General features: G+C 40.8%; 6 protein-coding genes and 4 non-coding genes across 11 annotated transcripts; 6 read left to right on the top strand and 4 right to left on the bottom strand.

Moving 5' to 3' along the window:
• Positions 1-811: 811 nt before the first annotated feature.
• Positions 812-3,739, bottom strand: rpl27 (ribosomal protein L27). The gene is made up of 5 exons (XM_034144195.1): positions 3,674-3,739; positions 3,053-3,135; positions 2,107-2,276; positions 1,123-1,233; positions 812-897 (listed from the first exon to the last, which is right to left on the bottom strand). The coding sequence occupies exons 2-5, from the start codon at positions 3,131-3,133 to the stop codon at positions 849-851; spliced, it is 411 nt and encodes a 136-aa protein (XP_034000086.1). The 5' UTR covers positions 3,134-3,135; positions 3,674-3,739; the 3' UTR covers positions 812-848.
• A 562-nt stretch (positions 3,740-4,301) lies between these two features.
• rundc1 (RUN domain containing 1) lies at positions 4,302-10,597 on the bottom strand. Its single transcript, XM_034144057.1, has 5 exons — positions 10,078-10,597; positions 8,699-8,857; positions 7,906-8,104; positions 7,674-7,766; positions 4,302-7,089 (listed from the first exon to the last, which is right to left on the bottom strand). Exons 1-5 carry the CDS (start codon positions 10,462-10,464, stop codon positions 6,227-6,229), a joined length of 1,701 nt encoding a protein of 566 aa, XP_033999948.1. The 5' UTR covers positions 10,465-10,597; the 3' UTR covers positions 4,302-6,226.
• Positions 10,598-11,098: 501 nt separating this feature from the next.
• Positions 11,099-20,032, bottom strand: grna (granulin a). Its single transcript, XM_034142747.1, is given in 14 exon segments — positions 11,099-11,889; positions 12,460-12,708; positions 13,216-13,452; positions 14,056-14,403; positions 15,299-15,535; positions 15,616-15,716; positions 16,296-16,412; positions 16,682-16,835; positions 17,019-17,059; positions 17,062-17,124; positions 17,650-17,731; positions 18,379-18,507; positions 18,600-18,737; positions 19,871-20,032. Coding segments are annotated over 14 exon segments (2,181 nt in total). The 5' UTR covers positions 20,012-20,032; the 3' UTR covers positions 11,099-11,745.
• Positions 20,033-22,312: 2,280 nt separating this feature from the next.
• On the top strand, positions 22,313-32,695 carry slc25a39 (solute carrier family 25 member 39). 2 transcript variants are annotated; one of them, XM_034143602.1, is made up of 12 exons: positions 22,315-22,509; positions 23,946-24,051; positions 25,576-25,635; positions 25,811-25,861; positions 26,480-26,589; positions 26,681-26,748; positions 29,035-29,159; positions 29,242-29,415; positions 30,780-30,889; positions 31,065-31,146; positions 31,234-31,314; positions 31,526-32,695. In XM_034143602.1, the coding sequence occupies exons 2-12, from the start codon at positions 23,955-23,957 to the stop codon at positions 31,642-31,644; spliced, it is 1,077 nt and encodes a 358-aa protein (XP_033999493.1). In that variant the 5' UTR covers positions 22,315-22,509; positions 23,946-23,954; the 3' UTR covers positions 31,645-32,695. The 2 variants fall into 2 exon arrangements, with proteins under 2 accessions (XP_033999494.1, XP_033999493.1); XM_034143603.1 differs by lacking the exon at positions 25,811-25,861 and having other exon boundaries at positions 22,313-22,509; positions 31,526-31,806.
• A 1,497-nt stretch (positions 32,696-34,192) lies between these two features.
• Positions 34,193-38,546, top strand: rpl3 (ribosomal protein L3). Its single transcript, XM_034142973.1, has 8 exons — positions 34,193-34,233; positions 35,032-35,224; positions 35,584-35,752; positions 36,091-36,226; positions 36,693-37,142; positions 37,645-37,740; positions 37,922-38,041; positions 38,423-38,546. The coding sequence occupies exons 1-8, from the start codon at positions 34,231-34,233 to the stop codon at positions 38,465-38,467; spliced, it is 1,212 nt and encodes a 403-aa protein (XP_033998864.1). The 5' UTR covers positions 34,193-34,230; the 3' UTR covers positions 38,468-38,546.
• Positions 34,531-34,658, top strand: LOC117493706. Its single transcript, XR_004557019.1, has one exon. It is a non-coding gene; the product is annotated as a small nucleolar RNA SNORA54 (small nucleolar RNA).
• Positions 36,531-36,622, top strand: LOC117493709. Its single transcript, XR_004557022.1, has one exon. It is a non-coding gene; the product is annotated as a small nucleolar RNA U83B (small nucleolar RNA).
• LOC117493707 lies at positions 37,303-37,430 on the top strand. The gene has a single exon (XR_004557020.1). It is a non-coding gene; the product is annotated as a small nucleolar RNA SNORA54 (small nucleolar RNA).
• On the top strand, positions 38,207-38,334 carry LOC117493705. Its single transcript, XR_004557018.1, has one exon. It is a non-coding gene; the product is annotated as a small nucleolar RNA SNORA54 (small nucleolar RNA).
• Positions 38,547-46,860: 8,314 nt separating the features above from the next.
• Positions 46,861-104,061, bottom strand: cacng2a (calcium channel, voltage-dependent, gamma subunit 2a). The gene is made up of 4 exons (XM_034142410.1): positions 102,512-104,061; positions 65,305-65,388; positions 50,004-50,144; positions 46,861-48,850 (listed from the first exon to the last, which is right to left on the bottom strand). The coding sequence occupies exons 1-4, from the start codon at positions 102,735-102,737 to the stop codon at positions 48,315-48,317; spliced, it is 987 nt and encodes a 328-aa protein (XP_033998301.1). The 5' UTR covers positions 102,738-104,061; the 3' UTR covers positions 46,861-48,314.
• Positions 104,062-117,866: the final 13,805 nt, after the last annotated feature.

Consider the following 117,866-nt stretch of genomic DNA (forward strand, 5'->3'; position numbering starts at 1 on the left):
TCCAACGAGGTGTTCTGGGGCAGCATAGACAGGTCTTTTCTGTGTTAGAGTTGTACTCGCTACAGGGTGTACTTTGAGGGTTTGTGACTCTGCAGACCGTTTACATGAATAAAAGGCTACATAACACACAAGGGGACGGGTAACAACCAGAAAAGCATGACTTGGGACATTTAACTAGTTCGGAGTGTAATAATCAACATTCATCAGCGAGACTAAACAAATATGGACCCTGAATCTAACTAGAGCTGTCGTCCATAGAAAAGAATGTGCGCCAGGGAACCTACGTTCCAGATAAAAGGGCCTCTAGATGTCCCTGAACAATAATCTCTCTCGTGTCAGCTTGTGCTCGGTTATAAACTGGCAACAACAAATGCGCCCAAGCTGCCCCTCCTTAAGAGAGATAGCAGCAATACCCAAGGCCGTAGACCTATGCCATGGGCAAAGAGACCGTGAAAGGAGAAAATGATGAACTGTGTCAAAGGTTGAATACCTAAGCAAATTATTCCCCAACAAGTACTATTACAAGTCATTTCTAAAAGAAAAGTACACCTGTAAGCTTCAAAAAGTAAAAGTACTCGTGTTGGGTATAGCCATTGAAGAATGTATCCCTTTAATGATGAAGCTGGTCATGCTGGTGCAAATCATATACCATGTATGGTAGCCTATTATATAATATACAATTATTTATTCCAACCCATTTAGCATTAATATGAATCTACAAAGGAACTTATGTTGAATTAATGTAGTGCAGTAAAAACAAAAAACTTCTTCCAACATGTATGTTACAGAACTAAAGAGACAACAGTCAAAATCAATTTTTAAACATTTATTTGTGAAAGCGAGTGAAGTTAGAATCGGAGCTTCTGGAAGAACCACTTGTTCTTGCCGGTCTTGTACCTGAAAAACAGAACAGAAACACGTTGGCACATTTTCTCTGATTTCCCCTCAAAAATACATTTTAAAGAAATCCAGTCCCATGTGCCCAAAAACTATATTGTCCAAGAAAAGGGATGTGATTGATATTCAAAGAGTTTTGCTTAGACAAGCCCCGGGATCATTTTAACTAAACCAAATGTATACTGCAGACACAACATGTGGATAAGATGCATTTTGCAAACTCACCTCTCCTCAAACTTGACCTTGGCCTCACGCCTGGCTTTGCGCTTGAGAGCAGGGTCCCTGAAGACATCCTTGTTAACAACAGTTTTGTCCAGAGGAATATCCACGGAGTATCTGAAGGAAACGGAAAACAATTGTTAGTTTTTTCAGATCCTCCACTTATCCAGGATTGTTTATTGAGCACTTTATTTATGTGAAGCTTGTTGGTACTGAGCAGTGACAAATGGTACTTTGCCACTGCTCAGATTGATAACACATGCAATGACTTAAGCCGACCCATATCTGTATGAGCCTTTCAGTTTAAATCTAGTAAATAAAGAGACTTTAAAGTTATGCAGCTTTCTATACAGTCTGAATTTAGGCACATCTAACTTTTGTAAACATCAGATTGAGCTCTAAAATATCTTTAGCCATGTAAAGGATTGCTGCTGAATGACATGTATCCAAATAAATCCAGATTTTATTTCTTTACACAATTAAAATGACTTCAAATTCATGTTTTGCTTTTAATCTAACCTTCACAATATACCATCTTTCAAATATAATACAGCTCAACTGACCCTGAGCAATACCAAAACCAGTGACTCAGTTTCTGAAAGTGTTTTTACTTCTATATGAAGAACATTAAATGATAATGTAATCATGGTTCAACAGCTTAAGGTTTGTCTAGAACAGAACTTTATAAGCTATGGTCTAAAGTATCAAAGAGGCAAGCTATGTTTAATGAAATTAAGCGTGGGAAGTTGTAGTTAGTACCTTTGATTTAATTATCAAAGGACAAAACAATATAACACAACTGCTATTCTTTTACTAGGGTGTAATGGCCGTAATAAGCTTTGAAGTGTATCAATTAATTCTGCAGAACATATTGCATTATCACCAACACTGCCACACTGGAGAATAAGCACTTAATCTATGCACATGCATGCAAGTAAATAAGTTATCCAATAGAATATCCCGTCACAGAAAATAAGCAACGTCTCTTACCTGGTTGGCATGAGGTGGTTGTAGTTGAACACCTTGACGAAGGCCTTGATCTTGGACCTCTTGGCGATCTTCTTCTTGCCCATGGTGGTTGTCACCTTACGGGGATAGCGGTCGATGCCTGCGACCAGAGCGTGGCTGTAAGGACGGTCTGTTGTGCCATCATCAATGTTCTGCAGAGACAGTATAAAAAATGGGCGAATGTTAGACAGAAAATGAATATAAAATATAAACTGACGTAACATGTTACTCAAATGTGAAGGTTCTCTGATACACTGCTTGTTACTAGTCAGTCACATTAAGTCCCTAAATGTAAAGCCAGCCACCAACAACTCATTAATACTTTGTTCATTTATCAAACAAAAACAGGCCTCGCTTTTGGTCAACTACAACTTTGAAATGAGTGATTTGGTTGCAAAAAGAAACACCATGTGTATAGAAATAAGTTAAGTTTGAAAATAATAGTCTTTCCTGACAAGCACTAAGCTTCTGGTGAACATTCCGGTATGTTTTCTATTGCCAAAAAAAACATTAGGAGGATTTCACCTAAAATTGTGCAGCCCTAGCACATATACAATGAATGTGTTACTTTTGTTGTTGCCTGCACATACACGAGTACAGCTAAAAAAAATAAGAAGCTGCAGTGTAAACAAACATCCAACTACAATGTACAGAACATTTAAGAAAAGTATAGAGCCCAATTATTAACAAAAAGTCGTTTTAACAGTAAAAAAGTAGTTCATGAGTTGGGATGTGTTATAAGACTGTTGTTCCTTTATATACAAAAGAAAGCAAGCTGAAAAGGGGGTTAAAAGTATTGGAGATGGACATAGGAAGCAGGTCAGAGATGAACTACTAAAGGCCTGCGCTGAACGTGTACATAACATGAAGAGAAAGCTGTTTTTGCACTTAAAAGCTGCAGACACCATCCAGCAGAGCCAGGTCTTACCTTGACGATGACAGCTTTGCGTCCGGCGTAGCGTCCAGCTAGGACCATCACCACCTTGCCAGGCTTCATGAACTTGCCCATTCCTACCACAAAAAGATTACATTGTCAAACCCCTGAACCACAACAGTTATTCAATAACAAAGAAAAACGTGTGTAAACATTGCCAACTCAAATGTTAAAGCTGGAGAGATTTCCAGTTTCCTGCTCGCTGTTGCTGCCTGATTAGCTGGCTAGGTTAGCATTAGCATCTAGCCATGGTTAACAACAATTAACACTGATTCCAGAAACTTATACAATGAACTTTTACAGACGGTAGTGGTACGATAACCGCTGTTTAAATCATGTCGATACAGCCCAATATACTTCACAGTCTAATCATTAGAATAACGTGCTCTTTGAACAGGCTGCTCAGGTAAAAACTGCCATGTTGAAATGGGTGCTACGGAGACGAAGCGTTGCACTAAAGAGGGATTTTTCTGCATTAGTCCATAAAAAATACATCGAAATAACAGACTCATGTTGGCTAAAGGAGTTATAGTCTTAAGTGTTGTACGATAAAAACTATGAAATTGCCCAGATTTGAGCGATGTCTGTAGATTGTTTAAGGCAAATTTCACTCACTGATGCTGTTCTACGGCCACCGCTAACAGGAAAGGAAGCGGAAAAGGAATTTGTGACCTTTGACGGTTTGGATCGACATACGTCACTTCCGGGAGTATTTTTGTTTTATTTATTTCTCTAAAAGGCAAATGCATGACTCATTGCTTATATTGCTGAATTTTCTTTTTTGGATTTCATACATACAATGTTTAAAATATTTAAAAATATTCAGTAAAATATGTTTACTGTTATAGATCTAAAATACAAGGAGGAAGGATACAATATTTTAAATGCTTTAAAACCAATGGTGGGATGTCACTTAGATATATATATCTGTTGTAATTTATTGTCTTTTATTGTGATTGCAGTAATGTGTTTTTATTACATGTACAGCACTTTGGCTCGACCAAAAATCGCTTTTAAATGTGCTTTATAAATAAAACTTGATTTAATTTGATTTGATTTACTCAAGTACTTTTCTTGTGTTTAAATTACTTTTACTTGAGTCATTTACTTAAATTATTTAATAAATCATTTTTATGTTTTACAAATCAATAGTATTCCCGAAGGCCTTCGTACTTCGCTACCTATGCTTTTTTATTCGATTTCTATCAAAATGGAAAGATAAAGACTCAAAAGAAGCACAATGTTTCATTTACTAAGTTTAATTCGTTTACAGCGGTAGGTATGCATATAAACATGATAAATCAAACAAAATGAACACCTTTCATATATCCTTATATATTTCGTGATTAAATCAAAACATAAATAAATGATTCAATGTGTCTAGTACGACATGTTCTGATATGTTGTCTACTTCAGAGCTGAGTTAAAACATGCTATGCAATAAATAAATGTCTCTTCACATTAATCACAACATAACACCTGAACAAAACACAACAAAAAATAAGGAAAATAGAAAGATAAATATAGCATTACATTTACTACACATAGCTCAAACTGAACACAAAGTTTAAATTGACAAAGTAACATAAAATACATTCTAAAAATGTGTCTTCAGGGGAACTCAAGTTGCAAAGTGCACAGGTTTGTTTCTTGGGAAAGACAAAATAAAGTTATATTTTATCAACACGCATACTTAGACGTTTGACACATACATGTTGGCCCAGGATGACTTAAGTTTCAAAATACACACAAATGTAACTAAACGTCAGTTTAGTAGCATCTATGGTTTGTACATTCAGTATTTAAGGATATGATTCGTGCAACTCAGCTGTCTCAGGAAGAAAAAATACATTTCTCTGCAAAATAGGAAACAAGACAAACCAATTACTTTCCTTCAATTGTGTTATGTTGGGGACATAAGCCATTGCATCCTTCTTATCATACAATATCACTGTCATTCAATTTAAAATATAACTACACCTGGAATAAGAGAAAAGCAGCAGTTCATACAGGGTCTAACTCACCTGCAACACAAGTGCAAGAAGTGACAACAGCTTCAGAGGTTTAAAATGTAGTCATTGATAGTTGCATGTTCCTTGACAATGTTACACAACACATTAACTTCAAGTTCGATGGAGATATCTTTTTCATTTGAGTTGACCTGAGTGCTTTAGGATCAACCATCTGCTACACATGATTTACCAACAAAATAATAAATGCCCTCACAGAAGTCACTATACTTTTCATTTACTTATGTTTTATTTTATAAAGTCACTTATTTATGGAGCCTTAAATTACCTTTCTCCTCCTTGGATCAGATGTTATGTTAGCCACAGATTACTAACGTTGTCCAATGCTTTTCTTTAAAATGTTACGAATGTGTCCAAAAAAACTTACTGGAATTTGAAATATTTTAATAACCTTATTTTTAAGAATGAATCAATTGTTTAAATATTTCCTGGTGTTGACTTTGGCATTTTGTTTTCATGTTCTTTAAAAAAAGTATCTATTGATTGTTTTTGTCTGTTGATATAATCTTGCTCTTTGAAGCATTATTGGCTCTTTGTTAGAAAGCTGCTATATCGATAAAGTTGAGTTGAGTTCACTGTGAACACAAGGACCACTTTACACCCAACAATCTCATGATACTGTGTAGAAGCCACAGTATCGAGTTTTTGCTCATTCATTTTCTTCATCCTTACACATTAAAGTATTGATTCATTTATATACGTGTATATGTACGTATATATGCATGTATGTATATATCCAACCTCTGTAGTTGCTGCATAAGTGAGGACAGTATCATGTACACACAGGGGAATGATGACAGTAAGATGAGCACAGGTCGCAAAGGTCAGGAAGGCTTTTCTCTACACACGAGGAAATCTCAATCTCCGTTCTAAGGCATGTTTACAGTACAAGTAGCTTTGCCATCATGACATGTTGGCATCTTTAACATGGTGGGAAATACTGATTATGTTTGGCTGAAGCTCACACAACAGAGTCATCCATGCATGTACAGACACCACATACTTGCACTTTATTTAAGATGGGGAACTTCTTAACTAACCTTTAAAAAGGTTAAATGCTTTTGGTACTGAAGTAAGAGAAGTGTAGTTGATAAAATACTTGATATCTCAGACTACTATTTACGGATGTCTTTCCTACTCAGAAAGCATCCTTAATATTCTTCAGCTGCCGCACAGCCAGGTCCACTGGGAGGTTGAATTTGAGGTGGCTGATGCGGCCCAGGATGCGCAGGGCGCCTTCGAAGCCAGTCTGGGCCATGTAGCTCCAGGCCTGGTAGTGCGGGTGTATCAGAGTGCCAGACTTGCACAGCAGGTTGAGCCACGACACCAGGCGCTGCTCGTTCAGAGCCATGCACACCAGCGCTTTGAACTCTGTGTCTGGGCCCCGTTTGTAGCGCCCGTGCTCCTTCAGCACAGTGTGGACGGCCCACAGCAGAGATTGTTTAGGGGTGACGGTCACCGGGCCGCCCCCTACAGGCAGGCTGAAGGATTGTGAAAGCTGGCGGGCCGGCGTCTCCACAAAGGCCTTCCCATTTTTGGAGTGGTAGTATTTAACAAAGAGCTCCCATGGGTGCATGTTCTGTGTGGCTGTAGAGTAAGGCAGCAGGCAGGAGATGGGAGCCAGCACCAGGCTCATTGTCTGGGAGGGGGAGAAGAGGCCGTGAGCCAACAAGTCTTTCAGAGCGAACGCCAGCTCCTTCCTCACCGACGACGTCAGCTCGTCTCGGGGTCCCAGCGCCGAGTTGCTGGTGTAGTTAACAACATGTTCAATTGAGGGCTGTCTGCAGGAGCCCAGCACCCGCACCTTGTCCACAGCTGTCTCCAGACGCTGCAGCAGGGGCCCGTAGTCCTGCTGCGCCGACTCGTGAGGCCAAATGTTCTGAGGGACGTGGCCGGGCGCGCAGCCAAACTGGCTCGCAGCGAAGATCTGCAGAACTGCGAGGGCCTTCTGGATCAGCTGCAGGCCGGTCTCTCGCATCTTCTGGGCCTGCTCTGGATCCACTGCAGGGAGGGACGAAATGCTGTATTAATACTGGACAGAAACACTGGTGCTTTCTGAACACCATCTTCAGTTAACTCAGTGGTGGAAAGTAATCAGGTTCATTTACTCAAGTATTCTACTTGAGGACAACTTAAAAGAGGCTTTCCATTTCCTGACTATTCTATACTCTTTTTACAGTTTGGAAATCAATACTGTACTTTTTACTACTTCACTACGCTTATTTGGTAACTGCAGTTACTAGTTAGAGATACAGATTGATAATACAAAATATAACTATAAATATGTATTATTCTAGGTTAAGACACACAGCAGTGTATAATAAAGCTATGATTTACAATATGGCTACAATTGGCACCATATTTTCTGCAACATTAATATGATGAACACAATAAAGCATTAATATTTATAATTGATTTATAACACATATGTTATTTAGTGATGGGCATTTTGCATAATAATTACTTTTAAATTCAGTTCTTCAAGTATGTTTTGATGCGAGTACTCATATATCAGTCTGCTACTCGTTTTGTTACTACAAGCATTAATGGCACCTGCCGTTAGACTTCGATATGAACTGACTAACCTCTCTTCATTCCTGGAGTTTTGTTGTTGGTGCCTGCTGCTCGTGGCTGCTGGCTGTGTGCACCATCTGGTAACAGAGGGTTCCCCACCTCGTCTTTTGGAAGGAAAAGCAAGGTCATTTAACCAATAATAAGAAAAAGTAAGACATGAAGACAAATGAGCAGGCCATGCAATGAAACAAGAAATAATTTTCCACTTGAATGACAGTTTGTACTGCGTATGAGACTGCGTACCCTGGATGAAGTTGATGAACATCTCCAGGTCTCTGATCTGGGTTTTGAGCTGATCCACCAGCTGCTCTTTGACCCTGGCTGGGTTCACTATCTGAGCGATGGCCGAGTCCACTCTCTGTCTCAGCTCCTCAGACGACAAGTTCCCGATGTCCTCGTTCAGGTTCACATCCAGCTTTTTGATCAACTCGTCAATGATGACCTGAAAAGACAGATTAAGTGAATTTATTGTAGGGTATTATCCAAGCTTAAAGTGGTAGATTTATAGTGTGTTGTTTTGTCTCCAGAAGTTGAATTGCAGACTTTTCATCACTCTCAGGTTAAAGTAATAAACTTGTTTAAAAGACAACGCTAGAAAAACTAACATCGTTCTCATCAGCCTAAACTGTAGGCTACTTTGTATCTGGTGCCAATTATCAAACGTTAACAAAAGCTAACAATGTCAACTCTGATGAACATGTTAAATATCAAACCAGCTGACAATCAACATGTTGGAAAGTTCATCTGAAAGCAGGTTTTGAATGGCCCGAATGTATTTGGACAGGCTTGTCATTAGACATGTAAGAAAAATACAAAACCCTGAAGCATTTTAAACCTGATCTAAAATAGGTAGACACCATGTCATTGTGTGTGATCATTTGGATGGTAGATTATAATGTTATGTTGTATTAAGTATAATTTTAAGTATGAGGATTAAAGGTTAGACAACTTCTAGCTGGTATGACACCTCAACACGTGACAGGATGAACCCAGTTTTAGTATTGAATTTAGCATTGGTACATTTTCACAATCCCACCTTCTGTCTCTCCATGACGACGGACTGCGGCAGCGAGTCGTAGCTGCCCTCCTGATAGGCAAAGCGCTCCAGATCATCTAGCTGTGTCTTCAGTTGGAAAATGAGATCCTTCTGTTTTTCCCTCTGAGCCTCCAGGCGCTCCCTCTTCTCCCTCTCATTCTGATAGGTGAAACATACACAATAGTTTTTATTTGTACAGACAAAGAGAGGAGAGTGACCACTGTAACGTAATGTACTAGATCTGGACCAATGTAGGATTTCTACTACTGATAACAAAATCAATATTTAAGGTTTTGAGAAAGTCACAGCTGTTTATGTTCCTTTTGTGTGTATTTTCTCCTTATTCTAAAGCCCTTTATGCTCCATTCTTGTATGAAAGGTGCCTTAAATATACGTTCTATTATTATTAGCAGCTGCGACTTTCAGTTCTTGCGTCACAACATTTACACAAAAACTCACAAAACAAACTCTCACAGAGACATCAGGTGTTATACTCACCAGATCCCCCTGCAGGTAAAGTATGCAATAGGGGAGAAATTAAATAAAAAGACCTTTAGGGTGTGGATTGTGATGGAAAATAATTTCAAATCATTGTTAACTGAGACGTTACTTCAGTTGAGAGTGAGTGTAAAGAGGCATGGAGTAGTACACAATGGCAGAGAAAAAGCAGTTTCTATTAAGATGGCTATGTAAACAGGAGCCTTTATTAAACAGATAGTGATCTGCTTGAGGCATTTTCATTTAGCCTGTGAGTCAACACAAAAGCGACATTTTCCACCTGAGATAAGGCATCAATGGGAACACAGCAGAGGTGGGAGCAGCAGCCTCTTTTGTGACGCAACAAGCCCGCTTTAATCAGTTTTACTCACAAACCTCACAACCACTGAGGTGAATCACTGTAGTTAATGAGACCAGGTTTAACACCACAGACTCACTGGGCATTTGCCTGAATATACATATACCTGGGCATTTGCAAACTGGATGTTTTGTCTAACTCACAGTCTTTGACCAGATCAAATGCACAAAATGTAACATAAGACAAAGAAAAGCACTACATTCTCACAGGAAAGAGGCTGGACAGAGGGACAATTATGCACTTAGCCTAAAAAAAAACACAGCAACTCATCAATTAGCTGTTTTTGTTATAGTTGTAACTATTGTTTCACAGTTAACAAATGGACTATTTTAACTATTCCAGTTCCTGTCAGAGACTCAGACACCTGTAGCATGGATGGTTCTAATATATTATTTTATTTGACATACATGTTTCTGACACATCCTTTTCTGGCATGCATTCAAGAGTGTTTATAACGAATGTGTATCATCACCACAGTGTTTATATTATGTTGTGTGGTATCAAGTCATGAGCATTAACTCACCGAGTTCTCCAGCTGCTGGGCATCCGGCCCCCTGCAGCCCACCACATGAGGACAGCCCCTGAAGGCGAACTCCTCCAGCTCCACCAGCATCTTCTCCTTCTCGTCGCTCTGGGCGTGGACGATCTGCTTCAATCGGAACTGAACCTGGGCAAAGTGTGAGGTGAGGGCGAGGAGAGAGGAGTTCAGCAAGTCCTGCTCCTCTTCCAGCTTCTCCAGCCTGCCGGCCATTTCTCCCTCGGTGGCCGTGGACGAGCCTCTGTGCTTCGGCTGCCCAGCGCTCCACCTCTCATCCTCCGGGCTGGCCACCGCTCCGACCGGTGCCCAGCGCTCCCCTGCTCCGGCTAACACAGCCTCACTGTCCGAGGCTGACAGCTCCTCTGTCGACATTTTAGCTAAAGGACTTCAATACAGTTGTTTGTCAGCGTCTTTAGTTTTTTAACAGTCTGTTCCTGATGCTTTGTTTTCTTACGTTGCGCAGACAACAACAAGGATCACCACAGGAGAAACAGGTGTATCGCCATCTTGGGAAGGATGATTCATACGTCAACGGAGATACGTCAAACTAACTAGGAAAACCGGAAGTCAAGCATTTCGGCTTCACAATAAAAGCATTCATGCTGCTTAAAAGCATAGACTATAAAGCTTAAAAGTCATCAAACTCTAATTTAAAACGTACTTATTTAATTTGTCATCACATTTTCTAATAACTTCATTCAAATAGTACTTTTCATTTTTTCACCTCAACACTTGTTGTAACAGTTGAATTTCCCCTGTGATTATCAACAAAGTTTGTGTGGTATGGATATTTCTTTTATATTTATATTTAATTGCTATAAATTCAAAACATGTTTAATCAGAGCCTATGGTTTTACACTGCTCATAAAGGAAGGACCCATAATCCCAAATAATAAACCCACAATCACAGATAACTGGATAATAAAAAAACTGTTGTCTAATTATTTGTCTTCTTCTTTTCCTTCACCCTGTTTCCTTTGATAGAAACATATATTTCACACACAGGAATGGTTTGATACCTTTTTATTGTTGTAACATAACATGTTGTTTATTCGTTTTATGGTTTTATGCAGATCGAGCAGAACAGTGCATGTAACTTCTTAATTTTTTTTAAAGAAAGATCAACACAATGTAAACTCTTGAAGATAATATCTTATTACAGATTATGCCACAAACATCTCTATAAAGTACTGACCAGATAACAGTACTGCATCAGATTCATTTATATATTTAGGTGGAATCACATACATTATAATCATACAATTATGTCAAATTATACCCAGAATTTTGGCTGATTATTGATAAAAGAAGTTGAGGCAGCTGAAGCATAACATACAAAAACAGATGATTCACAGTGAATACAATCATAACCTGAGTGTTTTAATGGACAAGGTGGAGTTTCAAGCAGCTTGGATTAACAAGGATCCATTTGACCTTTAAATTAGTTATTATAATGCCAATGCCCTGATCTTCTTGCATGTAGTAGTTGTTGCAGAATATCATAACCTCAAGTGCAATTCAATTTCAATGTGTCACCTTCACCCTTTAACTACTTTCCTCTCAGAACAAAACAATTGTCATAAAATCCCTTTATATTATTTCCCATAAGCGAATTGCAGGCAGAAACAAATGACAGTGCAGGAAGGATTTTTTTCACACAATAAGAGCTCTCTTTTTGTTGGCGAGGAACACGTTCCAGTACTGCCAGTGGACCCTGGCGTTCTGGATGCAGTCTCCAGTGTCAGTGCAGGTGTAGCCCTGGGGACAGCAGTGCATCATGTCGCTGCAGCACACCGCCTGTGAAGAGGACAGAGGGAGGAAGGTAACACTGTTAAGTAAAAACATACTCTATTACAAGTAAATAACAGCTTCTCGAGCACTACTTAAGAAAAAGCACAGATGTCCAAGCTCTCATTAACATTGTACTATTTTCTTTGAATACATAAGCAGCATTTTAATGTTGTAGCTGGGGCTAATTTTGACTTCATAGTGTTGGCTAATGTCATCAATTGCAATTGATGATGTTATACATCAAGCCTATTACATATTTTATATTTTTGAGCATGAAAGTGTTGTCAGGCTTCTCATCTAACCCTCTGCAAGAAAGCAAATATTGCTGAAGTTATAAATATATGTCTACATGTGTATCTAGACATTGATATTATTGTTATAGCTAAGAGTGAATTCACATGTCTGCATTTTTTGTTTCAGTGAGATTATTGTCACACTTTACTGACCAGTCCTTATACATAGAGTGTTTTGTTTGTTACTTATATGCAATAATATTGCTCATTGCATTTCTACATCTCTTCAGTTCAAGTAAAAAAAACAATTTGATCAATAAAAAGTTATGACAGTGTATCATACATTAGGAGATGGACAGCAGCCCCATTCAGTCGGAGATGTCTTGCAGCAGGTCTCTCCGTCTTGACAGCTGGTCACTTCATCACACTTGACGTCTCTTTCGTTAGAGGGAAGGAGCAGGGGTTGATGCTCGAGCAGTGTTAGAGGGACGGACTCCAGCTGCAGCATGATAAGCTTCTGACAGGACTTAGAGCCACTGTTGCAGGTGTAACCCTGCGGGCAGCAGTGCTCCTTATCTGTGCAGCACACAGCCTGCGGACACATATGCACACGGTTCAAGAAAGTCACTTCCATTGCTTTACATAAGCAAACCCTGACAAAGATAATGCACTGGTAGGCCAGATTGTATTCCCTTTCTCATAAAAGAGGTAGGAAATAGGAAGAGGTATGTAGGATATGTATGTATGTTTATCCATCTTCCCGATCCTCAAATACTGCCATATGTGAGGAGAAAATAAATGTGCCGATTTGGCTGCAAAATAGATGTACTGTTAACATATACTTAGAGAAACAAGATCTGTGTTAAATGTGTCCGAGTTATTACCCCTCAAGAAATTATACAGCTGTCCATATTCTTTATTGTTGTCAAATGACTACATTTGACTTGATGAATGAATATTACGCTACTGCTAATCATTCGTCAATGGTACTTTTCTCTACTGCTTTCGGCAATATAGGTGTTCTGATATGTCATGCAAATAAAGGTTATTTGAATTTGATAGTGTCTCTTATACAGTTATCTCCACACCCAGCGCTCACATTTTGTAGCGGGCAGCAGCCCCACTCGCCCGTCTGCAGTCGGCAGCAGGTGGTGCGTTCAGGACACTGAGCCTGCTCCTCGCACTCCACAGAGCTGGGATGTGCCTCGATGCTGGTGGTGGCAGGAAGCTTGGTGTACCAGGGGATCTGCACTTCCCCTTTGAAGCATGTGGTCTTGCCCTCGTTACACTTGTAGTTTATGGGACAGCAGTGGTTCCCATCAGAGCAGCACACAGCCTGTTGGGAGAAATGAGAGTGGTAGTGCTACTTTCACGTAACCATTCTGTTCTGAATGTATTTGCAATCTCTAAACAAAATAAGAAATTGTAGGTTACAGCCAGAGCTTGGGTCACTCTTATTTCATGGACTGAAAATCTATTTAAATTCATTAATACAATAATCAAGGTAACCCTTCATCTTTAATCCCCCTTGTTAAAACTACTACTCTCATTGCAGTTATGAGATGATAAGATATGTTTATGAAGGTATTTTTTATTTTGTGGGCACACATTGTTGGACTCATGATAATGAATGAAAATATAGTAAAACTAATAATTTCAAATATGTCTGTTGTTGACTGCACACACTGATTATCAATCATGTTGTCATTATATCTGTTCACAACTGCATTGGTGTTATGTGTTAAAATGTTTTGTACTCAAATGTTTATACCTTCTCCATGAATGCTAAACAGAGGGGAGGACTAAAGTAAAGTACGATAGTTAATATTGAAAATAGTTATGAGTAGTAGTAGTCAGATTTATGATGGTATGTTTATGCTATAAGGTGTTACATTCCTTGTTGTTGTCAGGCTGGGTGTTACTGGAGGTCTGTACCCACCTCTTTCAGCGGGCAGCAGCCCCACTTTCGATACTGGTCCATGAAGCAGCATGTGGTGGACCGAGGGCAGCTGGTGTGGGCGTCACACAGAATGTCCTCTTCCTCGTCATGTTTCTCCAGCTGTGCGGTAGTCACTTCCTCTTCGTCAGGCTCGGTTGTTTGCTCAGTGTCGGTTGCCTCACTTTCGGTTGTAGCCGTAGTGGCCACTGTAGTTGGTGCCACTGTTCCAAACGCAGGTAACTTCTGCTTCATGGGCGTCGAGCCCAAGCTGCCGTCACATGTTTGACTCACCAGGTTACAGGTGGTGTCAGCAGGGCAGCAGTGCTCGAGGTCATCACAACAGACCGCCTTTTTAACAAAGTGACATTGTTGAATATAGGAATTAACACGAGGAAAAAATCGTAAGTCGAAGTAAACACAAGTTCAAGTGCAGATAAAATCAGTGCGAAAAAGCCCCAGCTTGGAGTGATAGTTTAATAATTTAAGAAATGTCTATTTTGCTGAGAATAAAGGGAGAATATGGATACCAATTAAATGTCCGACTCCGTACCTATGTGTCCTCACACCTTAACAAATTGTTTGATATGACCAAAGCAGAGCCCCAGCAAGACGGTTGTGGTCAATTGAAAATAATTAAAAGGAAATAAATACTTTGTTGGTTGGTTTAGGAAAAAATATCATAGTTGGGGTTAAATAAGTATGTTTATTACATAACTTAAGTCACAAAGCCTACATTCCCCTCGTACATTTAAAACGTTATGTTAATAGAAGTAAGCCAACATGGACTTTTGGTTTCACACAGAACATGAACAGCACAGCAGTATCCTGCGTTTGTTTGACCTATCAATCCATCCCAAAAAGCTCCTTGGGTGGACCTTGTTGCTCTTTATCCTACATCATCAGACTTTGTCCTTTGCACCCGTCATAATTACTACGTCCAATCGAGAGCAAACTCAAATGGGTTTGTAATTAGCTGCCCGCTGGTAGTAGCGTCAGATTTACAGAGATGTAAGTATGTAATTTCATATTTCCAAAAATGTTGAACTGTTGCTTTAACAAAAATAATGTGTGAAACTTTTCTTTGACTAATTTAAATCTTACGAAATTGTATTATTTAATTATTTAACATGAAAGTGAAAAACACTTTGCACATTCTGCCATATTTTCACACTAGGTGATGGTAGGTTGGTTAAAAATGTTTCTTAAAAATCATCAGTGTGTGCATGTTGCTCTGTGTGTTTACTTTAGGTAAAGGACAGCAGGCCCAGTCTCCTGTTTTGGTCTTGCAGCAGGTGGTCTCATCAGGACAGCTCTTGAGGGCGTCACATGGAACATCCTCCACCTGTGCCCCCTGTCTGGGGATTGAGGGTATCTTCTCGAACCAGGGTTTGGAGTATGTGTTGTCGTCACAGGTCTGAGCAGCCAGGTTACATGTCTTACCTTTTGGGCAGCAGTGAGCGAAATCTTCACAACAAACAGCCTGACATGATCAGAAAGATGAAGAGTCATTCATGCATGTCATAGCCTTAGTACATTAAACTTAGGACTTAGAAAATGTACCTCTGGTAGAGGACAGCAAGACCATTGGCCCTCCTTCTTTTTACAGCAGGTGGTGTTATCCGGACATGCCGATGTAGAATCACAGACCACATCATTTACTGAAGAAAAAAATATTCTGCCATTAAACTGAGAACAAATACAGCAGAATTGAACATTTTAACAAAAACAAAAACTGGACACCACAGTACATTATAGTGCTCTATCTTTACAGTCCACTTTTGTAACCCCAATATTGCACCAAAAAAGGTACATTTGTATATTTACGGATTTGTGTTGTGCCCTTTATCCAAACATATTATAGATAACTCATACCAATGTAAAACAGTCATTAGTAATGGGAAAGCTACTACATGCAGGATGAATGGTGCTGTACTTTCTTTCAGTTTTGATAAACCGTCTCACAGCAAAAATGTGTCCTGTTATAAGAGGAACTGGTACAACAAGAATCAGTGCCAAGTCATGGGACTCACTGAAACGCCTACATTAAAGGGAAGGTAGCCATTAATAATATTATTTAATCATAACATCTGCTGTAAGAAAGGTCAATTCTTAACTTTAACTGCCAGAAACCATTTTGTGATGGATCAAAATCGATGCATCTGCTCTAATCATATGTATCTTTATTGTTTTTTCTTTGCATGTTATTCATACTTTGATGCATTATAAACATCTTACTCTGGCAGCTGTCTGAGTGACAGGTGATACTTCCGTCTCTGTAGGAGAAACTGTATATACGGTGGTGAATTCAGGGTCTTCTGATCCACCTGTAACAACTGTCTTTGCAGTGACTTGTTCACCTTTTGAAAGTGAAAACATACACACAAATGAAGCTGAATGAACACATAAACCTACTACTGATAACACACCAATGACATGAATAGTACCACTGTAGCTTAAGCTTATCAAATACTTTCATTTAACTATGTGAGGGACAAAGAGACAAAACATCCTGCTTTGGTACTTTATCTTTACAGGGTGTAATCTTGTTAAGTCAATTGTGCAACCATTACAAAAATGATCAGAATGAGCAAGTAAGTTTAACAGCAAGACAAAAAACTAATCTGACCTTTGTGGTTCTCCCAGTCTGCTCTGATCCTGGCAGGGAGTTTGGCCCACATAGGAGTCTCTTTTTTGGTAGATGAGGAAATACATTTGCCTTCCTCAACATTACATGTGTGCCCTTCAGGACAGCAGTGTATCTTATCGTCGCAGCACACGGCCTAATTACACAAAAAATGAAGTGTCACCTTAAAACCACACATGATAAGACATAATAAAGTCATGATTACCTGACATTCAAATCCATTATCTCCATTATATTATAGAGTAACATAAGCATTTCAAAGCTGTCCCCCTCTGCATGACTATGATGAAAAGTTCAGTTGGTTTGTACTGGTTTGTACCTTTGGCATTGGGCAGCACCCATACGTTCCATCTGTCTTAGACAGCAGGTGGTTTCATCTGGACACTCTGACACGCCGTCACTGCACAACACTGTAGTCACTACCTCTGCAACAAAATAATGGGAACATTTACAAATATTCAGTTTATTTAAAAGTAAACCCCTTATAAGATTATGGAATGTTTATTTGTACAGGATCTTTAAAGCACAAGCCAATTCAAATTTACATTTTGAAATAATTTACACAAGACATACATTGAAATGAGAGATAAAACAGGTGCAACATGTGAAAAATAGTCCATAACTACCAAGACTCTAGACTTGGTTTGCAGTCTTAAACGGTAACGACTGTGGCTGAGCACTGACTTTTTATTGTTCTTCTTTGGCTACAAAAAACAAGTATTTTTGTTTACCTTGTTTAACAGTAGGACCTTTTGTCATATCCAATCAAATATTTGTTAAATGCACTTGTGGGGGTCCATATAACTATGGTAAGGTATTTTGTTGTTTTCAATCATCTCAACTAGTGATAGCAACTAAGTTAAAAGAATAGGTCAAGGACAGGTGTAATCTTTGACATTCAGACTGTCTAATAATATGATGCGGAAGAGAATTTAGTCTACTGTAATGACCTTTCTTGATGCAGGAACGACAGTCATCGCTGCACTGGTGGCCCTCAGGACAGCAGTGTTTCCCATCAGAGCAGGGGACTCCCTGTCAAATCACAATATTATTCATATCTATCATTCATAAATACTCACATGTTTATTAAATGTAGGACAAGTATAATACAGTATCTTAATTATAATACTGTGAATAGGTGAAGTAGTTAGACATCTCAAAGTGCATTCACTGTTCTCTGCACTGCATTGCACACTGTTGCTTTACTGCGATCGAGTGAAACCTAACAATATATCGGAGGAAACTGCTGTCTGGTGAGAACTTCCTGTTATCTTTAGTGTACAAGTTTTGTAAGATCCTCTTGGTAAAAGGGAAGTAACTAAGATTATGGAAAACACAGTTTACATTACATATTCATTTAAAAAATATTACCGTACGAGTTCTTTATCACTGAACTCGATGGACATCATAGTTTTGTTCTTAATTTTCCTGTTCTTCTTTTACTGGGTTTTATTTTTGTATTCACTACTTTGTGATCTAAATGACCTGTTAGCATTTCGTGTGAAAGAAAACTACAAATAACTACAAACATTATAATATTGTAATATAATATCAGGTTTGATGTAGGTTTTAAAAGGTTGATTCTTTTGTCTTTTTGTCAACAGAATTTTGAAAAAATGACTGGCCAAGATTTCATGAACTAGGTCAAGGGCTGTAGCCAAGGGACTAGGATAGATTACCTGAGCTAGGGGACAGCAGCCAAACCTGGTCAGAGCCCTCTGGCAGGAAAACTCAGGTGGGCATCGAGACTGATCAGGACAGATGTTGTCTTCCTCCTCCCCCATGAACGCCTTGATCATCCTGAAGGACTGCAGGGACAGGGAAGGAAAGAGGGCACTCACCTTTATGTAAAACTGTCACACAGTATTTCATCATAAAGCCACATATATGTTATTCTTACTTTGGAGATTCCGGGCTGATCAGCAGAAGCTCTTTCCACCCAGGGGATGGAGCCAGTAGTGTTCAAACAGCTGAACGTTTCCGCATGACAGAGAGTCCCCGAAGGACAGCAATGCATGTGATCCGCACAGCACTCAGCCTACGAGGACAGTAGTAGTAGATACATTTTGACTACCAAAGTATTAGAACTGCTATCACGTTAGCTAAATGAGGGATGAGCTTTTATCTGGCCCATAAAGCGGTAACACGACACTTAGAATGAATAGTACCACTGTAGCTTTCATTATTCTTACTTAAGAGTACTAGACTATGGGTTATCAAATATTCTAATTTAACTATGTGTGGGACAAAGGGCCATACATTCAGCTGAAGTACTATATCTTTTACGAGGGTTATCTTGTTAAGCTCAATTGTGCAGCCTTACAACAGGGAGCAATACATTTAGCTGATTCAAATGGGTTTAAAGTTTTAGCTTGACAGGGTGCAAATCCTTCATGCTCTTTTTGGTATTATTTCTCTTAACTGCACAATGTAAGCTTATTTATTTCAAAGCCTGTTTTAAAAAAAATGTAGTGGGGGTAAATAAGGACACCTATACTCAAGTAATGTACTTACAGTAGGTATAATTATGACTATACATGGGTATTTAAATATCCTGCTAATACATTACCATTCCGAGGCATAGAAAATACAAAATATAATGAACAACTAATTGCTGTGTATTGTTATAGGTTTGGATGTGCTTTATTAATCCCTTGTTTAAATTATCAAGCTATGGTTAAAAAAATGCATCAATAACTTTATTTAACAATATATTTCTACACTATGATATTACTATTTTACAAAACACACAACACACTTAAACTTTATAATGCACACCTGCAGGTCTATTTTCACACAAACATATTGTACATCCACACACTGTTAAAAACTATTAACAATTTAATTAAATTAAATGTATGCAAAATGATGTATTATTTTCACAATATATCATTATTATGTGTATTTTCTTCTGAATATCTTAGTGTAAGAATCAGTAAAGTGTCGGTTCAGACAGGTGCACAATATACTTATTATGTGTTTATGTTGTAACTTTGAAGATATTTAGGGGATAATGAGGTTGTTAAATGGCCACCTTAAGTTAACTTAACTCAGTAGTAGGATTACTACAAAAAAAAAAAGTCAGTTACAGGTAGATTAATTTTGTTTAGATTTTTTGTATGATGAGGTTAATTTATGAAGAAAACATGAAGGTAGTTCAACCACGTCTACCTGATCAAACGGGCAGCATTCATAGCCGTTGACCGGGTCGTTGCAGCAGGTTTGACCGTCTTTACATCTGGCTCCATCTGGACACTCCTCAGCACCAACCAGAGCCAGCAGAGCGCAGCAGATCACACCCCAGCTCTGCATCTGCACACAGGGACAGGCAACAAGGAAAGTCAAGTATGTGCATTTTGAATCTCCCTCCCCATCCAGAAATAACACGTTTACTTTCACTTCTGCCAAAGCTGCTGGTAGGCAAATAAAAAAACGCATGGATAATCATATTCACTTTTTTTGTTTTTGTTTTATGTATTTATTTAACCATGCATACAAATCACAAATACATTAGTCTCAGAAAAGAGAATACATAATTTATGCCAGATTTTGGCTAATAGCTCATTTCCATCTGCAGTTCTTAACTTGTGGCTGCCTGTCAAAACTCATGTTGTCTTTTCAAACATTTAAAGTAAGTAAAACATCGAAAACAAAATGCAATTTAATCTGAGAGTTAGCTCTGTCTTCATTTACTTCCTGAAAGTGTACTAGTTTCCCCTTTTCCTTGATCCAGTCATTGTTTTGCAATGATAATTTGCAACCAAAACAATCTAAAACTTTGAGTAGCCTTTAGTGCTGTGTCTGTGAATCGTTGTCATAGGTTTACAATTCACTCACATTTGTTAAGAAGTATCTGACAGTCGCTAAAAGGGAAGTCTGTTTTGGCTCTTACATTATCTGATGGCTGATCTTGGCGATCGTCTGTGGTGAGAGGTCAGGTGTTTTAGCAATAGTCTCTGCGACCTAATAACACAAATGGCAATGTGTTTCGTCTTTTTACACTCCCCCATGAGAAGAGAGAAGAAGAGAGAGATAGAGAGATAGGAGAGGATATAGCTGAGAATAGAGCGAGAGATAGAGAGATAGAGAGAGAGAGAGAGAGGAATCAGAGAGAGAGACGAGATAGAGGAGAGAGGAGCTAGAGAAGAGAGATATAGGCGAGATCTAGCATATGAATGAGATCTCAGAGAGACTAGAGAGATCTACGAGCTACTAGATCTGAGCGACAGCGATAGAGCTATAGAGTATCGATATCTACTCCCGATAGAGTAGAGATTAGATCGCTAGAGAGCTTGCTGAGAGAGAGAGAGAGAGAGAGAGAGAGAGATTACTTTCCCAGAATGCCTTGCAGCGGCTCGGGTGTCATCAGATTTTAAAAAATACGATTACGTTTGATACGCTTTCTCTAAATAACATACAAATCCAGTGAAATTTGGGATAATTTTGTTATTTTGCATGTATGTGAAATATCATATTTAAAATAATTATATGTATATGTTAAAGATTTGTTGTGCAATATAAAGGCATCATTTTTTTAACTGAGTGCATGTTAAAAATAAACGACTGAGAGAATAGGTTCTGGCTCATAATTGCAAAAACTACCTTTGTTTTTTAAATGTGACAATTAAGAACAATTGTGTAAATGGCAAAAGTGTACTTCTGTTGGTACTGCACTACTTTTAGAGACACACTTGGGTAATGACCATGCATCACTTATATGATGTGGTCTTATTTCCAAGGACCTTGGTCATAAATACTGTACTGTACCCTGTATAATCTTCATAATAATGAATAGGTACCGGTAGATAGAAATAAGAAGAAAAATAATGATTCTATACAGATTATTGTTCAGTAGGTCATGCGTAGTCCAGCCTGGTATAGAGAAAGGGGCACTGCCTAATTTAAAAGTAACATAATTATACATGATCTCTAAGTTTCTCTCAGACGTGAATGTAGTTGCTCTGTACTGTAGGACATACATAACCTATAGTAATACCAAAAAAAGGTATAGTATTTACATAAAACAGTTATCATCTATGGTCATACTTATGTCCACAACTGTTATGCCCTGAATCCAATACTTCGCATCTTGTGCCCAAGTACTTACATGTAGTAGCCTATGGCAGGGCTGGGACTACAAATCAGCCCGGGACTCTCGACCGGCCCACTTCGGTACCGCCGGCCCACCTCGGTAAATTATCAACGGGGGGTGCTAGTGAGTTATCCGAGCGGCCCACATCGTCCGACCGGCCCACTTCAGTACCGGCCCATCGGGATTCGTCCCGGACGTCCCGATGGCCAGTCCGCCCCTGGCCTATGGTACACACTGTAGGCCTACTGGTACACAGTCAATAATACAACACATCGTGAACTCCAGTCCCGAGTATTTATGCAGTATGTTGCACTTATGGTTGCACTCGGTATTAAGCGTTACCCAAACTTGTTTACATGCGGCAGCTGACATGACATGTCCACCAGGCGGCGGCAGAGCTACAGCACGGGAGGGGGCGGGGCCAGACGACCCGGACATGTTACCGCAGATCTCCACAACAAGCGGATGGGTCTCTCTTCAGCACTACACAGCAATATCGCTGAGTGAAGTTTTGTACAGATTAATGAAGAGTACATTTTGTACAGTGCCCCCGCAGCGACCTAAGCCCGACTCCAAAACATGTTATCTGCAGTGGAGAACCCGAATAAGTTGCAGCACGACAGAGTAGCTTAAACGTTAGCTCTTAAATGTGTCAACGTTACCCTGAAATGGACGAAGAGCCCTCTATTTCACAGACACGCTGGGAGCTAAAGTAGAGGTGAGTAGCTTAATCTTACAACCCAACAACGTTGCCTGGAAAGCTAGCTAGCCACTGTTAGCTAAATGTCTCTGACATGCTGACAGTTGGCTTATGGTGGATAAAAAAGTACACAGTGTGCCATTAAAGGATTTCTCACAAACACGGTACACACAGCTAACACCAGGTCATTTAATTGATTGAGTTTCAGATTTCAATGAAAACCTAGTCATCAAATGTTGTTTCATTAACACGAGTGTCGTTAGCTAACATTGTGAAGCAACGCTGTGAAGGTGAAACACCCCATGCCCCAAACACATTCAGTGTCTGCTGGTCATAAAATGCACTTTATGGTTTCCGCTGCATATCAGCATAACATTTTTTCTAAAAAAGCTAAGTAGTGTCGGATTTTAATTTAAACCTGGTTTCTATTTATAATTCCAATTTTGTCTAATATTTATTGACATCATATTATACCCAAAAATGTCCTTGATGGCAGTATTTTAGTTCATTTTGTTAACAATCAAATATATTTAGTGACATGTTAAGTGACGGGTTCAAAATACAATTCTTACTATGTTTTAAATGTAGTAGTACCTATTTTAAATTTTACCATTTCAGGTTTTGATTGTAAAAATAGTTTTGACTTTATGACACTTTTAGAGACATTTTTTGTTTTGTTTTTTTAATGCAAAACCCTCAGGGCCAAGTGACTCTGTCATATTTAAATGTAAATACATCAATAAATACTACAGGTAAAGGAGGACACATGGCAACAACACACGAAGGAAACACTAAAGAAAGTGTCACTGTTTTCTGCTTGTTATGGATTAACCCTTAACCCTGTTCATGATTTGAACAAAAAACACTTATTCAAACTAAGACATGACTTCCATTAAGACATTTCCAAGTTGACTTTAACTTGTTTTGTTCCATTTCAGTATTTAATGTTAAATGTGTATTTATATGCTACAACCCACTCCCTCAAAAAGCGAGGTGAGGCTCTCACTGTCTGCTTGGTGCATGCACGGTGTAGATAAGCTATCATAATGTGTCAATGACCTCAATATAACAACTACTCCTAGTCAGCTCACATTAACATATGTCTGACTCTATTACAGTGTAATATTATGCAATTTCTTTGAAGGAGGACATTTTGGTTAACTTTGTTGAATACCCTTTTTTAATGTGACATGTGTTGCCAATACACTGACTTGTAGCATTTTAGGAGCCTTCCACATTGAGCATTTTGAAACAACAGCACATAAACTGGGTGTTAGGTTTCTGAAGCTGCAGGACACAAACATTATTTATTTCGTTTTTGTACATAACAATGAGAAATAGACCCCTGGCTACAAGAGTTCCACATGGTTTAAAAAAACAGCTCTGTGAAGGTTAGTTACAGAACAAAGTGTTCATACTGTGAGGGTTTATTTTGGTTCTCCTTGGTCTGACAGGTGGGCAGGATGGGGGAGCGGGCGGTCAGCGGCTCTGTGGCTGCCATCTCTCCGGTGCAGCAGATGCTGGCTTCTGGCACTGGAGCCCTCCTCACATCTATTTTTGGTGAGATAATGGAAACAAAAGCTAGGAAAAGCAGCTTATGTCTGTATGTTTAGAAATGTAGTCTTTTACAATGCCTTTATTTTCGTCAGAGTCTTACACAAAGTTAAAGCTACAGTCAAATAAAAAAGTCCTTTAAAAGGGCTTAACAGTTGGTATAGTTGCTGATCAGTCAAAAAGAAGGAAAACAAATATTCTCATAATTGTTCAAACATATTTTTTCATGCAATAATGGCAGAAGATGCTGTTTTCAGCCCTTCTAATGTAGGGTTTCATGTTTTATATCATACTAAACCTAATATCTTTGTGTTTTGGCCTGGACAAATGAATGTAATGACTTAATCTTCTGACATACCATTAATCTAGAAAACTCAAGAGTAATCAGTATGACAATTTAAGTAAATTGCAGCCATGTACTTTAAAGGTCCCATGTCATGCTTTTCTGGTTATTACCCGTCCCCTTGTGTGTTATGAAGGTTTTTCTGCATGTAAACGGTCTGCAGAGTCACAAACCCTCAAAGTACACCCTGTAGGGAGTAAAACTCTAACACAGAAAATACCTGTCTATGCTGCCCCAGAACGCCTCGTTGGAGATTTTCTTTTTCCATTTTTTTCTTCCGGGAACCAAGTGATGTAACGACGATCCAAATGGACCAATCCGAGGAGCTCCTCACACACACACACTCAGCCTTATTTTTCTCAGCTGCAGCTCCGCGGATTTCTCAGCCTGGGACACGGCAAGGCCCGGCCCGGGCCCGGTCCGAGCACACAGACAGACCCACAGCCAGGCTGCGGGTGTGTGTGTGTGTGTGTGTGTGTGTGTGCTCAGGCCGGGCCTCGCCGTGTCCCGCCGTCCCGCAGACCCCACACAGCAACCAGGAAACAACCCCAGTAATCCAGCTCACACTGTCCGCTCAGCAGCGAGCCCCGCAACGTCCCACCAACACGGCACCCAGACCCCATGCAGCATTCTCATCTGTTTGTCATTACTGGTGTTATTTTCTGGTTGCTAACAAACGCCATTGTAACACATAACCACTGATGTTCTGCTGTAACGGTGGTGGACTCATCAGCACAGAGTGGGCGAGCTGACCAATCAGAGCACACTGGGCTCACAGGGAGGGGGGGGGGCAGGAGCTCCAACAAGCCGTTTAGGACAGAGAGTGAATACACATACTATACAGAGATGCTGTATGAGAAACCAATGTGAGTTTGGAAAATTGCACAATGTAAATCTATTCTAGTATACCTCAACAATGGAATTATGATCAGTAGAAATGGCCATGACATGGGACCTTTTAATATTCACTCCCTTCATGAAGTTTATAATATTCAATTTTAGTTTAAACTGTATGAGTGAGGTGTTAATTGAACTGTATGGCCATTTTGAAGGCTGGATAACCTCATGGAGGGAGAATTCACTGCAGGACTTAGACTGCATGGGTTTTAGCTCGGTGTCCCTGTGAAGTGAAAACTGAGTGCATCGCTGTGTATAATAATTCAATCTGTCAATGTATTTGCTTATAGTCACACCGCTGGACGTTGTGAAGATCAGGCTGCAGGCTCAGCAAACACCGTTCCACCAAGGTAGGACAAGGCGCTTGTCTTCTTCTGTGGTTTTAGATCATAAACTAAGTTAATGAAAAACTGACTCTGCTGTTACCAGCTGTGTCTGAGTGCCCTGTGTATCTCAATGCTTTACTGACACCTGTCCTTTTTGTCTTCTGCTCTTCTGTGTCCTGCTTTTTGCTTTGATTCGTAGCTTTAGCCCGTCAATCTTCTTCATGGGGGGGCATCATTCGCACATCCAAGTGTAAGTATCTGACCCGCCATCGCTGCATGCTATATCTTAAAAAAAGACTAAGAAAACCCGTAGGCCCAGTCCAGCTTTCTGTGTTGGCACATGCTCAGCTAACAAGCGACTCTTGCCAATGAAAACAAAGCTGTTTTGCAAATAGATTCACATGTTACAGTCAGCTTTGGTTCACTTCTCTACATTATGGTGGCGTTTAGAATCACGAAACAACACTGAAAAGGTTCCAGCAACAATTTACAAGAAATTCAATCTGACCCGTGAAGTAGATTTCTTTAACTCCTGCTAACTAATGATCCTGCCGTAGTAAATATTAATTGGGTTTCCTAATTTTCAGAGTTTCTCAAATGTTACGTCAATATTTAGGCAATGACAATAATAGTATCTTCTGAGCGACTCTGTGCTCATTGGCATTTCATGTGTTTTTTTATCACTCTTCGCTTTAATTTTAAATTCACCACATCTAATCACACTTCATATGCATAACGTTCTAATGGTTTTTAATTAAAGCAGTTCTCTGATGATTGCTGTGAAAGCTGTTGCCAAGCAGTTATTGTAGGCTTTGCTTATATTTCTTTTGAACTCCTTTGACCCCTGTGGGTTTTTTGTCTCTCACAGGGAAATGCTTCATGTATTGTAACGGGCTGATGGATCACGTCTATGTGTGTCAGACTGGAACCAGTTGCACCAGCTGGTACAAAACACCAACACATTTCAGTGGGACGCTTGTGAGTATTAGTGCATCAGCAGCTTGGTTTTGCCACTATCTTCTTGCAAAATAAATCAACATGTTTGTAAGTATGTTTGTTTATTCCATAGGATGCCTTTGTGAAAATAACTCGGCACGAAGGTTTCAGATCTTTGTGGAGTGGACTGCCACCAACACTGTGAGTTTCTAATCTTTTATTTAATTAAGAAAAACACCATTAGTTAAGAATAAATGTGTTGAAAAGTACATTTTTGTTTGGGGGGAAATTATACTGATATAAGTGGCCAATAGCATTTGTTCTTTCCTATTTTCACTTTGGGTGCCATATTTACATGGACAAAATGTTTACTATATACATTTTGTATTTTCCAAATGGAAAAGCATTTAAACATATTAAAATGCTTAGAATATGTGACCCGCTCTATCGAAATCAGTCGGAAGTCGCAACGGCTCATTTCAAAATAAACGTGGATTTGCCTAAAAAACTATTTTTTCGGGGTTCGGGTGTTTTGTTTGATTTTAAATAAACAAAGTCTTGGCTTTCAGAATATGGAACATTTTTATTTCCAAAATCACACGATAAATACATTTTTGAAGCTTGTAAAGGGAAGTTGACAGGCACCTCTCAATCGCAATCTGCTCTTCCGCAGCGCAGCTCCCCCTCCCTCCGGCTGAAATTATGAATGTAAGGCATATAGTAATCATAGACAGTGGCGGCGCCAGGGTATGGCTGGGGTAGGCTACAGCCATACCAAGAAATGGCTTAGCCCCACCTTAGCCCCACCATGAAAAGTGATGCAAATTCAATTAAATAATAAGCGAAATGCTAAATGTTGAGAACACGGATATACGGGTCGTGTCCACAGCACACAAACTGATCCTGCTGTAACAACAAGTGCACTATGGTTGAGACCATTCGGGCTTATGCTATAAGAGGGGTGCAAGGAATAGTCTAAATAGTGGGGGAGTTTTATACACTAAAGGTGTGGAAATTCTCTGGCGTTATAATATCAGCGCGGCCGCGGTCAGATCAAAATGCCTCCGAATGCAATTTGAATAGACCTACAGCCAATCAGAGCAACGCAACGTTGGATCTGCGTCATGCCTTATTGATTGAGATCAATCGAAACCGCCATTCAGTATCCCCATTGGATCTTCAACGTGTACTATCATACGTCACGTTCACAGTGATCCCTTTTTATTTACTACAAGACAAATGTGCCGTTTTATTTCATACAGTTCCATTTTGATTGAGAAAGGGAAATAATCTAAACCTCACGCGTGGCGTTTCACTGTCAAGGGGGGCGATATAGCGTGTATGTAATTACATTGCAAATACTGACTTGAGCACCACCACTGTATGGGTTAGCCCTACCATAGATTACCCAACAAAAATGCTCTGGCGCCGCCACTGATCATAGATAACACGGCAGGGTCCGTTACAGTTTGTTTTCATCTGATTTCAAATAAACAAAGTCTTGGCTTTCAGAATATTAAACTTGTTTCGGCAAATTTAGATGATAAATACAACTATGAAGCTTGTAACGGCATAATTACAAGCGGAGAACGGAGTAACTTAACGTCACAGCAAGCATAACAACAGCCGGTGTTTCTCGTGAGTGTTTTCCCCGGGAAACAAACACAATATACACTTATGCAAAATTACACAAACACACACACACACACACACACACACACACACTCGCGAGCTTCCCCCAGACCAGTAATCCAAACGAAAATATTTTCCCTCTGGACTATTTTGATCATTTGCTCCGCTAATAATCAATCGGATCGATGGATTCCAGAGAAGAGGAAACTTTGAAGGCCTTTTTCTCAAAATGATGACTCGGTGACAGTCATTATATAATGTGACATATTTTGCTTAATATTTGGAGTACAAAAACAATCCTGATATCATTAGAAAGCTAGGAATCTCCTCTTTCCAACAGTGTATACAACTCAAAATGTGTCTTCGGGTCAATGCGACTGATTTCGATAGAGCAGGTCACATATGAAGTCTTTAACACAGGATTATCCAGGATTATCATCACAAGTATGCACTGGCAAGTACAGCCAAATAAAAAAACACATAATGGCCTTAATCAATCATAAGTCCATCCATGTGAATGAATCTCCAATGAAGTACATTTTACTGTAGACAAACAGTAGTGCAAGAAGTATGAATAACTTCTAATTAAAGACTAAAACAATAATAAAAAATACTTTAAAATGTAAAAGTCCCATATTTACATGTATTTTGCATTTTACTGTTGGGTAGTTCAATCTACAGCAACGCATCTTATTCTATAAGGTCATCATGTGCTTGTAGCGCTACTGTCCTACGAAAACACTGTATCAATAAAAAGTGGACTTTTCAGGAGCTCTTTTTAATATTTCCATTTTCTATTGTTATGGCATTTAATGTACAGTGCAGTCCTTCATTCATGTTCATGTTTCTGTGCAGGGTGATGGCTGTCCCTGCCACGGTCATCTACTTCACCTGCTACGACCAGCTGCGGGACTTCCTGAGATACGGCCTGGGTTTCCAGGGCAGCCACATCCCTCTTGTTGCTGGGGGTCTGGCCAGATGTATGTCCACTAAATCACACAGAGATATCCTGACTGTAGTATGTTATGTGTATCTTTGACTCCCAGTGTGTGTGTGTTGCAGTGGGGGCTGTGACGGTGATCAGCCCTCTGGAGCTGGTCAGGACCAAGATGCAGTCCCGCCGGCTGTCCTACAGCGAGCTGCGCGTGTGTATCCGCTCGGCTGTGGCTCAGGGCGGGCTGCTGTCCCTGTGGAGGGGCTGGGGACCCACCGTGCTCAGAGACGTACCCTTCTCTGGTGAGAGCAGCAACACACAACACAATATACTTTAATAATACTCGAGACAATCTTTTATATTCCTAGCTGTTGACTTCAAACATGGTTGTTACAATATTGCTTCATGAAAAGTATTTTCATCAATAGAAACTTGTCAAACCTCTCCTGCAGCGTATTTCACTCCTCTGCTGTTATTTGATATCTTGAGTATTTTTCAGTCGACCTTTAATCAAATCGTGTTTAAACACTCTGTTATTCTATTTAACTATTTGTATTCTTGAAAATCTGCTGGATTTTGAACCAAAAACTACAGTTTGAAACACCAGCAGAGGGAGAGAAAGTGAAGCATTAACTTGAGCTGCTGGAGTGCTTTGAGAAGTTTGTGAGTGTTCTTCTGCCATTAAAACTACACACTTTATCTACCACCTTCTAGACTGAGTGTTTTATACTCAAATAATCAATAGTACTCAATATTTGTCTTCTTAACATACAGTATGGGATGGGAAAAGACACATCTCCGCCACTCTATATACTTCTTCTCCCTACCATCTATGCTTAAAGTTCCGACATCCTGCATTCATTTATTATGTCTGTCAGATCATTTTTAACACTAGAACCGCCAGGGGTCGCTGTATACCTAAAACCGCCAACGGGTCAAATGTACCCGCTATTAGAATGCATTGATTTTCAAGGTATAATGTTATTTTATGTATCCTACTAGAACACAGGGTTAACAGTGAGTTTTGATCGCACAGTGATGAAACTTATACCAATAGAATATGTGGACTCAGCTTTCATATGATATCTACTGTGCAGATAGCATGAAGTATAAAATATCGCTAAAGGTGTCTCTATCTATCTATCTATCTATAACTAACTATCTATCTCTCTCTCGCTCTGTCTCTCTATCTCTCTCTATAAGGAACCGCAGTAAACAAAAGGCGTTGCTATAGCAGTTGCTTTGGGCCATTTTTTCAATCTGACTTAATATTGACCATGTTTAACAACAGAGGGTGCTGCATAACACACTTTCAGGAAAAGTCACGGACTGGGAGACTTGAATATTTTATTGAAAAAAAGTGACATACAATCAAGAAACAGCTGCGGGTAAAATGTACCCGTTGGCGGTTCTAGTGTTGAAGACATATTCACGTTCAGTTTACATTTCACACACAAATTAGCCTCAAGGTAGTTTACAAACACTTTAGCACAAAACACCTTTGACCCTCAAATCAGATTAGAAATAATCCCAAAACAAACCTTTTCTTTTTTACGTGCACAAAATGGAAAAAACAACATCCTGGTTATTTTGGAGGTGGTGAGATGTCAGTGGGTTAAAGCAAGAAATCAGCGTACAAACCGCCCCTGTTTGTGTGTATTTGCAGCTTTGTACTGGTTTAACTATGAGCTGATGAAGGCTCGGCTGTGTGAACAGTCCCGGATGAATCAGGCCAACTTCTCCATCAGCTTCACTGCAGGAGCCGTCTCTGGAGCTGTGAGTACTCGCCTTTATTAGTAAGACACACCTGACCTCTGTTGCAACAAGTAAACTCAAGATGTGAGAGAACAAGTTTCAGGTCCAGCTGTGACCAGCGAATGCATCGTCAGGGATATATAAAGAGAATCAGGCCATTGTTTTCCTGTCCATTATATGACTGTTTCCTGTCTAGATCGCTGCGATCCTGACGCTGCCTTTTGACGTGGTGAAGACACGGAGACAGATCCAGCTGGGAGAAATGGACGCTCTGGGAGGTCTGTACTTTTATCTTCAATGATTTCAAATCAAATTGATTTATTTTTGTGTGTAGCATGTTCTAAACACGACTTTTCCATTCTTAGTTGCCTCAAAGAAAACAACGTCCACATGGCACATAATGAAGTCAATATGGGCTGAGATGGGCTACAGGGGCCTTTTTGCAGGTACACACTTGTGCTTTATAGGGCTGTAATATAACTAAGAACATTTATTCAAGTACTTTACCTAAATACAATTTCAAGGTACTTGTACTTTTTTATGTTTCTTCTGATTTTTCCTTTGACTTTACTATTGGTACTTTTAATCAAGTGAAATGTCAAAGCACTTCTTTCACCCCTGTATGACGTGTTGACTAAGACTTGATCTTTTCTCCAGGTTTCATGCCCAGGGTGATCAAGGTGGCCCCGGCCTGTGCCGTCATGATAAGCTCCTATGAGTTTGGGAAGACTTTCTTCCAAAAAGTGAACCTGGATCGAGAGCGACTGGGATCCTGAAGGCTCCGTGTGCTGCTGGGTGATTGTTCACAGCTCGACATGTAGACAGTTCCTTAAGGACAGTCGGGACAAAGTCTCAGACGGACCTGGATTTGGTTTGGTTCGAACTAAAATGAAGAGGATTCACCCACAAATCAAGGATGTCTCTCTCTTCAAATCTGCCCTCTGGAAATGTGAAAAGACTTTAATAAAACTTGACACACACTTCACATCCATGAACACAATAATAATCTTGAACAACAAGCCTGAAGACTCTTGTATCACGACCTTTATGCATGTAGATTACTTGAGTAAACTTTTAAAAAGTTTCTTTAAATAAGAGAATGATTGATTTTCTCTTTCTCTGCACAACATTAATGTGCAGGAAATTGGGGTTAGATGTAAATGCTTTGTGGGAAAATACAAACCCTCTTAAGGGCTGAAAGTACATCAGTCTGAGGGAAATGTTCTCATTCCCACGTTACATGGCCTGAACCAACTGCATGGTGTGTTCAACTGTTTACAGTGCAGAATCCAGATACACTGTTACACCCTGCATTGTCTTCACTGCATTCCCTGCATTCCTGTAGCAGTGAAGCATGACATTGGCCTGGTTTTAATTTGATCACTTGGAGCATTAAACAATTGCAAGACAAGTGTTGTGAAATGAAATCAGAAAGGTAAGTACATGCTTGTTGAATCCAAGCCTCGTTTGTAATCTATTAACTGGAGGAAAGCGGCAGTAAATAAGACCCAAATCCTGATTGAAGCAAGCCTTCTTTAAATATAAAGAATTTAGCATTTCATGTTATGATTATATTGCAAGAATATATGAACAATTGAGCACAATTTTTTCTGAAACCAACACACCCAGATCCAAAATGACAAATTTGGCAAAGACAGTTTGGTACCTGCCTCCATGTGAAATTCTTTGAATATCTGTCCTACAATAAAGATGATATAAAAATACAACACTGGATCATAAAACAAAAAATGTATGCCTTAACCTGAAATGTGTCTCCTCTGATTTTCTTAATGAATTAAATGGAAATAAATGTTGAGACGGCTTGCATTTTATGCATTCTGTGATTTTCTCCCCAATAAGTTTGTGAATGACCATGACTATTAAGAACAATATATGTACATTAAGTTATGATTAAGAAACCGATAAAGGTTATAAACTCTAACGTATACAGAATAATATAACAATGCAAAAAATCAAACACAATATTGTGCAGTTTCTCCTCAATCACTTTTCATACACAAAAGGTATCAAAACAAAACAAATACAGACCCCTCCTCCCAAGCCCTACAGACAGCGACACATTTTTCACAACTTTGTAATTAATATAGCCCTTACGATACGACAGAACTCAATAAACACAGGACTTAATACAAAAAGAATAAATAAAAATAATGATCTCATTTTTAAACAAAAGACATTTCTCCTTTTGTAGGATATCTCAATAAATTGTTAATTAATATTTGTTTGACCATGTCAGTGAGATGATTTGTGAGGTCAAACAATGACATCTAGTGGCTGTTGAGTTTAAGACATCTTATATTTATATATATATTTTCTCAAACTGTTTTTTTTTTAATGTATGGCTTTACTAATCTGTGGCGGTTAGAACTGTGAGGCTGTTATCCAGTCCGGATTGGATTGACTGTAATCACAATGCCGGTTCATTTCTGTTACTATTTTGAGATGTTTCTACTTCAGAATTGTTTATTTATAATCTTTTAATTTCTAATTATGTCAATGCCTTGTTTTTTTATGCTGCTGCAATGAAAACATTCCCAAATTTGGGATCATAAAGTACATCTTATCTCTTATCTTATCTTAATTTAATGTTTTTAAGGTACGGTCTTTTTATGCATTCATTATGTAAAATGAAATAATGTATTTAATTTGATGTGTATCCCCTCATTTGCTCTGTTATCTATGTATCGGTTTGATTTGTAGATATAACCATAGTTTGTAACTAGACTATATGGGTCTAGGGGAAACATCCGACAAGGTTCTGTAATTATTTTTAATTTGTATCTTTTAACTTTTTAATTTGTTAATGCTATTTTATTTCTATTTCTATTTCTGAAATATATTGGACTGTTTATTTCTGTGTCTTAGTTACTCTTATGTACATTGCCTTGTGTTTTATTATGCTGCTGCAACGCAAACATTTCCCAAATTGGGATCAATAAAGTACCTGTCTATCTATCTATCTGCAATAAGAATGAAACAGTTTAACACGTCTTTTTGGCATGCAGGAAAAATACGCAACAACGAAAGGAAATGATGAGAAGGCTAAGGATAATGGGAAGAGTTGAAGACAACATAGGATATATATTGGAATGTGGAGAAAGCATCAAGGGGAGGGAAATCATATTTGGTTTCCTCAGTAGGTCCGGTCTGATAGAAAGAATCTAGGAACAGTATAATCCAGAAGGAGGCAGTAATGCAACAGGGTGCAAACTGCCGTAAAATATCAAAGAAGAAGACTCTTGGGGTCAGACGGTAATCTCGCCGATTCCCGCGATATTGTTTCTGTATAAATAGAAGCGTCATCCCTTACGTAGGCCTCTTTCAATCGGACTGGACACAAGATGGTGAGTTTACCTTCCTGCGCTCTGTATAGGAATCTGTTACACATCTTAAGCATCCGTTGTTTTAATCAAGTTTAGGAACATTGGATTACTTTTATGGAACATGTATACCAATATAATGTATATATTTGTTTTCATTATTTTAGTATTCAGTATTTACACTTAGCTACACCGGCTGCTTTCAAGATGGCAGTCAATGAAGGCAGCTACTTTATTTATACTTGGAGTAATTCCCTTTTTTAAACGACATATTCTCCAATAATCCTGACATGTCAAATCTGGTTTCAATGGATCTTTTCTCCGCACTGTTCGTAATCTTGCTCTTCTTCAGTATGAGCTGTTGGTTCCATTCCAGTGCTATAGTGACCCCATTGAGGCAGGGGAGTGGCTGTCTGTGCCTGCTCCCTGTTCACTCTCTGGAGACATCTGGCTCTGAGCCCACACGTTGTATTGAAGTTTAAGAACATTGGTTTTATTTTAAGAAAAATGTATACCAATAGCATGTATATATTTGTGTTAAAAACAGTTTCCGCGTCTTCATGTTGGTGTCCGACAAGCGTGCACATGTTAAGCTAGCCATGCTAACGGCTTGGTTAACTTTTAATTACATTGACCTGTATTCTAACGCAGATTTTAAACTTGTCCACTATTATATTAGAACGCATTTCTACTTACTTGCGTTATTCCAAATACGACCATGCTGTATTTCAGACCCTCTATACTTAATGTTGAGCGAGGCCGCACTTATACACAGTTGGCTCTGCGGATGAACCGGCTAACTTTACTCTTTCCTCCCTCCAGTCTCACCGTAAATTTTCGGCTCCCCGCCACGGGTCCCTGGGCTTCTTGCCCCGCAAGAGGAGTCGTCGTCATCGTGGTAAGGCAAAGTGCTTCCCCAAGGATGACCCCACCAAGCCCGTGCACCTGACCGCCTTCCTGGGCTACAAGGCCGGCATGACCCACATCGTCCGCGAGGTCGACCGACCTGGCTCAAGTGAGTGGACTCTGAGTTTAAATGAATTTGCAACTAACTATTATAGATCAAATATAACTATTATAGATCAAAAACTATTGAGATGTCTTTGTCAGTCCAAAGATTCAGCTGTGATGTAGAAATTAACATTTCCTAATGGAATTGGAGAAAAGCTTTTCTGCCCATTGCATAAAATACTCAATACTCTACTGTGTTCTCAATACTGCCTGTGATGATCCACTCGACGGGCGGACATAATGGGTTTTATACCCCTTGATGAATGTCGAGCACTGAGCGCAGTCTATACCATATAATAAATACTACAGCTGTCATAAGTCTAGGAAAGTTCTTCATATCTAAACTATTGTTTTCTATTGCAGAGGTGAACAAGAAGGAAGTGGTTGAGGCTGTGACCATTCTTGAGACCCCTCCCATGATTGTGGTTGGAGTTGTTGGTTACGTCAGCACACCCCGTGGCCTGCGTTCCTTCAAGACTATCTTCGCTGAGCACGTCAGTGAAGAGTGCAAGCGCCGATTCTACAGGAACTGGTGAGTTGCTACAATACATTTAAATGCCTCATTGAAGCAGTTAGTTGCCCAGTGAAAATTATAGACCTGTGTTTTCACTGAGTGAGTCTAACATTACGGTGCCTCCTGTGGCAGCTCCGCTCAGGTGCCATGTGCCCTGATGAGCTCCGGGCTCCTCTGGCCAGTGGAAAGTGCTTCTTAGAAACTGTGCCATGAGCTGAAATCCTTATTAGCTGAGAATGCACCCCTTTCCACATGGATTGGGATGGCAAGCAGCTATGCACTGTGTTCTTCCGCTGGCCCTCTTGGGTTATGAAGAACCTGTGCCAACCTCTGTGTCTCCTCCTGTGGGGTCTCAGGTACAAGTCCAAGAAGAAGGCCTTCACCAAATACTGCAAGAAATGGCAGGATGATGAGGGCAAGAAGCAGCTGGAGAAGGACTTTGGTTCCATGAAGAAGTACTGCCAGGTTATCCGCATCATTGCACACACACAGGTTAGTAAAGCTCATGATTACAATGAGGTGTTCATTTTCCTGCTTGTTGGCCTGTCACCATAAATGCATTTTTTGGACAATGCATTGTCCCAGAAATGACTGGATTACACGTCATTATCATTTTAAAACCTATTTTTTGCCACTTTAATACAATGGCATAATAAAACAATTTTAAAAGACTTTACTTTCTCAAGAATTGTGGTATAATGTAAATCAAAAAATATAGGAATCTCCCAATATTGGGCTAAACGAAAGGTTGATATTGCACGATAAATCCAAGTAATTGTGACAGGCCTACCTGCTTGTCTGTCATTGATGAGACCACGGATGATTGCACCAGGCATGGTGCCCGATACACATGAGGATACCTTCCAGCTGCCTTCCTTCTGAGACTACAAAGATGTTTCACTTGACATGGAATTATGATTGCCCCAGTTCTGAAGTGCATTTTATTTCTTCTGTTTAGATGCGCCTGCTGCCCATTGCGCAGAAGAAGTCTCATCTGATGGAGGTGCAGCTGAACGGAGGCAGCATCTCTGACAAGGTGGACTGGGCCCGTGAGAAGCTGGAACAGGCCGTGCCTGTTAACAACGTCTTCACCCAGGACGAGATGATCGATGTTATTGGCATCACCAAGGGTCATGGATACAAGGGTGTCACCAGCCGTTGGGGCACAAAGAAGCTTCCTCGCAAGACCCATCGTGGTCTGCGTAAGGTTGCCTGTATTGGTGCCTGGCATCCTTCCCGTGTTGCCTTCTCTGTGGCCCGTGCTGGTCAGAAGGGTTACCATCACCGTACAGAGATCAACAAGAAGATCTACAAGATTGGCCAGGGCTTCCACACCAAGGATGGCAAGCTGGTGAAGAACAATGCTTCCACAGAGTACGATCTGTCAAACAAGAGCATCAACCCTCTGGTAAGTGACAGTCATGGGAATTGTCCTGTTTAAGTCCTCTTGCCTGGAAGCAGAAGATGTGACTCACTTTATTTATAGTTAAGTCATTCCCTTTTTTTTTAAAGACCTATTCTACAATAATCCTGATAGATGTCAAATCTTGTTTGAATGTATAGTTTCTCTGCGCTGTTCGTAATCTTGCTCTTCTTCAGTATGAGCTGTTGGTTCCATTCCAGTGCTATAGTGACCCCATTGAGGCAGGGGAGTGGCTGTCTGTGCTTACTCCCTGTTCACTCTCTGGAGACATCTGGCTCTGAGCCCACACGTTGTATTTATTAGGTTTTAGAAAGTTAGTTTTCTTTTATGAAAAATGTATATATTTGTGTTAAAGGTTTCCGTGTCTTCCTTTTGGTGTCCGACAAGCGTGAACATGTTAAGCTAGCCATGCTAACAGCGTGGTTAACTTGAATTACATTGACCAATTAGAAGCAGAAGATGTGACTCACTTTACTTCTTTTTTTAGGGTGGATTTGTCCACTATGGAGATGTGACCAATGACTTCATCATGGTTAAAGGCTGTGTTGTGGGAGTCAAGAAGAGGGTGCTGACTCTGCGCAAGGTAAGGACAAATTGCAATGCTTCATATGAAACATGTTTGACTGTTCCAGACAGATGTTGAGTGCCCCTGGTATTTAACTTGCTGAGGTGGGAGTCAATTATTCTAAAGAATATCTTAAAATAACATCACTGACTTAGTTCCCAACACAAGTGCTAAACTCTATTTATTTTTGTATTCCCAGTCCCTGCTTGTGCAGACCAACCGTCGTGCCATGGAGAAGATCGACCTGAAGTTCATCGACACCACTTCCAAGTTTGGCCACGGCCGCTTCCAGACCATGGAGGAGAAGAAGGCGTTCATGGTAAGAGTTTGTACTGAAAGCTGTACAAAAGCATACCTCTGCATCAAATTTATTTTCTTAGTCTCTAAGATCTTTATACTTATTTGTATGCACATTTTGCCAGCATAGCATACAATTTAAGAAGTCTCAATATCAATTAAGAATTTGGAAGCAATTTTATTTTCTCCGCACTGTTCGTAATCTTGCTCTTCTTCAGTATGAGCTGTTGGTTCCATTCCAGTGCTATAGTGACCCCATTGAGGCAGGGGAGTGGCTGTCTGTGCTTACTCCCTGTTCACTCTCTGGAGACATCTGGCTGCTCTGAGCCCACACATGGACTAAATGTGCATCATTCTAAAGTATAGCCAAACAATTGATAGTCTCTTTCTTTTTATCTCACAGGGACCACTCAAGAAGGACCGTATCACCAAGGAAGAGACTGCTTGAAGTCCTCTACCTTCTGTGCTGCTTTGACTGTCGCCATCATTCCTGTACTGCAGCTATTTAATAAAAAAACAAACTCAAAGATTGTTTCATATCCTTCTTGTAAAACATTATACTGACAAAGATGTGTACATATAACATATTTCAAAAACATATTGAAGATGTGTACGTATAACTGCATTAGGAGTTATGCAGAGGTGAGGAAATCTGGTCAGTGTGTCCGCGGGGTCTTAAAAAGTATTAAAGTTGATAAATCAATTTAGTGAAAATTAAGGCTATTAAACGGCATTTTCCAAGGTATTTTTGTAGCTTGTTTTCAATGCTCTAGCTTGCTCTTCAGTTGGAAGTGGCAAGGGATTTTTGTCAAGGTAGTAAAGTATATGACCCTGGCAAAACAAATCATGATTCTCTTAAAGAAAATGGCTCCTCAACTTAGATTTGGATCAGTAATGCTTTTATTAGGTGTAGCATTTTCCTGCAGATGCTTTATAAAACTAATCTAAATGGTTGTGCTTAACATTTTTTTTAGAACCGTTAAATTCATATTGGCCCAAAGTCATAATACCCCACCATCACGAGGGCCTCCCCTCATTTAGGGGTTTATTCTAAATCCTGGACTATTTAAGGTCATGTTTTGGATGTAACTTCTGATTTTGAAAGACATTCAAACTGTAAAATGACTATTTCTAGACTGGTTGAACTTCAGTGTGAAAATATGACCTCAAATGTGATCTTAGGAACACTACTTTAACCAATGTGTTGGTTACAGCTCACTGAGCTGCTTAATCAGCCTGTATGTCCAGTCTCCTGTATTGCAGTTGAAAGGTCGACATCAGCTGTGAGGAGAGCAGCCACCTATGCAGAACTGATGGACAGCAAGACACTGGATGTTTCTCAATGACGAGGACGCTTCCTTGGTAGCACATGTACCTCCGAGTCAGATGCTTCAGAAGCGAGGCAAGAATCCTTCCTAGCCTCGGAAAACGAAGAATGGTGGAACAGGCTAACGGGTGTGCAGGTGTGCGTCATATGCGAGGCCCCGCCCGCCTTAAATGGAGCACGATTTCCGCCAAAGGTTTTAAGACCGGAGTCTACACATGGGCAGCCTAGAAATTTCCCGCTACGAAGTACGCCGGCCTCGGTAGAATTCCAAGTATGCTGGACATTGGAACAGTCTTTGGCGGCACTCGATGACGTAGTATGCTTGAAATAGTGGCTCTTGAGCAGCCTTCCTCGACATTGAGAAACACCCATTGTTAAGCTAACCTTGCATGTTTTAACTGGCTATACGTCCTTGAGCTGTAAGGCTTGCATTTGGCTGACATCAGAACTGTAGCAGTCACAGTACGGTAATTAAGCCCCAACATCACCCATTCTGACTCATCACTGCCAAAACTAAAAGCTCCACTTCAGCAGGTAATGAGGAAGACCCTGAGAGGGCTCCACAGGCCATTTAGACGTCCTGCAAAGCGCCTCTCTGAGACGTCTCTGCATAATATTCAGCACTCTTTGCAGAAATGTGGATTTCCTAGGGATTTTCAAGGTCCCTCCTACTTTCCATTAACCTGCAGTCAAGGGAGTTGAAGGACAATTGTTCTCAGTTGAGCAACATTTCAAGAGATAATTTCTTTACCAAAGCAGAAAGTCTCCTTTACTTGTGACAAACGAAGTCCTGAATAGAGATATGCACATGTAGCAGCAGCAGGGTGAAGCCCCCCCCCGTGTCCCTGCGACCAGAGGACAGCCATGGAGAGAGCCCTGCTTACATCACTGGCTCCAGAGCTGTGACCTCTGCCCCGCTGCAGAGCTGCAGTTCAAAGCTCCCACAGCCCTGCTTTACATAATGCCCCCTCTGCTAAATGTGACCGTTAAAAGTGCAGAATTATGTCATTAATTGCTCCCTCCGTCCCATTCAGGTGGGTTTTGGTGTCCCAGCAGGCGCTCTCTTTATGACCCTGTACATCTGCCCAAACAGCATCTCTGTGCACTTTTCATAAACGCCTGTCTGCACTATTAGTTCAGTCCTCCATCATCTCAAATGAGCTCTCCTCAGAGCCAGGGCCCAATGAAGCAGGGGTACAGGGGCACAGACTTTAAGAAGTGGGGGGGGGGGACATTTTACTCCACAAAAATACACTGTTATTTATTATTTATAACTGTTATAACAAATGCTTAACAATGAGCTTTTTATATGGAATAATACCAACCAATATCTGCTATTTGTGTCCTTTGAGTTCAAGACACAACGACTGAAACACAAATTGCTTTAGTGACACAGCTGCTTTCTTATTGTCATCATTTTGTGTCCTTTGGGGTATTGCAAAAATGTTTTGGTTGTTTTACATCTTACCGTGGTAGAATTGTATCTCTTCGTCTTCATTGTCTGTCCATTTTAAGTCTTTGGGGTCATATTGCACCATTTGTGGTTATTGCGCTTCACTTTGTTGTCATTTTGCATATTTTTTTTTGTTTTGCTTCATTTTGTAGTTAACATTTTGTGCTAGTTTTGTGTCTCTTTTGATTGACTTTTCAACAAGAAATGGTTAGAGTCACTTCCTATAGAGGTTTGGTTCAAGTAGGACATTCAGTAATTAATTCATGAGACTACAAAGCCAACTATCACCAGGGACCATTGAAGCCAGTATATTATGTCTCTCTATTTTATTTGTGTGTGTGTGTGTGTGTGTGTGTGTGTGTGTGTGTGTGTGTGTGTGTGTGTGTGTGTGTGTGTGTGTGTGTGTGTGTGTGTGTGTGTGTGTGTGTGTGTGTGTGTGTGTGTGTGTGTCCTATCCTATCCTGCAGTGGAACCTGAGGTCCAGTCCTGGGGTAGCAGCTGTTGCTAGTGGGACAGCAGCCAGGTAACCAGGGTGCATGCTGGGACAGCAGAGGAGGGCCAAGCACTTGATTTATGTGAGTGTGTGAGAGCATGTGCAGTTGCTTGTACGTGTAAATAGGTGTGTGCATCTGTGTGTTAGTGTGTGTCCTGGCATGGTTGTCAGCTGGCTGGCACAGAGTCAGCGGCGGGCCGTCCTGCAGAGTGAGGGAATGGGCTAGGTGGTGCTGCAGCGTGGCGTCTGACAGGAGGACAGACTGTCGGAGGGGACGACCACACACACAGCGCCATTATTACACACGATGGAGGCCACAGCCTTCGCTACTGCTGGTCTAATGGGTGAATATCTCACTGCTGGTGTACTGTTAGGATCAGCTATTCTGCCTGGACTAAGTGGAATAAAGCTGTAGTGGTGGATTATGGAATACAACATATTCAATATGCTATTATTTTAGCACACACAAACACATGTAAGAGCATTTTAATGTAGTTCTTCAATGTGGAGCCAAATTGAGATTTTCTTTACTACTTGGTAGATAAGTAATATAGCACTGCATAATTTCATTTACATATCACCGCATATCAAATGAACAGACATTCATAAAATAAAACACTATTTTAGGTGAAATCAAATGCACCACACGCTGCTGCAGGTGGAGGAACTGGAGATACTCCAAAAATAAATATATTTATGTTACGTGGATAAATGGCTTTAACATAACCACCCAAGTAGACGTTCAAAAGCATATTCGACATTCCCTGCTTTTTACACTAGCACTGAGAAGGAGTCTAGTCACAAGGCATGATTTAAACATGTAGAAATCACAAGAAAAAGGCATTTGTTCTCCTGCCAAGCATCATTTAAACTATTTCTGAATCAAATAATTCCATCCATTAAGAATGTAACATAGGATCATGCTTTATTTCATCACAAAGTAGGCAGCAGTCCTCTGTGCCTGCGTAAAGGACAGAGGATCGGAGCGTTCCTCTGGGCCTGGCAGACTGCAGCTCCTGCACCCCTGCACTGTGGCATCAGTATTCCAGGCCCGTCCGTGGACACAGCGTTCCCTGAGCTGACGGAGGCCGCCCTGCACTCTGTCTCCCATCACTCCACCAGAGGGCAGAGCACGGCGCTCCATTTGCTTCACGCATCCCAGAGCACTTTGTGTGCTGTAGCCTACTTTGGTTCCTGCTCTTTATATTTCCCTCTCTCTTTTTTGTTGAAATGCCCTCTATTCAGAGCTGGATTTAAAAGCTTCAGATGATTTGTAAAATAGCAGTGACATAGCTCAGACTCTTTGGTCCATATATTTTTTATTCAGGAAATGGTTAAGCTTCGTACTGCTTGTATCAGCAGAGGGGGGTGATGTGAATGTGTCATGTCAGACTATGTTTGCTCCAATGATTTTTTTTCTTCTTTTTCAGTTGGTTGACCGTGCTTATAGCTCTCTGTTGCCATTCAACTCTGCATGACCCAAAAATAACCCGGGGTTAGCGCAGTCAGCAACTGTTCTCTGGTCAGCACAAACAACAGACACAAACACACTCTTATACATTCCAGATTCAGTGTTTGCACGCACAGGAAAAAGATAAACATTCCTCTGACCAAAAATCCACACACACAAACACATATTTCAGGTTGCATTTTGTTGTCATTGCAGCGTTGACAGTGCATCTCTTCAGCCTTCTTCTCAGTTAACTTAAAGTTGGCTGTAGCTTTCGGAGGGCCCACACTCTGACTCTGTCGCAGAACGTTGTCCAGAGAGAGGTCATTTGCTGATTCGATATGAGGTTATTTAACCTTGCAGCCTGACAGAAACGTAAAGCCAAGCACGGGAACACAGTTCACAGCCAGAAGAGGAGACAGGGTGTTCCTCGTGCCTCGACTTCTCCCTCAGATACCTTCCCTGGAGTGACCCCACCCCAACATCTACCGCTGGGCTGCTCTCCACCCTCTTTTGATCACTGCAGAGACACTGGATCACCACAGCAGGACTAAGGAGAGGAGTGAGTTAAGGTAAGCAGGAGAACAGGCGGTCCTGGGGATGAAAGTTAGTTTCTTCTGAATTACTGACATTGTTAATCCTATTGACAAAGTTAAAGTTTGAAGAGATTCAAGGACGCTTATTGGGCACTACATTTGCAGTGATTCAAGTCAAGTATACGTATACTCACCCACTGAGGTGTTAATAAAAGTTAATAATGCTTGCCAAAAAGTGGCCGTTCAACTTTTTGTCAAAACACTTCAAATGCTAAGGGTTATCATGGCCCAGTAGCTTAGGAAGGACAATAACATGTCGTACAAAAACACACAATATAATGCCATATGAGAGGTTTTCCCCTATCCTCTCTCTTTCCTCTCGTCCTATATTCAATACATGTCACTGTGTGCCCTTGAGCAAAAAGGGCATGGATATCTGGCATTACGGGCCCCGCCCCGACTGGGGGGGGGAAGCTGTCATTAGTTCCGAGAATATCATTAGTATTAGCGCTGGAGTGCCGCCTGACCCTCCCTGACATCACTGTACAGTGTCCAACTCTGTCAGCCTGCCAAGAAATAAATAAATAAAACGGCTTTGACTCTTCAAGGGCATGCCTCACTTCCTCTGGACTCAAGTTCCCCTCTGTGATGGGCCAGAGGAAGAAGAGGAGGAGGAGGAGGAGGGACAGTTTCTTCATCCCACACCTGCACAGTGAATCAACCAGTCAGGTGCTGGATAGACCATAAACCACATTAATGTCACTTGCACCTTTTAGTCCAGTGTTGTTTCATATTTTAAGATATATTGTGTTGTTAGTTTTGCTTTTAACCATTTCACCAGCTGAAACTACATCTTATTGAAATTAGGAAAATCAGCACTCCAACTTCATGACGCATCATGTTTATGCATTTTAAACTTTTGTGTTTGTGTGTGTCATTGACCTGGCCATTGTCTTTCGCAGCGTTCACAAACTGAAGCACCACTTACACATGGTTAACAATAAACTACTCAGTTAGGTTTGGTAAGTTTGAAATGTAAATGTTATATGCTGTTTGGTGATACCAGGCCTGTGGGTTTACAACTGTATCCCAGACAAAAAATAGTTTTACACGAACCAATGCCCGAGACCACTTGAATCTTGAATATGGAACGAGGGCAGAACTTGTCTCCCAATCTGTGGCAGAATTGATGTTTTTTTACACAGCCGTTTACCTGCTGTTTCGCAGATCCAACCTACAGCGAAATATGTGCAAAATGTTACAAGAGAGAAGACAGAGAGACAAGTGGGGAGGATATGCCTAAGAGGAGGCGAGGAAAGGTAGAAAAACCCATGAATTATTCATTGCTGAAACATATTAAAAATGAGATTCAGACACCTGCACAGAGGCAGGTGCTTCTTTATGAGAAAGCCAGTAATCTCTAAGCCTCCTCCCCGACACACACACACTTTCTCTTTAGTGTAATCCGGGCTTGTAGAATGACTTCTGCTTATGAATTCTGAATAAAAATGACTATACATAAAAAAGCCCTATTCATTTAGACTGCTTCGTTGACATATTTCCCCTCTCAAATGTATGGAGAGCGGCTTGTGTCAGTGAACTCAGATAATGGCAAATCAGGATCTCAGCACTTTTTCTAGAAACTTTTTCTTATTTGACAAATCTGCTGGCCTAACATGGAACAGCATATATATATTATCAAACAGATCTGTATACATGCTTTGAATCCCTTTATTTTAATTATTTATTTTGCTAAGAAGGACCTCTTTTTGCACTCAACACATTTATAAAACACACCACAGTCCTCAAGTAGAGAAGAAACCCCTTTTGTCGCACTAATACATTGGCTTTGTATATCTGCATAAGTGAGCACTGTGTCACACGTCACACACTCAGCGCAGTATGTTACCCTGAAAGCCTGGCTTTTAGGGCAACAGTGTGGAAAGGTGTTGGATGTTCTCTTTACAGGGAAATTGCCGGTAGAATAAACCTGGTGTTGTTATTGCAAACCTGTGTTTCTTTCTCACGATTGTCCTAGAAAGACTTCACGACTGTCTGTGTTTTACACAATGTCTTCTCCGAGGCTTCTTACCACGAAGAGAGAAAACAAACAAGCTCACTGGTGTTTACAAGAGCTTTGCAGCCAGCATCAAGTAAGACTCCACTAGAACATTATATTCAATTTGAGCCTTTACATACGACTTATGTATTAACATTACATGGAAAAGGTACATGTCTTATTAAGCATACTTAAAGGCAATGTTGTAGGCATAATTCTTTTTTGGGGTATTTCTAGCCTCTAAGGAAAGAACTTTTTGAAAAATGGCAGAATATATTAAACTCAGCCGTACAACTGGCAGGAAGTTGAGGTTAAAATGTTTTCTGACTCTATTATCCCACTTGCAGGCACAAACTCATCTCCACTTTAGGAGTTTCATCGGGTATGTTCGGTTTGTGACCCCCAGTGGTTGATTACAGCGTGTTATCACCATTTTACAACAACAGGCAGAGGCTGTGGTTTTATGTCTGACAGCTCAGCTTTTATTTTTATGGCTGTATAAAGGCTGATGCCAATATATTTTAGAAAGAAGTTGTCAAGTGCCAATATTATGTGTCGATATTCAGTGTGTGGAAATATTGGCCATTTTCGAGCCCAAAACTGTTTCTTTACGCGTTTCTTCATTTCATGTCTTTTTAGGATTGGTTATCAAATAGAAGCACAAGAGCACACACACAGACACACAAGCAGTGCGATGGCTGTGAGGACTCTACTCATATGATGCTTTCCCAGTGGAGGAAAGTCACCAAGTACATATACTCAAGTACTGTACTATTTCGAGGTACTTAGTTGAGTATTTCCATTTCTGCTACTCCATAACATTTTGTAAGCAAATACTGTAATTTTTACTTAACATTTACTTGATAACTTTAGTTTCTAGGTACTATGTGTATTACAATTCTAACTAAAGTGATAAACACATCAGTGCATTATTAATTATACAGTAATATTGTGATATTCTAAGAGGGGACATACATTTTTACCTTACTGGGGTTGACTTTGTTGCTAGGTATGAAGCATTCTTTCTAAAAAGATTTGTTTGGTTGACTAATACATACAAAAGTGGATGCACTCCAATTGACGATAGGCATATAATGGGAAAGGAAATGAATAGCCCCTTATCCTCATTATCACCAAACTTTTAACTTTTAACAGTCCTATATGCAAAGTATGCAACAAATAGTTTTTTTTTAAGACTCTCTAAGATTTGCTTGTTTCATGTAAGACACTGGGTTTGCTCTTTTTTTTTTAATGGACTCTAAAAATCCTTGAAATCAAACAATCTGGAACTGGAAAGTGTTTGTCAATCACATCCACACTGAGGTCACAACTTGTGATGTAAGTCACAAGCATAATTCATTTGAAGGGGCTCATTTTGAGGACTACTGGTTTACTCATACTGCCGTTCTGTAAAAAGGAAACAGAATTGTAGATCTGATGATGGGACAGCCATAAATGTTAGTACTTAAAAACAAGAACGTAATATATGTTAAAGTGTGTTAGAGACACGCAGTGAAACATGGTGATTTGTTCCCCCTAGGGTTCGTATTTTATTCATCAGGACTTGATGCATCCAAGTATAGGATCATTCGGTTTTGGCACCTTTAAAGAATCATTTTAAATTGAACAACACATTAAAAATCAAAAGAAACAAAGAAATGACTAAGGCTGTGTGAGTTTTAAAAATAAAATACATACATACATATATTTATATATTTATAAATCAATCAACCAAACCATTTAAAAAAGCAGTTTTGTTCAATGTAGATTGTTTGGTTTGTCTCACAAAAGCAATAAGATAAAATGAACTAAATAAATAAAAAATAAGAAAAACACACATGAAAACATTAATACTTTAAATTTTAGCGTCTTTGCTTTTTTTCCCCTTATAATAATTAACTTTTAAAACTTAAGTTTCTCAAGAGCAGATTTGCTGTAATTTTATAGCATGCATTTAATTTCTGAAAATTGTCACTTAGCTTTTCTTGTACTATTTCATATTTAACTTGTTTTTATTTTTGTGTTTGGCGTCCTCTTCTTTTCCTTCCCTCTGCTCCTTCCTTTTTTTTTTTTGTTGAAGTCGTGTTTGGAGTCTTTGTGAACTTTGACCCCTTTGGTTGGCTCTTTCTGTTAAGGGGTTCAAGTCTCCCGTTACGACCCCCCAAAAAAAGAAAGTGAACAGGGACTGAGAAAAAGACGAGAAGGTTCTATTAAAAGAATAGATATTATTCTACTGTTGACTGTCTGTACCTGCCTCTGGTGGCATCAGTCGCCGTGTACTGCTGCCACCTGAAGCCCCTCCTCTTGTTCTCAACCTTCAAATGAACAGATACTAAAAGAGTCATTTCTCATCTTACCAACAGCACTTGGTTAAGTTAACTTGTTTTTTTTTTGTTTTTTGCTTCGGTAAAGTCTGTAACTCTTGATTATTAACGTAATAATTTATTTATAAAAGTAATACATATATATATAGTACCTTTGTTAGAGATTACAGATTGGACTAATTCTTACTGAATCCCAAACTGTAACAATTCACAGTTTTAATGCAAAAAATGAACAAATGAGTCAATAAATAAAGGAGGTGTATATCTGAGCAGTTGGCTTGCTGAGGGGGAGCTTGACATGTTGACAACCAAACATGTGGGGCAAAAGTGTCAAACCAAATGGCAATGAAATCATGAAATCGTTATCTCATAAATGCCCTCCCGCCCTCCCTTTCAGTGCCCAAAAACCTCATAAACAAACCCTGCGCAAAAAATGACAGATCTCACACTCTGACCCATTCTCACTGTTCTGCCATTCAATCCAGGGACACAGCAGATTGTTGAAGCCCTCTCAACAATGGTAATGGAAAAGTCATGCAGCTGAACAAAAAGAACAAATGTCTATAAACATGGAAATCCATCTTCTCCTGGGGCGGACTGCACCCACAGGGGTTCCCGTGTCTCCCGCTCTCCGCTGGCCTGTGTCGACTCCCTCATACCGGCGTGGTGCGGCGGTTCGCTGTGTTGGTCTGGCTCGAGTCTTTCAGGTCCTTCTGGATGGAGTTGTGGACTTGCAGGAAGGTGTGGTCCCTCTCCGAGTTGTAGGTGGCGGTGGGCGTGCCGGAGGACTTGAGGGTGTCCCGGGGAAGCGTGTACATGGAGATCTCCGTGGATGGCAGCGCGCTGAAGCCCTTGAGGCCCACAGGCGAGGTGTCACGGGAGTGTGAGGGGTCTGTGGAGCGGGAGGAGGAGCGCGAGCGACGCCTGTAGCGGTAGCGGTAGCTTGGGATTCGCGTTATGGCCGAGCCTTGGAGGTAGTCGGCTGCACGCGCCCCTATTCGGAGCTGTCGATGCCGGTCGATGAACATGTGCACGGCCAAAACGCCCACCATCTCAGCCATGATGAAGGAGAGGGCACCGAAGTAGAAGGACCAGCCGTAAGAGTAGCTGTTCTTCTTCGAGTCGCTTTTTGAAGGGTCCCCCGCGTTGGCTGATATGTACACAATGATCCCGATGATGTTGCTCAGGCCTGTAGGGTTGGGAGGTAGAAGAAGAAATAAGGAGAAAACACAATGAAAACATGACACAAAGTATCAGTCAGAATGAGCTCATAGTTATTCTTAGTGCATGCTTAACTTATTACGCAGTATCATACCAAATATGTTCTGATTCATGCACTGTACACAGTGTACTAATCCTGTCCAACTCCCCATCCAACATGACTGATCTGAGTCTCCTAATCTTTGCCCTTACAGCGAGAAACAAGGCGGCTTCAATTTTTGATGCAGACCATTTGAGACAGACATAATCCACCACATCATGCATCCACATATATATTTACTCTGACTTGATAGTTAAGTCACACATGAAGAAATGTATGACATGGTAATTCTGGGGGGATGAAATGTAGGGAAAGTGTGTCAGGGACACAATATTTTTAGAAATGAGTCCCAATGGATGGCTTTTAGCCCAGCAACAGAATCAAGAGAAAAGAAAGGAGGACAAGAGAAGGAAGAATAGAAGAAGTGACTTGCAGCTGCATTTCAAGAGGCAACGAACGTAGACTTTTGGATTGATGTGATGGTATATTGTTGATTACTGGAGAAGTAAGTAACGACACCTTTTCATAGCTTAGGTTTTGCACAAAGTCTGTGAACAGCTCACCTGGCTCTTAAGGTAACAAAAACTCCCTAACAACACCTCAAAACGTGTTTGTGTTCAACAAAGAATGTATAATGTGCTTAGGAGGTGTTCGGCAGATTTTGTTACCTTTGGACAGTGCTAGCTTTTCCCCCTGTTTCCAGTCTGCGGTCTTAGCTAAGTTAAACGATAGCTGGCTGTAAAATTAGGCTACAAAATATATTTTGTGTTGATTTTGAAAGCTGCTTTTCGTTGAATAATGAAAGTATGTTATTGTGAAGCCGCTGCAGATAAAGGTAAGTAAAAGTAGAAATATAACAGTGTGGAAATTCTCTGTTAGCTGTCAGATTAAAATACCGTAAAAACACATTGTTTCTCTCTGAATTGTAGTGGATTAGAATATATAAAGTAGCATAAAATGGCAACCATGATGTAAAGTAACTCTTAAATATTGTATCTATCACCAGGTCGTATTAAAAGACACAACTTGCTTGCAGACCAACTGATTCTCTTCTGTTTTCACTTGTGTGCACTTCACTCACCTGCAGACACAAAGAAGATTCCTGCGCTGAGGATGATGTTATGGCGCGCCTTGTAGAACTCACTGGCAGCTATACACAGGCCTCCCATGAAGAGCAGGATGACACTGAGGATGGGGAAGATGCTGGAGGCTCGCACCGCACCTGTATAAATCAGCGGAGGATGGTCAAATAAAAAGGGGGGAAGGAGAGCGAGAAGGGAGAATGGGATGTGATTTTGGTGTTGAGGAGAAGAGCCAAGGGTAGAACAAAGGAAGAGGGGGAAATGGCAGCGGAGAGTGCAAGGATAAAAGAGAAGATGAGTGAAAAGAAACAAAGAGAGGAAAAGCACATTAGAATCCATTTCAGCATCTGCTCCTCATGTGTGAGCACATCCTAATCAACACCCCATCAGGCCTGTGAAAGACTCCATCAACACTGTCTAGTGAGTGTGTATCCCCACAGTGAGCCTGTTACCCAACCTTATGTAATAACACCGCTTCCCTCTCTCCCTCTCTCTCTCTGTCTCTGCACACTTGTCCGCAGCCCACAGAGCTAACTGGCTGCTTTATGTAGCATCATGTGAATGGCAACAAAAGTGCTCTGGGGCTCTGGCATGTATACGAGCCAGGCCGCAGTGCAGAGGGATAAAGCCTGCGTCCTTGAAGTTAAACAGTGTCCTTGCAGCTAATTATCAAGAAGCAAATACTTCTAGGGATATGATGTTGCTTTTCGAGGTCAAACCAGGGTCGAAGATGAGCTGTGCCATCATGTGTACAGGTACAATGAGAGTCATAGTGGAGTTTGAGAAAGCAGCCGGTTGTTGGGGGAAAAAATGAGGAAGCCTTTCATACTCCACCCCCCTCCTCCCCCTTGCCTGTTTAAAATGCACATTTAAACTTTCATCAGGCTGGTTAAATTTTCACCACTTCACCTCATCTCCCCACATGAATGCCGCCTCAGCACTTTCCTAGCTTCTTCCCAAAGTGCTGACTCCGGGCTGGGTGGCTCTGCACTGAACTCGGCCGCCTGCATCTCCACAGGGACCCGCCGGCTCTCCTGGCGGCCCATCTGCCCGCCTGTACCTGCTGCCACTCAATCCCCCCCCCCCCCACCCTTATTTCTAACAGAGATCCACTTATCCTCTACCCCCACCCAACACCCCAAGGCTTTGTTCCTCGGCCCGACTCAGAATGATATTCACCCTTATCCTACAGGCGGGCGATCAACAGATCAACCACCGCTCACCCTCCATTGGGCTCTCAACAGTCACCAACAACCAACAGTAACAGGTTTTGTAAGGTTCATTAATGAAACAATAGGATAACTGAACCACTGCACTGATTGGCATAATATAAAACTCTCCTACTTGAGTGTGAAGTACATTCTTGGCTTCTTACATGAAACTAAAAAAGGTTTCAGAGGAATCTATGGGATACATTTAGCTTGGAAGTTGCATAGTATGCTTTCTGAACTGTATATTCAGGTGCATGTATGAATATTGCACCCATTCCAAGTGCATACTATAAACATGTTTTTTGTACATGTTGCTAAATGGTCTTAAAGGTCCTCTATTATGCAAAATGCACTTTTTGATGTCTTTTATAGATACATATATCACCCCGGTGTGTCAAGAGAATCACAAAGTGTCTGAAAATACAACCCTCTCTCTGTTCCTCCTTACCCACATCTCTAAAAACGATGTAACAGGGCTATGAGGCATGGCTACGATGGGTGATCTGTTTAATATTTTGAGCAAAACATTTCAGAGACATGTTTTGTATAGATATGGCCCTATAATATATTGTTCAAATATAGCATAATAGGTGAGCTTTAAGTGCGCTGACATCATCTGTTTGTCTGGAGTATATATTTCAACAAGTACTGACCAGACTGCCATGTAATTTCATACGGTTACTTGTGTTTCCCCCAAGGCAGAATACTAATGATTTTAGTGACCCTGTGACCTTTCTGCTTGTGCCATCACCAGGGCAAAACCTTTCACTTGTGTACACAAAAATCTATATCTCGTGGGGGACATTGGTTTCAATTCCAGCAGGCCCATTTGTAATTCCTAAAACCTTAGATACAGAATATTTAATTCAACAGGCAGCATGGGATAACATTTAGTGTACACTTTAATGAACCCAAAAACATGAATTGGTTTGGATCTAATCAACTGATGGCAAACAAACGTCACAGTGTCAGGGGGGGGTGGTTTATAAACAGAGCAAGCTGCAGGGGTCACTTGGGTATGAAAGAGGCTTTTAATACAAATGAATGTATTAATCCATCACTGAAAAAACTACAACAAAAGGAAGGCCCTACTTGTGGTTGAGGAACTAATGGTTCTCCATACTTGTGTGATTTATTTTAGTAATACAATTAAAATGACCTGTAATATGGCTAAAGGAAAAACTCAAGAAATATTGTAGTAATTAATATACAAACGACCTGTTCTATCTTCATATATGTGTGTTTTTGTGTATGAAACCTTTAAACTTGACTCATAAGAGCAGCGCATTGACACTATCTGTTAAATACAGTAGGATGTGAGCTGAAGAACGTTACGCATCACTAGCGAGCCGTTATGAATGTGTTTTTGACCTTACACCTTAATGCCTCTGCTGCCTGTCACACCTTCGTTTATCATGTCATCATTCAACATCATGATGTGCTTATCGCTATCTTTAACCTTAATTGAAACAGCCCCTCACCTGAGCTCATATCTTTGTGATGAAGAATACTTTTTAATGCGGTTACTTACCATCCTTCACATTTGTAACATCTGTCTTTTTTCTCTGGTGCACACGGTCATCTTGCCGTGTTTGTCACTGAGCATGTCTCAGTTATTATTTTTCTCTTACTTTGAATCTCTCACTTAATTCTCACTCAGTAAAAGCACAAGATGATTTAAGGAGAAAGCATCGTCTTGCCCTCCCACCGTTTGTTTCTCCCTACACCCTCCCTCTTGCAACCAGAGGGGATTGTGGGGTTTAGGGTTCCCGGTGAGGTGAGATGATTCAATATTAAGTTGTCCTGAGAGTTGACCCTGCTCCTGTGTCCCGCTCTTAATGCATCACTCTTCCTAAATTCCCCCTCCATCCTGGTAACCCTGAAGATATTGACACGGCCGTTCCCAGCCCATTACCTGCGGAGAGGGCACCGGCGCTCTTTTTTCATCCATCAGCTTCATTGGTAGAGACAAAGACAAAAGAGGGATGGAGGGCCAAAGGTATCGATTGTTGACAGAGGGGGTGTTAAACAGTGCCGGATCTCAAGGTGACACTGAAGTCTAAGAAACCCCAGAGGCTCGGTTGTGGGCAAATTTAGAGAGAAAATGGTTAAAACTGTTAACTTTAAAACTTAAACGCATCATCTACATCCTGTATCATTTCACCTCTATTTAAACCTGATTACAGTGAGGTCAGTTTGCCTTTTTTATTTTGACAAAGCAGCGGACAGTCAATTGTTATATTCAATGTTGTATTCAAAGCTGTCTGTTTTAATTCCCACTTCTCTGGTACTATGCATTTTTCGTAAGAACATCCATGTTTTAGCAGAACATTGAAAAAGTGCAGTGACCTTCACCGTGACCTCTAAACATTCACTGCGCCTATGCACTGGATCGGGCTTGCTGCCCTCAGGTTTGGCTGACCGTGCTGCTCTACCTAGCCTCAGGTTTTTCGTGTCAGGATGCACTTGGCATCACACCGAGTGTCAGAGTCAGAGTTCTCATGGCGTACGTATGAGGCTCAGACAGCCGTGTGTCCAGGCAGCTTGTTGCTGGGCTGCCGGGAATTGTTGGAGGAAGACGGGACAATAACTATGCCCCGAGGCAGTGAGGCTGCTTCTATCCAAGAGGCCACCTATTTAAAATCAACACATTCAGGAGGTTTCACATCTTTACTGAGCCCCTGTCAGAGATTTGGATCCTGCCTGGAGGGATGTTTAGGCACAGCAGGAGCCCTGAGGGAGGCAGGCAGAGAGACTGACAGTCTGACAGATAGACAGGGACGTGTCTCTGGACAGGTGAGTGCAGGAACAAGTCCATTATGTCACATGCACAATGTTGATATATCAAGCTGGTGTGTGCCTTTTATTATGTTCTAAAACTGAATAACATCAACTGTGATAAAAAGGTCATATCTGGACCATATTTCTTTGTCAGACAATGGCTTTTATCCAGTAGTAAACAAGTACTTTTTACTTTACCGACTTATTGTGCAAAGATAGCCATTCACAGATATATTGAAGGGGCAACTTTAGTGATATTTGTTACAAATTGACAGTGGATATAGCCTGCAGGAGGGCTGCTGAGTGGCGATGATGTCAGTCAGGGTGACATTATAAAGTACGTTAGGGCTGCAGGGATGGCTTTTGTTCTGGTGATGCTCCTGTGTGGTAAAAAGCTGTCAATCTCCAGCTGCTGGAAAACAACGAACCCATCCAAATGAAAGCTTTGACCTCGGTGCTAATAGCTAATGACAGCAGCGACCTCCGCAGCGTCTTGTGTTTCTCAAGCCCTCGCCTCGGCCCACATGAAAGGATGCTCTCGGGAGCTCTGTGATTAGCCGTGAGGTCACCGTTTTGATTTGGGCCGAGGTCACAATAACAGAGTGGCGCATCTTCTGTTTCTCCCCCCCCCCCCATGACACCCACATTCATGTGACACCCACTTAGGCTGAACACCAGGTCTACACTCTGACGATTACTTAAACTCTCCATTTTATCGTGTTCTCTGGTAATTATTTGGCCACTATGACAACTCAGCTTCCCTTGTTTCCAGTTCCTTTTTATGTATCCATGGCAGTAACCACTTCTTCCCCTTGACCTTCACAGCCCACCTGCTCACCTGTTCCCACTTTCCTCATCAGCTCATGTCCACTTACTTGCCAGATTGTCAAAGTTACTAATGGCGCATTTCCACTACACGGTCGGCCTCGGCCACACTCGGTACGGCTCGGTACGGCTTGGCCGCGTTGGGCCTTAACAGGGCCGACTCACTTCATGCTGCGCTTCCATTACAGTTTAGGAACTGGGGTAGTTACTATAGTAACGCAGTGTAGGTGGAGCCGTGACGTCATCTTCAATGAGAAGTCCAGAAACACAACACAGCCGTTAGCTGTTAGCACTCAGAGCTCACAGCTCCTTATATATGTTCAGAAACTCGACAAAAGTTAAACAAGTACACACCACAGACTGCCTGTGTCATGGTGAATACAGTCGCTGCTTTATTTATGTCTGTATAGGCCGTTGTTGTGAGTGTGGACGGTCAGAGCATATACTGCGTTAGCTTAGCCAATCTCCATCTAGAAAAACACGCATTTTAAAAGGTTTTTCCCCTGCCGTCTGTCTGCAGACTTGACAAAGCATTAATTCATGGTTTTTACTAACCGGTATCAGTATGTTGTTACTTCGGCATCATTTTGAAACGTGTATTACAATTAAATCACGGTCAAATATGTCCATCTTGTTGTAGTTCTAGCCCTCTTGCCAGCGCTCCTCTCTCTAGTTTAGCATACTCAGCCCGACTCAGCCCTGTTTGTTGGCCCCGATAGAACCACAATTTTCTAGGGCCAGAAAAGAGGTGAAAAAGTGGCCCCGCGCCGTGCCGCGCCGGAACTAGGCCTAGTGGAAGCACAACCAAAAAAGGGGACGGCACGACACGGCACGCTTAAAGCGAGCTCCGCGCTGCAGTGGAACTGCGCCATTAGTTGCCTCTTGACTTTGCTCTCGAGCTGGTTTTCAACCTTGATCCTCCTGGAGTTTAGGGTTAATCTTGACCTTTGTAATACTGGAAAATGATATGTTGAGTTGAACCATTATCAATATAGTTGCTAGTTTACTTTACTTTGTAAATGTAATATTTGCACTGCTGGATTGGAAAGCTTGACAGGCAGTCACTTAATGAGTTTTGCAAATACAGAGATTAATCTGACTTTACACAGATTTTTTACATTTATATTTATAGTACAAATGATAGGAAATTGCACCAAAGCTTTACACAAATAAGACAAAAGATAAAGAAAAAACAAAGCTTTACTTAAACTCAGTTCTGATGTATTTATGCGGTTTCCTTCATTATGATTGGCACTTTTCTATTTACCAGTACTATCAATGGTTCTCCTTTCAGTAACTGAAAGGAGAACTGGCACACAAGTTTACTTTCTCCCAGATGGAGGAAATCTCTTCTTCTTTTATTGCACAATGATTATTGTCAGTATTTGGTTTCCATTATCCTTATACACATGAGGCGAGGAGTTACCAAGAGATTGGAAAGTAAGAGAGGAAGGGAGGATGAAAGTCAAAATCAAAATCAAAAAAATGTAAGTCTCTAATAATAGAATCAAAAATCTTTATATTTTCAGGGACAAAACATTTTACAAATCATGTGACTTCTTAAAACTATGTTAGAGATTCGTTTTCACTTCATATTTTATGTTTGTTTCTCTGCTGATCACAAAAATAAGAATTATGATCTTAACCTAAAATTCAAAACGTTAACCATTTGTTTAAAACTGTGTGTAGGCAGGTGTGGTTTACCGCATCTGACACAGTATAATGGAAGTTATAACACCTGGCAATGTCCATTTATTGGCCTGATAATATAAGAACTGACAATACGCCCATTCCCTTTCTTGTGAATGAGCGTATTATCTGAACATCGAGTGACACATGCTGCATTTTGCCTTCACCCCATGTCTGCCCAGGTGGTGCTCCTCCCGGCCTGTCGGGGTCTGCACCAGGACCGCAGCAGCTATAGTAATGTGTGGTGGAGGCCCCGCCAGGCAGCATGCGTGCCAGCCTGCTCCCAGAGACCCAGGGTGAGAGCGGATACTGTGTGTGCTGTATTGATTGGCACGGCTGCAGCTCAGGCTGGTGTCCGAGCGCTGGCACTCTTCAGCGCTGGCTGACAAACTACTTAATGAAACTCAACACCCATGCAGGCCCCATGGCTGGGTTTTTACAACAGCTAGTCCTCCTCAATGCCACTGTGGCATCACAAATGCAACCTGAGTCATAAATAGTCAATATTTTAAATATGACGTGTTATGCACTGCAACTGAGACACCAAGACAAAAATCACACAAGAGGCGAAAGAGTCAATCCATCAAAGGTGAAATAATGACTCGAGTAAAGGTAGCAATACTACAGTTTCAACTAAAAGTCATGCTTTCAAAACATTACTTCAGTACAAGTACCAAAAGGTAAGTCCCGTATTATATTTTTTATCGTATATTTCTGGGTAGCTTAATCCATAAAAATACATTGGATGTACGTATGTGATAATTTTTGCTAAATCGAGAAAACAAATAGTTTTTTGGTGCTCGACTTCTCTCAAGTTCTGTATACCTTTGCTCTCTGTTATAATTATGGAAAACACAAGGTCACATTTAAACCGATTTGTGATGAACTGCATCTTTTGCCTCAACTTTGCAAACGTTAACAAAGTGACACCACCACACACGTCTACTGTACATGTGAATAAACATGCACAAAGGCATCTCTCTCCACCCTCCTTCCTTCTTTCTTTATCTCTTTTTTCTTTCTTTCTCCCTCTCTTTCTTCCTCTCTGTCGTCCTCACTTTCTCTCCCTCTTTCTTTCATTGACAAGGTTGAGAGGAAATTAGCATTCGCTCTTAATCAGCCTCCCCCAGTCCAGAATGTGCTGATGTGCAGGACAGGGTCATGCTAATCAGGTGCCTCAGCTCCCAGGCACATTGATTTAATACTACAAACGCTTATTAATCCCCTCCACACCTCCGCTTTCTCTTCCTCAATACTGAGCCCTTGCATCGTCCTGACCAAGAGGCTTGTAGCCCCTCAACCCCAACCCCCCCCCCTCCATCAAAACTTTCCCCCAATCAACCTTGGCATCAAACATCCAGGAAAAATCTTTGGGTGAGGCTGCGGAGTGCATTAAAATGTGTGAAACAACGTGCATAAACAGAGGGAATTAGCTTTGGTGGCTAAAATTCAGAATTTGCAAGAATGCTTACGCAGTGTTCAGCCTGCATCTAAAAGCTTATGTGTCCTGACAACACAGCTTGCAGGCAGAATGCAGTTTGGCTTTGAATTGATTAGAAAATGTATGCACGTCTTACTGGCTGGCACTTATTAACAGAAACAAGAGTGAGAGCTGAGGTGTTCATATTTTATGTTTTTAAGACCCTCTGGGAATTCATTAATGAGTTAATTTGTGTCCCATTGTTTGTATTCACAATCTTTTATGTTGACTTTGATTGTTTCATTAAGGCAGTTTCTATGCTGTTCATGCAGTTCCCATAACTTCCAATTGATGTCCACTATTTGTTTTTGAATATTCATTAAAACATCCTACAAGTTACAGAGAACAGGAGCCCCAAATATTAACAAAGATTTATAACGTGAAAATTGATACCGTATTGTGATAATATTGGTATTGTTGCACTTAAAAATAAGCCCAAAGCATCACAGAATGTAAAGGCCTTAAAATAGTGTAGAGTCAGAGCAGAGAAATACTAACAAAGAGAAGGAATTTCATATTAAAAGATCTAAACCAAGGAGCATACCCACTTTGTCTCACTTGTTTTTTTGATATATTCATGCTGCAGGAAGCCTTCAAACAAACACAAATCAAAGAGAAAAGAGAAACAAGATTCAAACCTGCCCATCACAAATGATAAATCTCTCGGTTTTGCTTTCTGTATTGATCATGGGAGACCGGTAAAGATGTAAAATCAACACACACTTCAGTTAAAACAACAGACTGAAAATGTTGAGATTTACAAATACTGGAATGTTACTAGTACTGTAACTCAGTACGTAATTACAATGTTTCCCCAATACTTCCCCAATACTTCCACTAGACTACATCTAAGAGGGGAATATTGTACTTTACACTCCATTGCATTTGTCTGACAGCTTTATATATTTTCAATACATTATTCCTTCCCTTGCTATTTTAAATATAAATGGTTTTGATAGAAGGAATTATTGGTCCTTTATGTGTTGAGATATTATATTCTTAAACTATATTGACTATTTCACATCAGGTTGAAACCAGAATGTCACAATGTTTTTTGCACTTTTGATACTTTAAGTTCCTCTTGCTATTAATACTTGAATACCTTTACTAAAGTACGTTTTTGAACTCAGGAACCTGACTTGTAGTTGAGTATTTCACTGTGTGATTTTAGTACTTTTACTAAAAGGATCTGCATATGTTCTCCACCCCTGGATGTTGAGGACCCCTGCACACGGCCACACCGTTAGATTCCAGTCATCCTCCCGCTGAGCACGGCTCTGTCATATCAACATAACATCACACACAGACGGGTCAGTGGAACACAGTTAAAGAGCTCCCTCACACTGAAATCACATAACATGACAGGCCTGCTCAGACAATAACATTTCCCTCCACAGAACACATTTCAATTACTGTAATTACCCTCCACTCCACTGCTGATGTCCCCACAGATCACGCCTGATTGTCTGCGTGACAGCAAGAGCTTAGCATGGCCGATATCAACGCCACAATAAGCGGTCTGAGCACAGGTTTCATCATTAGAACCACCAATATCAGCGGCCGCGTCACGTTTACGATTAAGTAATCAATCACTTTTACAATCAAATGTTCATTTATATTGCCCAATATCACAAACAAAAAATATGCCTCCAGGGGGCTTTACAATCTGTACAGCATAAGACCCTCTCTAGCCTTAGTCCCTTGCAGATAATAAGAAAAAATATCTAAAAAATAAACCAGAGTTATTGGAGAAACAAATGAAGGAACCCTAGAGAAACCATTATTCACAATTGTTCTGACCATAGTGATGTGTATCCTTGAACACACATGTTGATGCTTTTCCTTCACCAAAACACATTATTTAAAAAAATATTTAATTAATTTCCATGTCTGCAATAGCAAACCGTCTTCTTCATTACTGGCTCTGTTAGCTTAATATTACATTGGTCGCCCTGGTACGGCAAGCAGCTAAAAATCAGAAGAATAGCTTGTAAAGGATGTAGCATACTTGTTCAATAAAAAAACTAAAAATGGGAACCGTCTCATAAGAACATTGCTCCATAGTGCTGCCATTGCGTAAAAACTCTACAGGGAACTTTGAGGTATCATCCTCATAAAGCAGCACAATCACCCACAAAGGCATACCAACAACTTGAGCTTGAATAGCAATAAAAGTATTAAAATCAGCTTCTACATTTCACACAAATTCAAGAGTAAATCCAGGTCAGTCATCTAGAAATATGCTCAAAGTACAATTACAAAATATGTTGTGGTATAGAGCGGTTGTTTATTTCTTTACATTAAAGCAACTTGAGGTACTCATGCTTTTGATTGAATGTGGATGGGCTTTTTTACCGGCTTTCAACATTACCACTGTTCTTACAAAATATATATTAAAATGTTTTACAATAATTGTGTGAATATTTTAAACAGGACAAAAGCATTACATGTTTCTCTTTCTCTCACAGCTTTGGGAATGTTCAGGCTGTTAGCACTGCTGAATAAATGTGTGCATGTAAAGCGGATCTGAGAGGGTGCAGCCGTCTTTTGATGATGCCCCAGTGACAGCCCAACATAGTATATTCTGATCTCGCTTTAATATGAGGACACACTCTCTCACCTCTGCCTTTTACAAGCTGTGGCGTCTCTATATTCCGCGTTAATAAGATATAAAGTTAGAGTGCTAGCACTCACTCGGTCAACCAGGACAAAAATGATTGGCTTTTAATTTATTGGCCCGTGTCTGTGTGACGTGTGTTTTATGTATCAGTCGATGGATTCCTTATTTGTTGCCTTGGATACCGCTCGAGGAACTGGATGTTCAATGACACTGCGACCGACTGGGACACCTGCCGTTGGGAACACAGGGGCACGAGCTGGATGTTAACTTCCTCGCCTGATATTATTACATTATCCATCTGACAAGCCCATCTCAGGTCATGTGATCACATTAAAGGGATGGTTCAAATTAGTTTGTAGTGAGGTTGTATGAGATACTCATCCATACACTGTGTTTAACCTTCTGTAGAAGATGGCCAGCACATCCCCAGTAAGGAGAAAGAGAAAGGAATGTCAGCACCAAATCGAAGCTAAGTACTGCTATGGACGGGGGCAGTAGCCAAATGTATTCTTGCCACCGAAAACATGTAATTTCAGTTTATTTGTATGGTATATTTGGAATATTTAATCTCTTTATTTGACTGCCAGACATCCCCCTTTGAAGTCGTTATCTGGCTTTTTATCTGCTATCACCAACATCACTACTAGCAGATCTATCAGAGTCTTCCTTGGAATTAATTGTTTTAATTTACCCAGCAGAACACGGTAGTTGCATCCTGCAACAGAGAACTGTTTGCTAGTTTGTGTTATTGTTTAAAATCACACAATAGTGCATGACAAACTAAAAAATGAACTGATTGAGGCAGCAGTAGAACAGCAACACCCATGTTCTGTTTTCTGTATTTGTCAATGGTGTCTGGTGGCTTTGAAGAGAGCATAGATAATTGCTTTGGCTATAATATACTTTGCTTCTGCCCCTGTTCACAGCAGTACAATGCTACGTGCCGTAACTCCTGTCTGCTTCTCCAAACTGTGGACGTGACAACTGCTATCAACTGTACGGTTATACACTGACTATGGGTAAGAAACTCATACAACCCCACTTCCAAAAAATGATACTTTTAAAGCCCTCTGGTAAGCCACACATACTCAAGTATACAAACTGGTACTAGAGACCATGCAGTGGTGTCACTGCCACCCCCTGCGCTGCCCTACAATACAATAGCCCTGCGTGTCCTGCGCTAGACCCATTGATTTTATTGGGCGACATCAAAGCCAGTTCAGGCCAGCGTCCAGTCTGCCGTGAGGCCTCGGGGTGACACAGGCTGTGACAGGCCTGCCCTTTTGTCAGCAATGTCAGCCAGTACTCTCTGATGAACGCATGCAAACACCAGAGGCAGAGATGAATGCAGGCTCAGGGGCAAAAACACCCAGTAAGGTTTACAAGATAGCTAATTCAGGGGGTAAAAATGGCCACCGATACTGCATCGTTATAACGTGCATATTTAAGAGTATTAGTATTGACATTGGACACGCTGAAGGGTCAGGGGATTATTTCCAAAGGCCTGGGTGAACAACAACAACAACAAAACTGTGGTTTGTGATGTGACACCAGGCAAATACGCAGCCTGAAGCAGCAGAACATTTTGCAGCCAGATGCAAGAAACCCCACACCAGCCTAAATAAATACAGGTTGCATCGAATAACTCAGCAGTGAAACTATGGAAGAAAGCTGCACAACATTTTTTTGTTTACGGCTTACACAATTTACTGATAAATGATTGTCATGTATATGGACACTTGATTAATCACATCAGTCATATTTCAGTACATTTGTGAAAAAATGCCAAATATCATCTGTTTCCTGCTTATCAAATGTCAAAGTGACATTCTTTTATAGAACACATTTATTATTTTATTTTATTTAGATGTATTATTTTCTCAAGTTATTGTTTGGTCTATGAAATCTACAAAAAGGCCACCGCATTTACATACAAACATTTTTGGAAGATAATAAACTAGCAAAACTGTTGACTCCAATGCCTCCATGGTATATCAGACACATCAAACTCGTCTTACTCCCCTCACATGATTTCCTTCTCTGTATTACAGTGAATTGATGTCTTTCCGTTCAGCATTAGTAGCTTGCGTAACAGGGCGTTTTCTTTCCCTTTTTCTTCTCTCTCAGCTGCTTAGCACCCAGTAGAGCAGTGGATGATGGGAGCTCCGACACGGCATGATCTAAAAACCCACTGGCGCTTTAGTGTGCCTCAGCTGGCTTATATAACCCTGTGTGGATGTGCAAACTGCCTTGCTATTGGGAGAGCTCATGGAACACACACACACACACACACACACACACACACACACACACACACACACACACACACACACACACACACACACACACACACACACACACACACACACACACACACACACACACACGCACACACACACACACGCACACACACACACACAGAAGCTACTGATATGTGGTGGATGCGTGTGTGTGTTAGCATAATGACAGCAGATCAGAGTGTGTGTGTTTGATGAAGCATGTTTAACAGCATATTTATGTGATTTCCACTCGGCACCAAATATGTCCCTCCCCCTCTCTACGCTGTATTATGACATCACCAGTGTGTCCCCTCGATTTTTTTGACCGGCGAGTTCCCCATTGACGTCACTTCCGCTGGGCCCTTCACCTGAAATGACATAATTCCTGTTGCATAACTATCCCCCGCTCTCCCAATTCTGCATGTGAAAGCAGAGGCAGCTTTTTTCTGTCTTTGGCCACCCAGAGGCGCCGTGAAACTCCTCATTATGGAAATACCAGGTGTGTGTCCACGAAAGGGAAATTGGCAGATATAAAAAATACATCCAGAACCAACCAAGATGTCCTGTGTGACATCTTTATGCACCCTTTTTGAAAACGCTCTGAATCGCCAAGTCTCCCTTTCAATCCAGAGAGAGGAACTAAATGACTCCTGTCATGTAATATTCCGGGTGTGAGGGTGAAGAGAGGCAGAGTGTGAGAGACAGCGATCGAGAGAGGCCTGACCTATATAAGAAGGAGGCTGAAATATTTATGGATGTGAGTGTCCTAATTGGCAAGCCACTGGGAGCACTGCGGCCTTCTCCTCCAATCACAGCCTGTGAAGAGGTTAACACTCACACACACACGCATGCAAACGAGTGTCTGTGGCCCGAGTGAGGCCTCTGCCCCACGACCTTGTCATCCCCAGCTGAGAGACACCTCTTTACAAAGACAGATCTGCCTTAGCCAGTGCTCTGGCATTGTTAGAATCATTACCAGAGCTGTTATCATAACCGTCCTCTCTGGCACATATGGACGGGAACAACCGCTCAGAGCGCTAAGTCAAACACAGCCTAATTGGCTGGGCTTAATCTCCAGCACTGTCACGCACTGCTCTGCTCTCTGAGAGGCCTCAATTACTGTCCCTGCTGATGGAGACGAGGAGACGGACACTTTTTGACTTCTAGTTTAAAACCACTGCAGGCTAGAGAAGGGTGGGGGAGGAACAGAGAAGGAGGATGAGGAGGAGGGGTGTCCCACATCAGGGGTCAGCAAGGAGTTGGCAACTAATGTGGCAAATAATCACATTTAATAAAGAAATCCATTGACTTCACCAATTTTATACATCAAGTTGAGATTTTAGGTATTGGCAAGTTCTAAAAAAAAAGAAAGTATAAAGCCTTTAGTGACGGCATACTTGCTCTTCCCCAGGGTAATTTTTGCAAAATGACAGGGGGCAAAGGGCCAGTTAATAAACAAACATACACCATTTTTACTCAATTAATGTTAACCCATTAAACAACTTATTATACTGGGACTTTGAGTGACGACTGGAATACGCAATTTAAAATAAATATTACAATCTTAAATGTGTCCATGAAAACGTAGACATATTGATATGATCCACCAACAAATGTGGACTAATGCTCTCCAAAAAGTTTCGCTATCAAAGCTGATTGCCAAAAAATATGTCCTCACAACAAAGAGGACAAGAGGACTGCTGAAGAATTTCAGTATTTATCCAAAAAAAAGTTGAGTTGCTCAAGTAAAAGTAGATTTATTTCAAATACATAAATCTCAATTTTAAGTATTTGTACCTGATTATTATCTGTATTACTGAAAGTTACACATTGCTGGAACAGAGCTATAACCATAGAAACGTGCCGTTCCTACACTGTGTCTAAATGTCTCGATCACATTAACTGGCCAATCAGAAGAGAGTAATGAGCAAACGATAGTGTACAGTACATCACAAGCTCAGAGTCATTGTTGTGATTTTTAGGATTAGCAGGCAAATGAGCTCGACAAGCATCTCTGTCTTGCTTGCACAAAGGGAAAGAGAGCAGAAATCAATGGGCTGTGTTTACAGGGTACACAGCCGACTGTAACACTGCACGTTATGTTACACACAGCCAAGCAGTAAAAACAGACGAGCTGCTTGGCAGGACTCAGCCTGGCCGGCTCGTGCTAAGAGAAAGCAGAGACAGCCATGACACACGGGCCAAAGGCAGTTCTACTAGCACTGTGCTGCAGTCTGAGACAGAGCAAAGGAAAGTGGGACAGATTTAAAAAATATTCAAAATATCTTGTATTGGGGTGAAAAACCTGAAGTGATTTATCGTAATGTTTAAACACTTGAACAGAAAAATACTGTCAATCTAATTTGTGAACAGGGTTTCTGCGTGTGAAAATAGGGAATACTCAAAAATACTCACGTAAGAAGTACTCAGATGTGTCCGCTTGGTAATCTGTTTCCTCAGGAAAGTGGTCTATCTGTTTACACATCCCTTTTAAGTTTCCTGTGGAGAGAAACAGAAACACAGCTCAGTTGAGTTCATACAAGAAGACATGAACTAGACAAACAGCCAAGATGCAAAACCTTTTAGTATCTCACAAAACATTTTTCCAAAGCACAATTCCTCCGATGTGATGAACATTTGAAAAAACGTTCTCGAAATATTGATCTAGTATCTCAAAATAATAACATAATTTCTCAAAATAATGACATCATCATGCTATTTTGAGATACTATGTTGTGTGTTTAAGATGCTAAGTCATTATTTTGAGAAAGTTTATTATAATAATGACTTATAGGATGTGTTTTAGTCTTATTTTTGTCTCTACTGGGCTTCCATACTTTTGTTTTTCTTTAATTGTCATCACAGATAGTGTCAAAACTGTTTTCATAGAGGACTCTTTTTCTCTGGTCATGGCTCTCATAGCGACTCTTCAGAAAGCAGACCTGAGCACCCGGCAGCAGGTGGCGGCTTGTAAACAAGAGCAGCGCAGCTGGTGCGACCTGGAGCCGCTCCAACTGCTGTGCACGGGAACCTCGTCTCTTAATGCTCGTTCATTTGGCTGACACCTCGCCGTCCGGCTACTTTGTCCATCCAGGAAGCTGCATGCCGACTTCCCTTTCTCTCCCAATTCCCCCTGTTTGCTCTCTACTATTTGCAGCCTCTCAGTATAGTTTTGTCATTGATGAGGTCAATCAAGGTGGCGTGGTGGGGGAGGCGCCCATAAGGCGTCCATTACGGAGACCTGCTGCTGCTTTGAGAAGGCAGATGCCTGGGCGTTTGATTGGACCAGATTAGCGTTTCATTAACTTCTTCATCTCCTCTCCCTCCAGTGTCCCTCTAATTAGGTGAACAGGTGTTGGTTACCATGGTGCCAGGTGTTGACGAGGAGGTTTTGGCAGTGAGGCATGATGGGCACAGCAGGGTGCGGTTATTACTTTGTGAACGGCCCACAAACAGCGGAAAGAGGGGGGACCCCCTGGTGTTGACCACTCAGACATTAGAGAGAGTGTCACCTGGAAAAAAGGGCCATCAAAGCGGCCTCGATCTGCTCTCACACCTGCGTACAGTTTTTGTGTCGCAGCTACCTGCGGTCATGCCGTCTGTTCAGAGACTCAGCTCAGGACGTACGTGGACAGATGTTTGTTTTGATTGTCTCAATGTCATTTCGACAGTTTCCATCCAAATGGGGCAACATATTTAATGGAAATGTGCATTTTAGTTGCATGTATGAATTTCGCAGAGTTACAATCTCCTTATCTGGTGAACACTCAAGGATATTCAAATAGGGGTTAAAAGGATTTGGAACAGATTTAAAAGGGTGGGAAACCAGTCAACGATTTTCCTATATCTTGATCGTAAGAATGCAAACATCAGAAGATTCAGTCAAGTTGCAGGAAAAAAATAGTGGCCATTTTAGGGACTTGGGATCTCATAAAAACTCATAAAAAGACTTATTGACGTATTGCACAAGACATTAAACAAGCACTCCTGATGTTGCCATAATTCCACAAGCTTATCCAGTTTTTCTACTTTCATCATGGCTTGGGAATAAGTACGCTTCCCAACCATTTGATGTTGCCGGTTTCTTGTCAAATTTCCATCGCTGTAACTTTGTTTCTTAACCCCTCAGACTGCATGACCATTTGGGTCACACTTGTCGATCAGAGGGCTAATTTGACCTTAAAATATGACCAAATGTCTTCTTATATCAGGCCAGCATTACCACTCCATAAAGATCTACTGTAGAAGTTGTAGAAGTCGAGGTCAAAGCCAAATTAAAAAACGACAGGTTGTGTTGCATTTAGGATAAGAGAGAGCAAAGGATAAACACAGACGGAATCAGGGAGGAAAACAATGTAACGGTAGGAAGGAGGTAGGATACATAGAGGTAGGGCAGGGAACAGAAAGCTTTTGAAGGACAGAGAGGGTATGGTGTGGAAGGGGGAATACATCAAGTTTGAGTGTCACAGTTCAGGCCTCAGTAATTGCTGAGCCATGAAAAAGCCCTCCAGAGTTTAACGGACCAGTTTTGAACTCAGATATATGATGTAAAGCTCCTCTTTCAGCAGCGGACTGCAGATTAGAGAATTGGGCCCGTTCCAATCAGCTGGAAGGTGATCTCTGTTAACTAACGCGGTAGCATAAAGCTCAAAGTAATCCTCAGAAGCTTTAGTGGAGATGCTCGGCAGCTAGCTGTAGCACGCCGGCTTTCAGATTTGAGCTGTTGCATACTGTAGGTGTAACCCCGCCACCTCCTGCAACTACTCCCCCAGGCTGCTGCTGGAAATAACAATATGTTCAACATGCCTGCTTAAATAAGCTCTAAATAAGTTGTATTTCCAGGAGGGGAGAACGCTTGTGTGCCACCTTTCAGAGCATATTTCACTGAAAGATGACTTGTGTTTACATACGACTACGTTGCACTCTGCCAGTGGAGCTGTCTGAGCAAACTAGCAGCAGCAGTAGCAACCCACAGAGCACCATGTGTGTGTCTTAACAACGTTATCAAGTGGGTGTAAGATTTGGTTTGCAGCTGGCCGTCCCATCCGCAGATTTGTAATAGCAGCTGTGGAAAGTGGCCTATTGGGGGAACCACTTCAATTAGCGTGCTGAAAGATTGATGTGACACTTAACCACTCCAAACGGTCCTTTTCTTGTAAGACATGTAAACTCAGCAGGCTGGTAAATGTTTTATAATGGCATTTTCATTTCAGAGACCTCCCCACGTGAGTGTGAGCGCAGGGCCGAGGCGTGGAGAGAGCTGTCTGGCCATTACGAGCTTTGGCAGGGGGACGGCTGCTGAATGGAAAGGTGTTGCCGGAGGCTCAGGCGTGTAGTGGGTCAAAACACTTATCACATAAAGAGAAACACCTGTATTCACTGAGCAACACTTTCAGCACTGGACTACTAAGAAGGCATCAGGTGTCTAAAATCACAAGCAAACTGTGACTTGCTTTTTTCAGTTTCAAATGTACCTGAATTAAACCGGATAAAAGGGCAAGGTAGCAACATTCAAAAGTGATTTAAAGATCCCAAATGATTTGTAAAGGTCTCTCAATATGTCCAAGGATGTTAAGACATTTTCCTAAAAAGCGCAAACATCATGCCTCATGGCAGTGCCAGAGTCACACTTTCCCAAAAGTCAGTAGGATTCATCCTCTAAGGATCATCTGTACAAAAAGTTAATAACAATTTGTCAGATAGTAGTTTAGAAATACCAAATATTTCACTTTGGACCAAAGGGGTGGAGAGAACAACCAACCATTGTATGACGCTTCATTTGAAAAGGTGATGAAAGCATACTGATCATACCTTTTGGAATACAAACTGGCCTTTTATGTTGGCCTGAGAATGTTGGCCTGAGAGGAAAAAGTAAATTACAGCTAAGTAGGAAGGTAATACTGTGAGTTTTGAATATTAATATGCAAGAAGGCAAAGGTTTTGTGAATTTTTCGGCATTTAATTCTCTAAAGACAAACAATATGACATGAAGAATTAACTAACAAGGTGGAAACAGGTTTTCCCTGACTTTGAGGGCGGTGAGTCAAGCCTATTTGTGTAGCCTTTAATAACTGTTAGAGTCTCGAAGGGCTTCAGATAATTAAGCCAAACACAACAAATGAAAAATGAAACCCCTCCAAACTCGACACCCTCGTTGAGATCAAGGTTTAAGGATTTTGCTGAAACCCAGATGGTAAGTGTTGCATGCTCAGCCTGACTGATGTGGTAATCATTTATAGAGCCGCCATTAAAGGTGGAGGTTGTCTGAGATCTCCTGCTGAGATCACCAAGCCCCCTTGGACCCTCGTGTTGGATCAGGCTATGTGTATGAGCCTGTGTTCAAGAGGAGGGTGTGTGCTTTTCAAGATTTACTCAATCAGCCCCGTCATCGCTGGCCACTGTGCCCCCCACATGAGCTATGTGCTAACCCCGTGCCCCCTGCGTCCCCTCACGTCCTCTGCAGCCATAAAGCACTTCATTACCATCAAGCCTGGAGAGACAGAGAAGCACTCAAGAGTGGAGTGCAGTATATAGAAGGGGGTTGTTGTGGAGAAAAGAAGAAGGGGAGGGTGGTGGGTGGATGTAGATTTATAGAGGCTTCGGGTCCACTCCTGAGGGACCCGGGGTTTATCCGGTCAGCTTCAAGCCCATTTTCACAAACACACAACCACGAGGTAAGGTTTCTCCTGGCTCCATGACGTCGCTGCTGTTTTGCTCTTTCTCTGGGCTGAGGGTCATGTATAGGTTCAGGGCTTTGGAGCCGCTCCAGCTGAGGCAGAGCCCGGCACAATGTGGAAGCATTCCAGTATTTAGGTATTGGCTGGTAAAAAAAAAGAAGTTTGTTATGCAGGTGAGAAGGTTTTTCTAAGTCATACTAAAGCACAGCCTTTGGCTCCTGGTTATCAGACAGGAAGAAGGAACATAAACCCTCTTGTTCTCTTTTCCAAGATGGAAATATCTGGCCTGGGTAAGGGTATGATCAATGTTTTTGTGATTTTGTTGCCTAAACCTTTCTGCGACATGATACTAGCTGACGTTCGTGTTATATGGTGCCAACCTTCTAGTCAAGATACACCAAAGGCCACTTAACCTGCAAAATATGTTGAGAATGAGATCCCAATAATGTGAGAATGCTTTGTAATCAGCAGAATTATAGTAACAGATGGTTGCTGTCTCTGGTCCTGACACTCAAAGGTATATCGCCTCATTATGCAGACCCGTCCAATGTGTTTACCTTTATTAAATGATGTGCAAATGACGCCAGGGTGGTACAAGATAACCACACTCACCTAAACACACATTTGGAAACTTCTGTAACTCTCTAAAACTGCCAATCATGTCCACCGAACACAGCTGTTGGAGTGTGTTGGTAAGTGCAGTGTTTTTTGTGTGTACAACCAATTCTAACAGAATACCTTTAAGAAAAGATTGCTGAAAATGTGTGGTGTTATCTCCATGTCTCCCCCCTCTCTCTATGACAGTCAGGTTGTGTGTTTTGCTGGTGGAGATTGTGTGTTTAGAATGATGATCCCCTGTCAGTAAGACACTTCTAGTTTCAGATCGCCTTGATTATCACTCTCCATTAGGCTACAGTAAATAAATAAATGCAAATGCAGCATAAAGTCTCCTATTCAATATTGCGACAAGGCAAAGCTTTCCGAATTACAAAGTGAATTTAAAGAATGTAAACACTGTTCGTGGAAATAAAGTTATGTCAATTTTAAATGTGCATGGCCATCCACCAACCAAACCTTTAACCCAAAGGAAACTGAACTTCGACCTTGGATGAAAATACTTTAAATAAAAAAAGAAGAAGGCTGGACCGGAATTCAAAAGGAGTAGCCGTGGATTTAAATATACAACACATAATAACCAAATCAAATACAAGCATGGATTACTGACAGATCTTTGGAAATAATCTAAATCTGGCGTAAACCTTTCCACATATGCTGCTATTGCACTTGTGCGGACACTGCCACAGTCCCTTGTCTCCACATTGTATTCACATTGGCTCTCATCACACTGCCCATAATCTTCAGGTAGGAGAAGTATCGGAGCCGGACGGATCCTTCCTGGACGCCCGAGGAGAGAGACCTCCCGGTCGGCCTGCCCACGCACAAATCCCTCAAAACAGTGAATCAAACATGATCACAGCTGCCACAGCGATGCAGACAGAGACAAAGGTTTGATGAGACACAAACACGGAGGAGGTGCATGATGGGAGGGGGAGGGTGCAGGGGGGTCAGGTGGACTCTTGACTGAGTAGGAGGTGCCGTTTAAAAAGAGTTAGAGAGAGAGAGAGATTTAAGCCCACTTCTGATTTGTCAGTGGGCGGCATTCTCAAAAACTTCCCAGGCAGCCACCGAGTGCGTCAGCATCCAGAAACCCCCCCTCCCCCCTGCTCCCCTCCCCCACATCCTCCTCCTCCATCCTCAGTCCCTACGGCAGCCGTTGCCATGTGGACATCAGAACCGTTCTCTTCGGTTGCCATGGATATAGCTATCTGGGATAGGAGAGGATCACATGAGGTGTCTCTAACCCCTGGACACACAGCGGCTTCAGTGACACAGCAGGCAGCGTTAGTCAGCTGCTGTTACAGTACCAGACAGCACTGCTGGTATGCAACTACACTCACTCAAGGACTGTACATGTACCTTGGTACAACAATTGTTTTTATTATTTATCTCCTGCTACTTTATATTTTTACTTCACCACATTTCAGCTGTGAATATTATACGATTCCCTTATTTAATTGAATTTGTTACTTTTTCGATAGTTTCAATGTTACAAAGATAATTGATAATGCTCCCATGAATACATATCGAAATGATAACCACCAGTGACGTTTTAAGTATCAAGCTCAAGTACGTTCTCTACTTTTTTTCATCTTTTTACATGTTCTTAAGTCCAGCACCTTCTTTTTATCGTTTAGCGTGTGTGTGTGCATTTGTAAATACAAAATCAGAGTTTCACTATGAAACTGTCCTGTATATAGGACTATACTATACTATAGCCTATACAAAATATCAACTAATAAATTACAATGTTTTATGATGAATTAAGTAAGTAGTCCTTTAACTACACTTGTACAGGCTGCAACATGGGGATCCTTACACATTAATACATCATTAAATATAATTAAATCATTAATGTTAATAATGTATTATTGTGAGAAATGCCATTCTGCATAATGAGTACTTTTTTTTTACTTCTTTATGCTAATACTTTTACCTAGCTACTTTTTCGAAGGCAGGGGTTTCACTTGTATGAGAATATTCAATAACGACATTATTACTGTTACTTAAGTCAAAGATCTGCATACATCTTCCACCTCTGCATCTAGCGATAGCTCCACACTGCAGTCAGGTGTGCCCTCGTCCTTTCAGGTCAAACACATAAGCGGGATTACAGCACGGAGCAGCCAATGGAAAGAGATATATTGCATGCACGGGTCATTTAACTGCACACATGAACACAAATGGCCTCCTCCGGTCTGCTGTTGCAGCACTCCCATGTGCATGCATGTATAGGTATGTGTGTATGAATCCCCAGTTGATGAAAAGGTAATGGGTTCACGCGTGTTACTCACTGACATCTTCTCCCCCCTAATGAACAGCCGCCCCAGCAGCAGTGACAAGAGCCCTAATCGCCTTATTCATCTTCATAATCACACCTTATTCATTCTTATAATCACTATATTCATCTTGGTAATGACCCCGCTAAGGCAGGGGAGGCCCACACACACACACACACACACACACACACACACACACACACACACACACACACACACACACACACACACACACACACACACACACACACACACACACACACACACACACACACACACACACACACACACACACACACACACACACACACACACACAGATATAGCATCTCTGATCTCTGGCTCTGAAAACATGCTTTTTTCACGTCAGTGCTGCATGATAAAAGTTGTGTGAAGACTTAAAGACACGGTCAAATGACAGTTAGAACATATTTAGCGTGACATATCTAAAAGTGTAACATAATGCAGACAGGGTATCATTTCAGAGAAGCATCCAATCAAATTGCCCAGCGATTTGAAAATAGACTACACTCCACAGCCCTCTATGAAGGCCTGTTTGCTTCCACCTGCTCGAACAGGAAGTAGAGGAGGCACACATTAGGACATTTAGACTGCAATAATTCCCTTTAAAAAAGTAAATGCGGCAAACTGACATTTCTTTCACTAAAACTATTAACTTCCTGTATATTTTCAAAGAGGGAATGCATCTGGTTAAGTGGATTGACATCTGCTGCTTGTGATGACCATTTGCCTGCTTTTTACAAATTATCTGACCAGTTTTAAAACACAAAGTTCAATATGAAGAACAAAAGGAGCTTGAATACCATTGGAGACTTTCTTTTATACTTTCTTAAATATAATCTTCTCATACAGCTAAACTGCGATTATGATTAGGGAATTCCGGTTAGTCCTCCATTATGGTCATTTTTAGCTTATTACATGTCAGAAACCAAAAAATGCTCACTTTTTAAAATGTATGTCAAGTACAATAACTTGCCTTCAAATCTTTGAAAAGTACTTTTCTATAACATTAAATATTTATAACTAAATAAGTAACCATGAAAACACCTATGTATTATTTATAAAGAGTTTAACATTGAAACTCTTATTTCATTGTGTCTTTATCGCTGCAAAAAGATGAATCAAGGAAAATACAATATTAGCAGCTTTGCAAATAAAGAAGCCTCTTGCGGCTGTGAAGAAGTTGGCAGGTATAAGCGAGCAGCTGTAGCTGTCGGTGATGTGGGAGGCAGACTAATGGAGGCAGCGAGGTGCCGTCAGGTTTCGGCTCGTTGGAGGATGACTGACAGATGTTAGACAGTCATTTGACCTCCCGCGGCTCGGCTCTGAGCACTTTCCAAACAAAGCCGTTTCTTTTTGCCCTGAACGCTGGGATGTCCGCACCACATGTCTGTGGGTCTGTTTACTCCTGAGATGATGTGCTGATGGAGAATACATAGAAAAGAAGGAGGAGATAACCTGTTATCGGCCACCAAAGGAGCAGCGAACCTGTTGGGAGTCCAGAAAGCTCTCCTTCATACTCGTTTCACCCCACTGCTTTCTCGACTCCTCTCTCCGAATCATTCCTTATTTATAGCCTCTTGCTTTTATACTGTATCAGGGATTTTCCACTAAAGGAACTTCAGTGTTTCCACTGTATTTCCCTCCACTTTCAGGGCGAGCTACTGAACCTAATCTGCTCAGGAGGTGGAACTAAATTCTGTACCAGTATCAGGTACCACAGTCCATTTGAAACACAGCATTTAATAATGCAGGAAATGTTTGGATTAGCATTACATTGACATTGCTTTTAATAAATTAGATCTTTATTCCTAATATCCAACCTGCATGTTATGCTGCATTGATATTTATTTAAAAGACTCTCCCCCCTGAAGGATGACGACAGCATCAGCCAAAACAAAACATTTGTTTAATGTGTTGAATATTTAAATAATTAAGCTTTTGAGACGGGAGCAGAGGATGAAATCAGGAAGTGTTTTAAAAAGAGCCACAAGCTCTGCACAGGAAGGGTGGGTTGAATGGATATGTCCATAAACCCTAGACTTAAAAGAATACCTGTCCAGTATTGAACCCTATCTTCTTTTGCTTCTGTTCTTTACAGGCCTTCTCTCTGCTATAATATACCGACGCAAGACGTGCAGCATCACCCTCAGCTGCTGTCAGAGGGAGTGGGAGGGATCTCGCCTGCTTGTGGTCCGTCTGAGTGTCTTAGTTGAGAGGTGTGGACACACTCGGACATGAGAGGTCACGGTGCGGGGCAGGAACAGTGATGAAGGGGCAGGATGAGGTTTCACAGATCCAGGAACAGGGAACCAGTGAGTCACTGGTGTCACAGCAGCGTGCGTCACAGCCTTCTTGTCGTCTGGGGTGAGAGCTGTCCGCTTCTCAGAAGAGTCCCTGAGAAGCAGCACCCACGGAGAGAGGCATTCCCAGAACGCAGGCCAAGTAAACAACTCATGCTTATAACAGCTATACTGCAAAAGCAACACCTTACCTACGCCCATCACAATCATGTAATCAGCAGCGCAGGAGGAAACTGGTTTGCTTCTATTTGTGATCCAGCACTAGAAACATGAACAACCTTGTTTAAAACAGCTGTGTGGCATCCACTAGCCAAACCTGGAGTATGGCTTTGTCCAAAATCAACTGAGAAACCATATTTGGAAGCAGCACGAACACATGCACGGTCAATTTAAGTGGCGCAAGATGGGTGCAGTTCTGAAAGCAAAGTAAAATGAGTTATAAAGGAATTGACTCATATGATAGACAACTTGAGGAAAAAGTTTAACTTCTCCATGATAAAATGTTTGTTAACACTAACACTGACCAATAACATTCAGTGTTGCTTCCCAGAATACAAAGTTATGATGCAAAAGCAGAGTTCACACTGACTCATCCACGGGGTGATGTCAACCAAAATAATAAATGATAATGTGACCACAGAGAGATGTAAATTAAACAACTCATAATTTGTACTGCTTTGTCTGCTTTTCAAGTCTATTCTACATCAGTCAGTCTAACCCATCTCTGCTAAAAAATAGAATTGTGTGAAAGCCTTGTGACATTTTTACGTGTCAACAAACATGGAGGTGCTTTTGTGTCTCCTGTTTTGCTGCTGTTTCTTCTAAACCAAAGTGGAATCCTAATCCTGTCGGTGGACATGTCCCACAGAGCGATCTCCAGCCACTGCTTTGGAAGATTTTACCACATTTCTTTTACCACTTTCCGCCCATATTCTCAAAGTGTAAAGGGGCCTTTAGGGTCCAGAGAAAGACAGAGTGCAGTCAGTAACAATGTGGGCTCTGTTGGCCAAGGTGAGGAAAAACATAAGTAATGCTTTGTAAAGTCTCTGGCTGTGCCGGAGAAAGGGCTGTAAAACAGAGCTGAACCGACCATCAGGTGGACTCGCTGTGCGCTGTAGGACCTAAAGCGTACTCTCAGCAGGACTGAGATGAGTCCTGCCTGCAGCACAGCACCACACTCCCACAAACCTCCACCTAATCCCTCAGACCTTAATTATTGGACCGGCATGAACTTAAAGCTTCATCCAGTGAAATCCACAGTAACCTGCTGCCATTCTGGGATATACCATTTACAAATGGTAGATCATGATCCTTACATTTTTCAATTGTTTCAATGTTTGACAAATGATGTTCAGTGTAGTTAAATGTGAAAATGCTAAATTCTACTGTGTACTTTGCTAATTAGTTCATTTTATTTTATATACACAAAACATTAATTGAGGTGAATGCCATGAAAATAGGCCTGCACGATTTGAATTAATTTGGCAGTTTTCTACGTCCAACAGTGAACCATTTTCCTAAATGTCCATTTAAACCTCCCAAAGCCCAATCTTTGAATGTTAAAATATCTCCAATTTAGGATAATTACAGATCTACGCTAATTCAGCTCAAACTAAACACCTCAACTTTCACCTTCAAACTACACTTACACATTTTCGGTGTACTCTAATAACGTGACATATTCTGTATTCTGAGTTGTGTATTCTACTCTCAAACTCAGATTTAAAATTCAGCCTTAGCCGAAAACAAATGATATCTGGAGATGAGAGTTTGTTACTGTGAGGTGGAACAGCAAGAGAACATGAGGACACTGACTACAGAAGATGTTATAAATAAATAAATGTTTACATGCATCCTTGGTTCAGGATGTAGCATGCAAGTAAAAATCTCTCAGAAGGTTGTCAGTATATTCCAGGTTCAGGTCTACATACATCAGCTCTCTGGACACACCCTCTATCCTTCTCACCAACAACACATCAATCTAGGTCTGTTTTCTAACTTCTTCATTTGTATCACTTAAGTACAGTTGAAGCTAATAACATAGCTGTTATCAAATGTTGTGTTGCATAGAATCGAAGGTGATATACTGTATGTGTTTTTCATCCGAGCAGGAGAACAGAGCATCCTTCAAACTCTCTCACCTCCGGTTTATTCCCACAACCTGGAAAACATCAGACTCATTTCTGCTCAGTTTAATAAACTGGCAGCAGCACTGAGCTGGATTGTTCGCCTCTCTGCGCTGGTGATGATGAAGTTGTAGCTGAACCTCATTCGCAGTGATGAAATCCTAAATGATTTGACCCCCACTCGCGGCCTTTCCTAAGATTTACAACACACAGCCTGGATGTGAGCTCATGATATCAGCGCAAAATCTGCACAGTGAGCAGGGCGAGACGGTTCCCTGGTGTCATAAATTCCCTCTTAAAACAGCTTCACATTGATCTTATGAACATGCAGCACTCTTATTTAAATCAACTAGATTCCCAAACGCCGTTAATAACAGTGGGAACACTTGAGGACAGATCTAAAGGAGGAAGGGGGGGTGGACTTTTACAGGCGACTATAAAAGATCACAAATCAAAGGCAGTCGATGCAGCTGTTTCACTAGATTATAACGATAACAGTGAGGAGAGATGATGGAGAGAGTTGCAAGAATACAACAGAATGAAGAGGAAGATGAACTATTTACTGTGAGTTATCGATATGTGATCCTTTTCCTGTAGCTAAGTGTTTCGTCTGTGTTATGTATCTGAAACAGTGCTAGATCCCACAGATATAATGACTTGTTGCAAGCTAATTTTCAAATACAGTTTAAAAAAAACTAAATTGCGTTCCATTGTATCCTGATGATTACCAAAGGCCCGCGTCTTGAAGTTCAGGCCCCCTGTCAAAGTGTCCTTGAGCTCGACACTGAACCATCAACCTGTTTATTTACTAAATAAAGTGCAAATTAAAATGTAATGGAAATGGAAATGAAGAGAGGAAAATATACAAGAAGTCAAAGAGGGCAAACTATCAAAGATAATAGAGCATGATTAGTACTACGGTCAAATAGTATGTCTTCGTAGCTGATGGCATCTTAAACACAACACATAAGAGAGTTATTTTTACATGAAATGACCAAACAAATGTATACTCAAAGAAGGAGGAATACCTCGATGTTGTAATATCACAGTACTTAAAAAATTCACTTCACATTCCAACACTGCATACAGATGATTGAAAATGGGATTGCTTCTTATTTGGATGTGTTTAAGTTTTCTAACCTTAAGAAGGAGGCAAGATGGAGTCTTTATTCAACATTTACTCTAGATGTATCCAGCATAATATGTATATATTATTATCCCATATTATACTATTTTTCAAAAATATATCATGTCTCAGATATATACAAAACATGTCTCTGAAGTGTTTGGCTCGAAATACCACACAGATCATTGTAGCATCCCATAATCCCCTCTGTTTCGGCCCTGTTTCAGAAGTGCTGATTCTGTGTCTTTTACTTTAAATGCAAATAAACTGCTAGGTTGGTTTTCTTATGTTTAAACATTTCTAAAGTTAATTTAGTTGTATAACATGATACAATGCTTATCGATTCTTCCTACAAAAAAGTTTAAAATGGTTAAGATCATGGTGAAAGCAATAACTTGAAAAAGTATAGGCTTATTTTCCCTTAATGCTTACTTTCGAAATGGGTGAAAGAGATTATTAATCCGGCTATATTATCAGTTACTGTAAAGAGCTGTTTTAAATGTGAATGCCTTATTAGCATGTTGTGTAATCTCTAACTAAATGATCAGGCCTGTAGTGCGGGCTGACTCACTCTTGTGCCTGATCACCCTCCCAGCCAGTTAAATGCACTCTAGTGCTCTCAGCAACACACACACGCACACGCACACGCACACGCACACGCACACGCACACACACACACACACACACACACACACACACACACACACACACACACACACACACACACACACACACACACACACACACACACACACACACCACACTCTACCCAAAAAGATGCCACCTACTCTTACCTATTCCACCTCACACTGGCCTGAAAAGAACCCCATGCAAACACTCTTTATCCGTACACTATTTTATAAAGACAATCTCTCTCTTTTCCTGTATTCAATGTGATGTGCTAAATCATAAAGTAACATTTTCAATACAGGACTTTTACTTGTGGTGAAGTATTTTTCCAGTGTGGTATTAATACTTTTACTCAAACTACCCAATATCCTCTTCACTACTGGTTACAAACCCATAGAAAACTGTTCCTAGTTTATTACTTTAGAAGCAGAGTAGTAGTTGGACTTCGAAAGTGCATGGAGGGTAGAAGAGGTCTTTAGAGGTCATACGTTTTAAAAATCTTCACAGTTACTTACTTTAACAAGATGGACAGGAGATAAATATTTGAGGCGTCAAGCAAGGTATCACAGAGAATCTGCCTCAGTTCTTGTAATGGTGCCCCTTCATTGCTATTCTCTACCTGTCCAGCAGATGTCCTCAGACTTTCCCTCCATTTCCAGTCACATGACTCCCAAATCCAGCCACTCCTTCAAACCCAGCAGTACCCCACCTGACCTGGCTACTGTACCTACTCTTCTGACCACACTGATACACTCTGACTGACCTCTGTGGACAAGTTTGTCTCTTTAGACTGCCTGCCTGGCTTTGACGCTTGCTTGCTTGCTCTGGATTTAAGTAAGTTCATTTGTATCTATACCTGTTTGCCTGTCTGTCGTGCTTTTGCTGTTACTTCTCTTTTGTTAGAGAACATTGCTTGTTGGACTTTATCTACTGTGTGTTCCTGTATAGAGAACCGCAGTGACGCGTCCTAAAACCCGGAAGTAAGTTAGCATTTTTACCACTTCCGGTTCCTTCGACAAAAAGCAATGCAATTTCTCCATAGGATTTTGGAAAATAGCTCGAAATAAGGTCTGTGTTTGACACAAATTGAAGAGACAGATCACGTTTTGTTCTACGACATTAAATACATCAGCAGTGACCCCACTGGTGATTTTTGAAGAGTTTACGTGTCTGAAAAACAATGGTTGTTAACATGTGGCTGAATAGGACTACAGAAGTTGTCGAGGCCGTTTTATGTCATTACACCGAACACGTAAACACTCCCGCTAAATTTGTTTGCCCTGTTCTGCTTGAAAGCAAGTATCTACGCTCTTGCAAACTGTTAAAACAAACGCTTCAACTTGTACAATTTTGAATCTGTAGTTTTGAATATGGATCTTAAGTTGGCGTGACGTTGAAGCAGCGACCCTGCTGTAGTTCGTTTATAGCATAACGTTAGCATTTTGCTTCTGGCGACTAGATTTATGATTCGAAAATTATAAAAGTAGGGTAGACATGTGGATATTATCCGGCTGAACAAAACGTGATCCGTCTCTTAAATGTGTGTCAACCACAGACCTTATTTCGAGCTATTTTCCAAAATCCTATGGAGAAATTGCATTGGTTTTTGACGAAGGAACCGGAAGAAGTTTACTTCCGGGTTTTAGGACGGGTCACCGCGGTTCTCTATAAGACTTTAAGTTAAGACGGTCAGCCATTTTCCAAAAGGGCGTGTCTGTTCCTTAAATCCGATTGGCTACCCCATTCACTGTGAACTATGATTGGCTATCTGAGCAGTGAGAGCTTAAGCTTATTTGAATTGTGTTGGTATCTTCTACTGTGACGGTAGTTTTGAATGTAGCCTTTATTTGATGGTGTCACTTGTGTTGTGATTGGAAGTTGTATTTATTGTATGTATATATTATAAATCACATTTTAAACACATGCATGAAACTGTGAGATACTAGTAGTAAGCAATATAAGTAGCTATGAGTAAGAGAGTATGTTTTTTATTAAGTTATGTTTAAAGCAACAAGTCCTCCAACTCATACGACCAAATAGGTAGATTGTTCAAGCGCTTAGTACGACCTATAATCACGTTTTTTACCTCTAGTGCTCCCGTTGAATGCAAACGCTACGCAAGGTCGTATATTCACAAATAACCCTCTCTGGAAAATCCTAAATTGTAGGATAGTTTGGCCATTAAATGCTTTTTGATTAGATTTCTAGCGAGAGGTGTATATTGTACTTTCAGAATCCACGTCCAGTCGATGTGTAGGATCTATAGTTTGATAGATATTACGAAGATGATTTGAGATCTCGCCAGGAGAACGTGTATATGCGGCAGCCTCCATGTAAAGTTAGCGTCAACACTCACGGGGTGAAAACAGTATTTCCGGTCTCGAAGTTTTCATAATAAAACCGTATTCCCCTCACTGTCAAATGATTTCAAAGCTATATCTGCAGTACTCATCCACTAAAAACATCAGTTTATCCTTGTTAATTACACGGCATTAATTGGTTTAAATTGTGTACAATGCTTTTGTGTTTTTCCCATTGGTTTTCCCCTTTAGATTCTGAGAGACACATTTCTTTTTTCAGAGGTTTTGATCGATAAAACATCGAACTTGAAGCTCGGTGATTGGATGTTTTAGCCGCAATGCACTTCGGGATATGGTGTTAATGCGATATGAAATCCGAAAACATTTAAAAAAAATAAAAAAAATACTTTATTCCGAGTGTGCTTGCTTTTCTCTTTGGAAGTCATCACATAACGGCATTGTAATACACGGTTCGGCTGCATTAAATATTACACATCTGCCGTAGTTCTCTATTTATATTTTACTGATTAGAAGACCTTTGGACAAACTGGAAGAAATGCCGCCGAAACTGAATACGTGACGTGGATCATAAATATATCAGCAATTAAACAACATCTTCCATTTATTTTCACACAATACATCTCCTTGCAGTATCAACACTAATTCGGCTGACTTTTATATTTGATCCAATTGGTAAATAGGCTGTATTTACACCATAACGGTGCACAGCTGATAGAAAGGGACTTGTAGTTTTTAGAGATATTACTGATTTTCTTTGAATATAAGAATGTAAATACTGAGTTGAGAGAATAGTCAGGGGATTTGGGTGATGGGAGACACATCTATGGAATCACAATTTCAATAGCTTACCATTAAATGACGGATATACCTTTCTGTTTGTGATGTTTTACAAATCAAATATTAATGTGTATACACATTCATATCTGATATATGACATTATATATATCATATATAATATATATGATCATATATAATATATATGATATATATATATATACATTATCAGCTATAATATTTCACATATTGTAGTTCTATAGACCCGTTCGAGTCCAGTTTTGGATAGTCTGCCGTGGTTCCATTCCATTTCAAAGAGCTGTTTGACGCTCGGCGTAACCTTGTCGCACTGCCACTCCAACATCCAATCACAGAGCTTGAGAACTAATCACGGGGTTTGTAAAGCAAGGCAGATGTTGTAGTCTCAAACGACAGCTGGGGATTCTGGGTAATGTAGTGTCTTCGGAAACTCTGTAGTGTCTAAACCCCCGAAAAAACTATTTGTTTCTCCGAATCGAAGGTTAAAAACACAAAAGCATTGTACACAATTTAAACCAATCAATATTGTGTAATTAACAAGGATAAACTGATGTTTTTTAGTGGATGAGTAATGCAGATATCACTGTGTAATAATTTGACAGTGAGGGGAATACTTCCGGTTTTATTATGAAAACTTCGAGACCGGAAATACTGTTTTCACCCCGTGAGGGTTGACGCCAACTTTACATGGACGCTGCGTAAAGACGTAGTACACGTTCTCCTGGCGAGACCTCAAATCATCTTCGTAATATCTATACTATAGATCCTACACATCCACTGGACGTAAATTCTAAAAGTACAATATATACTTCTCGCTAGAAATCTAATCAAAAAGCATTTTAATGGCCAAACTATTCCACAATTTAGGATTTTCCAGAGAGGGTTATTTGTGAATAAACGACCCTCGTTTGCAATCAACGGGAGCATGTTGTTTCTTACACGACCACTAGAGGTGCTACACTTTAAAACGTGACTATGGGTCGTAATAAGCTGCTGAACAATCGACCTATTTGGTCGTTTTTTGTAGGAGGACAGGCTGGTTTAAAGTTATGGTAACCTTGCAGAAGCTGCAGCTGATCACTCCTTGCGTGTGAAATGCAGTTTAGTCCCATCATACACAGCAGTGATAAAGTAGAATATTGTTGTACTCAGGAACATAATGCTCTGCCAACAGAGGAGTATCACTTTATATCTACAGACATCCAGAGCCAAGTCATTTCACCTGATATTTCATTGCTGTTGATATTCTCCCTGTACACAGCGTTGGAGTTGGATAACAAGGTCTAGCTGCTTTTAAAATAATTAAAATGAACATACAGCAGCAGAAAGTTCCTCTTGTGTTTAAAAGAGATGACAAAGGCAATATATTTATCAATCCATCCATCCAGTCTGCACATTAGAGCCATAATCATATTCCCTGAGAGGGGGAGTGAGTGATACTTTTTACTGTGTTGGCTACATTTACAGTGATTATGATTCACTCTTATGTTCATATGTCAGTCTTCTTTGCAGCGAAAACAGGATGTTTTGTGTTCCATTTCTCGCTAACAACACATGGAACGATAAGTCATCATCATAATCCGCAAAAAGGCTCAGTTACACCACATCGTTGAGGAAAAAAAAACTCCTCGAGATATGCAGAGATAAATCCTAACAGTGTGATCAACGGTCTTATGCAAGATTTTCTAAAGTTCAAGAATGAGCTCTCTGTCCTTTTATGGGCTCAGGGGTGGAGGAAGAACACAAATCTGTTAGTCACAACAAGTTCAGACACAGTAGGAAGGATTTCAGTGCCAGTGTTCAACACAGTGAGTGCTTCCTTGTTCATATCATTATTTACTGCAGTGTTAAAGCTTCGTGCGACTGCGGCTCCTGGTGAACAAGCATCACTTCACTGACTGATCTGAAGTTGGTTCCTCTTACACTGTGAAAACACAACTTTATTTAAGTAAGTAGTAGTACCACAAGGAAATGTCCTGCTAGACTACATATTCAAAAACAAAACTCATTATTTAGGAATGACACCTGGAGAGCACCTCCACCATGGCCAATGGTGCATTCAGGTGCTACTCAGACACAATTTTTTCTGAATTGGTATTCTTACTTGTAGTGATGGCAATTTGAATATTTCCAGTTGGGAACCTATCATCCAATCATACAAAGTTAACAAAGGGGAAACATTTTTATTTACGTGTCCATTTCTTTATGTATGAGTGAACTAAATGCTTGCTTCTATTTTTACTTAAAGGGGACCTATCATGCAAAATGCACTTTTTGATGTCTTTTATACATGAATATGTATGCCGGGGAACTCACGCAGCATCAGAAAATAAAACCCTTTCTCTTTTCCTCCGTACCCAAATCTTTTAAAAACGGGGGTACAACGAGCGGATACAGATTTGCTGCCGATATGACGTCAAATCGGCGGCGGACCCACAGAAAGTTGCTATCAGAAACAATGCCTGACGTGTTTTGGACGTAATCCCGTCTTGTTTACATTAGCAAGCCTCGCTAACACTCAGAGCTAACCTGTACTGGAGAGCACATGTGTTTAAAAAGCAGGAAATAAAAAAAGGAACTCACCCTGTGGTAAACTCGCAAGAGAAAAAGCATTTGAGCTCCATACTGTTTCAGAAATAATCCTTGATGTGGTTTAGAACAGGATGGCGTTTTATCACAGCAGAATTTAACTTTATCTCCGGTATAATTCTGATCAGGCATTAGCTCCGCCTCCTTTTTTTTTTTTTCAAGCTAAGGACCCAAAATCCGCATTTCTCTAACAGGGCTGCAAAAGAGGGGTATGAGCTAGGGCTGTGCAATTAATCGTATTTTAATCGCAATTACGATTTTGGCCTGCCACAATTACGAAAAAAAACATAATCGAAAAAAACAATTATTTTGCTTTGCTAGGTTGTGACAGTGCACTGCAACATATTTGATCAAATTTATTTGTATTTATCATATTTATATATGTTTAGTAGCTTGTTGAAGTGCGCTCGAAAATATTTGTTGATCTTGTTTATTGGTATTTATATTTTTGATATTATTTATTTAAATGTAGATATAAATGTATCATTTATTTTATTTATTTTTGTATTGGTTTTTCAGTTGAATTATACGTTCAGGGAAATCAACAGTTAAAAATATACTGTTCAAATTATTATTTGTATTTAAAAGTCAAGTCAATGAATAATCGTATTTAATAATCGTGATATCAATTATTGACCAAAATAATCGTGATTATGATTTTTGCCATAATCACACAGCCCTAGTATGAGCAGTATGAGGCATGGCTACAATGGGTGAACTGTTTGTTGTGGTATTTTAAGCAAAAAACTTCACAGACATGTTTTGTATAGGTATGGCCCTACAATATATTTTTCCAATATAGCATAATAGGTCCACTTTAAGTAAAGCATTTGATAACTTCCTTCACCACTATATAAATGCTCCAAATTCCAGAGATGAAGGTCAGCTAGTGGTTATGACAAAAAGTAAACAATAATTTAGTGATCTTCCAAATACTTTGTTCCTGTGTTGCCTCTAGTATGAAGCCCATCACTAAATGATGACGTGACTCTTCTCCTCAGATTAATTTTCTTACCTGGAGCTCATAAGAAAGCCCGCTAGGTTTTCCTTGTGTCTGTGTTCTCTTTGCTTTAGCCTGGTCCCTGATATCCCTCTCCTCCTCCCAGCATATGATATTAATCTTAACACCCTCGCTCTCCTCTCTTTTGTACAATGCCATCATCTCCTACTTTTGTTTTTTCTCTTCTGAAAAGCGGATGATAAAATATTACTCCCACCATCACTGTGCCTATGTGAGAGAGGAAGAGGAGGCCTTTCCTCAGGCAAAGTAATTGTTGTTTGAGTGGGGAGAGAACTGGCAGATAGGAACCATACTCCCTTTTCTCAATGTAAGATAACATCTAGTTAGGGTATATTTCAGCCCACTTTTTGTATACTTTAAACTTGATGGCGCTTTTTTTGTAACATTTTAAACCACTGCCAAATGACCAATCCTTTCCTCATGAAGTATACGGGTAAAACCAAAATACCCTCAAATAACAACCTCTGAATATAATACAAGTAAACCAGCAGGTTCTCAGTCTGATTTCCACCCCCCCCCCCCCCCCCCCACAGCCCACTCGTCATGTTCCTACATTGTTCATTTAAATAACTTTTAACCTGTATGTTTATTAAGATTATCAATTATATAAAAGTGGATTTGTTTTTTATAGAACTGAACTTGCCATTGCTAAATAATTATACTGTTTATCCACTATAGTTGACTGTATTAACAATGTATCTAGTGAATTTCATCATTCATTGTGCGACCCGGACAGGATAAGAAAATGAAGTCAATACGAGAAGCCAGGATGGTAATCCTAAAAACAATAGTTCAGTATGGTCTATGAAGTTCTTCTATGAATGTAAACGGGTAATTCCGAAGGGACGGGAGTTATTGTTCTGCGGTTGGAATGACACAGGAGGGTTAGTCCTCTCCTGTCTCACCAGCTATTACACATTCTTTTTAGATAACTACTGCGACTGCCTATCCATTACTTTTTAGGCACTTTGACTGGTTTAATGGTTTATTATTATCTGAACTACTCTATGACCCTTTCTGAATGCTCTGGCAATTTGCAAAATCATGGTCAACAAAGGATGAAAATGTTAACAAAGCAATCGGTATGACCTGATATAAAACGCCTAATTTGTATGTGAGACATGTATCTGCTCAACACTTCATACGTTTCCGTTAAATAATGATTTTAAACACCGGTTTCACTCAGTTTTAAATAATTCCATCAGCGTCCTCTTGTTTCTGAAAACTGCAAACCTCAGCAACACTTGGGCAGTTTAGTAGATAAGGTTATTGAGGAGAGATAACAAAGTCTTAGCACAAAGACAAATGCACCGATAGGCAAAAATGCCAAAACTCAGAGAAGCAATTTCCAATAAAGGTGAAGTGAGGTAAATGCAGTTAGTGATGAATATGACGGCAGGAGTTCGGGGCTCCTGGGGGGAAAAAAGCCTGTGAGAGTGACTAATGCTGGTTTACTGTAAACACAATATCTCATGCCCACATTACAAATCTTGTGCCGTCTCAGATACTATTGGATGTCTCTCAAGTGGAAACATTACTCAGTTTACAAACTCACATGATTCCTAGGGCTTTGGGCAGGCTGATCAATAATTGTGATTGTGAACCGCTCTCTCTCCGAGCCAAAGAGTCTGATGTCATCAAAACGTGCCGCCTGGGGCTGCTACATCAACGGCAAGAGGCACGCTGACTTTATCCGAAAGATATTTGAGCTCTTCCCCCAAAGCCAAGCACCATTTTAAAAGCAGAGTTAGGAATCAGAAAATGCAGGCTCACACAGTCAAAGTCACCTTTCCCAACTCTGCCAATTACTGTAGGTTCTCTGAGGTGCACTACAGTAAGTCAGCTGGTATCACACATCAGCAGGAGGGACAGATTCCTGCACAGTGAACCAGCTGCTTTATGCCCAGGATTATAAATTGAGTTGTGTAAGGCAGTATAATAAATCTGAACACTAAAATACAGAGTTATTCACTTTTCTTTTATGCAGTCTGAACCCTCATTTTAAAATATACCAAATGCTGTGTCGTAGAAAAGGAAAACCTCAAAGAATAGTGACTGCTGAGCATCCACAACGCTCCGCGCATTGTCATTGAAAAGACAAGCTCACAAAAATCATTTCTGATGTCTTTTCAAATTGGTTGCTTAGGCAGACCACTGGACAAATGCTCTCTACCAGGCCCAATCCATTGTGAGTCATCAAAATCCTCCATGTGTCCTTGCTTAACCTACACATTGTCACCATATTGTTTTAAACCTGCGGGATAACGTGCTGTGAACATACAGATAAGTCAGTAAATAGTCTTAGTGAAGTCATACCGGATAGTTTAGGAGGAGTTTTTGGCACTACAATCAAATACATATGACTGACGGCAGGTCATGATGTACTTTTCACTACGTTTATGCTGTCTAAAGATCTCATGAAGAAATAATTATGAGAATAATGAGTCATGATGGTTAATTGTCCATTTCCTACTGGCCAACATGCTGCTACCATCAAATTAGCTTCCCTATAATGTACTGTATTACTTGGTCAACACACTACATATAGTAAAGCTCTATTTGCATGGTAGTAGTATAAGGAGACCCTCTAGTGTTGTGTAATACTTGAAGAAATCTGAATCTAACCCTAGCCCTAACCCTTAATCCTGTGCAAATCTGCCATGTCTGTAATTCGTACAAATAACCAATCATTCTTCTCCAAACACAGAGGTTGCAATATTAACCTCGTGCTATAGAATAATACAATACAATTACAAATTAAAAACATATTTTGGTGCTTTTCAGGTTGCCGTATGAAGACTCATTCGCACAGTCACTTACTAAGAGGCCATTGTGAGTGCAAATTCAAATAGGCCTATATCATATTTATAATATTAAATATACAAATTATATAGTACAGTGTTTTTTTGATATACCATAAACGGATGTTACAGGTGGGGTAGGTAATTTTGGAGAAACCAGCTTGAGTGCGCTAGAATTTGAAAATACACAGCCGGAAAAAATCTGCCACTTCCTTACAGAGCCCCTCCTCCAACACACACGAACGCGCACATGACCAATGAGGGCACGAGATAAGTTTGTGCACAGATGGAAAGCTGACAGGCAGGTAGGCCATCCAGTTATTTTAGACGGGCCGGCTAAAATGATTGGTCGTGCTTTTTACAGTACTACGGCTTCCACAGATGACATTTTTTAATGTATTTATTGTCAAAGCACTTAAGATATTCATTGCTATCGGGATGTTAAGAGCATTCCATGGAATATAACAAAAAGTGTATCTCGAGCCGGTTTCTCGAACTTACCTACCCCACCTTTAAGCAGAACCTTGACATAACATCCGGCAATAATGTCAGTAAATTCAAGAAACATTTATTTATGTTACATTTGGTAAAGTTAAATAAACTGTCACAATGGAAATTCTTCTGCAGGTAAATGCCCCCATAACTCCAGTTCACAGCTTTAGTTGTAACATTAGTTTCATAGCTATGGCAGCATTTCTCCCACTTTTTATAATAGGGGTTGGTGTGCATACTGTCCCAAAATCCCCAAATGTTTAATGTCCTGAGAAATCCCTCTTAATACCTTTCTGTTGCTCTCTAAACAACGTGCTCTCTGGCGCCCCCCCCGCTCACCTCCCCACCTCCTCCTTCGGACTGCCCAAGGCAGAATGATTAATTTGTGGCTATTGATTTCTCTTCCTGAGCTGAAAGTATGTGAGGGAGAGAGAAAGAGAGAGGGAGGGAGAGGGTGAGGTAGCGTGAGAGAGGGTCAGAGAAGCAAAGGGGTGAGGAGGGAGAGACTTGAATAGGGGAGGCGGTGGGGGGGATACATCCAGTATTCAGTGTAGTGCTTCTCTGCAGTTCTTTTTTTCTAATCTTTAATGTAGGAAAAAAAAAGCCAATGGATGCAGTCTGGATGCGTCAAACCGCCTCCCCTTAGTCTCTCTCTCTCTCTCTCTCTCCCTCTCTCTCTCTCCCTCTCTCTCTCTCCCTCTCTCTTTCGGTGGCGATTGGCAATTCACTGAGTGTCCACATGTCATCTCTTGCCCTGCTGCAGCGGCGAGCAGCGCGGCATGCTGGGAGAAGGAAAGAAGGGGAAGTTTAAGGGGAAGGCAGCAAAGAGAGGGCACGCAAGATGGCTAGATGGATGGAGGCATGCATTCATCCATTTCCCTGTTTCATTACATCTATGTAAATGCTGCTGGGTATGTTTGTGTCTGTGTGTGTGTGCTACCCCCCCTCCCTTCCTCTCATATTAGACAAGTGTCCTCTTGAACACAGTTTTCTTCCCCGCCAATTCTTCCCTGCCTTTTTTCATTCCTCCTCCCAGCCTTTCCTGTGTCTTTCTCCTCAGTTAAATCCCATGTAGCTTCTGTGGAAATGTAATATCATGGCCCCTGAACAAAGAAGGGGGGTCCGGTTAGAGGAAATGAGAAGCCGTGTGATCCTCACTTAATTCTATTGGGTAATCATTTTAATTAAGCCTGTATGTGGTTAGTGGTGACAAGCCCATCTCTCTGCGTATTGCCCATTTCTGACGTTTGGAGAAGTATGACCTACATTTGCTGTTCGAGTATCACATTTGAAGAGCTACTCTGACTTCATATAGTTAATTAAGAGAAATGAAGTATGTACAGCGATCAGCAAATGTCCATTTTGTCTAGTGACCTTTCAAGGGCACATATACAGTACTGTATGTACAGCATTGGTGATAGTTGATTTAAAGGAATGTATGCAGTATGACGGGTTAATCAAAAGGCGTAAACAAAGACAATCTTCTAGATGAATAGTCAATAAGCAAGGTCACTGTTTTAGTCGGCTAACTGCAAAAATGACTTTATTCTACTTACAAGACAAAAACCAAATATTATTTTATTATGGACTATTGTGCAAAACAAATCTCAATTCAAGCTCAAACATACTGTGCAATGTTGGGATTTAGGGTTCTTATTCACTCAAAAAACAAGCTCAGAATAGGAAGAACAGGAAAACGGGGGTTCAAGCACCGCCCAGAGATGCTCCTTTTACAAGTCTTGTTTTATTGTAATTGATTTAGTCTAAACGAGCTACTTTAGTGGGAATTATGGAATATATTTTGGAGTAACTGGCAGAATGGGTGCAAACAGTTTGTCGACACTTTTGAAGTTTGAGTGGGAAATATTGTCGCTAGGAGGCTGACATGTTTGTTATTTCCAAATTGGTTCCTTGTAGTTAGTATGATCTTAATATTTGACTTGCATCAATCGTCTGCACAAAACAGAAGGATGCACATGTTGCTTTGTGTTGGCTGGATTTATACTACTCATACTAACGCTGTAACAACTTTATGAGCAGGTGTTTTATCAGAGTTGTGTTTCTGTGAGTAAGCCAGCATGATCAACACTATCATGACATTATTGTTATTAGACAAAACATGTCACACATGACCAAGACATATCACTTATTTTGAGCGTCAAACTGTATCTGCAGCACTTCAATTTAAAGGAATTGCTTAAGGGTGTCCCAAAAAGGACAAATCCATTTTTGTATTCTCTGATTTTAATACTATTTTAGTTGAATTTATACTGTTATTCATCAGGGCAATAATATTGGCTGTTTGTATAATAAAACAAATAGCACTGAAGCATTTTAGAGGCTGGTTTCGAGACAAATCTTTACAATAAGCACTATAAGGAGGTGTTATGAATGTTATATGTTGATCTTATGTTGATTTCTCGTAATCATACAGACTGTTTTGCTAATTCTTTCTGTCTTATTGTCTTAACTCAAACTGGCATGGCATCATGAAGGGCAAAGATGATTAGATGTTGTCCAGTAATCAATGCAGACATGTGTATTGGTAGGGGAAGCCACGTTTGTCATATTCTGTTTTATTTCATTTCACAGCCTTTAATACAAGTTGTGTTCTGACTTCTGTGGCCGAGCCGCCCCCCGGAGCGGGCAGTATGAAGAGCACTGTGGGTAAATACAAGATTCATTTTCACAACTCGTTCATGCAGTCATCCTAAAGACCGACACAGCGTCGGCCTGTCACGGCATGACATATTAAAGACACACACACACACACACACACACACACACACACACACACACACACACACACACACACACACACACACACACACACACACACACACACACACACACACACACACACACACACACACACACACACACACACACACATACACGCGCCAATTACAGACACACAACTGTGAGTCAGAGCCTATGTGTCACACTGCTGAGAGGAAAGAGAAAAAAGCATGCATGTGTGGTTCACATCTGCAGTCATTTCCAGGTGAAAATGTCTTCATACATGTGTGTTGGTGTGTGTATGTGTGTGTGTTCTCACCCAGAGCTGCCTGTGTGCATGCTGCTATGATCATGAGAGACTCCCTGTCCTGGAAAGCGATCTGAGAGAGCAAAGGGAAGCCACGCTGCTGCTCATTAAAAATTCATCCTGTTCCTTACTGCTCTTCGAAAACACAGGCACACACGCACGCACACACACACACACACACACACACACACACACACACACACACACACACACACACACACACACACACACACACACACGTGCACACACACACACACACACACACGCACACACACACGCACACGCACACACACACACGTGCACACACACATGGAGGACAGAAGAGAGGGGGAGGAGAGAGGCAGCATGCTCGCCTGGAAATTACATCATCCTCCTCAGTGGACTTAGCAACACCTTATCCTCGCCTACATCAGGATGTAGCGATGATAACAGCGGCGACTTCATTTTGACAAATTCCCTGATTCGCTCTGATCCGCAGATTAGCGTGGCGTTGTCTCTTTTATCCCGGCAAAATATCAGCGGCATAGTCAGCAGTTTGCCGAATGCTTTGTCTAAGAGTCATAGTACGCACCTTCACAGACATGAATAATCGAGTGTCAGCCTTTCCCAGACACCAGGTTTACATCATTTCCAGTAGGAAGCCTATTAAATCATCATGCTTCAGGTTAAGCACCCAGCTCACTCTGTCAAGCTGCTCCAGCAAGACATGTGAGTGATAGAACAAACAGTGTCCAAATCAATTAAAGTTAGGCCCCTTTAAAACAATTGTTAAATATAAATGGTTGTGAAGTTCAGTTGTTTAAAATCTACCCAAGGTTCACCGAAATAAAATAAACTTCTCTTAAATTAACAATTTCAAAGAAGTCATCATGTGACAACCTTTCATCTCTTTCGCACTCTCTTGTGCTTTTCAGCAGTCTCAATTGACAGATACAGTCTCATTACAACTGTTTGTTTTCCCAACAGCACCATTTGCTGTGACAGTGGGGTCTGCCAGCCCTGTTGACTGCAGTAAATACTCACTCTGGAGTGCAGTAAACATGACCATCTGAGCAGCGTCACACTGACAGGCAGCTCTGACGTCCTCAAGAGAGGACAGGCGGTCACAAAGGCCTTTCAACATGGACGCCAAAGGACGTGCCATAGCTCTGAAGACACCAAACCTGGTTTATTTTTTTCAAATGTCTTATTTGACCAAAATCAGTCCGGAAATTTAAATATGGAAGTGAAAGGAAAATATATAAACACATGTGTATACAAAACAGTAATGGTTAAGGATGCTGAGTCTGTCTTCCACGTCCGTTCTGAAATATCTCCACAACTATGGATGCCATTCAATTTTTTCACCTATTCATGTTCCTCAGAGGATGAAATATAAACCATAAGTTGATCTTCTGACTTTTTACTTCAGGTCAAGATTTTTATTTGTCCAATACTTTGGTTTATGAACAAAATCATAAAAAACAAGTTATTTTTGTATTTGATAGAAAGCTAAGGGAGGAGGCCACAGGTGAGAGGCGCAAATCAAAACCTGTTACAGTCTCAGACTCCTAAACTGTAACTCAATCAGAACATCTCTGTCTGAAATTACAATGCTGTCTAGTTTCTTTGCATTGTTGCACAGAAAACAAATCAAACATCTGATCTGTAAATGCACCATAAAGCCTTGAGTATACACTTTAAATGCAGACACACCTGCTAAGCCATCTGGACTGGATCACCTTCATCCTCTCAGACCAGCTGTTTCACTTCACTGCAGATGTACATCAAGCTATCTGTTTACTTCCTCCTTGCCCTCTATATTTGCCCTTTGCTCTCTTCTCAATCTGTCATGCTCAGACGCTTCCCTTCTGCCGTTACCTTGAGCCTCCTCCTCCGTCCTGCACCCGGCCCCTCGTAGTAACCCCCAGCTTCGCTATAGGAGCCATCAGCCATCAGCCATGGGTGCTGAAAGGGCTTTGCATAGGTGGGAACATCTCTGTCGCTTCTCTTCAGCTCTGTTCATTGTTACCATTCAGCTACTGCGTCACAGCAGCTATTCTATCTGATGTATATCAAATCAACAATGTGAAAATAATAATGAATCACAGCAAAGGTCACATTTCATGCCAAAACAAATTACACTTCTGCTGTATGTGGTTTATGCCTTGAGGTTTTGACTTGGGATGACAGACACTGTTATTTTCTGCTGATTAAAGCACTGATTATTTCTCAATCAATCAACGTCTTAACTACATTGTTTTATCTCACCAGAAGATTAAAAAGAAGAGTTAAAGTACTCCTTAGCCTTGATATATCTTTCAAACAATCATTAGTGTTATTATTATTATTATTATCGTTATTAGCATTAGGGCCATTCTCAGCAGGCGGTGGTACATTCAGATGGTTTAAAGCCACCAAACAGACTCCTAACTCTTCTCCTGTTCCTTCATCCAACTCTGAGATGATGCAGTGTGTTTAGGCTGCGTTCTGACACAAAGCAAATACGGTGTAATAAATTGCAAATGAACTGCGCCATGGACACTACCAATTAATCAAAAGGCAGATTGTTGTACTTTCTCCATGCCATGGCAGGAAAAAAAGAAGAAGGTGACTCGCACCTTCCTTTTAAAATGAATGGATTGTATCTGCAGTTAATTATCATTTAATACAGGGTCTCTTCGGGATGTTTCTACAGCTTAAGGATACAGCCGGTGGAGTGGAACGGAGAAGAGCTCTGCTGCGATGGAATCAGAGATTGGCCTGCTGGTAATTACACTTTCATTGTAAGAGGATCAATTCTATGTAATCAAAGTGCAATCTCACTGAAAATCGAGTGGTTATTCAAGCCACTTTAATATGGAAACTTTACATTTTCAAGGGAACAACATTAGTTTGATAAACAGCAGCGGAAAGTCTGCTTGTGGAGTATGAAAACCCAGAGTGGATACACTTGCTTTTGCTGTTGACTTCTGACCTGAGCATTGCAGTGGCTTATAAAGCTTGGTCAGTTTACATGTCGGTTTATCATTGGTTGTTTACATCGTCAACTAATGTGAAAAATATTTTCAATTAGGCTTTTTGTTTATAAAATCTTAGACACTAAAAAAACGTATTATAATTCCCCATGGCCCAAGGTGGTCTCGTCAAATGTGTTGTTGGTTCTCCCATTTAAATTAAATATAATAAAAACCTGTATGTTTGCACTTCTCAAATCCACAACAATGAGAATTTTTTTAATTTGTTTAGGTATTGGATCGTTAAAACCCCTAATATCCTTTTCATTACATACTATGGTTGATGGAAATGTACCTATTCAAACTACCCAAAATATGTAACAAAATAAATGAGAGCAACATTTACATTTTCTTGTTTTTGTTCCAAACCGTCAGATTTCAAATCAAATATATTATTTATATAGCACATTTTTAAACGATATTTGGTCGAGCCAAAGTGCTGACCAACTAGTGCAGATTTCTGCCATAGTTGGTCAGACATTGGAGTTGTTTGATGCTGTTGACAAGCTGTTTTCATCTGCAAACATCGCTTGCTTACAGAGAGCAGACTTCCAAGCCAACAAGTGTGAGTGAGTTTAGGTGTGATACTTAAGCTTCTGTGCCAAAGAATATCCTGTTTTTAAATGTTAATAAGTGGAGTTACAGGAGTTTGACAACATTGGAAATGCTTGTGCACACAGGCAGTGAACTGTCAGTTGTATCATGGTCTGGTGAGCTGTGGTGCCACACAGTGTGCTTACACAAAGACTAGCCCAGGGTGTGTTTGGTATTGATTTGTTCTCTGGTCATGAAGGATAAAGATAGACCCCACCCAACAGGACCAACAGCAGCTAAAAATAACATTTGTAAATCAAGGCTATAGCCACACACACAAACACACACACACAAACATGCAGTGCTGTTGGCTGTAATGAAAATGATGTGTCAGGGGTCAGAGGGGATAATTATTATGTAGTAAGTGAAACGCTGCTGCTCTTTGACGCATGTCCCCACTTTTAATGCTTTTATTTTTATTTTTTCCTAATTTATAGCTGAGGCTCTTACTCTAGACTGTGAGGGGTAAGGGGGAGGGTCTCCACGCTCAGCGGGTGACAGCATTTATGGGAGAGTGCGACCGAAGTTTACAGCCACTCTCCCATCGACCAGAGCCATCTGAGCCATTAATCATACACTAAACCAATTACCATGCCATCACATCCGCGTCTACTGTCCATCTCATCTCAGACTCGCTCAGGACAGCCGAATGCCGCTCCACCAAGACATGTTTATTAATTTAAAGGGGGCGGGATCATAATGATGTATCGATGTGTTTACTTTAAACCTCTATTGACTTCAAGTTTGATATAATTCCATAATGGTTTTGTTAATGTTCAACAATCCAGCTCCTTCTGGCTCTGTCAGGTTATGGTAGTGTGCTTTTAACTGCTTTTGGTCCCCTGCAAACAATACTGTTCCAAATGTAATGATGTAAATAATGAGACATCACCCACAGTATGTCATTAAACACTTACTGTGAATATATCAACATACAATACTGTTGGCCCAGAAGGTAGATGGTCATCCTCCAATCGAAAGATCGGTAGTTCGATCCCCAGCCTGTGCAGTCAACATCTTGATGTGTCCTTGGGCAAGATGGCTCCCTTGCAGTGTGAGTGTGAATGTTAGTTTCCTTGAATGGCAGCCTCAGTCTCTGTATGAATGTGTGTGAATGTATGAATGCTTGAGTTGTATATGCAAAGCACTCTGAGTTGTCACTAAGACAGGAAGAGCGCTTTATAGGTGCAGTCCATTTATCATTATAGACAGATTATTTTTTCAACGAAAGTTTGGTTTCCTGTGGTGAAACGGCACTGTTATCAAACCTAAACAGACCCGAGGCTGCACTTACAACACAATCAATGAACTCTACACTGATACCCAGGTACCAGCGTTTGTTGATGCATGCCCGTGTAACTGGAGAATTATAACAAATGTTAACCCGGACAGTAATACAACTGAAGGCCAGAGCCCTGAACTGTTCTCCAACCATCTTCAGGCTCAGCCTCATCCGGTATTGTCCGGCCTGTAATTTGGCGTTAGTGGGCAATAGAGAGGGCGACATTGAGACCAATATAACATTTGTGTTTGGTAGTGACTGTCTGCAGTCTCAGCGGAGGGCAAAATGAATCCCATCCATCGCCCGCTGCAGGGCAGAGTGACAGTGCAGCGCAATGGAGCTCAGTCACTTTAGCTGCTATCAGCTGAGGGGGGAGTAGTGATAGCATCCTGGCGGAGGCTCGGTTTCTACTCCAACAAGTGGCGGCGAGGCCCCTTACTTTAGTTTTTCATTAAGGTTGTTTTTAACGTTTAAAGCTTTAATTCAAGTTTGTGTATGAAACTTTAAATGTCAATCATCTTATTTTATAACGTCATCAATATAAAAAAATGTTTAATCCTCAAACAAATTCCTCAATTTGTATGAAGTGATTCATGGGATTAAAGGAGTTAGAACAATCCTCGCAGTCACCACTGGAATCTAATTCTAATATTAGTGAAGCTTTATCTTTATCTATCTCCAGAAATACCACGTTTAAACAAAATGAATAGACGTGCAAAAAGCTGCATATAATTTGAATGTTGATTTAGAATTTGAATGCCACTGTTATAAAGGAAGCTTTAAATTATTCAGTACAACCCTACTGTCCATCCACTCTGAACTTGTGACTAACTGTAAGCCGGCCCATGCAGCTGGATGTACAGTGGATCGTGTGTCATAATACGGTGTAATGCCACTTTAGGGGCTGGGACATTAGCCTGGGTGGGCATACTCCAGCGGTGTAATCCTTATCTGATTGGACTATGAGACTAATCCAGCTCTTCTCTTCCGCGCTGCTCTGCTATCTGCTTTTATCTCAGGCCTGCCTCTCATCCTGCTCTACACAATACACAAACATCATGTAAAAGTACACAAAAGCACACACACAACATACTCCCACATGTGTTTTTACATGCATGAATGTACACTACATTGATACTCCCACGAGCTTATACATAAAATCATGAGGCGGTATGTGTGAACTGTGATCTGTGGTGATTGGCAGCAGCAGTGGGAGGCCATACTGAAATGTGGTAGCCATTTTAGATTTTAAAAAAGGAAAGCAAATTTTTCTATAATCGTTGTTGGGGGAAGAACAGTTTGGATTGTGTAAAGGAATAACTCGCCGTGGCTCCAACATTCACTACATTCATGAGATCATAATTCTCTACTAGATATTGGAGTACTGAATCACTCAAATATGTCTGAACAGTCTCATCTTATTGTCTGAACATCAGTTTAGCTGATTGAAAATGCTCTAAATTGATAAAAATGCAAATGCATTTGTTTCTTTCGACTGATATCGTGCGCTCAAAGTGAACGGCTTCACAGAGCTGTTAGCATAGCTGTGATGTTGTTTAAGCATGAATGCCATAAACTGGCCATTTATATCTTCTAGAATAGGACATTTTTATGCTTTTCTTTGTCTTATGTGATGGTAAACTTTGGACTGTTTTGAGACGTAAGGATTTTGGCTGTAGGAGACCATTTTCAGATATTTTAAAGATGAAAAGATTATTTAGATGTATAATAGTACATATAAGTAAACAGCAGATGGATAATGAATTGAATCAGAACTTGCAATCCTATATTATTAGAAAATAGGTATCATGATCACAGTGGACATGAAGTACGTTGCATTTCACATATTGTAGTTGAGGTGATTTTGCGAGGGAAGAGGAACAAACACATTGAATGATGAACCTTAAGAGACTTTATATAACAGGTAATAAAAGGCAAACATCACACCATGGTGGCCCTCCTTCATCACAGGGTCCACCATTCCTCCCCAACACCTCCTTGCCTCTCTCCGTCTCCTCCACAGTGGAGCCTGAGGGCGGCGCTGTAATGAAGACGAATGCCTCAGATTAGCAGCAAACGCAGAGCGCTACACCTGGCTAAGAGAACAAGGGGGCACAGTGGCTGTTCTTACAGACATCCCAGAGAGGACGAGTGAGCGGCGGCTCCAGGGCCCAATTCATACACAACACACATTTTTACGGCTAAATCTCTCTATGAACCACAATCACTGAACTTTAAATACTGTCAGACTGAATTGCACACACTTGGTCTACAACATCAACAGCCGAGGCACATTCCATTAAAATAGTAACAACTGCGGGCTAGCTACAATGTGGACCCAAACAAGTTTACAAAACTGATACTGATAACAAAATGTGGATGTAAACCAACGTAGAACAAATAAAAGTAGACCTCCAACTGACATTCAAAGCTGTCACACATAAATATAATATATTAGGACACTAAATTATTGGTTTCAAACTTCAGGACATTGAAAACAAATGTAGGTGACCTTGAGCTGCAACTACTGATTCTTCCTAGATCTCCAAATGTCCCACCAACAGAATTTCAACGCTGTGTATGTGCTCATTTTGGTGAAATAAAAGGGTAAAACAGCAGAGTAACATTAACAAAACACCTGCTAAAAGGAGAAACTGTTACATAAATGTTTCTTCACTGGTCTCTCTCTGGCCAGTGATCATTAGTGACTGAGTCTAGCAAATTCACATATTTTTTGCTTCTGATCCAGAAATGACCAGGATCAGTCCAGATACTATTTCTCGCAGGATTGACTCAGTGCATTACACACAAACATATTTTGCTTCTGAATCCCAACCCTAAGCTGTTGCAATAGAAACACAATCTTTTCTTTTTCCAGGAGTGATATTATTGTGTTTTCTGACAAGCAGTGAGCGAAGCAGAGGTCGAGGTGTTGAAGCACCCAGTGTGGGTATTCCCATTTTGCTTGTTCACAGGTTCTCCTCTCCAGTAGCTGGTTATACAAACACAAACCATCGCCCACCTGTGTCCACTCTGTGAGCAGGATGTGTGGGCTTGCGCTGCCAAACACACAGTCTGTGTTTTGTGCTGCGACTTTAGCTATCAGTTGCTGCCTGATCCCCAGTAATGCATGGTTTAAGAAGAGCTGGGGGAAAGATGAATACTAGTCATCTTGGCACTTTGAATTAATTGAGCCGAGCTGCAAACCGGAGCCTTATTAACATCTGAAATGTTAAACTTCACTCCTTCTGATAGTCTTGATTTGCAGGCTTCTTATCTCTCTGCAGCTGCATCTGCTCTGTAGTTTTCTATTTTTCTATTTTTACAAACCTACAATTAAAAGTTCTCACTTTTTAAGACCCAATTTCCTGAGAAGGAAGTGATTTGAATTTGAATTTAAATGAATCTGACCCTGTTAAGTAAATGCCCTTGCCCCCTTTATTTCCACTCCCTTGCCTCTTCTGGGCCGGCGATCGTTCATGAATCGAGAATGAATAATCTGGATTTATTTCCTGCCATTTTGATCTCTGATTCAAAGGGAGAGGCTCATTGTGCCGATACAAAAGCAACATACACACACACACACACACACACAACGTGTCAAAAGTGCGGTGGTTTGATCTCGACTTGACTCTATGCAGTTTGGTTTGCCAATTAAATAATGGCCTGGCAGGGATAAAGGCCAGTCAGTGTCACAATTACACTCCAGCTGTGATTAATCCCATGTGCATTAATGTAGGCACAGTAAGAACAGTAGAGCAGCGTTATCTCTTTTATATATCCACACAAGAAACACTTTGTGAGACCTCAAAACTTAGAAACACACTCACTCTTTCTGGTAAAACTAAAAAAAACGTGTCAGGAACAGCAGAGGTGTAAACGCTGTGATCAGGAATTCAGGTGAATACAAATTAAATACCAGATACCAAAAACATTTGTTTCTCATTCAAGCAATTGGTAAATGATGATAATATATTTGATCCAAAGCATGTTACAGTGAGCTTCTCACTCATCCATCAACACACATACTGTATGGTGGCAAGCTTCTATGCAACGACACAAATAAGAGGGATGCGAGGGAATCAAAACAGTAAATTGTGGGTCAAACTGATAAACAACAAGCTTAAGCTCACCACAAAGCTCCATAAAGCCAAAGTAAGTCTTTGCACAGTGTAATTTTATAAATTATGATGGTAAAAATATTGATTTAACTAGACTTCAAACTAGTTATCAATCTTTGAACAGAATGTGTAAAAGAGTCTTCCTTCTTATCAGAGGAGCCAGAGGAGCATGAAGGCTTTTGAGGATCTTACTGCTAAGAAGATGAGCTGATTTGTAACGCTCTGTGCCTTCACAAGGTTACAGTGCCACACTCCCCAGTCAGCACCCAAATGCCTCCACTGGGACAAGGAGCACGCCGCCTCTGTCTTAGGTGTTAGGTGTGGGAGGTCGTATCAAAACCTGCTCTCAGGACGTGTTTGACATCTCAGGTCAAAGGTCAAACGACAAGCAGCGTTGAGCACAGCCACCATTGAGGCTGTCCGGCAGGTCTCTGCTACCATGAATTTACTTCTGGGGTTTCATTATGTAAAAAAATACCCTGCACAAACTGCTCTGTCACATCCTCTTTAACTGGACAGAACCCCTGCAGCGTCCCTTAATTAAGGTTAGACCAGTGTATTGGTTTGTCCATATATCAGGCTGATATATGATGAAGCTTCCTCCCTAACTACAGCTCCTGAATTATTTCATTATTTAAAATCTAGTGTCTGACTAGAGGAACTGTTTCAGAGTGGTGTGGGAGGCTTTTATGCAACAGCTTCAGGCTGCAACCACAAACCTGCTTCACCTGCATGCAGGAGCTGAACACGCTCCCAGAGCTATATTAGTCGGGATTTAAGTGTTTTAGTTTTGATGGTCGATATCCAAGTTTTTTTTTGTCTTGTGCACCCCTTACAAAGAAGCACAGCATGTGTCTCAGCATGTTTCACTTCAACATAAAGTAGATTTGTATGTAACACTCTTCAGTACTTTGATGGAAAAAAGAGAAACATGTAGAGAGAAGACATTTTGAAAACATTTTGGCAGCAGATTTATGATTTATTTTCTTTCCAATAGGTAAAATAATGTAGCCACTACTCGGAATGATCTCGCAACCCTTTGAGATGCCTTATGAAAACATAAAACCACTTCACCCTGCCTACAAGAGCTGAACACCTTTAATATTGTTTATATGTGAATTCAGGCTGTCTTATTAACCTTTTGACCCCTCCAATCCTAAAACGGCTTGTTTTGGAGCTCCTGCCCCCCCCCTCCCTGTGAGCCCAGGTCTGCGAAACAGCGAAACCCAGCCCGAAACCAGACCGAAACCAGCCCGAGCAGCTGCAGCTGAGAAAAGATTGAGTGTGTGTGTATGAGGAAGTCTGCGGATTGGTCCAATCCACGGACTTAACGTAACGGCTCCGTGGACGTAACGTAACGGCTCCGCGGATTGGTCTGTAACGTTACGTTAGGTCACAATACCCAAATACGTCACTGTACCCAGGAAGAAAAAGAGAAATCTCCAACGAGGCGTTCTGGGGCAGCATAGACAGGTCTTTTCTGTGTTAGAGTTTTACTCGCTACAGGGTGTACTTTGAGGGTTTGTGACTCTGCAGACCGTTTACATGCATAAAAGGCTACATAACACACAAGGGGACGGGTAATAACCAGAAAAGCATGACATGGGACCTTTAAACTCCAAGAGGCATTAGAGGAACAGGCACAGAAGAGCTTTACATCCTGCAATAAAAATGTGTGTTGTGATCTGTCAGAGACAGCTTCAAAACCACACGTGGAACCATGTTGGGAAGGTTTTTTAGGAAGCAGCAAAGAGTCTTTCCTCTTACCTTCCAAGCAGCACGTCCTCCACAGACCCGAGTGGGTCATCACCTCCTCGTTCTTTTTGCTGGTCTCGTTCTCGCTCATGGACTTGGGCCTGCAGACGCCGCGGGAGTACAGCCAGTAGTCCGTGCCGACCGCGATGGTCATGAGGCTGAAGGCCGCGAAGGCTCCCACCGTGGTCAGCAGCATCTGGACTCCGCGGTCGAACAGACCCATGTTTCCGCATTCCATGAAAGGGGGACCCCCTTTCCTCTTGATGTACAGGAAGTAAATATTTGAAAATTTGCGGGACCAAACCAAACCGAAAAAACGGGATATACTCGAGCGGAAGGAGAGGGAAGAAGGAGGAGGAGGATGCGGTAGGAACCTTATGGTTGCGTTTGGGTGAGGACCAAAACAAGAGAAAAACGGAGGAGGATGGAGGTTTAGGGGGGTGAAGAGGAAGAGGCAATGATGTCTCTCCTCTCTATTTGTTCTTACTTTTACACCTTATATTAGATTAAAAAAGTAGGTATGCAGAGGATGACAGCACCTCAGCAGGCCTACAGCTGCAGATGTATGGAGAATAACACTGAGCTTTAAAGGATTAATTATCTCCTAAAGCTTATATTGGCCCAGCCTAAAAATGGAAGTGAGACAAACCAAACTGAGGTTTATTCTCTGCAGGCCTGCACAAGAAAAGAAAGAAAATCCTGTTTCTGTACTTGAAAAGGTTACAGCTGAGCACCGAGCTGAATTAACATGAGCTCGAATAGAGTACAGAGATGGTTGGAGGGGGTTAGAGTAATGGCAGATTTACAGTACAACAGTTCAATATGTCTGTTACAGTGAGTTACAGTCAGAGGTTATAACATTTAGAATTAAGAAGTACAACTAAATCCAAAGCTACCTTAACAATTAGTAATAATATTATTATTCTAATGTGTTTTGTTCGTCAAAAAGGGGGTAAATCAACGAGATAATAAAGTGGGGAGGGAAACGAAGGACGGCAGGGAAATCTATCATATTAGTGGAAACAAAAGAGAGCAAACAAATGGGCAGATTCAAGTCCTGTCGAGGGGAAATAAAAGCGATTCCCAGGGTGTTTTATAACGACCTATTGTGGGGTTCAAAGAAAATATCACGCTTCTCACAACCCTTCACACGGTGGAATGAGCAAATCAAGGCTCAACAAATTAATTAATTAATTAATTAGCAGGCTTTTAAAAAAAACACACACAAAAACCCCCACCTAGAAACCGATAAAAACCTAAAAAAAATAACCGCGTAGATTTATCTTTTTCCTAAAATTTTGATCCCCAGTTTCCATATGTAGCCCTATAGCTCTGGGAAGGTTTCCGCCGAAAATGGGGGTCTGCGGTCAGAGGAGGTTCGGTCGTCGACGATCCGGAGAGAGCGGGGAGCATCCAGCAAGGCAAGCCGACCATCACTCGACATAGAGCCGGCAGAAGGAGGACGAGGAGTCGGTGTGGGCGCCGCTGCAGCTGAGGATGCTTCTTCCGTGTTGAGAAGAGGATACTGCCGCTGCTGCCGCTGCTGCCGCTGCTGCCGCTGCTGCCGCTGCTGCCGCTGCTGCCGCCTGAGTATCCAAATTCACCGTGGCAGTATCACACCCAGGACGGTCCCGTTTGTATAGCCCTTGCGCCATGTAATAGGAAGAAAAATAAATATGGATGAATGTTCCGATCCCCCCTGTGTTCCCCTCCTCCTCTTCCTCTTCTTCTTCTTCTGTCTCTCCTCTCAGATGCAGCTTTGGCCGCTTGCAGGAAGAAGCAGAGGAGGAAAAAAAAAGATATTACACAATCAGGAGAGCAAGTTGCACAGATCCACAGACAGAGCTGGTGCTGTCACGATGTCAGCGGCGCTATGCATTCAATACATTCAGGTTACAGCCTCTCTCCCCTCCTTTTTGTAGGATGATGAGTAATGTCAGTGTGGAGAAGATGCTCTTAATTCTGCAGGCTAGTTTTTCCTCCTTCTTCGTGTTTAAAGGGCCCACCGTGTGTGTATGTGTGTGCTGCAGCAATGGAGGCTCGTTGCTGGAAAGATATTAAAGATTTTTTAATTCCGTTTCTGTGAGTGGAGGGGGCGGAAGGAGGGGGTGTGTAGCGATGGTGTGTAGCGATGGTGGAATGATCTCTCTCTTCGGATGGGTAGATGGAGCATTACTGAACTGCATTTGTGAATTCAGGCTGAGATTTAATGCATTTATGGCTTATTATTGCCCGAGCCAATTGTTGCAGCACTGTCTTTTACGCATGTCTTTCCAGAGGTAAATTAGCTAAATAAGCCAACTTTGTGCTTCACTTATCTCTTTCTTTTCTTTGTTGTTACAATCTTATCAATAATAACTGCGATTTTAGGTCTGCAGCTTAAAGCTTTAAATGCAAATGGTGTCAGCAATGATTAGATGATTCTCCATGAATGATAACGAGGATGAAGCTGCAGTCTGATTTGGTCATGTTGAGAGTTGAAATTCTAAACTCAACGGTGTTTTTTTTTTAAATGACCGACTTCTGTATAATTAGTGTGCTGTATTAGCACATAACTGTGTGTGAGTGTGTGTGTGTGTGTGTGTGTGTGTGTGTGTGTGTGTGTGTGTGTGTGTGTGTGTGTGTGTGTGTGTGTGTGTGTGTGTGTGTGTGTGTGTGTGTGTGTGTGTGTGTGTGTGTGTGTGTGTGTGTGTGTGTGTGTGTGTGTGTGTGTGTGTGTGTGTGTGTGTGTGTGTGTGTGTGTGTGTGTGTGTAGAGAGCAGCTCCCTCCAGCTATGGTCTCCCTTTGTGGAGTTTGTTGCCCCCTGGTGTTCAAATCTCTTCATCACAACTAATTAAATAAAATAAAAAAACATCAATAAACAGTCAATCTTTCTGCTTTATCAAAAAAAAAAATTACAATATTTAACGTCCAGCTACCTGCCACAGCTTGCCATAATACAGCACACCTAAAACATTTCTGTTATGCAGGATGAGTTGGTGAGTACTGCATCACTTCACAGCGTATTGTAGCATGCTGATCAATGGCTCAGTCGCACAGAACCTTAAACTCTCAGAAAGGCTCTGGTTTAAAGCAAGCACTTTACTCCATGTACCAAGGGGGTATTTGGGTCCCCGGGGCCCTTTATTCCCAGGTGCCTGGGGTCTCTGACACTTTAAGGCGTGTGGTGCAGTGGGTTGTGCATTGGTGTTTGGATCAGGGGGACACAGGTTCAAACCCCACTGCAGTCAGCATGTCGTTGTGTCCCTGGGCAAGACACTTCACCCCAAATTGCTCCTGTGGGGATTGCCCACAGTATTGAGTATGTAAGTCGCTTTGGATAAAAGCGTCTAACAAGCGACATGTAATGTAATGTTTAAGCACTAAGGGACTTGGGCCACGCACTGTGCGCAACTTGAGGCTTGGAAGTCATTTTGCAGTAAAAGTGTCCCCTGTGTCTTATATATTTTATTGTAGGACATTTTTGTGGTGCATTATTATTTTCTGTTGTTGCTGCTCAAGGTAGAGCAAGTTTTAACTACTCTATATACAGTTGAATGGTGTTGTCTACAAGTTTGTATTATAATTTGTCCATTTATCAAATATATTTTTTAAATGAAATATTGCATAGGATGAAAAGTAATTCAAATGAATCAGGGAGGAGTTAAGTGGGAAATCACCGCTCAACTCATGGACTGCTGACCATAGATATACTGACACTTGACAATGTGCTCTAAAAGGGGTGACATGACAAATACATTGTGGGATCAAATGTATCTTGAGAAATTATTGAGCTTATCATGTATGTTTTCCAGTCTGAAAGGTGACCAGTAACCATAGTGTGGAATACATTCAGTGGAGTTACTGAACATTTTTGGGTGCCTCCTTTCTAATAACTTGAAACAGAAATCTCCAAAATAGCTTAAAACATTTTACTTTTGAGCTGAAACAAAATAACACAATTTCCTCTATAGATAAGACATTGGCTGCTGCTATATGTTCAAAAATACTTATGCAGTTTTTTCATTAATGTCTTATTCTTGAGAAATATTAAATAATTTAAAGCATTGCAGATTTGCCTTTTGATGTCAGAGCTTGCCATCTTTCACATTACGTTTCATCATGAGCAGGTTACGCTTTGTTTTTATAGGTCAAGACCCATAACTCTGATGATGTGGATGAAAAATGTTGTTCAGCTGGTCATGTAACCAGCAACGTCAGATATGAAGAGAGCCGGTGCAGGTTGGACGTCTCCTTGTGAAAAAAAAGTCCTCATCATGTTTCTCTCAGGCCTCTGGGCCACATGTCAGAAACTCAGAGGATCTGGTCAGAGACACGTTTGGACAGGATGATTTCTGCTGCTCTTAGTTCAGCATTTATCATCTCCGACCTGCTGAATAGCTGCATGTTGAAGCATGTATGGGAAATTAAATGTTTGATGCAGAGAGTATTGGACATTGGAAAAAAGGAAGATTCCTCTTGCCAAGTGCAGCTCAGGCAAAAAAACTCTAAGTAAATTCCCGTACAGGAAGAAGTATTCATGTTATAAAGTAGCACTACAATACTCCTTTACATATAAGGTCTATAAGATTCCTCTGCATATTTCCCCTCTATCAGTATTGGGGTTAAGTTTTGTAAGAACTATTTATTTAAAAAGAAAAATCTAATCTTAAAATTGTAATTTGCAAAGTAAATATAGCAGTCAAATAATAATAAGTGAGTGAAGTGAAGAGTGTATTATATTTATCATAAGTTAGAATTGTGAAAAAGTAGAAGGATCGTAAAGATGTACCGATGTTACATACTTGAACAAATGTCTCCTGTTAAATTCCTGTCTTGCTTTTCTCACACATTTATACATCCTCACCCTGAACCATGTGCTGAACAAGAGGGGCTAAACCTCCAAAAATGTGTTTATAGCAGCCACATTATGGAACCAGTGTTACTTCCAGTAAACGCTCGTTGAAGCAGAATCTCTCTTGCGGATCCCAACACTTTTTCCCTGTAGAGAGACCTTGAGCTCTGACTAAAGACCTCTCTGATTCTCCCTCTCTGCCAGGATTTGGGACACCCTTCGCTTTCATTTAACAATTATCTCTGACAGGCGAGGAGGGTGCACAAATTAGGTCCCACGTGGACTCTTTATGCCAATCTGACATTAACTCAGCAAGCTGCAAATCCAGCCCTAATCGGGGCCTTGTTAGAGCGGCCCTCGTGCATTGGCCCAGGGAGTGCTTTCAGTAAATTGTCCTCTGGAGAAAAAGAAGGGAGAGGGAGGGAAAGAAAACAGAGGCTCTCTCAAAGGTGGTCGCACTTTGAACGTTTCTATCCGCAGTAATTGAGCCTGATTAGAGGGAGTCTCTGGGTGAGGATGCACCCATGGGCCCTCTGGTCTTCAGGGTTAAACATTAGTTCCCTCTGGAAGGGCAAATTAGATGCAAAGTGAGTCAGTGAGATGATGTTCTTTTTTTACAAAGGATGATAAATGCATTTTTTGGTTATGGGCTGGCAACCTGTTCTTTTGGTTATGTTTGAATCATAGCATTTCCGTGCTTTCTTACAGTTTCTTCTGCTGTATCAAATGAAATGACCTTGCCTCAGGTCCCAGGGGGCACATGCAAATGTCTATGGTTGACCCTTAAATATGATCAAGTTACAGCTCATTTACTGACTTAGCACTGACAGAAAATGTTTCATGATAAATTGAGGTATTGTTAAATTGCACCTTGTTATCTGGTACCCCACCACCCACGGTTAGTGTGAACACACATGTTGCTAATGTAAAAGTGAAAGCAAATTTAAAATGCCTCACCAAAAGTCAGGGTCTTAAAAAGAAAGGCCAGAATAGAGAAAGACCAATAACAATGAAAGGAGCTTAGAGGCAATGGCCACAACTCTGATTTAATTTGACATGGTAAAAAGAGGAATATTGATAGGAAATTATTAGTTTTACTTTAATCAATTGAGCTTTTACCACTTCTCTCACTCCTCTCTCCAAGGCAAGGGGGCGCTGTTTCTAATGATAAGGCAGGCCGTTTCTTTGTGATTGGGCTTCAACCACAGCTGTGTCTTAGATATGCCCATAAAACATCTCTTATTCAGACAATAAAAGGACAATGTTACCCTGCCAGGGACAGGACTTGCAGTGTATTGTAGGATAGTGTTGATTATGGTCTAGTCAGGGACAGGGGAAGAGAATCTCGGAGTTGGTTTGGGCAGAGTCTCGGTGTGTGTTTCTCAACAAATGTCTGTGTCAATTATCCAGCCACATCTTCAAATAAATCTTCAGTGTCTGACATCAATTGAATGGCCAAGACTTTGTTGGAAATTCCCTGTGTTGGTATAGCTCTTACTAACAAGGGGGATAAGGTGTGTTGGGTGGTGGCGGTGCTGGAGTGGATGGAGATTAGACGCACAATCTAGACATTTTTGTCCCGCTGTCCATAATTCTTATCGTGTGGCCTGCTGCTGTGTGTACTGCAGATGTTGTTCTGCTGTCTTGCATGTGAGGACACTGCCATGTCAGCAGTGTTTCCACTCTGATCCCTGAGTGTCTGCACTGAGCTGAGAGCAGCTGAGTGAGCGTTTTGACATGGCCTGTCACACACACACACACACACACACACACACACACACACACACACACACACACACACACACACACACACACACACACACACACACACACACACACACACATTATTCATCCAGCTCTGTGCTCATGGCAGGACTCTAACAATTCAGGGGGCCCTAATCAGGCCCCTATTGACCCCCTCACCCATGTATCCATGTTGCTTCCTCCCATTAAGCCTAGTTTGTGCTTAAAGAACTTGATTAGACAAGTTATTTCAAAATGTACGGTAGTTCTTTATTATAACCCCTCATATCATATAATCTTGGCAGATTTTACTGTAAAATTCTATAGGACATCCCCCTATTCCTAACCTCTTATCCTCTTAATCCTTGTGATGTGTTGATATTAGCATAAAGAGAATTGAAGATATTGAAGAAAACAAATGTTCTTTAACATTGGAAGGTCCTCAAAAATTAACCATCTGAAAATAATTTGCTAAATTGCCATACTTTTAGAAGATTTTGAAATAACCATATACACTTGCCTGTATGAGTTTCCTTAAAGGTGGGGTAGGTAATTTTGGAGAAACCAGCTCGAGTGCGCTAGAATTTGAAAATACACAGCCGGAACAAATCTATCACTTCCTTATAGAAGGAACACACACACACGTACGCGCACATGACCAATGAGGGCACGAGATAAGTTTGTGCACAGATGGAAGGCTGACAGGCAGGTAGGCCATCCAGTTATTTTAGCCGGGCTAAAATGATTGGTCGTGCTTTTTACAGTACTACGGCTTCCACAGATGACATTTTTTATTAAGATATTCATTGCTATCGGGATGTTAAGAGCATTCCATGGAATATAACAAAAAGTGTATCTCGAGCCGGTTTCTCAAACTTACCTACCCCACCTTTAATTGTGTTCACATACTTATATGCAACTTCTCATTTGTGCGGTCCTTGCGGTTAGCCAGTTGAAACTTTAACCTCTTTACATAGCATCATACTGATGATCTCTATTTTCTATATGAGGTTCTATTTTCACTTTTGTTTGCAGTTGTTCCTACTTTGTACTGCAATTGACGAACACCAGTTTCCCTCAGGATGAATAGACTTCATCTGATATTATATATATATTTAATTTAACATATTTTTATATTTTTAAAACTTTTTTTCTTAATGTTTGACTTTTTGACTTCCTTATTCAAATAAGTTCCAACTCTTTCTTTTTCTTTTTCTCTTATCCCCCAATGCCTTTTTAATTTAATCTCTTTTCGCTCCTTTTACTTATCGTTCCTTCATTGCTTCCTTGCTTCCTTCCTCCTTTCCTTCTTTCCTTTCCTGTCTTCATATATGACATTTCCTCCTTTCTTTTTTTTTCTTTCTTTGTCCTCACGTCATATCAGCCTGGTTTATTTTTTCCTTTATTAATTATTAATTATTTTAAGTATTGTTCTTCACCTCCTTTCTTATTTCTCTATCTCACTTTTTCTTCCTTTCTTTTTGTCACTGTTTCATTCTGTCTCTTTTTTGACAGTTAATTGCAAGTTTTTATTGGTTGTGTCTGATCCGACAATGAGCTGGGGGAAATCACAGACGCTGGGTGCCCCGTTGCCATGGAAACAGCACAGGGCCCTTCTCAACCCCTATAGCCTGTACTGTATACACTCCGCTGTTCATATGACTATGGAGATTTGCAGAGCTATCAAATCATTTCATTTCATTTCAAACCTTTATTTAACCAGATTGGTCCCATTGAGATCATAGATCTCTTTTTCAAGGGAGACCTGCAGCATATAGGTTCCACATGAAACATAAAACAATAAAGGACATCATACATTATATTTACACGATACATTTATATAGTTATAGACATTTACAAGTACCCATAGTATCAACGAGCATTTCATTTTCATTTCAAATGGGTCATCTATTGACAGCAGCAGGTCATTAAGGCGGGCACATTTTGTTATCATCATACTATCATAAAGTAATGTTTATAGTGTTAGTTTTTAGTGTTGAGGAATTTTATTGACTGAACATCTGACGCTTTTAGGCTCCTTTTTCCCTCACCATCCTTCTAAGTGAACCTTGGACAAATATAATTTAAAAAAAACTTATTTCAGTATTTAGTACTGTATGTATAAAGTTGTGGCTCATTGAAAGCATATGTACTTGCAGCATGCCTGGTGTGTTAAGTCTGTATCTTCATGGTTGATTGCACTGATTGTAAGACCATTTGCATAAGCTGAATGAAATGTAACGTAATAATGCAATAGGTGATAATAGTTCATCGCGATAATTGGTGGAAGCCAATGGAATGGAAGCCAAAATCCGCCAACTAGATGAAAAAAAGGATCCTCTATGTCACTTTAATTTGAAATATTTAGATTTAGTATCGCAATATGGAGTTAACAATTGAAAATAATGAGATACAGTACTTACTGTAGTCAAAATGTCACCTAAATAAATGAATTGACATGTATTGAAATGAGAAGGTTTTTTTTCTATTCATTATTTTGTAATAAAGGTTTTATTATTGGCTAAGGTTGTTGTATCTCATCAAAAATGTTAGTCTAGTCATGTTTCATGTTTTGTTAAGTAATTTTTGTCTTGTCTCCCACTTCCTGTTTTATTTTGGTACTCACCCTTTGTGTCTCATTTCAGGTCCCTTGACTCCCTATCCTTGTGTGTGTGTGCCTGCTCTCATCAGCCCCGCCCCTGATTGTTTCCACCTGTGCCCAGTTACCTCATGTTTAAAGGGGACCTATCATGCAAAATGATATAAAAAGTCTTTTATACATACATATGTGTCCCCGGTGCGTCGGGGAACTCACGCAGCGTCAGAAAATAAAACCCTTTCTCTTTTCCTCCGTACCCAAATCTTTTAAAAACGGGTGTACAACGAGCGGATACAGATTCCATCCGAACTGACGTCAAATCGGCAGCAGACCCACAGAAAGTTGCTATCAGAAACAATGCCTGACGTGTTTTGGACGTAATCTCGTGTTTGTTTACATTAGCAAGCCTCGCTAACACTCAGAGCTAACCTGTACTGGAGAGCACATGTGTTTAAAAAGCAGGAAATAAAAAAAGAACTCACCTTAGGCGCGTTCACACCAAGTACTTTTCCCACAGTAGTTCATGAGAACTTTAGTTCATGAGAGTTCTTTTAGTTCTGATGAACTAAAGCATATCGCGTTCACACCAAAATGAGTTCCTGGGGGTGGATTAGGCAAATGAGCCGCTGACGTCACTTCTTCTTCTTCTGCTTTGGGTTTACTGGCAGGCCGCAAACAACTTCAAGGCGAGTACAGTAGGTGGCGGTATGCACCTTAAAGTTGCAATTCGCCAAAAAACCGAGAGAAGAAGAAGAAAAACTTCCGCTTCCGCTGTATGCTTCTGTTTACCATCTGAACAGCATGGAAATTGTAAATTGACAATAAAGCTGATCTTTTGTACAGTGCATTTGGTTCTCTCTTTTATTTACCACAGTCAACAGACACAATTACAATAGTGCAGACACACCTTAGTGCAAAGATGAAATGTCAGTATCAAAACAGTACTCATACTGTATATTTGTATATTAATATGAGTATATTATGTTAAATGTGTGTTAAAGACAATGGGATGAGGTTGAAAGCTCTTTAAAAAGCTTTTGTATACCATCTTTACTGTGATAAATACATACATGTTAAGCATACACACCTGAAGAACTACGTTACACACACACACACAGGTTAGTCTGTGTACCGCTGCACTGCTGCTGGTTTAAACAAAGACAATCATGATGCTAGTGCCGTGCATGTAAGGCAAGGCAAGGCAAGGCAAGTTTATTTATATAGCACCTTTCAACACAAGGTAATTCAAAGTGCTTTGTATGTAGGTTCTCTTTTATTTATCAGCAGCAGATCAATAAGTGTCAGTAGTATCAAAACAATATAATAACAGTGGCAATATATATATATATATATAATAACAATAGGTAGGCTCAGCAGCAGACACACCTTAGTGCAAAATTAGGTGTCAGTATTAATAACAGTGGCATATATATATAATCACAATAATACAAAATTAACTGTCCCAGGTGTAGGCAATTTGGGGTGAAGTGTCTTGCCCAGGGACACAACGACATCCTGACTGCAGTGGGGTTTGAACCTGTGCTCCCCTGATCCGAACACCAACGCACCAGACCACTGCACCACACGCCTCCCAACAAGTCATTGTACAGTTTATCAACAACGACAAGTTTTCCTTAATTTTTGTATTGAAGGCCTGTTGGATTTAATCAGCTCGCTTAGCACTGCCAGAAGCCCAGCCTGAAAGGTATTTTGTTGCTCCACCTCGATTCCTGGGCCTGTGTGAGTGCATCTCCTTGGCACGCAGGTCCTCATTCTCCTTGCTGACCATGGCACGGCGGTCCATCGCCATGATGGTGTCAAGGAAGCTGTCATCGCGTGCCCACTTTCCTAAGGTGAAATATGCAAGATACAAGATCAGTTTAATCGCAACAACGAGACAACAATGTCCAACATTGGACATGGTGCAGGCAGGGACAGTGTACAAAATGTATTGTTTTGTGCTTAACCTGTTTCACGCCTTCCCCCCGGTACCGGGCGGATAAACGCGTCATTTGCAGGAAACAACGTCTAAGGAATCTTAATATTGAATAAAACTATGAATGTGTTATATCCATGTAACGGGAAGAAACTCAGCTAACTGATCTTTTTAATTTTTTTTTTCAAAAAAACCCCACAATGCTAGCACTCAGCCTCTGAATTAGCCTCGATCGAAAAAAACGGGACCTACTAAGGCACTTAAACTCACTCATAACTCCCTTATTACTTATCCTAGATGCACAACCAAACACTATTTTTTGGTGTCCTGGAGACACTGAATCTAACGGTGCCCACCTCAACACTCAGTGATAAACATTCGCGACGCTATCAACGAAAGCGTACATCATCACATGTGGAGCCAAGAAGCTAAACATGTAAATATGGCTCACCTTGGTCAAAAGTGGTCTTCAATGGCATTAAAACGATAAAAAAACGATGCTGCAGTTAATCCATAGGTTCATCCTATGTGTCTGTGCCTTCTTTGAAATTATTTCTGATAATCCATAAGCAATACAACTGCGTTTTAGTTTCCAAACTCCAGAAGGAGACATTCCTCCAGTTTAGTTTCGCTTTCCACACGCGAAGCGGCAACATTTTTTCTTTATAATGTATGTGTATGTGAGTCTCCTCCTTCGATTCTATTGGCTCTAACGGTCACAAGGGTATGTCAACCAACCAGATCGAGCAAGGGGGGCCAGAGATAGGTCAAATCCACCCAAATGACCCCAGATGGCCCAGTTTTTGGCTAAATCTCTCTAAAAAGGTCAAATTTCACTTGTTTTGCATCAATCTTGATACAGGGTACTTATTATATGTTGTACTTTGGATTCCTAAAGCTTTTAGTCTACTAACCCATCATCCAAGGGTAGTTTTCACTATCTGTAAAAAATAATTTTTGGACGGACACTATAATTTACAGTTTTTTACTATGTAAAATCTGAATTTTCTTTAAAATAAAAAACATTTATATTGATTCTGACTTTTCTACATCCAACTCACAGGTTTATCATTACTTTGAGAAAAAAGATTATTAATTTAACCCTTTTAGAAGGGAAGATATGGTCATTTGTTCTGGGAATGTCATTTTCGAGCCTGAGACCTGAAAAACAGGCTCAGGGCTTAAGAGGTTAATGTATGCTTGAACTTTGTTTTATAGGGATTAGTGGACATCAGTTAGATGTGTAACCTTCTTTCAAGGCCAGAGTAGTTACAGTGTAAGTGGATTGACATCTAACATAACATGGCTGAGTACAATTATAACAATCAATAAAAAAAAGGAAAAATAAATAGAATTTCAATTACATTTCTACTTAAATGTGCAAAAATATTAGAACATCAGTCTTTGTGGCATGCAGGTAATCAACTGTTTAAGCTTTTACCATTAACATGTAGAATGAATGTTGCAAATGACTTAAAATTATAGCAACTACAATGTATTGTTAGAGGTAGCATAATGTCCAGCTAGCATGCTAATTGCTAACGTTATATTATCGTTTTATCCCGGAGGGGAAAACTAGTTTCTAATCCTGAGAGAAACACCTCGCCTGAAACACACGATTAGTGCCATGAGTTAGTGAAGCAAATTACAGAACATTGCACACTTATTCACAAGTCAAAACGTGTTCATAGCGGGCACGGCTGAGAATAGCTAGCTAGCTAGATGTTGTTAGCCAGCTTGGACCTATTATAGCAAGTTCTAGCATGGCTAGCTCGATCTACTGAGCAAATAAAAGTACATCTAAGACCAGTATTGTGCAGATTAAAACAGTGCAGTGCATGTATTTTATTTTACCTTCGTAGTCGTCCCGACATGACTTTGCCAGGTCTGCTAACTTTGCTGAGCCACGGAAACTGCATTCAGTAGAAGCTTCTGAATGCGGCGCTTCGCGTCCTCCGAGTAAATCGCCAGAAGCGCAGACACATCCTCATCACTCCACCGCTCCAATGATTTATTTAGTGTTGCTATAATAACTGCTTTCACAAAAGTAATCTCTTCGGGTGCGCTGCCCGAAGCGAGCAAATACAATGGCCGCTTACAACAAAAAATTCAGAGTCAAACGGGCGTGGTTTGCATTCCGCATAGCCAATCAGACGTACGAACTATTTTCTCCCACGACAGTCCCTGCTCTCTAGCAGGGACTGAAAAGCGGGTCTGACGAACTCATTTGAGCCACTTTAGTTCCTGGGGCTTTTTGGTGTGAACGCAAATATATCGTAGTTCTGATGAACTATTGTGGGAAAAGTACACCAAAGTACTCCGGTGTGAACGCACCTCTTGTGATAAACCCGCAAGAGAAAAAGCATTTGAGCTCCATACTATTTCAGAAATAATCCTTGACGTGGTTTAAACTAGGGATGCCCGAAACTGACCATGATCAAATTCGAAAATCGGACAGCCCTGGCGAATATTAATCGATTATTCGCCGCCGCGGGAGAGAAAAAAAAAAAAAGTATTTTCGCAGAGCTTGTATTTTACTTCATTTGCACTTGTCAGTTCGAAGTAGTTCCACGAGGAACTCTTCTTTGTTCATCTTTAGTTGTGTTGTTCTCACTGTTCTGTATATAGCCAATAAATCAATCACACGTGTGACGGAGAAGGGGGGGGGGGGCGGGGTCGGTGCGGCTTCCTCCAAGTTTACAGTAAAACAAACTGGTGGTGTGACCAAAGGCCATTTACAATTATTAATACTATTACTATTATTAGCATTAGTCTATATTTTGGTTGAAACTAAGCCAGGAAAAAAAAGAAAAACATAAATAATAATAAAAAAATATATAAATAAAATCTCATTTTAAAAATAATTTTCGATTATGGAGACTGTAACGAATATTCGAAAAATCGAATAATCGCTGGCATCCCTAGTTTAAACAGGATGCCGTTTTATCACAGCAGAATTTAACTTTATCTCCGGTATAATTCTGATCAGGCATTAGCTCCGGCTCCTCTTTTCTTTTTCTTTTCAAGCTAAGGACCCAAGATCCGCGTTTCTCTAACAGGGCTTCAAAATAGGGGTATGAGCAGTATGAGGGATGGCTACAATGGGTGAACTGTTTGGTATTTTGAAAAAAAAACGTCACAGACATGTTTTGTAGGTATGGCCCTACAATATATTTTTCAAATATAGCATGATAGGTCCACTTTAAATTCCGCAGCCTCCCCTTGTCTTGTGCCAGTTCGTCTTGTCCTGTCTTCATGTCAGTAGCCAGTGTACCAGCGTTTTTCCTCATGTTTCAAGCCTGATTCATGCTCCTGAGTTTTGCTTTTAAGTTTTGTTCCTCATTTTGTGAGTGATTTTCTGTTGATACTTTCTGACATCCTTAGTTGCGCTATTTTTCTGATAATTAGTTTTGGTCCTCATTCTGAGGGAATTTTTGTTGTTACCTTTTGTTTTGACCTTTTTCACCTCGTCAAGAGCGTCGATCCTTTTTTGTAACCTGTTTTTGTAAATAAAGTATTTTTCTCATGCTTTACCTCTGTCTCCTGGGGTCGTGCATTTGAGTCCTACTACCTTGTGTTTTCAAGTTCGTGACAAAGGTACACTGACAACAGGTGGGTTTTATGAGTTAAAGGGGACCTATCATGCAAAATGCACTTTTGTACGTCTTTTATACATGAATATGTGTCCCCGGTGTTCCAGGGAACTCACCAAGTGTCAGAAAACACAACCCTCTCTATTTTCCTCCATACCCAAATCTCTAAAAAAGGGGCTGCAACGGATCTGATACAGACTGATCCAGATTTGAACACTTCTATGACGTCACAGAAGTGGCGCTACGGCTATTGGGCCAACTCTCAACCTATCAGGGGAATGTGGGGTTGGGCCACGGCCGGCCATTGCCGCTCGAAAGCGCTGGAGACGCTGTAGTATATATGCCAGGCCTGTAAGTGGCGCTGTAGTCTGCCACAAAAGCAGCAAACAAGACTTCCCGCCCATAGTTATCATGGTTACCCTACTGTTTATTCTCCGCTGTGGTTTTTTTTCTCCCTCCCCGAGGCAAGCGTTTGCTCCCGCTGCTTTAATTCAATGCAATCCCTCCCCGTCGAGGCAAGCACTGTAATTCTCTCCGGTTAGTCCACCAGCAGATGACAAACACCCACCTCTCCGCCTCTTCCAAGGAACGAGGGGACCGTGCGGCAGAGTTTCAGTTTCAGTTTCTTTCGCCGGTCAAGATGTCCGTTAAAGTTTAAATC

Source organism: Trematomus bernacchii, unplaced genomic scaffold (assembly GCF_902827165.1).
Source record: "Trematomus bernacchii unplaced genomic scaffold, fTreBer1.1, whole genome shotgun sequence".
Lineage (NCBI taxonomy): Eukaryota > Metazoa > Chordata > Actinopteri > Perciformes > Nototheniidae > Trematomus > Trematomus bernacchii.

What these genes read in the sequence shown, in the direction of transcription:
- rpl27 (XM_034144195.1), bottom strand. Translation starts at nt 3,133, where the DNA reads ATGGGCAAGTTCATGAAGCCTGGCAAGGTGGTGATGGTCCTAGCTGGA. An exon ending in GCAAAGCTGTCATCGTCAAG is followed by an intron (nt 2,277 to 3,052) that starts GTAAGACCTGGC and finishes CTGTCTCTGCAG; the next exon opens with AACATTGATGATGGCACAAC. An exon ending in AAGGTCAAGTTTGAGGAGAG is followed by an intron (nt 898 to 1,122) that starts GTGAGTTTGCAA and finishes TCTGTTTTTCAG; the next exon opens with GTACAAGACCGGCAAGAACA.
- rundc1 (XM_034144057.1), bottom strand. Translation starts at nt 10,464, where the DNA reads ATGTCGACAGAGGAGCTGTCAGCCTCGGACAGTGAGGCTGTGTTAGCC. An exon ending in CCCAGCAGCTGGAGAACTCG is followed by an intron (nt 8,858 to 10,077) that starts GTGAGTTAATGC and finishes TTCACCTATCAG; the next exon opens with AATGAGAGGGAGAAGAGGGA. An exon ending in GTTCATCAACTTCATCCAGG is followed by an intron (nt 7,767 to 7,905) that starts GTACGCAGTCTC and finishes TCCTTCCAAAAG; the next exon opens with ACGAGGTGGGGAACCCTCTG.
- slc25a39 (XM_034143602.1), top strand. Translation starts at nt 23,955, where the DNA reads ATGGGGGAGCGGGCGGTCAGCGGCTCTGTGGCTGCCATCTCTCCGGTG. An exon ending in CACATTTCAGTGGGACGCTT is followed by an intron (nt 26,590 to 26,680) that starts GTGAGTATTAGT and finishes TTTATTCCATAG; the next exon opens with GATGCCTTTGTGAAAATAAC. An exon ending in CAGAGACGTACCCTTCTCTG is followed by an intron (nt 29,416 to 30,779) that starts GTGAGAGCAGCA and finishes GTGTATTTGCAG; the next exon opens with CTTTGTACTGGTTTAACTAT.
- rpl3 (XM_034142973.1), top strand. An exon ending in CGCCGATTCTACAGGAACTG is followed by an intron (nt 35,753 to 36,090) that starts GTGAGTTGCTAC and finishes GTGGGGTCTCAG; the next exon opens with GTACAAGTCCAAGAAGAAGG. An exon ending in GGGTGCTGACTCTGCGCAAG is followed by an intron (nt 37,741 to 37,921) that starts GTAAGGACAAAT and finishes TTGTATTCCCAG; the next exon opens with TCCCTGCTTGTGCAGACCAA.
- cacng2a (XM_034142410.1), bottom strand. Translation starts at nt 102,737, where the DNA reads ATGGAATGCGGAAACATGGGTCTGTTCGACCGCGGAGTCCAGATGCTG. An exon ending in CACATCTGAGTACTTCTTAC is followed by an intron (nt 50,145 to 65,304) that starts GTGAGTATTTTT and finishes TGATTTATACAG; the next exon opens with GTGCGGTGCGAGCCTCCAGC. An exon ending in AATCTTCTTTGTGTCTGCAG is followed by an intron (nt 48,851 to 50,003) that starts GTGAGTGAAGTG and finishes CCAACCCTACAG; the next exon opens with GCCTGAGCAACATCATCGGG.